The sequence below is a fragment of the Salarias fasciatus genome, chromosome 14 (assembly GCF_902148845.1).
Source record: "Salarias fasciatus chromosome 14, fSalaFa1.1, whole genome shotgun sequence".
Lineage (NCBI taxonomy): Eukaryota > Metazoa > Chordata > Actinopteri > Blenniiformes > Blenniidae > Salarias > Salarias fasciatus.
The window spans coordinates 28,179,763-28,322,565 of record NC_043758.1 but is presented as its reverse complement, the minus strand read 5'-3'; the positions used below and the strand labels follow the sequence as shown (position 1 = coordinate 28,322,565).

At 42.8% G+C, this 142,803-nt stretch overlaps 7 protein-coding genes across 10 annotated transcripts; 4 read left to right on the top strand and 3 right to left on the bottom strand.

Moving 5' to 3' along the window:
• Window positions 1–1,989: 1,989 nt before the first annotated feature.
• LOC115401186 (tapasin-like) lies at window positions 1,990–7,907 on the bottom strand. Its single transcript, XM_030109402.1, has 8 exons — window positions 7,807–7,907; window positions 7,119–7,295; window positions 6,779–7,048; window positions 4,243–4,572; window positions 3,802–4,134; window positions 3,625–3,714; window positions 3,101–3,120; window positions 1,990–3,000 (listed from the first exon to the last, which is right to left on the bottom strand). Exons 1-8 carry the CDS (start codon window positions 7,850–7,852, stop codon window positions 2,986–2,988), a joined length of 1,281 nt encoding a protein of 426 aa, XP_029965262.1. The 5' UTR covers window positions 7,853–7,907; the 3' UTR covers window positions 1,990–2,985.
• Window positions 7,908–10,815: 2,908 nt separating this feature from the next.
• LOC115401185 (tapasin-related protein-like) lies at window positions 10,816–19,470 on the bottom strand. Its single transcript, XM_030109401.1, has 8 exons — window positions 19,359–19,470; window positions 18,184–18,360; window positions 17,844–18,113; window positions 16,755–17,084; window positions 16,314–16,646; window positions 16,137–16,226; window positions 12,856–12,875; window positions 10,816–12,755 (listed from the first exon to the last, which is right to left on the bottom strand). Exons 1-8 carry the CDS (start codon window positions 19,402–19,404, stop codon window positions 12,741–12,743), a joined length of 1,281 nt encoding a protein of 426 aa, XP_029965261.1. The 5' UTR covers window positions 19,405–19,470; the 3' UTR covers window positions 10,816–12,740.
• A 21,346-nt stretch (window positions 19,471–40,816) lies between these two features.
• On the top strand, window positions 40,817–63,338 carry smtnl (smoothelin, like). Of its 3 annotated transcripts, none has more exons than XM_030109393.1 (10): window positions 40,817–40,944; window positions 41,147–42,091; window positions 57,596–57,677; window positions 58,706–58,966; window positions 59,042–59,104; window positions 59,185–59,245; window positions 59,320–59,466; window positions 59,556–59,679; window positions 60,635–60,786; window positions 62,851–63,338. In XM_030109393.1, the coding sequence occupies exons 2-10, from the start codon at window positions 41,423–41,425 to the stop codon at window positions 62,975–62,977; spliced, it is 1,686 nt and encodes a 561-aa protein (XP_029965253.1). In that variant the 5' UTR covers window positions 40,817–40,944; window positions 41,147–41,422; the 3' UTR covers window positions 62,978–63,338. The 3 variants fall into 3 exon arrangements, with proteins under 3 accessions (XP_029965253.1, XP_029965254.1, XP_029965252.1); XM_030109394.1 differs by having other exon boundaries at window positions 40,823–40,944; window positions 41,100–42,091; window positions 58,709–58,966; XM_030109392.1 differs by having other exon boundaries at window positions 40,823–40,944; window positions 41,100–42,091.
• Window positions 63,339–64,702: 1,364 nt separating this feature from the next.
• sebox (SEBOX homeobox) lies at window positions 64,703–67,912 on the top strand. Its single transcript, XM_030109406.1, has 4 exons — window positions 64,703–64,805; window positions 65,312–65,368; window positions 65,459–65,607; window positions 67,262–67,912. Exons 1-4 carry the CDS (start codon window positions 64,703–64,705, stop codon window positions 67,910–67,912), a joined length of 960 nt encoding a protein of 319 aa, XP_029965266.1.
• Window positions 67,913–70,865: 2,953 nt separating this feature from the next.
• On the bottom strand, window positions 70,866–75,181 carry vma12 (vacuolar ATPase assembly factor VMA12). Its single transcript, XM_030109413.1, has 6 exons — window positions 74,756–75,181; window positions 72,235–72,308; window positions 71,913–72,002; window positions 71,435–71,477; window positions 71,240–71,352; window positions 70,866–71,120 (listed from the first exon to the last, which is right to left on the bottom strand). The coding sequence occupies exons 1-6, from the start codon at window positions 74,955–74,957 to the stop codon at window positions 71,025–71,027; spliced, it is 618 nt and encodes a 205-aa protein (XP_029965273.1). The 5' UTR covers window positions 74,958–75,181; the 3' UTR covers window positions 70,866–71,024.
• A 784-nt stretch (window positions 75,182–75,965) lies between these two features.
• On the top strand, window positions 75,966–85,562 carry poldip2 (polymerase (DNA-directed), delta interacting protein 2). Of its 2 annotated transcripts, none has more exons than XM_030109404.1 (11): window positions 75,966–76,175; window positions 81,160–81,235; window positions 81,409–81,506; window positions 81,586–81,685; window positions 81,911–81,986; window positions 82,068–82,175; window positions 82,321–82,457; window positions 82,542–82,568; window positions 83,585–83,710; window positions 83,996–84,075; window positions 84,157–85,562. In XM_030109404.1, the coding sequence occupies exons 1-11, from the start codon at window positions 75,991–75,993 to the stop codon at window positions 84,269–84,271; spliced, it is 1,128 nt and encodes a 375-aa protein (XP_029965264.1). In that variant the 5' UTR covers window positions 75,966–75,990; the 3' UTR covers window positions 84,272–85,562. The 2 variants fall into 2 exon arrangements, with proteins under 2 accessions (XP_029965264.1, XP_029965263.1); XM_030109403.1 differs by having other exon boundaries at window positions 75,969–76,175; window positions 81,154–81,235.
• A 3,028-nt stretch (window positions 85,563–88,590) lies between these two features.
• Window positions 88,591–142,082, top strand: lrrc75a (leucine rich repeat containing 75A). The gene is made up of 5 exons (XM_030109397.1): window positions 88,591–88,843; window positions 101,430–101,558; window positions 119,680–119,792; window positions 139,763–140,036; window positions 141,076–142,082. Exons 1-5 carry the CDS (start codon window positions 88,592–88,594, stop codon window positions 141,715–141,717), a joined length of 1,410 nt encoding a protein of 469 aa, XP_029965257.1. The 5' UTR covers window position 88,591; the 3' UTR covers window positions 141,718–142,082.
• The last annotated feature ends 721 nt before the right edge of the window (window positions 142,083–142,803 follow it).

The window sequence follows — 142,803 nt, the reverse complement described above, 5'->3', positions numbered from 1 at the left end:
GGGTACGGTGACATGAAAATATTAAACATATATGAATATGAATGTCGACATATAAATATTTATGAATTTAAATCAGTCTCATGAATACCGTTCAATATTATTGTTTACATGTTTGCATCTACATGGGTGTGATTTTTATGTTTGTCTGTAGAAAAAGCCGACTGATTGGCACTGTTGCCCTGAATACAACCTCATCGAGACAAGCTGAAGGAAGAAGCCACCTGTCTTCTCTCACATCACTCATACTCTGTGCCTCTGTCAGGGACTCTTCAAAATGATACGGGTTTGGCGGTTTGTTGGCTACAAGTGGGTCATATTCAGAGGATGGAATGTGGGAAATGGCTCTGTTAGAGGGATGTGTTGTTTTGGTGAATGGTATGCCATTTCACGGCCTATGCGTATTTTCTCCTCTCCCTAAAAGATTACAGTGAAGCCAAACTGTGGCACTTTTCCAGATCGAGTTGGTTTTCTTTGATTCCTGCTGCCTCTCATTTTCGGGCCTGGACCCCAGGTCGGCAACCGCTCAAGAGATTATCCTCACTTTACTGTCCCTCAGGCAGTGAATGTAATGTGTCAGCAAGACCTAATATCACCTCCTTTTTTATCCTAATTAAAAAAGAAAAGAATTACAACTGCTGCTTCACCTGTTACCTGGTACACTGACCTGCTTGACACTCAATGCCACATCAGTTCACATTTGATTGTCAGGTTGATTTTATTCTTGACTGCTTTGAGATTAGCACTGAGAAGCCACTCCAGCAGAAACACACTGTTAAACACCTGATAGGCATCAGGACCACATGGGGTCCATGTCCTTCATTTGTAAAGGGGGGACAGGGCAGCGACAGCCAATGACAGAGCGGTGTGGCATCCTCTAAAAACCGATCTGATTTTGGCAGACTGTAGATTCATCAGTGATGAAATCTGATAAATAGTCTGTCTTAAATAAATTGTCTGTTCTTCAGTACAAACAGAAGTTTGTCTTCGACACAGTTTCATCACAAATTAAAAGCACACTTAGAAACACATTCACACACAACAACAGGTAAGAACAGCGCAGCAGATTTTGTGCTTTTGGGGATGAAGGACTTCTTGTAAATGTGTTTTTTGGTCCAGTGGGGTAATGTAAAAACCGCTTTGTTTGTCTTATTCATCTATTATCAATTTGTTTATTATCGTTGCTGTTTTTTTTAATAAAATAGATGACATTCAGTCTGACTCTGCTTATTTTGTATCATTTATTCTTGATGTTTCACGAACAGTTCGGTTTCTACATATTAATTTACTCATGCAGTGTTAACGTCCGACCACTTCTTGTTGTACATCTCTTCTGTTTATGAAGGAAGTTGTTTTGCACTGCAATGATCCTGCTAAAGTTCCAGTAACCGTGGAAATAAGGTGCCAACAGCAAAAAGACATGAACAAACAACAACAACACTGTAACTAAGGAAAATAATATCTACAAACAGAAAAAACTGCAAATAAGGTGGCAAAGTGAGAAAAAAATGCATGGATGAAAAACATGGTCTAACAAACATGATTTTTTTGCAACCATTTTTTTCCATAATGTTTGAGTGTCTCTGGTAGCTCAGCATGGGAACTGACCAGAAGATGCCTGTAAAAATGCCCGCACACAATGCATTGACGTACCCTTTTGAGTCCTATTGGACATCCCTGGCCACACTGATCGTTGAGGTTTTATAAAATGCCACATGACTTGCTGATGAAATACAATGCTCGCACTTCAGAACTTTATCTCTAAACTTTTGGAGTAGTGTCAGGGCTTAAGAGTTAAATCCTAGCCTCTATGCCTCTTCCCCCATGTGATGGTGTCGATCCAGCTAAGTGAACAAAGTCAAGGAGGTGCGAGTACCCCCCGCCCCATTCATCTCCAGTGGATTTATCTGGTTGGTCTGCTGTCTTCAGCTTCCGAGCAAAGAAAAGACAAAAAAAAAAAAAAAAAGACATAGATCACTCCAGGCCAAAGAATGTTTGTCAGTAGAACACATTTATTATTCACTCAAAGCATAGCGCAACCTCAAAAACAATCAGCTTATCAAATACAGAAATTATTAGGTGCACTGGTGTGTAAGATGTCAACCTTGTTTAATGAAATACATGAGTCACATCATGCGACAGCATCACAACATTCAAATACAATTTTTAGATCAACTCCACAATTCAGTACAGAGTTTGAGTGCAAACGAAAAGCTGCATACATCCTTTTACAAAATCTACACAAGTTCACATTTACAAAGAAAAATAGTGCAAATATGCTTCTTTTAATGATACCGACTTGTACCATGACAGTGAAACGTCCCAAAACCAAGTCCCAGGGATTTTCTGAAATAAAATATGCACATGCCAAAGCAAACTGACAAGACACCTTCTGGAATCTAAAATATCTATTTGAAAGGATTATGAAAGGAGGTGAGAGTAGGCATGTGTGCCACAATTTGGCTTTGCTGTAATCTTACAGCAAATCAGACCTGAGAGGGGAAAACACTTCAGGAATTGAAATCGTAGCGACAAAGTATGATTGTTGCAGCATAACGAGAGTGATCCAGAAGGAGTTAGAGAGAACAGCAGTCAACAAAAAACCAAACTAAAAACAAGTCATCATTACTCCACCTGCCAGGACTATTTCCCCCTTATCCATGATAAATCTATATACCCTTATTTAGCTGGCTCATATTACAAGTCTTGACATTCTATTATGGATTTAGTTTCCAGAAATTGATCCGAAAGTCACTGAGATCGCATCTCTTCTGTTCTCACCATTGAGCCAATCAGCCAGTAAAGCTGAATTAAAAAACAATCACAATCCAAACTTTTCTTCTGGATCCAGAATAAGATCTCACCCTAACCAACAAACCAACAGAACCCACAGCAGTGAAAACATAGAGACCCTGAGGTGTGCGGAGTAAGGTAGAAGATCGTCCTTCTCTGTGGTGGACGAGGCTCTTTTCAGGTCACCAGCACCAATCAGTAGGGCAGCAACTGAGCAGGACACACATAAAATGCAAACATGTAAATATCAGTGTCAATATCTGTTCATGAGATTATTGAAATCCAGCTGTATGTGTTCATGTCACCGTACCCCGAGCCGCCGTCTTCTGGCTGTGGAGAAGCAAAGGAGTATTACTAATTTTGTATTACAGTGATTCTCATAGCAGGTTTTCATATTTATGTTACATCTGATCAGGATTGCCTACAGACATTGTATTGGCCTGACTGGTTTGTGGTCATTTAGTAACCTGTCTGTACAAATTGTTATACACATCTGATGCTTCTAAATTCAGGAGATGATGCTGCCATCTTGCTCAATTCTTCTGACCACAGAATGGGGTGCCCAGCAGAGTTATATTTGATATGGAAAATATATGCTGAAATATATGCCAGACATAGGAGCTATATGAAGGTGGGCCATAGCAAACAGCTGACACTGGTTGGAGTTGGTGTTGGAGTTGTGTTTGGAACATGTAAATGAGGTTTTTATATCCCTGTACTTGATAAACTTCAAATTGGGCTCCTGTCTGTAAAAGGGTCTTGTCTCTTTTGTTTCTTTGACAAGTTTGGACTTGTCTCCTTATTTTATTCAGGACTGTACACCTGTGCTCTTACCTGAACGCATGTTGCAAATCATGTACAGAAAGGCTGATATTATGGCTGCACAAAAGACGACCTCGAAGATGAAAAGATTTCTGACTGGATCTGAGCAAAGAAAACAGATGAAACATTTGCTGTCACTTTGTGGTAATTCATGTGTACAATAGTTTAAAAATCAAGGCCTCTTCTTACCTTCAACATTTAATATGAAGGTCTTTCTGATAGGCACCATCAGTGACTGATGGAAGACACTGCATATGAACTGTGTCCCTGAGTCCTGCACTGAAGGGTGAAGGTCCAGGTAGGACAACAGGGAGACAGTGCCGTCATGGTTAGTTAGGTGGCCGGGGTGCATCTTATTTAAAACATCAGGGTCCTTCTGGCTCAATGCTGCCGGTTTGTACCGATACCAAACCATCTGTACTTCCAGAGGGTAGTAGTGATCTGCGAGACAAGCAATCCTTTGAGATTTTCCGTTCTCAATCGAGAGCACATCTTTCACAGTCAGGGAAACTTCAGGTTTCTCTAAGGAGGAAAAGGAAAGAATAAAATTAAAACTTTGCAAAATTATGTTAACTGATTCATGAAAGCTGAATACATATTTTGATGTGTAACATTTCAATATTCTTTCACCTTCAATGGTCCAGTCTATCCTCAGACTGGTGACCACGGGATTCATGGACAGTGAACAAGTAAAGGTCCCCGTGCTGACTTTATCGACGGCAGGTAGGTCATAGGAGGCATCTCCTTTCTTAAGAGCCTTCAGATCAACACCGGTCCCTTTAGTCACCCCTGAGCGGCTGTTGTGGCTGAAGAGCTGTGTCCTCCGTGTATTGATCTGAGAGGACCACTCCACAGTGTAGTCTGCTCCCTCATGGTCAATGACAAACTGGCAGTCGAGCTTCGTTTTGGACCCCAGGGCTGTTTTCACTTCTGGAGTCTTTGTTTTCATGATCAGAGCAACTACAGAAACAAAGACAGACAGTGTTTGCAGGATGCTTTAGTGGTTAGCACTGTGGCCTCACAGTGACAAAATTACCAGTTTGAGTCTGGGCTTGGGCTTCATTCTGTGTGAAGTTTGAATGTTCTTCTTGCAAGTGTATGAGTATAATCCAAGAAAAGCAACAGTTTGAGCTTTGCAGCACCAAAACACCCATAGATGTGACAGTGACATGCATCATAATATGATGATTCAACCCCTCAGGCCTGATTTGCTAAAGCTTTGTGCACATCAAGATGGGTGTGAGCGTGATTTCTCTCACACATGGAAGCACCGAGGACTGAATGTGACAGATATGCACAAAGACACAAATTATCATTCACTTGCTTTCAGGAATATGAAATATCTGGCATGTTTTTCAGATCTTGCAAAATACAGTGAGGTGTAAAATTGTTAGATAAGTGAGCAATCTTGCGATCATACAGAGGCAGAGCTTGTAAACAGGCAATGCAGGCAGCTGCTTGGCGCCCCAGACCACTAGAGGGCCCCCGAGGGCTGAAGAACTTTGCTCCTCAGTAATGTCTTAAAACTTCCTGCTATTAGCTCTTCCAGTCACTGTTTTCTCAGGAGAGAGAAGCTTCTCAGCCCAAAATTTCAGGTCAGCAATATCCCAGGAGAGACTTTCAGGACTGACACTGATCTCACCATAAAATGAAAGATTTGTACGACGAGGGCACTTTAATGTCATTCACACAATTAAATGAAAAATTTAACTTACCTACGGAGCATCACTTTAAATATTTGCAATTTTGAAGCTTTATATATTCCCAAACTAAAACAACCTCAGAACCCTTATTATCAACCATTGAAGAATTTATGGTCAAGCACTTACATAGTACTGGTCAAATTTCCATCCTTTATAATCTACTATTAGCAGCTTCTAAAAAGAACTCTCTTTCCTGTCTATCTGCATGGAAAAATGATCTACAGTCAGATCAGTGTGGAGGATTGGGAGGAAACTTGCCTTCTAGCCCAAAGTCAAACAATAAGTACAAGATGCAAACTCTTACAATATAAATGGCTGCTTAGGACCCATATCACACCTGTTAAAGTACATCACATTAATCCAAATATTCCTGACCACTACATCAAATGTATGAATGAAGCTGGTAAACTGCTACACTGCATGTGGAGCTGTCAAAGCCTGCAGGTATTCTGGAAAGAGGTTCTCAACTGAATCTCTGTATTTACAGGAAAGAATGTTCCAGTTGAAGCTAAAATATGCCTTTTGCACGTATACCCTGAGGATATTCCAGCAACTGTAAAGGAACGCAAACTAATTAATTTTTGCTTGTTACAAGCTAAACGTGTAATTGCTTTGAAATGGAAGGAGATCCAGAGACCTACGCCTGACCAATGGATCACAGAAATGTCATCTAATTTGGCAATGGAAAAATTGACCTATATGGCCAGAGGAAAGATGGAGGATTTTGACAAGATGTGGTCTTCTTTCCAAACCTTCATGAAGAGCCAAAATGTGTAAATACACAGAACTGTACAAGGACTGTTGTAACCGCTTTTATAACGCCAAAATATTCATTTATTAGTTCCATAACTGGACTATTGATGAACCAGAACTAGAGATGAAGATTGTGACCGAACTATGGACTTAGAATGCAATGATCGACACATCTGTATACATCGTTTATTGAAATGCATGTATGTTGAATATCCTATGCACATACTGATTTAATCAATATTTTATTTACTGCAGATCTTATTTAGGGTGGGGTTTTGTTTTCCTTTTTTTGTATTTTTTTCTTCTTTTTTGTTGTTTTTTTGTTTTTGTGCCGTCTTGTTTGCTTGTTTTGTTTTAGATTCTTCTTGTGTTATTTGTGTTGTGCTTTAAATATCTGTTTCTTAAAATGGAAAATTAATAAATAAATTGTGGAAAAAGAAGACACTGACCTCACCAGAGTGTGTGAAGGTCTTCGGCTCTGGAGGACAGAGCTGCAGCACTTGTCAGATGATCATTGCTCAAATACTGTTGATTAGCGCTGACTCCTCTGTATGTTTATATTGTTTATATATAGTGATTACTGTATAGTGATTCTGTTTCCAGTTGATCTTTCTTATCTAAACAGAATCTAATGCATGAAAAACCTTGAGCTTAATCTGTTTGAGTCAGTTTATTCAGGATCTCTAGAAATCTTTCCCCACTGTCTTTACCTGTTGTGGTGAGGACGTCTCCATTCTTGATCACCGTCCAGTTGTGGTAGTCATGCTGTCCTGGAGCAGGCAGGAGGGACGGCTGTCTGAGGAAACCGGTGACAGTGAAAAGTCTGTGTCTGATGATGTAGTTGTACCAGTGGTTATAGTCCTGAGTTTCTTGACGAGGCCACGGGACATGGACGCCGCTTGTACTGTAGCGATGCAGCTCACACTTCAGCTCATCTTCCTTTGCTTCCTCCAAGTGCAGCCGAAGGTCTAAATTAGTTCCTACAACACAGGAGAAAGCTGTAAAGCAACAGATTTCAGTCTCCTCCGTCTGTGTCCTGCAGTAACTCACCAGTGAGCAGGAAAGTGACGGAGTCTGGATTCACAGGAGCGTCTCCTTTCTGATCAAACTTCAGATAAACCACTCTGTGGATGAACTTGATGTCAGGATTTCCTTTATCATCTTTGAAAGATTCTTGGTCAGAAAACCAACAGTTTAGGGAGCGTATGTTGCTGACACACTGCACACCTGGAAAAACATGGAAATGAATCTGTTAATGCGGACATGTGTTCAAATGAGGATAAGCTTCAGAGGATTGAGACAGTTGAAAATACACTAAACCAGAGACTGTAGGCAATTATGAACATTGATGAGTTTTAAATGTTTACTTGTGTTAACATGCTGGAGGATTGTTTACTGCTGAACAAACTCAGTGAACTACTAAAAGCCAAGTTACCAAATTTGCCCCTTTATGTGTCTAAATTGTGTAAATTGTTGAAATGTTTAAACTGACATTATGTCTGGGATCACGTGACAGACTGAAACCTGAAGTATTTCAGAAAACGCCTCATGGATGTAGAGCTTGTTCAGACGCAGCAAACACAACTCACTACATATTAAAAAATTGAAAGTGAACACACGCTGGACTGCTTCAGGAAATGACTCCAACAAATGTCTGATGTTGTTACCTGACACTACAGTTAACAAAATGAACTAATTAAAGCCACAACATGTAACAGACTTATCTATGATCACTCACCTGCGCACAGACACAAAAGACAAAGTATATTTAAGAGGAAATCCATAGCTGGAACACAGGACTCTCTTAAGCTGCACAGCAAGTCTCTCCTGTTACTTTCACTTTCGTTTCATTTCCAATTGGTTTGAGTTGCCTGTGGAATCACGTGATGAGCAGGTGGCGGGTAGGATTAAAACTACATTACTAGTGTGTGTGTGTGTGTGTGTGTGTGTGTGTGTGTGTGTGTGTGTGTGTGTGTGTGTGTGTGTGTGTGTGTGTGTGTGAAAGAGAGAGAGAGACGTGGATCAGCAACAGCAGTCTGAGGTAAGAGTGATTTACAAAAACAGAGGACAATTGGCTTTAATTGATGAGAGAAGTCTACAAACAAGAAAAAGATGACCAAGGTGGACTGCCATGATGGTGACACTCTCCCGAGAGCCCCATGAGCCAGCCCTCATTTCATTCTGCAGTGCGCGCATATGCTGTATATTACGGTACCAGTGGTCCCACAATGATTTCACAATAAAAGTCGGGTTAAATTGAATGAGATCTCACATTCATTAAGATAGTTAAATACATAACATAAACTGTACTGCTATGTATTTGCAGGAGCATTAATTTGCTGATCTGGTTGCCATGACCAAACTGTTGTAACAAAAAGCACCATGGGACTTTGGGGTGATGTGGATACTCTTGTTCATGTATGACAATGTTACTAGTGGCTGTGTTTTATTGTGTTCTTTTGATTTTGTTAGCCAAGATAGTTTTGTTAAGTTTTCATGACCTTGAGTGGAAAGCATAGTGTATTTGGTGTATTTCCCGGATCAAATTAAACAAATATTCAGACTGACACCAAACAAAAACTCCCTGTTGCCAAGAAACCATTCCATGTCTGCCTGGTAGGGGGACACTGCAGTGTGCTATACTCACAAAGCCTCAAGCAAAGCTGATGTGTAGTTTCAAAATAAGAGCCCTCTGAAATCACACACCCGGGCATCTTCCCATCCAAATTCAGACTGAAATTACAGTTTTTCACAAATGTTAAAAAACTAAACTGTTCAGGTCCTATGTTCAATTTGCAAAACCCATCTGCTCTTTTTTGCAAAACCTTAGACACATTCTCAGTCACTAAACACATTTCACAACATTTTTGCAAAATTGTAATCACTGGTAGCAAAATGTGAACACAACTCCAACACAGCCGTCATCTTTTACACACAACTCAAAACTGAACACACATATTTCTAATGATGTGATCAGACCAAGTGCGCACAGAGACAAGATGCTGGAGACTGAATCTCCATGACCGTGACTATGCAGTAGTGTGCTTTTGTTTTGTTTGTTTTGTATTTATTTTTTGTTATGACAGTGAATTTAGATATCACTTTGACTTCGATGCTTTTTATTTTTTATTTTTTGTTGCTAAATGCATTTACAATATGTAAAATAAACATTTTCTGTGCACTACACACTCTTAAAACTGCTGGGTTACTGTAAAAATAGCCCAAATTGGGTGAAATTGCTAACCCAGTACTGGGTCCAAAAGGGACCGAGCCAATGCAGGGTTATTTCTACCCAGTCGTTTGGGTTGAAGAGTTGACCCTGATGCTGGGTCAAGATTTATCAGCGGGTCTGGGAAGGTTACTTTATAGTAAAAATGTAATTCCTTAGAATTCAGACACAAGTGCCCTCTGCCATGCAAGGCTGTCAAACCCTCCACTGGAAGCCAGCTGGGGTTCAGTGCAGTTCATTGACATGTAGAGGAAAAGATTTGAAATAGCAACCTCACAACTGCTAAACAACCACTCTACCAACTTTGCCACAGCCACACATGTCCATAGGGAGAGGGATGTCATATGTGTTTTCCTTCTGAGCCATTTCAATAATCCTCTGTGAGAACACAGGACTCCAGTTTTCTGTTGCGTTTGTTGCCAGAAGTTTCCAGATGCAAGAAAGAGAAGGAGTTGCAGGAATGTTCAAAATGGTGATTCTTCTCTTCCCTTCAGCCACAAAATCATCAACTCACTCTGCTGGGTCAACACAATTCACCTCACTTTGGGTAAAAGTGACCCAATCTGCACAAAATCTAGGGCTACCCAGAAAATGGGTGGGGAAAATAACCCAGCAGGTTTAAGAGTGTGGACTGCTGCTGTGTCCTCAGTTATTTCATGTAGTGTCTGATGAATGATCTGAGGTGAGCATGTTTTTTACCTGCTGTGTGTAAGATCTGAACGCATAGTGTGGTTTTGAACACAGGAGAACTGGTTTTGAGATGATAGTTTGATTTTGACAGAAATGTCTGAGGTTTTGTGAATGCAGTGTGGATTTTTGGACATGTGTTTGAGGTTTTGAGAAAATGGATGGAGGTTTCAAGAAATGCGTTTTAGCAATTGTGAAAAATTGTAATCAAAAACGCCCGGTTGCCAAGAAACCATTCCATGTCTGGCTGATAGTGGGCCACACCAGAGTGTAGCTCACAAAGTATCATCCACATCTGATGTGTGGTTTCCAAATAAGAGGACTCTGAATGACCACATTTTGATGTGACCCCATCCAACTTGAGACTGTAATTAATGCAAAACGCCCCTGTTGCCAAGAAACCATTCCATGTTTGGTTGCTCGTAGGACACCCCAGGGTGCCACTCATAAAGTATCATCCAGATCTGAAGAGTAGTTTCAAAGTAAGAGCCCTCTGAAATTTCTCGGCAACAGGGCATTTTTTAATTATTTCAGTCTGAAGTTGGCTGGGAAGAAGCCCCGATGTGCTGTCCGAGAGGGCTCTTATTTTGACTTTACACATCAGATCATTATCATACTTTGCAAGTTGAACTCAGGGGTGTCCTACTATCAGCTGGACATGGCATGGTTTCTCGTAAATGTTTTTCTGGTCCAGTGCGTTAATGTAAAAACCACAGGCTTCAATACTGCATATTCATGTCACAGTTGCTTGCTTTGTTTTACTTATTCATCTATTATCAATTTGATTGTTTTTTTGTTTTTTTTAGTAAAATTGATGATATTCACTCTTACTCTGCTTATTTTCTATCATTTATTTTTGACGTTTCATGAACAGTTCACTTTCTACATATTAATTTACTCATGCAATGATAATGTGCGACCACTTCTCTTCTGTTTATTGAGGAAGTTGTTTTGCACTGCAATGATCCTGCTAAAGTTCAAGTAACAGTAGAAATAAGGTGGCAACAGTAAAAGACATGAGCAAACAAAAACACTGTAACCAAGGAAAATAATATCTACTAATGGATAAAACTGCAAATGAGATAGCAAAGTGAGAAAACAAATGCATGGGTTAAATCCATGGTCTAATAAACATGCTTTTCTTTGCAACCATTTTTACTTAACGTTTGAGTGTCTCTGGTAGCACAGCGTGTGAACCTGCCAAAAGGCAATGCCTGTAAAAATGGCAGCACACAATGCATTGACGTACCCTTTCGAGCCCCATTGGACATTCCTGGCCACACTAAACTCACTGATCATCAAGGTTTTATAAAACGCCACGTGAATGCCTGAACTTCAGAACTTTATCTCTGAACTTCAGAGGTAGTGGCAGGGCTTAAGGACTTAAGAGTCAAATCCTTGCCTCTACATCCAAGGGAAGATCAAAATTTAAGGGGCTTGAACAATTTGGAAGCTCTGCTATCTCCTTTTTAATCACCTGACATGCAAGTTTGTCCTAGCTGATTTGAGCTTTAGACTTACTGAAGTCACTTTGTGTAAGCAATCCCCACTAAAATGAAAACTCTTTAGGATCCCCTCTGCACTCTGAGACCTTTTACCCATCTGGTGTCTTCGTGGCTCCTCCCTCACTGGTTCCCTCTCTGAATGTGCAAAATTCACCACCATCTTCCCCCAAGTGACAGTGTCTATCCAGCTCAGTGAACAAAGTCAAGGAGAAGCCCCCATATTCATGGCCAGTGGATTTATCTGGTTGGGCTGCTGTCTAATAGAACATATTTATTATTCACTCAAATCGTAGCCCAACCTCAAAAGCTATCAGCTTATCAAATATGGACATTATTAGGTGCACTGGTGTGTAAGATGTCAACCTCGTTTAATGAAATACATGAGTCACATCGTGCGACAGCATCACAACATTCAAATAGAATTTTCAGATCAACTCCACAGTTTTCTTTCATTTTAGTGCAAAGAGTTGAGTGCAATATGAAAAGCTGCATACATCCTTCTACAAAATCTACACAAGTTCACATTTACAAAGAAAAATAGTGCAAATATGCTCCTTTTAATGATACCGACTTGTAGCATGACAGTGAAACGTCCCAAAACCAAGTCCCAGGGATTTTCTGAAATAAAATATGCACATGCCAAAGCAAACTATAACAAGACACTTTTTAGAATCTAAAATATCTATTTGAAAGGATTATGAAAGGAGGTGAGAGTAGGCATGTGTGCCACAGTTTGGCTTTGCTGTAATCTTATAGCAAATCAGACCTGAGAGGGGAAAACACTTCAGGAATTGAAATTGTAGCGACAAAGTATGATTGTTGCAGCATAACGAGAGAGATCCAGAAGGAGTTAGAGAGAGAACACCAGTCAACATAAAAACTAAACTAAAAACAAGTCATTATTCCACCTGCCAGGACTATCTCCCCCTTATCCATGATAAATCTATACCCTTGTTTAGGGTACAAGTCTTAACATTTTCTTATGGATTTAGTTTCCAGAAAATGATATGAAACTCACTCAAATTACATCTCTTCTGTTCTCACCATTGAGCCAATCAGCCAGTAAAGCTGGATGAAAAGACAATCATAATCCAAAGTTTTCTTCTGGATCCAGAATAAGATCTCACCCTAACCGACAAACTGAACGAACCCACAGCAGTGAAAACATAGAGACCCTGAGGTGTGCGGAGTAAGGTAGAAGATCCTCCTTCTCTGTGGTGGACGAGGCTCTTTTCAGGTCACCAGCACCAATCAGTAGGGCAGCAACTGAGCAGGACACACATAAAATGCAAACATGTAAATATTAGTGTCAATATCTGTTCATGAGATTATTGAAATCCAGCTGTATGTGTTCATGTCACCGTACCCCGATCCGCCGTCTTCTGGCTGTGGAGAAGCAAAGGAGTATTACTAATTTTGTATTACAGTGATTCTCATAGCAGGTTTTCATATTTATGTTACATCTGATCAGGATTGCCTACAGACATTGTATTGGCCTGACTGGTTTGTGGTCATTTAGTAACCTGTCTGTACAAATTGTTATACACATCTGACGTTTCTAAATTCGTGAGATGATGCTGCCATCTTGCTCAATTCTTCTGACCAAAGTATTTATTTAATTTTTTTTTTTTTTAATTTGAGATTGGATCCCCATTAGTTGCCACCAGGGTGACAACTGGTCATCCTGGGATCCATGACTACTTAAACAGTCATAAAGTTTCATAGTACACAAGAATAAAAATCAAAGATAGTGAACAGAATACACAGAATAAAACAATCATACGAAGCAATACGTAAAACCATTAATCAGTAGAATACAGGTAAATAAAAAGTTAAAGGAATGCATACACACAATTCAAATAGAATGAAAAAAGACAATAATACAATTAAAACGTAAAACCAACACTAAAAATGCACCAACAATTAAATCGCGTTTTAAAAATTTTAGCCACCATGATTTTAAAATGTTTTATGTTGTTCTCTTTTCTTATGGCTGAAGCTAAATTGTTCCACAGATTAGCTGCCCTGTAAATCACTGTTCTCTGCATTACCCCTGTTTGAGCCTTAGGGAGACATATGAGCTGGGCCTAGGCATAGGCGAACTAGGGCGCCACGTCCCGGGGGGGGGGGGGGGGGGGGTCGTACAAGGAGCGCCACGACGCTCTGTGTTCCGTGTGCCCGTGTGTGTAGCGGTCCAACGCACCGCGCTCCTCGGCGCTGCTCGGCACTGATCGGTATCGTTCTGTCACGCCCCGTGCCCCTCCAGCCATGTGGGGGTGCTCTGGGCCGGTTTTGGTTTCCCCATTTTTACATGCCCCGTCTCACCCGCTCTTGTCTGTTCCTCATGTTTTCCTGCCTGGTTTCCTTCCTCGTTAGTGCCCTAATGTGCCTCACCTGTGTCCACCTTATTTAAAGCCTGTAGCCCTGCTTGTCCTTGCCGGTTCGTTGAGTGTTGTCCGTGTGTTCCGTGTCCCTGCCTGCACCTCAGCTCTCGTTCCTGTTCCCGGATCCCTGCAATAAAGCTCCTCACTCTGCCTGACTGCCTGCGCCTGGGTCCTTCCACCCCGCACCCATGACACGTTCGGCATCGCTCCTCAGCATCGCTCCTCAGCACCCCCCCCCCCCCCCCCCCCCCCACACACACACACACACACACACACACACAACAACTCTCGTGACTGCTCGAAAAACACGCTCTGAAGGGGCGCTCGTCTCGGGCTCGCCTAGGGCGCCTCCGAAGCCCCGGACGGCCCTGCATATGAGTTTGGCCATATGGCGCCTGGTCAAATGGTTATGCCGTTGATGAACACACGTTTTTTTTTTTTTTCCAAGAAGAGGCCTTGGTTTCATTTTTATCTGTACATTCTGAAGAAAATTGACAAGATTCTTCGGTAACCTCTTCTCCACATATAGCCAAGAGAGACTGTAATGCATATATTCTATGTGTGTTCGAAATGGGCAGCGAAGAACCATTTGTGCAGCTTTGTTTTGCAGTACCTGTAGCTTCTGAATATCTTTTTTTGTGGTACCCGACTATAAAACTGATGCGATAAGACTAAAGACTGGGCGACGTATTTGACTGATACGTCTGTCATGAAGTAGGCACAACGTCTAATAGCAGAAAGTGCTCTTCCCATTTTTCTCACAATCTTATCAACGTGACTAGTCCAGCTCAAGTTTTCGTCTATGGTTAAGCCCAAGAGAACAAACTTTTGCACCTGCTCCAGGGGTATATTATTTACGGTGAGTGACAAAAGGTTTCTATTCATTGCTTGCTTTCTAGAATATAGGATCATGCACTTTGTTTCACTTACATTTAGTGCTAATTTGTTAGATTCCACCCATTCAAATACCTGGTCTAAATCACCTTGAAGTGTATTATTTAAGATGTGCAGTTTCTTCATACCGTAGTATATAGTTGAGTCGTCGGCATACATAGCTACAGAGGGTTTTTTTTTTTTTTAAATAATACGAAGATCATTTGTAAAAATTGAAAAACACAGAGGACCAAGGCAGCTACCCTGTGGATCTCCACAGTCTAGCTCTAGGACTGAAGAAAAGCTACCATTAAAGTATACTGACTGTGATCGATTTGTTAAATAGCTCTTAAACCACTTAAGGGAACAACCAGAAAAACCAGAAAAACCATGTATAGACCACAGAATGGGGTGCCCAATGGAGTTACATTTGATATGGAAAATATATGCTGAAATATATGCAACACATAGGAGCTGTATGAAGGTGGGCCATAGCAAACAGCTGACATTCCTGGCCATCATAAAACCAACACAGCCTAGACCGAACGTGATCATTGGATCAGAATCCACCAAGGACTTGATCATTCTAGAACTCACGGTGCTTTTGGAAGACCACAATGATGAAATCAACGAGAAGAAGCATTACATAAAATACCAGACAACCACAGTGCTGGGCCTCACGGAGAGGCTAAGAGAAAAGCCACCAGGTCTGCAACTGAAGCTGGAGAGAAAGTCACAGGGAGGCTATGGATCAAGAGGACAGATCCATGCACAAACGCTGCCGTGACACAGACTGGGGTCTGATCAACCCTAGTCGGGTCGCCGAGGCTGGGTTATCTGATGGTGAAAGACCTGAAACACCCAACGGCCCCAGGTGACATCCCTGACGATGTGTTCAAGACGTATATTTCACCTTGGTTGCACTGTGTGTACCGATTAAAAGAGGTTACTGGTTGACTTTCTTGTAGTTATCTACAGGTATAACATTTTCTGCATGCAGCAAGTTCTCTTGTTTTTTTCACACTGAAAGACACAGCATACTTACACAGATCTGTGTGCCGATGCAGGTGTGATTTTTTGTTTTCAAGAGAAAAGTAATACCGCTGCTTATCATCTTACTTCTACTCAAAGAATAATGCAGTTTTATCACATTGTGTGAAGTCACTGCTGTGGGGAGTTGATGAAACCATTTCAGATACTGGTATTAAATTATTCATTCAGTTGGTGTTGGAGTTGTGTTTGGAACATGTAAATGAGGTTTTTACATCCCTGTACTTGATAAACTTCAAATTGGGCTCCTGTCTGTAAAAGGGTATTTTCTCCTTTGTTTCTTTGACAAGTTTGGACTTGTCTCCTTATTTTATTCAGGACTGTACACCTGTGCTCTTACCTGAACGCATGTTGCAAATCATGTACAGAAAGGCTGATATAATGGCTGCACAAAAGACGACCTCGAAGATGAAAAGATTTCTGACTGGATCTGAGCAAAGAAAACAGATGAAACATTTATTGTCACTTTGTGGTAATTCATGTGTACAATAGTTTAAAAATCAAGGCCTCTTCTTACCTTCAACATTTAATATGAAGGTCTTTCTGATAGGCGCCGTCAGTGACTGATGGAAGACCCTGCATGTGAACTGTGTCCCTGAGTCCTGCACTGAAGGGTGAAGGTCCAGGTAGGACAACAGGGAGACAGTGCCGTCATGGTTACTTAGGTGGCTGGAGTGCGTCTTATTGAAAACATCAGGGTCCTTCTGGCTCAATGCTGCCGGTTTGTACCGATACCAAACCATCTGTACTTCCAGAGGGTAGTAGTGATCTGCGAGACAAGCAATCCTTTGAGATTTGCCGTTCTCAATTGAGAGCACATCTTTTACAGTCAGGGAGACTTTAGGTTTCTCTGAAGAGGGAAAAGAAAGAATAAAATTAAAACTTGGCAAAATTATATTAACTGATTCATGAAAGCTGAATACATATTTTGATGTGTAACATTTCAATATTCTTTCACCTTCAATGGTCCAGTCTATCCTCAGACTGGTGACCACGGGATTCATGGACAGTGAACAAGTAAAGGTCCCTGTGCTGACTTTATCGACGGCAGGTAGGTCATAGGAGGCGTCTCCTTTCTTAAGAGCCTTCAGATCAACACCAGTCCCTTTAGTCAACCCTGAGCGGCTGTTGTGGCTGAAGAGCTGTGTCCTCCGTGTATTGATCTGAGAGAACCACTCCACAGTGTAGTCTGCTCCCTCATGGTCAATGACAAACTGGCAGTCGAGCTTCGTTTTGGACCCCAGGGCTGTTTTCACTTCTGGAGTCTTTGTTTTCATGATCAGAGCAACTACAGGAACAAAGACAGACAGTGTTTGCAGGATGCTTTAGTGGTTAGCACTGTGGCCTCACAGTGACAAAATTACCAGTTTGAGTCTGGGCTTGGGCTTCATTCTGTGTGAAGTTTGAATGTTCTTCTTGCATATTGTATGAGTATAATCCAAGAAAAGCAACAGTTGGAGCTTTGTAGCACCAAAACACCCATAGATGTGACAGTGACATGCATCATAATATTAATAAGTCAAGATAATTTTACTTCTTTGGCCTGATTTATTAAAGCTTTCTGCTCATCAAGATGGATGCGAGTATGATTTCACTCTCACACGAGGATGCACTGAGGACTGAATCTGACAGATGTGCAAAAAGACTTTCAGGAATATGTATATGTGGCATGTTTTACAGATCATGCAAAATATGGTGAGGTGATAGATGAACAATCTTGTCTTCATACAGAGGCAGTTTGCAGGCAGCTGCTTGGCGCCCCAGGCCACTAGATGGCCCCCAAGGGCTGAAGAAGTTTACTCCACAGTGATGTCTTAAAATGTTATTCATTGCTCAAATGCTGTTGATTAGTACTGACTCATAATATGGGTTGACTTCTCTGTATTATTGCTGTATATTGTTTTTATATAGTGATTACTGTATAGTGATTCTGTTTCCAGCTGATCTTTCTTATCTAAACATAATCTAATGCATGAAAAACCTTTAGCTTAACCTGTTTGAGTCAGTTTATTCAGGATCTCTAGAAATCTTTCCCCACTGTCTTTACCTGTTGTGGTGAGGACGTCTCCATTCTTGATCACAGTCCAGTTGTGGTAGTCATGCTGTCCTGGAGCAGGCAGGAGGGACGGCTGTCTGAGGAAACCAGTGACAGTGAAAAGTCTGTGTCTGATGATGTAGTTGTACCAGTGGTTATAGTCCTGAGTTTCTTGACGAGGCCACGGGACATGGACGCCGTTTGTACTGTAGCGATGCAGCTCACACTTCAGCTCATCTTCCTTTGCTTCCTCCAAGTGCAGCCGAAGGTCTAAATTAGTTCCTACAACACAGGAGAAAGCTGTAAAGCAACAGATTTCAGTCTCCTCCGTCTGTGTCCTGCAGTAACTCACCAGTGAGCAGGAAAGTGACGGAGTCTGGATTCACAGGAGCGTCTCCTTTCTGATCAAACTTCAGATAAACCACTCTGTGGATGACCCTGATGTCAGGGTTTCCTTTATCATCTTTTAAAGATTCTTCGTCAAAAAACCAACAGTTCAGAGAGAGTATGTTGCTGACACACTGCACACCTGGAAAAACATAGAAATGAATCTGTTAGAGCAGAACTATGCAACTTTTTTCCTCAATATATGTTTTTCAGAATCCCTGTGGGGGTAAGCAAAGACTTGGCTCGGTGATTCGCCGGTCCCTCCACTCCCCCCGGGGTCTGTGTCCTGAAAACAGCACTTCCAACTTTCAGAGGAGCGGACCCGACTACATCTCGCGAGAACAAACCTGCTTTACGGCACTCATGGGAGTACAAGTACAAAAGCGCGTAAAGCAAAATGAAACCCTCGCTAGCGTTAGCAACGACACCCTTAGGTGCTCACGGATGGCAGGACCAAAATGACAGAAAAATAACTTTTTTGACGAGCGGAAAAGGGAAACGGGATTGGGACGCGCGGGGGGGGGGGGGGGTGGGGGGGGGGGGGGGGGGGGGGGGGTGGGGGGGGGGGTTGATGCAGAGAACGTTTACGAGAGTGAGCTTTCACAGGAGACCAGTAGGGGGAGCATGACAGCAAAAGTTGCACAGTTCTGCTTTAATGCTGACATGTTGGAGTTCAAATGAAGATAAGCTTCAGAGGATTGAGACAATTGAAAATACATTAAACCAGAGACTGTAGGCAATTATAAACAATAGATGAGCTTTAAATGTTTACTTGTGTTAATATGCTGGACGACTGTTTTCTGCTTAACAAACTCAGTGAACTACTAAAAGCCAAGTAACCAAATTTGCCCCTTTATGTGTCTAAATTGTGTAAATTGTTGAAATGTTTAAACTGACATTATGTCTGGGATCACGTGACAGACTGAAACCTGAAGTATTTCAGAAAATTCCTCATGGATGAAGAGCTTGTTCAGACACAGTGAACAAAACTCACTAAATATATATACGAATTAAACACACCTCTGGACTGCTTCAGGGAATGACTCCAACAAATGGCTGATGTTGTTACCTGACACTACAGTTAACAAAATGAACTAATTAAAGCCACAACATGTAACAGACTTATCTATGATCACTCACCTGCACACAGACACAAAAGAAAAAGTATCTTAAAGAGGAAAACCATAGCTGGAACAAAGACGTCCCTTGTTTAAGCTGCACATTAAGTCTCTCATGATACTTTCACTTTCGTTTCATATTCAGATACGAGGCTTGAGTTGCCTGTGAGATCACGTGATGAGCAGGTGGCGGGTGTATAGGATTAAAAGAAACTATGTCATTGTGTGTGTGTGTGTGTGTGTGTGTGTGTGTGTGTGTGTGTGTGTGTGTGTGTGTGTGTGTGTGTGTGTGTGTGTGTTCTCGTATTTCTATCCTTGTTGGGGCCAAATGTCCCCACAAGGATAGCAAAACGTGGAACGACGTGCCTTGTGGGGACCTTTTTCCGGTCCTAAGTAGGAGAAACAGTGTTTTCTTGACCATGTTGTTGTTACTGAAAAAAGTAAAAGTGCAAAAACATTTCTTTAGGGTTAGGCTTTGTTGTGGTGTGGGTTAGGGTTAGGGTTAGGGTCAGGGTTAGGGGCTAGACATGAATGGGAGTCAATGGAAGGTCCCCACAAGGATAGAAATACGAGACTGTGCGTGTGTGTGTGTGTGTGTGTGTGTGTGTAAGAAAGAGAGCGAGGGAGACTAGTGAGATTTCTTACAGTTCACACAAGTGGATCACCAATAGCAGGAGTGATTTACAAAAACAAAAGACAATCGGTTTTAATTGATAAGAGAAGTTTGCAAACAAACAAACAAAAAAAAAAAAAGATGACCAAGTCAGATTTGCTGTTATGATGACTGAGTCACCGTGACTCTCAACAATATCGCTGTGTTTCCACCAGAAGCGGTGAACGCGAATTGATTCGCACGACAATGTAATTGCGTCGCGCTGGACACTCGAGTTTTATCGCTGGTACAAATACGCAAAAAACCCTCACCGCTCACCACGGCATCACGTAACTTCAAAAACAGCATGGTCGGAGCCCTGCGTGCCCTACGTCAGCACGTCCGTGATGACCTCCATGCTGATAGGAAGTCCTGGTGGGCTAACAAGCAAATTCGCTTGAAAAGTTAAATTATTTCAACTTGGGCGGCAAGTGGCGAGCGGTGAGCAGATTTTCGCTGGAAATGCTCGCCGCGTCATGCGATCGCGATCACATTCACTTTGTATGTAATCTCATTGCGCGAAAAAACACACTGTAAGACTACTCACCAGAGTCCCAGGAGACCACGGTCAAGCCAGCCACCATTTAATTCTGCAGTGCTCATATACGCTGTGAATTACGATAACAGCGGTTCCACAATGATTTCATAATAAAAATCCAGTTAAACTGAGCGAGATTTCACCTTCATTAAGATAGTTAAATCAATAAATTGCATAGCTACGTATTTGCAGGAGCATTAATTTGCAGATCTGGTTGCCATGACCAAATTGTTGTCATAAAGAGCACCATGGGAGTTTGGGTGATGTGGATATTCTTGTTTAATGCTTTGTGAGTAGCACCCTGGGGTGGTCAACTGTCAGCCAGACATGGAACGTTTCTTAGCTGCAGGGCATTTCTGTTTTATTTCAGTCTGAAGTTGGATGGGATAATGTCAAAATGTGCTTTTTCAGAGGACTCTTATTTTGAAACTACCCTTCAGATCTTGATGCTACTTTGTGAGTGGCACCCTGGGGTGGTCAACTGTCAGCCAGACATGGAACGTTTCTTAGCTGCAGGGCATTTCTGTTTTATTTCAGTCTGAAGTTGGATGGGATAATGTCAAAATGTGCTTTTTCAGAGGACTCTTATTTTGAAACTACCCTTCAGATCTTGATGCTACTTTGTGAGTGGCACCCTGGGTGTCCTACCATCAGCCACAAAGGAAATAGTTTCCTGGTATGAGGGCGTTTTTGATTAATTTCAGTCTCAATTGGGATGGGATGATGTCAAAATGTGCCATTTCAGAGGGCTCTTACTTTGAAACTACACATCAGATTTGGATGGTACTTTGTGAGTGGCGCCCCAGGGTGTCCCCTATCTGGCAGACATGGAATGGTTTCTTGGGAACAGGGAATATTTCATTAATTTCATGCTGAATTTTGATGAGCTGAAGTAAAAATGTGCTGCTGGAGAGGGCTCTTATTTTGGAGCCACACATCAAATCTGTATCATACTTTGTGAATGGCATCCTGGGGTGTCCCCTATCAAGCAGACATGAAATGGTTTCTTGGCAACAGGGAGTTTTTGTTTAGTGTCAGTATGACTTTGTGTTTAATTTGATGGGAAGACCTGACATTGTAGCAGGAGAATATCAAATACACAATGCTTGTCACTCATGGTCTTTAACACCTAACAAAAACTAAACTAACTTGGTTAAAAACCAAAAAACGTTGCAGTATAATGTACTTTTTTTAACTTTTTTTTAATTAATTCTCTGAAAGTGAGATCTCATTCAATTAGACGTGACTTTTATTTTGAAAGCGTTGTGAAGCTGCTGTTAGTGTAATGCACAGCATATGCGAGCACCGCAGAATTACGTGGAGGCTGGCTTGACCGTGTTTCGTGAAGTGAGGGCTGGCTTCACCACAGTAGAATACAGACCTGGAGTCATGACAGTCTGTGAGGGAGACTCTTATTGTCCATCTGGTCACACATGTGCAGAAGAACTATTTACTACAGCTGTCTTGGTTCAGCAGAGTGTCTGTTGTTTAGAGGAAGACAAAGCCCAAGGATTTTCAAATAATTCTTTTTTTCTCCTGTTTTCATGGGAATGGAGTCAGAGCGTTTTCAAAATGTTCCATTTTCAATATAGAAAAACAGAAAGACAACAGAAAGAAAATGAACAAGAAAACTGTGGCGTACCATGCTGAGGAGCAGGAATATGAATCATGACTATGATCATCATCGGGTCATTCAGATACAGTTTCTCTACTGGTTTTCCCCCAAAATATTCCAAAGGTGAAGAAAATATTTCATCACAAAGACAAAAGAACTTCAGATAAATCCCAATTGCTGACTTTGTGAAACCTTTTCTTTGAAACCAGATGTTGCAAAAACTGTGAGATAAACAATATAAAATTGCGCAAAATGCTCAATGACATAATTTGATTTCTTGTCAAAACAGAAGTCTGCCTCATTTTTGAAAAAGGTCTGAAAAGATGTGCAGAGTTCAGTGCTTTAATGTGGGATGTATCTCCAAACATGATGTTGCGTGCAATGGAAGTTAGAAATGTTATTTTTTTCCAGTGAATAAGATAGACATGACAGATTAGAAATGGCATGATGCATCAGTTCAGTGAAATGTCTTCATCCAGCTGCAGAGTCGGAGGCGTTGAGCCAGTTTGTGGGACAGGAGGCAAGCTGGGGCCTGATTTCACTGTAGACACAGTAAAACACACTCTCTGATCCCTGGATGTTCTTACAGCATCCAGAACAATTAGTCCAACATAATGCAGCAGACTGTGGTTCATTCATGGTCGATCTCACTGTGTCCCTCAGTTTGACTTTGGGATCAGTGGATTCGTGTCTGCAAGGTGCTGTGAATGGTAACCAACAAAGAAATGGCATGCTTGAACATACTACAGTGTATCCACAGATCGCTGTGAGGATCCACGGCACTGTTTCCAAGAAAAAAAAAACAACAATCCCACACGATCCTCTGCAATGATGGAAAAGAAAAACTCCCTTTGAACAGGAAGAAACCTGTAGAACCAGACTCAGGGGTGAACTACTTTCTGTCTCTCTGGTTTGAGTAATTTCACAAACACACAAGCAGGTTCATCTCAGACATCTGGGGTTCAGGAGGCTCAGATCAACTTCTAGCTCTACTGTCAGACATGCGCCGCACAGTCCCTCAGTCTACAGGACGCACAGTACCATCGGTCTACTGTACGCTTTATGGTAGGCGAGTTGCATGTGGTATCAGCACTGAGGCTGTGTGTTGGTGGATCATGGCTGCTTTCACACATAGTCTGCTTATTGAGTACACTAGGTGAGGCTTTATGGCATTTAATTAGTACTCGCATCTTTCCTCGCTATCAGCAAGAAGCTTAAGCTTAGTAATTGTACTTGTACTCATTGTTTATCCTTCAGGAACTCCTCATATGAATCCTGATGTTCTCTACACCTTATATTCTAAGTAAACTGAGCAATCTTGTGAGATTTTCTTTGTTAAGTAACACAAATGAGTGTTGTTTAAAAGCTCCTTGAAATTCCTTTTTAGTATTTTACTGAGTGTGCTCTAATAAATCGTTAACATTCTCGAAGTGGAACATATAAAATAGACCAGCTGCAGTACGGCGGGTGAATCCAAACGGAAAAAATTGCCTCTCTGGTCTGTAATAATGTCTTATGTTGTGACCACATGTTTACTTGTCAGTGGTGCAGTGTAACGCTGTTCCTCTGGTCCACAGGTCGTTCGGGGTGACTCTGAGGAAGGTTTGCATTGACCCTCCGAGTTTGTTTGGTCTGCGACGATAAAGTGGTGCCTTAAACTCAGTGGAAAATTCATGTGGAGAGCAGGGAACATCCTACGCGTGTGTGTGTCCATACCGTCGGCCACACACTTAACCGCTGCACACATAATGAAGATCCTCGCAGCGCTGGTAGCGTTTCAGTGTCTGGGAGCACGTGCGAGCCGGCCCTGCATCTGTCTGTGGTTTCCACTCCGGCAGTCTCTCTGCTGAGGTCAGGTTGCACCAAGTCTCAGAACGATTCAATAATAACAATAAAAGAAAGCGCATGCTGCAGCTTGGAGAGCGTGAGCTCATGCTCCGGGCGTCTGGCCTGGCCGGAGGCGTCGCTGCCGTCAGCCGGCGGCTCCGGACACTCCGGGTTTTCACGTCGAAAACACCGGAGCGGGTGTGAGAGAGCGAGCGTGAAATATGATTCATACACGCCGGCTGCAGACTGACATTTAAGACAGCTCGTAAAAAAAAAAAAAAAAAAGAGGACGTGTCACTGCATAGCTATGCAGCCAGCGTCATGAAAACGTTGGGGGGAAAAAAACAGGCTGTTCGGCGCTTATCGGGAGCAGAAAACAGTCCCGGGACTGACGGCGTCCAGACGGGTATTAAAGTGGGACGTGACTCTGAGACAGTGATATTAGGAGCTTAATGACACTGTGTATTTATAACTTTTATTCCTCCTCCTGTTTGCGTCCTCATGGAAACTGAGGGGGAATAACTGTAAATGATAGCGGCCCTCTGAGAGCGGAGAGAGCCTGTTTACGCCACCTGATGCCTCCACGGCCCTCTTTATTGTGTGCCATACCCGGATAATAGCGGCTTCCTGCAGTAACGATGAGTGGCTGTTAAACAACATTCACACACACACGCGCGCACACGCATTTGTGTTTCCATGACTTTCAAAACAAAATACCAACTTACATTCAAGTCCTATTCTTGTACTTATTAGATTAGGATAGAAGGACGAAGGTATTTAATAGCAGGGTAGCAAATGTAGTGATATTTTTATGCCATTTACAGACTGCATGAACTGCTGAAATCTTTTCACTTTTTTACTTTTACACAACGTTTCCATCATTTTTGTGTTTAATAATAAAGACACGTCTCCCTCTTGGGTTGTTATTAGCAGACCCACACACACTTTTAGTGGACAAAGCTGCTTTTGTGGCTGCGTCCAGCTGTCTGGTCTCCTGACGGGACGGCGGCCGGTGGATCCATGGCTACGTCGCTCGGCTCTGTGTTTGTTGTGGCATGCGGGGAGCACGGTAACAGACCGGCCCGCACACTTGAGCTCGTGTTTGAAAGAAGACCTACTGAGGTGATGATAACGTGATGAAGTCAGGCTGGATTATTTGCAGACTTGATATTGTAGCTGACAGAGGAAATAAGATGCAAAAGATGAATCCTCTGGGATTTTTCACCTTATAGAGGTCAATGCAGTCGCACAAAATGTGCTCCAATCACCTGATATTAAACAGCACAATAAAATCAATGAAGGTAGGAACACGTTTTCAGAGGTTTTTCAAAGTTTTTCACTTCACTTTATTTATTTAAATCACATTAAAGTGGAACAACTGAGAAATGTTCCAAGTTGAAGGGACGCACTAACCTGAGAGACTGTAACTGTACTGACGGTGTGGGTGGAGATGTATAGCTGTAACCTGAACTGTAATCATGCAGACTTGAATTATAGCTATACGCAGGGAGCATTTTCACCGTCGTAAACATCCCCAATGTCTGATTTGATCAAAAATCACACCCTGGCTACATAAAGCCCTCCTCTGGTATGGAGGCTCGTCTACAGCTGGGTTCTTACTGGAGGCACAGATCACCAGAGGGCCACTTTGGCACTTCAAATCCAATCTATTTGTGATGTTATTATTTTTTTGTGCAGTGATGGTTTCCAGGTTGTGGAAGTGGAGGCGTTATTTCTGTTAAAGTTTTTCAAGGTGAAGGACGAATCCTGTAAATCTACTGAACCTGAGGAAATCTGCTGCAATTCTCCTGCTCACATGGATTACTACATCTTTTAACTTCAGTGAGAGCACGACTTCTCAAATCACATATATCCTGTACATTTTCCTGAAATGGAAACCTCCCTGAATCCAGCGTCTCCCCGAAGAAGTTATCACTGGAGCGTCGTCTCAAACAGGCTGAAAGATCCTCCTGACTTTTCAAAACAACGTCCCTCTGCGCGCTGAAGGCTGCAATTTAAAAGCAGTCACCCAACCGCGACTTAAGTGGAATCTATGGCTGATTTTACGAGTGGGCGGTTTTCAGAGATGATTTAAATACCTGCCGGGTCGGAGGATCAGCAGAGGGAGAAAGCACTCTGTGTTGAGACAGCATGTACTGAGCCCCGCTGAAACTGGGATTAGGCTGGGCTTTAATTTGTGATGAGGAGGCCAGATGTGTGTGTGTGTATGTGTGTGTGTGCGGTCGGTTATGTCACAGATAGAGCAGCTCCCAAACAGCAAAATGCGGGAAAGGTCAGCAGGATGGATTCCCGGGCTGTTCAGCAGAAAGACAGGACGTTCAGGGCTTCTCTCACTGAGCCTCACACACACAAACACACACTCTCATGATTTAACTGTCCGTTTACATGACTATGATGCTTGGAACCTCTGGAAAATGAACCTTTCGAAAACGCTCCAACTCTCATTTCCATGGACACGGCAGAAAACTACTTTTCTGAAGCGCTGCTGCAGCGCATCAAGAAAACATTTTAATTTCCTGCTGAGATCAAAATAATCAAGCAGAAAGGGGGAAGTTATCCCTTCCTGCAAATTGCTCTCAACTAGTACCCAAAAGAAGTCAAAAAAACAGTGAAAGAACAAGTTGAATGTTGATTTTTTTTTCTCTTTTGGACAAGTAGAACTCATTAATTAATGTCCCACAGAGCAGTGTTTACCTTGATGAGTCTGCCTGGTTTAAATGAGGTATTAAGCAGCTGGCTGGTGCAGATTAACAGTAAACCCCAGTGGTCACAGGTCCCGCCGTGACTCACCGCGCCACATTACATAAAGTAAAGTGAGGCGGTCTCGCTCGACGTGCAGTCTGAGCGGGTCTGTGGGATCCTGCGGGATTTACCGGCTCATGAAAACAAATGCTGATCTTTGTGTTTAACTCCGAAACCGCATTCAGACGAGCTGCGAGAGTTTGAAGTAACTGTGAAATTGAACTTTGCTACAGTGTGAGGAGATTGGGAAATGTCACTTCATCATTTTTTTTTTTTATTAGCTGTCAGAAAGAGTGTAGTGGTGATTTTAAGATACATACTTAAACATTTATGGTTGAATATTGAAGTGCTAAAAGAGGGAGCGTGAGGCAGAAATCAGTCATAAATTGAAAAACTTAAGCAATATTACTTGTTTTGTTTTCACTTTGGTTCACACAGCAGCCATTGAATTATTTCTGAAGGATAGTTTGCAGTCAGATGTTTTCTTTTTAATGCACCAAGGTATATTTTTCAAATGCTCGTGCAGGACTGACTTTTCTTTCTCTTATCTGTATCAGTGATGCTGTCTGTGTTTCAAGTCTGTGTTTCTTTCCTTATTTCAGTTTTAATATTCTGGTTTCGTCTCTGGATTTCTCCCCGTTGCTGCTCATAATTGATTATTGCTTCTGCTTTATTAAGTGAAGGAATGAACTTACTCAGCAATGCAACTATAACTTGGGAAAGTGACTTTGTTGTCTTCTTAAAACCGTCCTATTTAAATAATGAGTGTATAATTGTGGTGTTGTTGTGAGTCATTAACTGAATAAGGTGCAGCTGTGGAGTCACAAGGCTCCTCTGTAAAAGTTCTCTGCAGCTTTTCATGAAAGTGAAATAAATACTTCTAGCATTATTTTAATCAGTTTTCTGGCAAAAAGGGGACAAAAACAAAATGGATAGAATTGCTTTGAACTTAAAACTTAAAAAGTAGCCAAAATAAATAAAGACCACTAAAATGCTCTGTGCCACAGCTGAGAAAAACTTCAAAGTATAAATTTGAAGGTTATTATGGCACAGTTTCACAGGTGTGGACCATTCAGGATGAAACTGGGCTGCATGAACTCAGATGAGTTTGACAACCTTGTGCTAGACTGGCGTCTTCAGTTTTAAATCGGTCTCCATACATAAACTTTAACTATACTAAAACAAAGTCAGTAATGCAAATGAATGTTTTCAACAGTATTGTCTTCTTTTGAATGTAATTTCTTGTTGGAATTTAGAAGTTTTCTTGCTGGGAAAAGGCAGACCCCTGAACCCTTTGTTTTGTTGCTCCGCCTCTCCGAAGCTCTGTGGATTTGGTTGTATGATGGGACTGTGGAGTGAAATTATGTGCAAAACTTAATATGCGTGAGCAGAAGAACAAAAGAACCACAGACAGCAGGGAAGCTGTCACTGGAAAAACTGACTGTGCTGCTAAAAGGATATGGATTTCTATACAAATAGTCCATATTGCAGGTAAGAGCGGTCATGGACCCTCCACGTGCTAAAATCCACAACATGTGCCTCCTCAAGAGTTTCCATAGTGCGAGCTCACGTCACCTCTTAACCTGTTTTTCCTCCACGCTGCGTCTCTTCGCACGCCGTGCGCTCCCGATCACAGATCTGCTCCTTTGTGCACGTCGGAGCCGCTGATGCCGCCTCTCCAGACGTTTGCTTTGAGGAAAACATGCTCTGGATTTGATGGATGTCCTCTAATGACCCTGCTGATTGGCTCTGCCTTCTGAATGGGTGTGTGTGTATGTGTGTGTGTGTGTGTGTGTGTGTGTGTGTGTGTGTGTGTGTGTGTGTGTGTGTGTGTGTGTGTGTGTGTGTGTGTGCGGTGGAGAGTACAGGGTCTGGACTGAGGAAAGGCTGATGTAATGCTGTATCAAGGGGGCCACGCTGCAAACTGAAGGGGCCGGTTGTGGTAACGCTGTGAGGTTGTGATACAGCGATACGGCGTGTGTGTGTGTGTGTGTGTGTGTGCGCTGAGAGAGAACAATTGATGGATATGACTGAGCTGTATTTTGGCTCAGTGTTGGCGCATGACATCATGTTGCACTTACACATGGTCTCACTTCACAATCAGTCAGCAGTTATCAGCGTGTGTGTTCGCCGTGGAAAAACAGCAGAACCCGGCCACGCTGTTTATCATTAAGTAAGCACAAATTCGCAATTTGATTAAAATCCCTTAATAAACTTTGTTCTTTTCATGTTAAAACCTGGTAGTTTGTGTGTTTTCGTGCTTTATCCACGTGCGCCCCGCTTCTCAAACCCCCCCCATCCAGACCTTGAGGTCACTTCCGCGCAGTGGTCTCCAGCATCCTCCCTGCTGTTGACATTAGGGGCCCGGCCACTTCCACACCTATCTTATCCCGATAGGGTTAGGACACCCCATCCAGGCTCATTCAGATGATCCATCCGTGCGGTGTCCCTCTTCAGAGTTTTGGTTAAACTTGCTTCTGGACGAACGCCTCATGAGCAGCTTTACCTGACAGTCCTGCACATCAGCAGGAGACCTGCTGATGTGCAGGACTGTCAGGTAAAGCTTGCTCATGAGCTGCACTTGGCCGTGCGAACGCCGCCTCCGGCTTGCCAGTTGGGCTCGATTCTTTCCAAACCAGCATCTGTTTGTGGTTACGAGCCGTTCTGGTTTTAGGTGAGATAAGTGCCTTAGTTTTTAGGTTACTCTCTTATGTGGTTATTTCCTTATTGCCACAAGTATGCATCCGGTTTTTTTGACAGGGATCAGTTCAAATGCAGCTCTCACTTGAAATCAGGAACAAAATCCTTCAGTCAGGATTAAACATCCATCTCTGGGATGTGTAGGATTCTTCAAACTCTCGAGAACTAAGTGTGTATAAAGATAAACTGAGGAATATATGACATTGAAGCTTTGAGCACCTCTTAAATATCACAAACAGTCTTTTCTAGGAGTTTACACAGTGCGGGGCAGTTCCTGCTTCAGACTAAAACATAACCGTCCTGTTACCAAACAGGAGGTAAAACATTTCTGTATTACACACTTCAATAAAAAATGTGGAGCATGCTGAGAATCTCACGAAGGAGCAGAACTTTTCTCTCGTTCTGTCAGAACTGATCCGAGAGTCGCGATTTCTGACTCCATTTTAATGCAATGTGACAAGGGTATTTTCCAGAGTTTCAGCGTGCATGCAATGTGCATTTGGTTTTGTTTTCGACTCTTGTTCCCCTTCAAATTGTATCCCTTCCTCTCATGGTTCGTCACATGTACAGGGAATCAGCAGTCAACCACCGAAGAAGTCTTACAATGGCGGATTGCAAATTGAGGCGAGTTAAATTAATTGCAAAATCTTCCCCTTCCTTTTCTCGTTTTATCTAACACATTTTGTGCACCACTCATTCACTCATTAATAACCTAAACATTTTACTGCTGTGCCCACTGCAGTCCACACATGGTGATAATAGAGAGGCTTGAGTTTCAGCAGCCTCGTCCACATTTCACCTTAAAACAATAAAATAAAGCCTCCCGTGTTGAAGCAGCGGAATGATTAATGTGAAACAGACGTCAAGTTGAGAGCGGAGGCTTCATCGCCCCCGTGAGCGCCGGGATGGAAGATGTTGTGAAAATAAACCAAATGCCGACACTCGGGGTGACCCCGGCGTGATTGTTGGATATTCCTGATGGACGCAAATCCCAACTTGTTGCTCTTGAAAATGTAAATCAAACACACCTCGTCCTCCCACAGTGTGCAGCCTGGACTGATTCATATTTGACCTCTGTCGTCTTCGCCTTGGTCTGCTACGCCCGGGGGCTTCCCGTTTTGTTTTTCTCACCTCATCATTGCCGTTTGCTCTTACCAGTTTGATAAAGATCTGCATCTGTTTGAGTGTCTATGGAAAAGTATCTTTGCACTTTCCACATTTATTACCAGCTGGCAATTTACATCCATGATAGAAATAGTGTGATATAACAGAGAGCAATAAAGCTGTCAGACTGAGGCGAGCTGGATGTGTAGTGAGTGTATGTTCAGCATGGTGAAGAAACAAACCAAAACAATCCAAACGTTTGGTGAAGTCTGCTTCACGATGATCGGAAGAGCCGACAACGAAGGATCAAGAAGTGACGTCACTATGAACGCTTGGTCATCCCTGAGATTAAGTGAAACTCGTGAAACAGCAACAGCGAAGACAAGAGGAGACACACACCACGCAACATGAGACAGACCGAGAACATGAATGTACTGATGACGTCCCTGACATGACCAGACAAGATGACACTCGGAGGTTAAGTTACAGTAATACAATATGAGATAGACAAGACAAAAAAAACACACAATGAACCACTGGAGAGTTCACAGTCTCTTCTACAGACAAATGACTGTTAAAACCGAAGTCAGAGCAAGACGTTTAACCAATGACTGGATTTATAAAGAAATGAATAAGAAACACACTGAGCTGGATGAAAGACTAAAATACAAGACAAGATGATAAAACATAAGTGAAACAGATGGGGGCCAACACACAATAGGAAAAAGAAATACAAGAAGGTGCAGAACACACACTTTCGAAAAGATTAATTCAACAGTATAAAGATAAAAGCCAGTTTTAACCAGATGTGCCAGCTACAACCTTCGTAATCTCCTTTAGCAACTGGTTAGGCACAAAGCCTAAAATTATGGCTCCTAATATTATTATTATAATAGCTTTTGAGTCTACAGATATCAATCAAAAACGTACAAATCACCCACAAGAAACATATTATTTATTGGCTGTTTTTTGGACTGTGTGAAAGACACAGAGGCCAAAATTGTGGATTGTGGCAAAATTTGTGGATTAATTTGTTGTGACACGGCTCTGCGCTGGTCTTAAAGACAGGAGAGCCAGATGAGCACTGGACAGCATGAAATCAGGGTCAAACATCCTTCAATGTTTTCACTGTTTTCATTTCAAAGCATTTGGAAATGCCCTTCTCTCTTCATGCCTGTGCTTATACAGTAGAATGGAAGGAAATCTTTTGCATTGAAGCAAATGAGGCGAGTTTCATGAGGAAGTTACAGAGGATCAGAAAATAAAGCTGACTTTTTATCGTCTGGTTTGTTTGATAATTGCAAAGCCTGAATAATGGCCTTTTCTCTTAGGTGATGAGCTTGTGCTAAATCACTAAATCTACTGCACAAGTATCCTTCAAGCTTTGTTATCCTGCTTCTACTTCCACAGCGGCAGGACATGTGACAAAGAGCAAATGGTTTGTAATATTTTCCTTCTTGTTTGGGTGGGCTAACTCCGCTGGGTCCACTTTGCCAGAACACTTGTGTAAGGTAGTAAGCGTTAGCATAAACATGACATGGACGTAGCGAATTTCTACTAATTGCCCTCAGAAACAGTGCGTTTCTTTCTGCTCCGCTCTCCCTGTCGAAGCTCCACATGCAGTCAATTAAAGTCAAACTTTGAAGTGTCAATGACATCAGGGCCTGGCCGCCGCCGCCACCGCTGCCGCGCCGGCCCTGTCCAGACACGACAGGTTCCCATGGAAACCGTGAAGTCAGGAGGGGGTCGAGGCGAGTGAGAGTGAGTGATGTTTTGGGGTGAAATGTGACGTCTGTTCCGAGATCAGAGCCAGCAGGTAGCCTGTCTGTTGGCGTGAGGCTGCGCTCCGCCTCAGACGTGTCTTATTGTGTCTCTCCGGCCGTTTCCAGGCAGAGGCCGTGTGTGTTGTGGATTTACAGAGTGTGAGCTCAACATGATGTGAGGAGGAGTCATGCGGTTGCATGAAAATCCCGGGTTAATTGATTCCACTTGAGGAAAAGAGCAAAAATTAACCAAAAACCTGCTAAATCTTTTCAACTGCTTTCATAAATGTGTCAAATATAGTTGGATGTTCCATATGTATGATTTTTTTTTTTTTTTTTACTCAGACATTGTTTTCTTTCATGAAAATATTGCAACCACAACCGGAGTGGCACATTTATCCTGCAGCTGCATTTCCAGATCTACTCAGTGATTTCAGTGCTTTGGAAGATTCTGGCTCAGTCGGTCTGACGGGAGGTCAGATTGGAGCGCTGCCTGTGCTCGGCCTCACATGTGTACCAAACAAACATAAAAAAAAGTCATATTTCAGCTGTACCCTGTTTGATTTTGGTCTGTCCTGTATGGAAGATGAGCAAATTCTTGTTGTGGCTTTAAGTCCGTGTTCGTACGCCGTACAGTGAGATGATGACAGAGGTCTAAAGGCCGATAGTTATTTTCTGAGCTCTCACAACTACATACTGCAGCTACAGCTCAATGTAACCGGTAGACCTACAGCAAAGGATGAGAGGACGATCAAAACAACAGAGAAACCAATAGCTAACAGACTGAAATGTTGGACCACTTTAACGTTTTCTGTCTACTACCATTCTGCTTTTTTTCACGCATCTAAATGCAACTGGTTGTCAATTCCTGGTGCGCTCTGTTTATTTCCTGCTGATGAAGAAAACTTCATCTGTTCATCAGATTAAATCATCACTATGATCACATACGATTCCGCGGAGAGTGTCTCTGATCCATCTAGTTTATTGTTATATAGAGTTAATGAACTTATAACACTGATAGATTCACACAGTCTCTGGGGTTCTTCACACAGTGGAAAACACCGTTTGTAAACAAACTGTAAGATTAGAATGCATATGAAGGATTTTTGGAGACATTTATTTTCTCCACGTGTTCGAGTCCAGTTTGTAAGTTTTCTCTGGATACACTGATTTTCCTCCAGCAGTGGAAAAGCACGCATGTGAAGTTAATCAGTGACCCTCGATTATGTTTTCGTTGATTTCTGTGCATACCGGGAGAGTGCTCATTCATGTCCACACAGGGGACTCTGCAAAGAGGAGTAAAAGTGAGGGATGCACCAGCAGCACTTTTTAAAAGGCTAAATACAAATATCAGTACCAACCTGTAGCTACTTGCCAATACTGAGTACTGATAAGACTTCCCTTCTAAATGCTGTTAATTAAACCTAATTCATACTCAACTGTAACATACGGCAGAGAAGAGTAGCTCTGCTGTGGCACTTGTGCTTCAGACCATAAGAAACAGGAGCTCGTTCAGGGCCTTGTACAGCCATTATGGGATTTGAACGTCTCGCTTCTTTGTAACTGCACACACTGTAGAGAAGTACATGCCGCGCAGCTTTTGGGTCGTTCCAGACGAAATGTGAGCTAACCTGGATATATCACTGATCTTTGTTTAAAGCTGGTGTTCTTACCACCATGGTTCTGTGAACACACACCTCAAATGCAATGAGAGTTCTGCATTTTCACACAGTGTTGTATGTAATCAGTTTAATCAGTGGAAAGATGTAAGGACACGCTAGTTCATCATATGTACACTACAGTGATGGTCAGACTTGTAAAGAGCCACATATTCACTTTATATATAAAATTCTGTGATTTTTGAAGGCAGAGATGCAAGTTTCAGTAGTGCTGATAGGGGAGTCTTGAAGAAGAACAGAGCTCCTTTAGCACGAGGAAATGGCTCGCAAAAAATAAAATCCACTGTTTTTCCCTGCACATCGTTAGGACCGAGCATCTGGAAGAGCTACTAAGTCATTTTTTTCTCGTCTCGCCGGTTTGCTTCTGCAGATCATGAGAGAAAACAAAGGTTTTATCCTGTGGAGTTCACGGACGAGTGTGCATGCAAACAGTTCCTGAGCAGCTGCATCTCCAAACGTGTCACGCACGCACACACACACACACACACACACACACACACACACACACTGACATCATAGCAGCAGGATTGCATAACCAACACAATCGCTATAGTGTGAGAAAACATTGCTGTTTTTCTCAGTCACATGTCCAGTCAGTCCTTCCACTTCATCATACAGAACACATTTCTTGAGAGTCCAGGGCAGCAGACTCAGAGACACTCGACTCCAGACGTCGTCTCACCTCCTCGGAGAGTAATGAAAATGTCCAGATGAAATGGGCTGCAGCCTGTGAGTGATTATGGAAGGTAGAACACATCAGACGACTCGTGGCAAACTAAAAATCAGATTTCATTACAATCAGTTGAGACATCTAAAGCTTGATTTGGGCGGTACGTTTTTCCTCAGGTTCAGGAGCAAATGGTTTGTCAAAGCCATCAAAGACAAGCGACAGTTCCATAAGAGACCACAAGAATATAAACTGAACCTTATATACAAACTTGGAGTAAGAAATTACAGACACAAATGACAGTGTAAAGTGTTTCACATAAGGTGTGTGTGTGTGTTTAGTTGGTGTAGTAAGCTGGGCCGGTTAACCAGAATCTGTCCAGTTGGTTTAACTTAAAACTTAAAAACACTGAGGAAAGGGAGCTTGTTCTGCTCTGTGCAAGATTCTTATAGGCAAGTCAAAGCGAATGTGAGAGAAACTGTTTTATAAACACAGTCATATTTCCATGACTGATGAGAACATAAGTCTTCAGCTTGAGGCAGCTGAGCATCTTTTAAGATTTGAACCCCGGCTGGCCATCGGTGTCAAACTGCAACCAGCAGAGGGGAACTAATGGGAAAGATATGACACCTGAAAAAAGACCAGAGACGAACCAAACTAAAAAACCTGGACGACATCCACCTTACACTGGTTCATCAACATCCAGGTTGGAGTCAGTTATCAGACAACATCTGTCACATCTGCAACAAGTGAAGCTTTTGGTTCTCAGTGAAGTTTTACTGAACGGAAATGTGAGATTCTGAGTGAATGAGTCAACAATGCTACTGTACAGTGTTCCTTCAGTACCAGTCGGTCTGCTGTCTCATGTTTAGATAAACAGCAGATGAATAGTTTCTGCAGACATGGAGCTGCTGTCGGTGTGTGTGTATGTGTGTGTGTGTGTGTGTGTGTGTGTGTGTGTGTGTGTGTGTGTGTGTGTGTGTGTGCGGGGAGTTTGAGGGAGCATGGACATGTCGGCGTTCTGTTGAAAGCAGCAGTGACGTAGACCATTCTCTGTGGGTGAACTCAGAGCCCCCTTGTTAATGTTTACGGCCTGCACGGAGCGAGCGAAGCGATAATGCAGCGCAGGAGGAGTGGCGGGGGGGGGGGTTTGCTGGAGGGAACATATGTGTGTACCCTCACACTATTTTACACATGTGTGTGTTTTGGGGGGGGGGGGGGGGGGGGGGTGGATGATGAAGAAATTAGAGAGGACAGAGGATGGGCGCGGTGAACCATGGCATGTTTAGAGCAGTGTCGCTATAATTAACATCCTAATTATAAACAACATATTTGTGAGTGGCGATATGCTGCACACATCCTCTTACATACGACACTGAATCACTGCCAGCTGAATGCAGTAGATTCACAACTTGGAAACAGTTTCTTAAAGATTTCAGAATGTGTTAGCATCTCATGAAAACACGGATTCTGACACTGGATGGAGCCTCTTAAATTTGAACCCCTGAAGAATAGAGCGGGCAAGTCGGAGATTAGTGTGGTTAGATCAAAGTCTTCTACTTTTTCCAGCCTTTTAAGGAATATACATTATGTCAAAGGGAGTAAGCGGAGGATGTTTTAATGCCATGCATGTCATTAAAACACTTTGGTAGGTACAGCTGCACAAAAGCCCCATTTATTCAAATATTTAATGAGCCAATCACACGCAGCAACTCAGCATTTGTCCATGCTGAAGGTGAGTGATTGAAATTTATATCAAGCATTAGAATGGGCGGGGGGGAAAAAAAGGTGATTTAAGTGATTTTTAACACTCCCAATTCCCTTTTCTTTAGCATTAACTACCAGTAGCAGGGAGTATCTGGATGAATTATGATAATACTACCGGAATAATATCAGCAGTTGACCCTGTGGATCAATCAGTCCCTTATTTGTTACAAATGTGGTTTTCAGCAGCTTGTTGAGGGTTGAAATGGGGATTCAGACTCAGTGCACAGGTTGATCAAGATTTTGTGTTAATTTTTTTCAAGCTGAAAGCCTATGTCCCACTTGGCAGCCGACGAACACTGAATCACCAATCGATGCATCACATCTCCGTTTCAGTTCATGTTTTCTTCTGAAAACCACAAGGAGCAGCGTGAGAAAAGTCATCACATCATAATGTGTCATCTGTCCAACAGCTGCTTGTCTGTCGTTGTTTTGAGTTTATTTCGCAACACGGCGCACACCTGAGGGCACGTATCGCTGCCAAAGATCTGTGTTTGGACTGACTTGTGTTCGCTCCGCTTTGTTTCACTGTAATCTTCAACCGCATTAAGAAACAGGCCAGTGGGACGTCTGTCATCGGAGTCAGAAGCGTAACGGAGTCACGGTTTCATCATGGTGGAAATATGAAAGGTGCGGCCTATCACAGTAGTAACTCATCAGCTGAACGCAGCGATCTGATCAGGAGTTTAGATCAGGACTCCCACAGCTTTAAAGCTTCTTAAAGCCTCTTAACTCTCGTTTCCAAACATTTCAGCAGCAACAGTTTCAGACTACAACAATGAATCCGACTTCTCAGGAACCAGAAGGAATGAATCATAGCTTCTCAGAATACTGTGAATCAGTTGTATATTTGACTTGTATGATCATTTTTTTTTTAATAAAATACTTTTACTCAACTGCTGCTCAGCTATTGCGTTACTTTTTGTTTGTTTTAATTTTAAATTTGTCTAAGAATTTGGATAGCTTTTTTCTAGAGAGCTGCATAGAGCAGAACAGAAGCAGCAGGTACCTTCATAGAACTTTTATATTTTTTCCACATCATATACAAACCTGGTCTGCTGTCGCCATCAACAGTGTAAAAAAACAGTGAATTTGACCTACAATTTTGCATAGAGATGCTTTATTACTTTGAGTTACTCATAACAGTCATTGATAAACACTTATTTTTAAGCAGTGCCCATACTTCCACCTTTAAAATGCCAACTTTACCTCTGAATGCTCCGATCCCGCCGTGCTGCATTTAACCGTCGGTAACAGTAACGTTATTGTAATGATGGAAACAGTCATTTGTTAGATTACCTGTTACGATAAATGATTTCAAGACCTGCTTCAGTTACGGTTTCTCTCATCCACCTGAGGCGGTTGGAGACATGGAGTCTCGGCTGTGTCAGTGGCGACGGAGATGCTATATCATTAAATTAAGGCCCAGTAGGCTGTGAAACAGCAGTTAGCCAAGAGTTGATGTCAAAACCTTTCCTTAATCTGAGAGTCATCTTAATTCATATACCTTAAAATGGTACATCAGGCCTTGGTTGTGCAACCATAAAGAGCTTTATCAACCTTGTTTCCAGTGACACAGACAAAGTCTTTAAGATGCCAGCTGTAAAAACTAACATACATGAACAGATTCAGAATCTAAACTCTAAGCCTTCACTTACCAAGCCTCGGTTTGTACGTCTCGGTCTTACTTCAGGAGATTTCTGCAATCTGTCACGTAAGTCACGACTCCCTCTGTTGTTCTGTCACTTCTGAAACCTGTTTGCAATCAAATCTCGAGTTGTTTCAAAGAAGAACAAAGAAAAAAACGGACTATTTCAATTGTGTACTTTTCGCAGATGTTGGATTCTTTTAAACGTGACATGTGCGATAAGTGGATGGTAAAGTCCAAATGTCTTCCAGTCAGCTACGTGATCTAATCCACGGTAAATCAGGCGAGGCAGCCTCGCCGCGTCTGCAGAAGTCTCAGCAAATATCAACAAACACTTGCACTGGGTGAGGACCAGATGAGGAGAAAATCAAAGTATGTGGTCCGGTGTGTTCGGTAATCATTCTGGACGTTTACGACCTCACGATCGGAGAAGCTAAACACTTCTGGTTATTCATCAAAACAGGCGAAGCTGGATGGGGCTGGGAGGAAATGAGATAAATCTATTGCTATAAATCCAGCTGAACCGTTCTTGTCACACCAGTCTGATTCATGCAGGTCAGACCACTTCATCTGCTGACTCACTGTTACTGGAAAGAAAAAAGTTTTTTAGACGTGAGACCCCAGGGAGTCTTCAGTCTGCCCCCCCAAAAAAAGAAAAACTGTTTACTTTCACTACGAGAATGTTTAGTCTTATTGAGTTTCCTCCTCTTTTCTTACAGACATCGGCACTCTTCCTATGCAGCTTTAAGATCCTCTCTTTATTCATAATGCTGGAATCTTAGGGTGTGGTGATGAGCGTCCTCGTCCTCATCCTCATCCTCATCCTCATCCTCAGCCCTCAGAGAGGATATCCCAGTTCGATTCTGAGTTTGAGGGTGTTTCTGTGTGTGGGTGCATAACATGCTTCCTCTCACTTGACAAAAATCAGCTTATTATGCCATTTGGCATAAATGAAATACATTTATGTCTAAAGATGGTTTGATTGCTCTCTGTCAGATTTCTACATTTTACCCCAAGATCAGTGAAGTGTACAGGATGGACGGATGGATGAATTTCAGTGGCCGCACTGAAAACGATTCACCTTATCTAGTGTTTATTAGAATTGGTTCATGTCTAAACCTTACTTCCAATAAACCAGATGACTTTAAATATGCATTCAAAAGCTGGATTTAAAATCTAGATCATTAGATTTACTGAATTGAAAAGGAGTGGTCTTGATTAAGAAAGACATCCTCAAAATATCTTGAAAATAATGTCACAGTGAATAAAGAAAGAGTGGAGGTCTTCATGCTGGACCGTCATTGCTCACAATGCAACACAGCAAAACAATGAAGTGACGGGAAATGGTGTTTGCTGTGGGGTAGACATCTGTGATTTAGAAGCTGAATTTATAGAAATGGTCGATGTTGGGCAACAATATTCCAGTAAAAAGCCCCCTCCTCATCTAACACACACACACACACACACACACACACACACACACACACACACACACACAAACACACACCTAATATCTGGTGTGGAATGTTTGCTCTGTTGGAGTCCAGTTACAGGGGGGAGGATGGTGGTGGTCCTCAGTCTGTCTTGTTCTGCCATCAGGAATCAAACTACAATAGAAGTGAAGATTTTTAAAGAACGATGAGGGAAAAAATCTGTGTAAGAATCTTAGACTCCCTTGTGAAGCTCAGCGATAGTAAACATCCCTTGTTTATGGCTCATGTACACTGTGAGATACCAAACTACAATTTTGCAGCTCAATATGGAGAAACACTTTTAGTACAGGAATGAATTATTTTGACTACATTATTATCCTTTATGCACCACCTGACTCAGGAGCACCAAGAGCCTGCAACTGATCTTTCATTAAAGAAAGTCTTGAATTAAATAAGTCTGTAAGTTGAGAGCTGTTTGACCTAACTTCTGGCCTCCCTCAAGCCCTTTGTGTTTTTACAGTAATCCTCTCATTCATGCACACGAAGATATGTTTGTACATATACAGCATCACCAGTTTGGAATTTGACATCTGCCTCATCATCTTTTGGCTGCTATGCCTGGAATGTCCCTTGCCCATCATTGCTGAACAAATGTATAAAGAAATCTATAAAGAAAACGTCAGTGAAGATTTTTTGCTTTCATGAATATGAAATGTTGGATTTGTGCAAAATATGCTGCAACATGAGTTTATGCTAATGGATTCATTCACAATGTGCATTTTAATATTTGCTTGGTTGGTTCAAAACATTTGTTGACTTCTTCTGCCAACATGGTCAACTCCATATTATCACAGTTGATTTTGTGGTTGAGGCGCTCAGCACTCACTCAACACTTCTCATTTGAATATTCCTCTTTGCATTTGATGTCACCTATGGGGTTATTTATAGTCAGTCACATGCAAAATATAAGAAAAACAAACTTATCTTGTAAGAGATCTTAGCAAATCAGGCTCATATTTGTTAAGGCTACTTCACTTGTAATTGTAATCGTAAAAATAAACACACACACACTCTCCCGCCTGTTGTTTCCTTAAATTTTAGGACTAAACAGAGAAAGCCGTGCCGATGATATAAAGGAGGAGGAAGGAGTGCAGTGAGAGTTTACAGTGTTGCCATGTCCACCTCCCCCCCCCCCTCCCTCCTCCCTCCTCCCTCTTACTACTTTCCCCTCCACCGCCACCCTCCTCCTGCCTTCACCCTCCCTTTTCTCCTCCCTCCTCTGGGCCAGGGTGGAGGAGTGATCAACCTGAGAGTTTAAACAAACCAGAGTGCCGGCAGCGCCGAGCAGAGCAGAGCAGAGCTCGCAATACACTCACACACTCACTCTCAGACGCACACACACACATTCTTCCAGCTGTTCCGCGCTGAGGAGCCGAACCGGAGGGCGAGGCTGAGGTACGTCTTTATCAGCTCTGAGCGAAACATGCATGAATGGTTCCCGTCTGGTCATCTGGAGTTCTGTATCATAGATCATCTCATCTCTGTTTTCAGTCTAGTTTTGTTGGGTTTTTGGATTCAGGATTGCATCTTGTCTTTGTGATCGTCCGCAGGAGAAACCTTTGAAGACTCTGGCAGACTCGTCCCTTTGTGTTTCCAGACGGTGAGATCTTCCAGTTCGGCTGAAGAAGACACGGCCGAAACCGTCCTATCTCAGAGCTGAAGGAGTGAGGATAACACAAACCAGACCTTTGCCCCCCCCACCAGCACTCCCCTGTAAACTTTCACCTTTCAACCCTTGACCATCAGCCCCCCCGCCCCTCCCCTCCCCTTCCAGACGGACCATTAGCTCGCTCACTGAACCACAGATTCTCCTGGGAGCGGTGGACCTCGCGAGCGTGGAGTGTGAGGCTGTCCGGCCCCTGCAGCTGCCCTGATGGAAGCCCAAACCCTGGCTGAGATGGGAGACCTGTGCCACCCGAGACCCCCCTCCCCGGAGGGGGAGACGGTGTGTGCGGCCCTGAGCCGGTACGAGAACACGCTGCGGGACGCCATCCGGGAGATCCACCTGGACGTCAGCACCTTCAAGGTGGGCATGGAGCGTCGCCTGGAGGAGACGGCCAACCTGAGCGGGCCGCTGGGGCGGGCCGTGGCTCAGCTCCAGCAGGAGAACCGGCAGCTCCGCGGCCAGCTGGAGACTCTCACCCGGCAGGTGGAGCTGCTCAGCGGCTTCACCTGTAACAGGAGCTCCCTGCTGAATAACAATCACAGCGCCGGCCAGAACCACAAGAACCTCCTCAATGACATTCAGGAGAACCACCAGGAGATAAAGGAGGTGTTCTACGGGAAGGGTCAGGCCCACACCCAGAGCCAGGCTCACCTCCACATCCAGACCGCCGCCATGGGGAGCCAGGCACAGACCTACGGCAGCCAGTGCAGCCCTCCGTCCCCACCTGCCGCCTTCTCCTCCTCCTCCCCCGCCTCCGGCAGTCCTCCTGCCGCCTCCAGAGTTTCCTCCATGGTGACGAGCCCGGCGACCGGCAGCAGCCCCTCCATCACCCGCTTCTCCAGCCGAGCCACGTTTGCTGTGTCCAGCAAGACAAACGTGAGTAAACCCCCCCACATTTAAAGTGTGTTTCTTCACAAACATGTCAAATGGACACACTCCAGCAGTATCACTCACTACTTCAGCATCTGGGCTGAGAGCTACAGATCTGCATTATTTTTAACATCACTATTAATGAATTTGTAGTGTTTTAGGGTTTTTGCTTTTGTTTAAACTTCAGTCTTTGCACTTGTATTATAATCACTTCAAATGACTCCAGTAGTTGTGTACTTAATTATTTATTGCTTAGTCTCCTTTAAATATGTTCATATATTATTTTCAGTGGAGCTTTTAATCATTAAGTGGAACTTTTTTACAATATAAAATGAATTACAAAATGTAAGCATAATCATGTATTCATAATTTTCCATTACCCATCAACATTGCACTACTCCTTCATCATATTCGCAGCAGTTCATCATTAACTACCTGTCTTTGGTCTATTCTAAATATTTTCAGAGGCAATTGTTAATGTTTACTCACTGTCAGGATTACTTTTAAAATGAGCTGATTATTGTGCTCAGTAGGTTTCAGTTGAACCGTCATCCATTCAAATGGTAAAGCTTGACAGAATGTAAAAAATACATTCACAACTATTGCGATCTGTTGCTTAAACTCCTTCAGTTGCAGTCTTTCTATGTAGCAGTCTCCTGGCAGTACCCTTCATTATCCAAAATTCCACTTTGAAAGCTCCTCCAGTTTTAGTTGTCGTACACAGAAATCCTCTTCCATGCATTGCAATAAAGATGGATATTGACCGCAGGAAAAAAAAAGGAATCCAGTAGCTATGATTACTGCTGCGGTGCAGAGAGTGACGGAGCGCTGGAGGTGCTGTAGCAGCTGAGCGGAGGCACCGCCGGGTTTGTCACTGCGGCTGCACAATAGTCTGCTGCCAGGATGCTTAAGGATTTATGAGGTACAGTAACAGGAGGAGAGCGGGCTCTTGGGAGGTGAGGTTACTGCGGTTCTGCGGTTTTACAGACGCGGACCAAATATGTGAAATCAGCATTGCGAAACGTCGGCTCCACGTAAACCTCGTGGGGCCTATTGTGAGAAACATATTTAGCTTCGCCTGAGTGATTACATTAGGTTGATCTTGGGAAAATCGAGCCCTCGGTTTTTGTGAAAGTTTTTAAATCTTGACTGAGAAAATTCCAAGTTCCTGGAAAGTGCTTGTGTGACTTTCACGTTATCACAGTTTATGTATGTCTAGTTGCCATTGATTCAGAGTGGTGATGTTCCAAGATTCACATTTTTGCTGTTCCGTTCAGTCTCTGATAAGGAGACTTTTTTCCCCATTAACAGCAGACAGTCACTGTGTGACGGTTCAGCCTTTCCTGTCTTCTCATCATGGATGTATCATTCTTGGGTTCAGAAACAAAAGTCAGTCAAGATTCTTTTCCCTAGCGATTTATTCTTGAAGTAAATTCTTGATTTTACAAGAAACGAATGACCACATTTCAGAGCACTAAACTACATCTCTCCATATAATGTGATCATCCACACCAGCTGCAGCTCGCATTGTGTATCCATCAACAGGAGGTAATAACACCTTTTATTTGGTGATATATTAGGTAGTGAAATCAAAGATGGGAAATCACATGTCAAACTGTTGTGCTTTACAAGCACTTCAAAGCTCCTCAGCGTGGGTTGAATGACAGGAAGGAGTCTGCAGAAGGTGTTATTTACCTCCAAACCAGACCATCCTGCTGCGGAAAGTTTGACATTTATGAGGCCAGTATTAAGCCTGTCATTTTTATTTGGAGCAGAGCTGTTCTGAGGCGAAGTTCTGCATTTCATCTTATGTGAATCTTCAGAACTGATAGTAAAAGGAAGAAGAAGAAGAAGCTGGAACACATTACACTCATGTACAGTCATATAAAGCCAAGTGCAGTGGTTTTTATGGATTAAAAAAGTTTGATTCTGTTGAGGAATATCATTTTTTTTTTCAGTCGATGCAACTTTACTTGTTATTTCTTTGAAGTGATTGTAACCTTTTAAATTAAACATAAAGGGATCCAGAATTGGATGAATTACAGTCACACTTTTCACATGATTGTTTGGAAGCTGATCAGATGCAGCCTGTCTCATTTCAGTCCAGCATCTGGCTCTGCTGGTGGAACTGTTCTCTTTCTGTGTGGAGTTTCCATGTTCTCCCTGTGTCTGTGAGGAGATTTTCTTCTCAGTACTGCCTTCAACAGTGCAAAGACATGCTTGTTGCAGCAGCTGATGCCTGTCAGCATGTAGAGCTCAAGCATGAATGTTAGTAGTTGTTTGTTTCTCTGTGTTTGCTCTGTGATGACATCCAGAACTCCAGATGGACTCACGATAGTGGGAAGAAAAGATGGATGGATGCTGATGTAGATGAGCCAGAATATGTCATTTCCATAGTAACATGCAGTTTATTTGCACATTAGCTTCTCAGAAAATAAACCTCAACGTGAAGATTTAAAGCAAACTCAGAGTTTGACGTATGACCTTAATGAGGAGTTACATACGTACCTAAAAGACACAAAAAAATGTTTGAAAGCACATGCGTGCACATGCACACATTATGCAAATGCTTGCCCTCTCGTTTCTGTAATTACGGAGCTATGTGGAGGATAGGACCGAGGAATGTTATCTCCCGTGAAATCCTGTGGTCAGAGCTAAACAACACAAGGGTACCTTTGTTTCTCTGCGTCTCTGCTGCGGGAGATCCCCCGCTGTCAGCCAAACACACCGCCGCAGATACACACACACATCAGAAAATTACGCTGGAATAATACTGAGGCGCACAAAGGTCCGCTGTGTGTGTGTGATGTGGTTCTGCTCAGCAGGTTGTCATCATTAGACTCACGGGACTTTTTCATTCATCCCAGCTGTTTGAAATTATAATTGCAGCGTGTGTTTGGAGACACATCCTCACCTGTCTGTCAAGAAGACAGATGCAGTGCACGAAGTTCAGCTGAGTGCTCAAACAGGCCCGACAGCCACACACACACACGCACACACACACATACATACACACAGACCTGTGGCTTTATGGCATTACGTCTCAGTACCTGGTCTCAGGTACTTTTCTAGTGCCTTCTTGGCCGGTGCTCAAAGCGAGCTGAGTTAGTGTTGTACCCCTTAAATACAGGAAAACAAGAATATGTGTGTCATTTGACAGAATTAATCCTTTCACCTCCCTCTTCGCCACATTGACAGTGTGTCTAATCTCCACCCTCATGCTCACCAAACCCCATGAGATAGTTTCCCTATTGGCAATTTGAAGCTGAGAAATAGTTCACATTTCAGAATAAGTCCCCACAAGCCAGCTGGACCTCACATGCGTGTTAGGCCTGGGAGGTATGGACCAGGGATGAACACACTCCATACATTCCTCCTGCAGCACTCGGTGCCAGGGAGATGTGCACGTGCCTGTCTGTCTTCCAGCTGCAGCGCTGCAGAGTCACACTGACCTGCCAAGCTGTAACACACACACACACACACACACACACACACACACACACACACACACACACACACACACACACACACACACACACACACACACACACACTGTGGTTTGTTCTTTGAATGCACAGTTCAAATAAACCACACTGTAAAAATTAACAAGTTGGTTCACCTGACAAATAAATGCCAAACGTAAGCTTCGTGTTTACTTTATCAAGAGACAGAATTTTTAAAGCTGAAGCCAGAAAAAAAATGGAAATTACTTTTCTAACTGTGACATGTTTTTATTGCTGACTTCAACAAACCTGTCGGTGTATACAAGCATATTGTGGAGTTAGCTTTTATTTTTATTGGTAAAGTATGAAACATTTTTGGCAGCATCCACATGGAGATGGGTTTAGATGAATCCACGTACATTGTTTTAATCTCTATACATGCTTCAACTAGTCAAAAAATCTGAAAACTCATCCTCATGGGCAAAAACAGTGATGTTAAAGCACCGCCCTTCTGAACCTGCATGCGCTAACCCTTCCAAATAACTGATTTATAGTGTTAAGTCTGTGCTACAGAAGTTACTGTGCTTGTTTTGGCTTTTACAGCAAAATGATCATTTTCTTACTCAGGTGTCATTGATTGCCAACTTTGTCTTGTTCTTGTTCCTGTCTTGTGAATCTGTATTTTCGGCGGCGGTGTTACTTTGCAGGCGTGACTGGCCTGGTATAAATACGAGTGTTTTCAGACACATTTCTTGATGGAGTTTTATGTCCTCAGGAAACTTTTCGCGAATAGATATGCTTTTGTATTTTTCTGAATGTAGTCTTGGAAATTTCATCTCTGTGTATCAGGTATGTTCTTCTTCCTCTTTCGGCGGAATAGGAAGAATTAGATAGTTGATACACACGTATGTTTCTCTCAGCCCGTCTCATCAAGAGGATCATTTATGGTTTGTGGTAAATGAGAAGCTTTGTCATGGCTTGCTGCCTCTTTCTGATTACCTGCAGCAGAGTTCACATAAAAACTCCTGAATGGAATCCCAGCTGTGTAGAAGTGAGTATTCCAGTGTGTGTGTGTGTATGTGTGTGTACATCCATCTGGAAGGTTTTGGAGGTCTTAAAGAGGCAGCTGTATGGCTCTTTTCTCCCGTCTAATGATTCAGACCAGCAAGAATTATCTGAGATTAGGATTGGAACAAAGACTTACGCCTTTTCTGCTCCGCCTCGTCTTCCTCCACTGTTTCCATCACTAAACTCTCATCTCCCCCTCTCTCTGTCACACACACACACACCAGACAACAGCACTGTTTACACCTACAGCGCCGCAGCAGGCGCCTCAATGGGCCATTGTGTGGGATCCCGTGCTTCATTGGGAGTACATTGGGTGTGGAAGGATTAGAGAATCAGCCGTCCTCCTCATTCCTGCATTCACTCATGCTCTTAACTTTATCACAGTCAATACGTCCAGCAGGCTTCAATCGAGTCAAACTTGGAAACAGTCAAAGTATTTAAAATGAAACTATTTGGAAACAGCAACCAAGGTGGAACTTGGAAAAACGCTTCAACTTTGTCTCTGTTTCTGAAACGCTGCTACTGCACATGCACACCGCCGCTGTAGTAAATAGTTCTTCGAGTGGATGGACGACAACAACAGTGGCGGCCTCCTGAGTGTCATGACTCCCAGTCCAGATTCTCCTGGGACTTTGTAGCTTTTTTAGTTGAGAGTCACAACAAACCCAACTTTGTCATCCACTCATGCAAATGTCCATGTTCTCGCCATTGTTAACTCAAAAACGCTGCGTTTCCCCCTGAAACGCTGTGGAGTGAACGGTTCCTCTTCAGCAGAAAGAACGATTATATCTGAACACACCGAACACGGACTGATGTACCGCTCCCTAACAGCCGTCTCAGAGGCTGATTGCTCTTGATCTATGGCTCAGTGCATCACTCGCGGCGCATGTTACATAAGAGCTGCTGTCTGGAGATGAAAAATCTGAGCCCGGGGGAATCGTGGGCACATTTTCTTTGCGGGTTCGGCTCCATGACTGTCACATGAGTCCCTGCTTTAGGTGCTACGCGTCCCAAATTAAACACCAATAAACCATCGCTCTGAGTATTTTGTGGCATTTTCACTGTCAACAGTCTGGCGCAGACTGAGCGAAGGGTTTCACTGGTGGCGGTAGACTGTGGAAGGAATGAAAGACAAATTGCTCTTTACAGATTCTGAACAGGAGGCAACAGGATTTACGGGAAATGTGGTTTTAATTCTGAGGAACATCTGCACCGTCGGTGCCGAGACAGACGCTCGCCATTGTCTCCGGCCTCGTCTCACTTTTTGCAAGTACAGCAAGCGATTAAAAGCCCATGTGACAGTAATCACACACTGACACTCACAAGCTAAACCTTGTCTCGTTCGAACACTAAACTAGCAATTTAACGGCTTGATCTTTTGATTTGCGTTGGTACAAATTCTGCACGGTTTCACATATATCTCCATCCGTTCTCCCCCTCGCTCCACCTTCCACCGACATTACACAACCCAGCGCTATCTGCTGCTTATCTTTACATACACACACACACACACACACGTAACAGCAGCGTTTTTAGCCTGTTTTAGTTTAGTCACAGTCTGAGAACTGGCTGGTGGGTAGATTGTGTGTTGGGGGCCACTTAAACGTACTGATCCCCGTCCAAACAGAATTACTGTGTGATTACCGGCTCACACTCACATGCATGGACCCTCTTTTAGCAATAAATCAGGGGAGCGGCGGATTCGCCGCTGTGCACTCCATGCCTCGTGTGCGTAAACACTGTTGTTCTTGCACTCGGACACGGACGTGAACACACATCACGCTCCGCTGACGTCATTTTTCTGGTCTGTGTGAAGCGATCCAGCAGCAGCTCGCCGATGTTTTTGGGAAATCTGATATCCTCGATTTGATCAATTCGAAAGATCGCTAAATACAGCAATGCAGCAACTTTTTAATTAGCCTTCATTGTCAAATAGTCTCTATACAATCTGGCCACCTGGTTTAAACGATAACTGCAGCTTTTTAAGCATTTCTGCCATTTCCATACAAATTTACACCTTTTTCAAAACTTTTTCATGCAGGCTCAAAACTTCTGAAACAAAATTGTGTAAATGAACCCTAAAAATTCCAAAAAAAATACTTCTGTTTGCATATGAAGTTACTCCACTTTTCCTTATTAAATCCCCCCACAAAATGCATGCAAATTAAAAATGCAATCAGTAAGCGTATGTGAGCGTGCCATTCAGCACGTTCTGATTCGGTCTCAGTAAACCAGACCCAACAGATCAAACTCTGCCACTCTGCTCTGAAGCCCCTTCCTCACCCGCTTCCCCCTCCCCCATCTGTCCCCTCAGCTGCATTTTGTGGCTGGATTCCTGGCACCAACAGCCCCCCCCCTCCCCACCCCTCCTCCTGTTTGTGGCTATTAATACATTAGGAGCAGGACAGAAAGCAAGAGATTAAAGTATGCAAACATATTCTCATACGCTGGGCTTTAAATTCTGATTAATTTGAACCCGTCTTTCCACGTTTCTCCACGTCCTCTGAATCGTCTCCCGGCCGGGTCTCTGTTATTAGGCTGCCAGAGCGGTTTGGCAATGCAAACTGCTTATCGCGGCTATTTTGGATGCTTTTCCAGCGCTGTTAGCAGTTTTAATAGATCTGGACTGATATAGAAGCAGAAAGGAGGAAAACAGGGCACGGTTAAAAGGAGAGCAGTGCGTACTGCATGCTGGGGGGGTTTAACAGAGGTATGCAGCCACTCCCTGGCTACCCCTGGCTCTCTTAATGACTTCCAGACAATGGGCCGTGTTCCCGTCATCATCTCTGTGGAAACAGGTTAATAAGTGACGGGGACAGCGGCGAGCCTGACTGGAAGTCCGACCTCAGGAGTTCATCAGATTTTAAGGTCAGCTCAAGCCGTCCTGGGAATACTTCACCCATTTCATTAAGCCCCGGCGTTTTGGAGGAACGCCCAGAAGGCACTTAAAGCAAAAATCACTTTTAAGGGGTCGGGTGACACCGGGAAAGGGTCATGAGTGAGAGGGGGGGGGGGGGGGGGGGGGGTTCTGGAGATTTCAGGTTTTGTAACATTGTAAAGTCCCCCTCCTCGGGGGTAGTGGGGGGGGTGACCTCCACATAATGGCCACACGGGGCTTCTGGGAGCCCAGCGGACACAGGTACAAGACTGTGAGTTAATTTACCCTCCCGTCAATCACTGTGAGGGCGAAGTCCTCTGAGGAGGGATGATGGAGAGCCGGAGGTGAGACGATGACGTGCTAAATGTTCCCGCTGCGCCGGGAGAGCAGTAGAACGGGAGGAATCTCCTCCGCCGCCATCCTGCAGGGAGAGATGCTCCACTGGCACAACAGAGGCGGAATGAAAAACAACCAAGTGACCATGAAACCGCTACTTAAAACAGGCTCTGTATTTTAATTTCTCATGTATGTGAAAAAGCTGTAAATCAAGCACAGGTGAATAAATCACTGTGATTATAGAAAAAAATAAGATGGTGAAAATAAAATGACTGAGGTAACAATTAAGCAAAATATGAAATTGTGCAAAAACTATTATGATCAAATAAGTTAATGTTTTATAACTGTGACAACTGAAGAAACATCTTCAGTATTATCTCCAGCCGGTTCAAACTCTGGTTCAGTTCCAGTTTTGAAACCTGTCTGTGCAGAATTTGCATGTTACCCCTGTGCCTTTGCATTTCTCAACACATGCAAACACGTGTCTATCAAATGAAGTTAATCAGTAGCTCTAAATGTCCCTGTAGGAGGGAGTGTGTGCATGAAGCTGTACAGAAGCTCTTCATAGGAAATTATCTGCCTGAATGTGAATAAAATGCTTCACTGAGGCAATTTTTTCGGACTCTTTGTTGAAAACTTGACGGCAGCGGTGCTCCCCTGCACTGTGTAAACTCCCTCAGACTCTGGGGGTGATTACATTTCGTAGCATGTGTGTGTTTACGAGTTTGGTAGCAGAACGGTCCGGCCCCGGGGCAGATTATAAACATGACACTGGCAATGACGTGGACTCCTGAAGTATGTTTGCTCCGGTCTTTGGCAACGCGTGTGTTTCTCGGTAATTTGTTGTGAAATCAAAACATCTTCTAACCAGCAAACATCACTTTCCCTCCTGCTGTGAGGAGAAATGTCCAGATGGGCCGGATTATTTGGGTTTAGCACATAACCCACGTCTTTTCGTAAACTAATGGGTTTGGTTATTGAGTTGATTGTTTAAATCAGCTTTTATGAACTAATGTGTTCATGTTTGATCAACACGCAGTCAGTCAGCAGGTATAGTGTGTTGGATTTGATTTAAACTTTACAGAAATGATGTGAATCAGAGTTACTAACTGGATTCTTCTCACCATGGAGATTAGCAGCAGATCAGGACTGAGAAAACGTACCTCGAGCTGAACGGCACTTCTTTACTGCTTGGACAGGAAGTGGAAGGAGAGGAGTTACTTGCTTCTTGTACTCCCTCAACTGCTGTCGGACTCCCCCATGTACTGTCTTCATACTGCCAGGAACAGACCAGATAAATGAAAAAGGTGGTGGAGTAAAAGGCGGAGGAGTCGCTCTCTATTGCTGCCACATGTTGGAGCCTGATGCTACGGTGTAAAATAATCTTTTCCCTGTGGCGACGAGGCCTATTTTTCATTGATTCTTGGCCTGGAAGAGACAGAAACCACCGTGTTCTTTCTTCCACGAATCTTAAATCATGAGAAAATCAGATTTAGCCAACACCAGACAAGAAGAAGCTGAAAGGCAGCATCGGGAAGCGGTTGAGCAAACAAATGCGCAATACCATATGTTATCCTTCGGAGTGACGGGACTTACTGAGATGCCGGAGAGGCTGAGCTCCCTTGTAGACTTCGAACTGATTCAATGGAGATCTGGAGCTGTGAGGCAGACTGTCAGCGCCGATCACGGATACACAACAGATGAGAAGCCATTGTGTTCAAGCAGACGTTTACAGCCCAGCTTTCGGGGAAAGAATGACGTTTATGAGCTTTTCTCATGAAATTAAATTTTTTTTTTTTTTTTTTTTGCTGCCATGCTCTGTGGAGCAGTCAGAGCCAAACAATAGAAGTTGCAAAATTCACCGCAGCATTTGGTCCATCATTTCGGTCTAACAACGCTCCAGAATAGAAAACTTCTGTTCGGTGGTTGTTGTTGTTGGACGACCAAAAGACACAGTGTTGAGATTGCAGCCTGCGATGCAGCGACTCTCACCTGCAATTAGGCTTTTTATATCTCGACAGTTCAAAGGCCGTACATAATTTTTACCTTCAACACAGAGTGGTGTTCCCTACCTTTTTTTTTTTTTTAAATTGCAGGCTGTGGGAATGCATTTGAAGAACAGGTGGTCTGAGTGCGTCCGCCTTCCTCACTGAGCGCTCACGGAGGAAATTACAGAGCGGGAAATCTCCGTCGCCGTTTCCTCTGAGCGCTGCACAGCGGCTGTTACACATGATAACACGCTTCTTTCCTCATATGCAAGAAGTGCCGTGGTGCCGGCCGTAACGTACCGCGCGTCATTTGTTGATAATACTGTAATACGTAATAGAAAGGAAACTTGGGAACAGTTGCGATTGAGTATTGGGAAGTGAAGAATGGCGACGGTCTTTTCTGTGATCATGGAAACCTTTTTGTTTGTGCGTCAGACGACTGCCAGCTGCCTCCGTTGTTTGCTCCAATATGCCACTCAAAAGGTTCCCAAAAGACAAAAAGAAAGAAGACAAATCTCACCGTATTTTGCAATTAATTCAAGACTCAACTTATATGAATTTCTCCCCAAAAAATATGATTTTGTCTTTCTGAATATAGGAACTACAATTCCTTTCACAGCTGATCAATTAAGGTGTGCACTAGCTTGAGAAAGTGTCTTTCTGAGTGGAGGTTTCCCTGCAGACAGCAGTCGACTCGTCCACACTTCATCTTCAGCCCCGACACAGTCTTCATTAGAGAGGCGGTGATGAAGCTGCGTCTGACAGCTGAACAATGTCTTGAGCCCAAACAGGACGTGGGGCTCATACCTCCTCCTGTTTGATCAGACGCGTCTCCATGCAGGGATCTTCACCCCACAGCCAGTGTGCTGACATTTACTGATATTTCAGGTCGTGTGTCTGATGCCTTTATCACAGTTTCTACAGGAAGCTGAATGAATTTTCTATTTAGTCGTCTGAAAGAGCCGTTCGAAAGAGACACGTGAGGTCGTAGCTCCCTGACTCAGTATGCTGTTAGTTTAATAGAAATGAATGCTAGAAAAAGATCGTTCAAGTTGGTTGATGCATAAATGTTTCATGTATGGCGCATCCACTGTCCTCAGCGTGACTCTACACACACAAGGAAATTCAACAGTCTCTGATGTGAATGGGGGGAAAGTGACCATGTCCAAACTTGGTTTTCCTTTCCAGCCCTCATACTGGAGGCCTTTCCAAATTCCCTGCTTCGTTTTACTACCTCCAAATATTTTATAGCTCCAGGTTCACGGCGCGGTGACGCACGTTCAGGGAATCAGGGATTTGTTGTTCTCCCGAGAGAGAAAAAAAAATCTCTTTTGTCTACATTCAGGTCTGTCACAGGATTATGAGGCTTTTATGGGAGAAAGGTCTCATCTGTGTGTCTGTCTGTGTGCATTTATGAGTCCTGGGTGTATCGCAACAACTGCAAATAGCAGGTCTGACAAAGGAGCTAAGTAATTCTGTCTGGATCTTTAATATTATCAGACACTCTGCGCTGTGCTGGAGCTCCTCTCCCAGCCCTGCTTGGTCTATTTTGGTAGCACGTGCATGAGATGAGTCCTGCTCGCACCCACTTATAAGTAAAGCATGAATGCTAATGCGCACGTGTTCGTCAAAAAAGAAAAACGTGAGTTGTGTTGCTCTGACACCCAAGGTGATATCTTTTAAAGTTGATTCCTGATTTGTAAGTGTGAAGAACTGCAGCCCAACGCCGACCGTTGGTATGACATCAGTTTTACATATTAACTCTAAACTCTACCCATCAACTCTTAAATGGCTTCATCAACTCTAAATGCTCACTATTAACTCTAAAATCTCAATATCATCGCTAAGCTGTTAGCATTAACTCTAAACTTTTGCTATTAACTCTAAACTCTTTCTATTGAATCTAAATTCTCAGTACAGTATTTACTTTAAACTGACATTATTAGTCTTAAACTCTCAGTGTTCATTATAAACTCACAGTGTTAACCCTCATCACACGTTTAACTCTAAATGCTAACTGTTAACTCTAAACTCACACTATTAGCTCTCAATTCTCACCACAGTCACTTCATGCCAAAACTTATCAATATATTTTTCATATGTCTGTGTTGTGCGTGTGTGTTTGAGTATTTTCAAAACACTGCACTATAAATCAGGTTCTTTATGTATAAATATTAGCATAGTAGCAGCTGCTAACCTCAGGTTTGACCTTTGAACTTCACCTCAGATAGCTGCAGCTCACAGCTGGCCCTCCTAATGGATGATTTAAGCACCGTCTTTGGGCCCCGCAGCCACAGGAGACGTCTGATGGCTGCAAGTTAAACTCACTGAGTGGAATAAGTGTGTAAACTCTGCTGTGCACGATACAGACAGTCCAGACTTTTTGAAATTTACAAGTAACATTTTAATTGACTTTATTCTTTTGTAATTGTTTTTCATTGTGTCCATTATTCATATTTATTAGAACATTATGTCTTGAGGATTTTTTTTCTTCTTCAGAATTTAACCTGTTTCCCATTTTGCCAGTATTTTAAAAAAGAGATATCCTGTTTCAGCAATATGCAGAATTCAAACTTTGGGGTAAAAAAATAGACAAATTCAGCCAGTAAACTTGAAGTCTTTCAGTTTGCTCAGTTGCTTAGTTAGCAGTGATGCACACATGGCTTGGTTTAGTGTATTTTTATTTGTCTATTTTGGCAAAGCAGGAAATATCTTTAGTTTAACAAGAGAAAATCCAAACGGAAAATCCACCGATGCTCCTTACAGTTCTTTACATTCATAAAGTCAAGCATGTAAAATAGTGCCTGGTTCAGTGCTCTGAGTAAATAAAGTGAAGAGAACTACAGCGGACATCAGCTGTCCAGCATCGCGATGAGGCTGTTATGCCAAAATATTTGTTTTTCCGAAGTCGAGCACGGATGCGGAGGGGGGTGCAGCAGGTCCGCGGACCCCAGGGCCTCCTCGTGCCACCTTAAGCTCGGAGAACTTCTCGGGAATCATCAGTGTTCTGCCAGCAAATAAGACCTTCAGATACCAGAGAGTTTACAGGATCCTCAGAGGGCCTGCTATCACGTTTCCCCCCCACGGACCCAGAGTGGCGATGTGGGAAGCTTCCAGTTTGTCCTCCTCCTCCTCCTCCATAGCCAGCTGTTTCCATCTCCATCTCTCCGCCCGCCGCCCCTCTGTGCAAATTCCCATCATGCAAAATGAAATGACTCCCCCTGCTCCCCCCCATGCTCCCCCCACCTCATCATGCACGATATTTTCTCCTTTCTCCTTTCCATGTGTGTTATCACTAGCTTATGAAATGTAACCCACTTCACACACACACACACACATACACACACACACACACACACACACACACACACACACACACACACACACACTTACACTTCTGGGTTTGTGTTAGCACACATAATCTAGCAGGATTCCTAGATGGTGACCTCACACACACACACACGCACACACACACACACACACACACACGGAGACACAGGGTTTTATTGTTGCAACATTACGGAGTTGGAGTCATTATTATCCTCTTTTATTTTCCCTGGTTTCCACTCCGGTGTGTTCGTCTGCTCTCTATAACTGTAGACTTTATGCAGTTCAATCAAGCAACACATTTGTTGGCAATGCGCAAATTACGACCAAAATATGAGCACTGCTGAGACCATATATGTCTGTTTTTACATCAATTCTCAAGATAAACTGAAACTAAAGATTTACTGTTTAGGTTAAGTTTCCTACTTGTTTGCAAAATCGCTTCCTTCTGCCCTTGTGTCCGTGCCGTATTGGAATCATATCGGTGTCGCATCACTATCAAGCTGTTTCAGACTTAATTTGTCACGTGAATCAAAGGTACTGCTTATTTAAGTTACTTAAAATCTTAATGAACTTGGTTCAGTTATATATTTCTTTATTTGCATTTGCACCATATTTTGTGGTTGTTAGCATCTGCGGCTAGCTGCTAGCATGACTAAAACCACACAGCAGACGCTCAATTAGAAAACGATGTTTCCACAAATACCACGTCTCCAGGATTGAGCCGTCTCTCGGGGAAAAAGGGAAAATGTATCCCGACAATGCTTTTGAAAATAAAAGACGCTCCAGTAACTACTTAGCTTCCTTTTCTGGCTCAGTGAATCGACTGAGTTTGATTTTTCCATAAAGTCACTTCTTTTTGTGTTCATTTTGTGGTTTCCAACCACATGTGGCTGCTTCCAAACACACTGACAATAACACAAAGCCAATGCCGCTGCATTCAGGGGATCAAGCTCTGTAAAAAATACGTTTCATTCTACAGTGACGGCTTGAAATGTTACCGTCTATTCATTTATTTATTTTTTTCTTTATTAACTGTTTCTCATAATTGTAACTTTTTTTAACTCTTTACTTTATCGAGTGGTTTGCGATATTTAATATCTTTTCATTCTTTCTCATTATTTCTAATTCATTTCTTTTCTTTCAGTCATTTTAGCTGCTTTAATCCCGCCTTTTTTGCCTTTTTTACATGCTTTGAATTGTTTTGTTTTTTTTATAAAAATCAGTTTCAGCTGTATTACCTTCTTAAATGAATTGCTATTAGAAATTGTTACTACCTTCACTGTTATAGTTGGTTATGCAGATTTGACTTTGTTTTTTTGTTGAAGATTTTAGAAAGTATCTTTCCATTTCTAGCCATTTTAATCATTGAAACTGTTGTTCCACTTGGCCTTATTTAGTGATCTATTTTCTCTGTTTCTTAGCCATTTGAGCTGTTTTTAGCGCTACCTTTTAAGCCTTTTCTTGTTAAGCCTTTTCTTGCCTATTCAGCCATGTTAGCTTCTTTTTTTATTTTATTTTTTTTCACTTTACCCCTTTTTAGAGAGGACATAAGAGTCTCTTTAGACAGAAGTGCAAACAAACTACACCTTTTGTGAAGGTGGTGATTTACACAGAGCTCTCAGGCTGCAGGAAGCTGCAGCAGAAGAGCTAAAGCACCCTGTGTCTCCAGGGCCACAGGTTTCAGACCCCTGACCTCGGTGGTGTCGTTCCATGGTAGAAGGGCTATCAACACCCTGAGCTCTGCGTCTATCTGACAGACCCACATTTAACGTGACAGCTTGACCTGCAGCCTATGTGGGTCAGCAGCAGCGTGCGTCAAGAGGTCCGATAGAAGTATCTGGTGGTGACGGTGATTAGCCGTCCCGCGAGGCTGATTGTGCTTGAAGGGAAGAGAGGCAGCATGGATCGGATCTCAAGAAAGAGAGTCTGGATACTGATGATGTTTGACATTAAAAGTTGATCTCAATCACATTAGTAGTCAGAGTTCTGGCAGCGTTCCCCAAAGCCAAAGATGTCAGACTGAAAACAAAGACTTGTTGGGTTTTGTCGGAGGATTGACACACTGGACAGGCTCACCTCGGTGCCTCTCACACCTCCGAGCTGCACAGAGGTCACTGCTCAATGGCTTTGAAGTGAGCCGAGCTGTAGCGTGACAGTTCATAGGTTTGTTTTGTTCTGTGTCAGCCTGGGTCAAAATCACACATGTTGCAGAGTCAAAGAGCGAAACGGTGACTCAAAGCCTTCATCAGAATTTCCTCGTCTGAAGGCCAAACTTCCTCGATTCCATCTGAGATTCAAACACAACAAACCGGTGTTTCCACAACTCGACATTTGCTAACATTAAAATCTTATGTTCCGGCTTGTAGTTTCTGTTTATCTTTGTGGTCACCTGCCAAGGTCAAATATGCCTTGATGTTTGTTTTAGAACTGTTCTTTTTGTCTCACTGTGCCTTTTTGTTTGTTTCAGAGCATCGAGCGAGAGGAGCCAATAGAAATAGACCCCGTCCCAACGCCTGCTGCACAGGAGAATGGACATGCCGCTAACACAGGTACTCCTGCTAACACTTCTACAGTCAAAGCTCAAAGTCAAAGAATAGTTTCAAACTATTAGAGTCAAAGAGGTGTGTTCCCAAGTATGGTCTGCATTTTAGCTGTGTGATATGTAGTGTTTGGGAAGTTACTTTTAAAAAGTAATTATAGCTACCAGTTACTCCTTCAAAAAAAGTAACACAGTTCAATATTTAAAAGTAACCAATTACTAGGCAAATCAACTATTACATTACTTTAAAAAGACGTGTGTAATATAACAAAGAATCTGGATCATGTCCTTATGGAACTTTAAGAAAAATGTTCAATTATTTCCTGCTAAGAACAGTATAAACCAAAGTGACTCACTCCACCACCTTCTGGCACATAATAGTATTACAATGCTACATCGTCTGTGGTTAGTTAGTTCAGCTGAGCTGCAAAAAATCTTCAATTGAGTCTGAGACTTAAATTGCAAAATTCTGAGCTGAGAGATACCAGGAGTGCCGCACAGTACAAAACAGAGTGAAAGCTGCATTTAAAAGAAAAGAGCAAAACTTCTACTAAAATCAAATTTTCATCCCGACAGAGGAGTCACATTTAAACACCTTCTCTGTGAAATGACTGGAAGACTAATGAAGTCATGAAACCCTCAAAACCACGTCGCCTCATGGAGACCGAACACCCTGCATTTAAAGACGAGCCCTTGGATTTATCAAAGAGTTTAATGGTTAGGATTCAAGCACGAGAGCGTGGACCCTTGTGGAATCACTCGGGTTATTATTATTATGGTTACATTTCTGGGACAGCTGTGGCTCGGTTGGTAGAGCAGGTCAAATTTCAATGTCAAAGTTGGATGTTTGATCCAAGAATCCCCCAGAGTCTGTCCAGAAAATGTTGGGCACTACGGGGTTAGACTATGAATAGCCTTCAAAACAATCATGGTTTTTTGAAGTGGTGGGAAACAAAGTACGGTAATTTGTTTAAAATAAAACATGGATGCTGTGCAGCTTGGTCAGCAGTCCTCATTGCTGTTGTCTTTTTCCTTAAGAAGAGCATTCAGTGTTGGTACACGGAAAGATTTCTCCACCGAACCAGTTCCCACATGAGCACACGGCCCCGGTCGCCATGCGGATGCCCCACCTCCCCATCACCGCTACAACCAAGACCGCAGAACTCAAAGGCTCCCCCGGCGCTCCCAGCAGCCCCGTCGCCTCTCCATCCTCTCCGGTGTCCGAGGCCTCGCCTTCACGCCAGTCGGCTGGAGGCACCAACCAACCCCTACCTGGAGAGGAGTCTCCTGTACAGCCAGGTAGCTGCCCTGAGCTCAATCAGTCCAGCTTTAATCTGACACACATTTTACTGAAACTGAATTCTCTGCTTTCAGTGTCTTCTGTGAAGACCTGGAATCCGACGCCTATCAGAGCTCTGGGATCTCCCAGCCTTCATGGTGAGTCCTTCTTTCATTAAACCTTAGACTGTTCAAAGAAACCACAACTGATGGGATTTTCTTTCATTCTGTTATTCCAGAAAAAGCTAATTCAGCTCCTGCTAAATCGGTGACGTATTCAGGGCTGCAGCACACTGACCGGTGAGTTGATGGAGAAGGAATCTCATTCAGGATAACTGAAACATGCCTGACTCTTGTGTCGCGCCACCCCTCAGAGACAGTACTGTGAGCGCTGAGCGATCCCCGGGGCAGGTGGGCGAGAGGAGACGGGAGCTGGTCCGGTCCCAGACTCTGCCTCGTAATATCGGAGCTCAGGCCCGTCGATCCATCTTTGAAAGACTCGACTCGGAGGCCAGCAGCAGGTAAAATCAACGGGAAGCTGATCTCCTGAGACCGATGCTGACACTACACAATGGCCTCACGAGTCTTTGTTTCTGCTTTCTCTGCACAGTCGCCCCAAACCGGTGGACTCCAAACCCAAACTGAAGAGATCTCAAAGTTTTGGGGTGTCCAGCGCCAGCAGCATCAAACAGATTCTCCTTGAGTGGTGCCGATCCAAGACCATAGGCTACCAGGTACCAGACTGTGTTCAGATCTTATGAAATGACAGTTTAGTGAGGTTTCGGAGTTAAAACTTCCTGGTCAATCTGATGATCTTCTTAGATAACTGAACCAATGTTTGTCTTCTCTTCGTCTTCCTCATCGAACCACCTGATGCCAACCTGGTTAACATGTTTTTTGTTTGTTTTAATATTCCCATGTATGGAGGTTGGACAGAGGACGCTGCTTCGGTTTGCTTGTGACACAGAGGCTGATATAAGTAGTTGTTCATAGAGAAATCCCAGATAAGAAATGCATGCAATTTAGCAATTTCAGGCAAATTTATTTCAAAAGTTACTCTTAGCCTCATTTGAGCGACACATTGGAAAGACCTGATAGCTGCATCCCTTCTCTAAATTTCAGAAAGGAAACAAACAAAAAGAAGAGTTCATTCATATTTTTCAGATTTTCAGCTTGAAAACGAGCTAAATCCAATAATTACTGCTTCTGGTTTGATCCTCTGGATTTAACTTGATAACTGCAGGTAAATGTGTGTCTCTGGTAATAAAAGAGCCTCTAATTTTATGTTTTCCTCCGTAGTTCAGGCCGTGCTTCAGCACACCAACACATTATTCATTATTCTACAGTTTTTTGGTTTTTTTTTTACTTTGTTTCAGCAGCTGGTCGAGGGTTTGGCTGCAGATGAGCCAGGGCTCTTATTAGCTTGCATCACACACACAGGACAGAGAGAGAAACGTTCGTCCGATTACTGGACAGGTTGCATTTCATTTAAGGCAAACTGTAGACTAATAAAACCTCGAAATGACATGATTTCAAAGACGCAACAGACTTGGAGCACAAAGTCCGCTGTATCCATCATGCAGTGAGCGGAGAGATGTCTTCATGCCCGTCACTTTTACAGGTCGTCTTACTTCACCTCCCTCGTCTCCCCGTCTACAAATTCACACACTCCTCTTCTCCTTCCCGCAGAACATCGACATCCAGAACTTCTCGTCCAGCTGGAGCGACGGCATGGCTTTCTGCGCCCTGGTCCACTCCTTCTTCCCCACAGAGTTCGACTACAGTTCGCTGTCACCCGCCAACCGCAAGCACAACTTCGAGCTGGCCTTTGGGACTGCAGAGTGAGTGAGAGCAGCATTAACGCGTCAACGTGTTGGCATTCTGGAAATACATGACAAGTTTCATTCACTGCTTGAAGCGACACAGACACAACTCAAACATGTTTTCCAAGAGAAACTAATTCGTTTAAAATGAGTGTGTTTACACGTATCACAACATTCTAAAACTGAAGCCCACATTAGTCATGGTTAGATTTTTATTTAAAAAACAGAAAAATCTGATGAAAATATAGAAAATTTGGCATATAAAAAAAGAAAATTAAGAGAAAACAAACCAAAATTTAAGGTTGAAGCTGCACATTGTAATTTTTAACAAACCAGTAAATCAGTAATCCAGCAAACCTTTCTTCTTTTTCTTTTCCTGTGGATGATCAAACCTGCAGTGAGGGTGTGTGTCCTTCTGAAATTACCATCATGCAGCTCTTCCTCGTCAGCACACACCAATTCACCACGTTTCACCTTTTCTCTCCTGGAGATCAGTTTGACTTGATACTGATGGAGGCTTTTTTGCAACAAGTAAATAGGATCATCGAGAGCTGAAACAAACAAACAAACAAACAAACAAACAAACAAACAAACAAATGGCATTGCACTAGGAATCTGCCTGTAATCCATGTTTTGATTTTTCTGATCTACTGGATCAGTTTGATACAGCTACTGTGTTTTTTCCTTGTTTTCTTGTTTGCTTTGTTTTTGTTTGTTTGAAAGATTAAAAAAAAAACCTTTAGAGAAATGATAAGAAGAAGAAGATCTTCCTTTTGCTCTTTTCATATTTACTACACCTCTCACCTGTTTTTTAGACTCATCTGATGGTTTTTAATAGAATTCATGGGCCTCAAGTAATCACCTAACATGCAAAACATCTCATTCTTATTGAAGCTAAGTTTTTCATCTGGGTTCTTTTTCAGTTCAGTTACATATTATTTTTCTCAGGTGAAAGCTCAAGCTCACATTTCCAAAACACACACACACACACACACACACACACACACACACACAACACACACACACACACACACACACACACACACACACACACACACACACACACACACACACACACACACACACACACACACACACACACACACACACACAACACTGCAGCTTAAAGAAATCACTTGATCTGAGAGTGTATTATTCCTTCACTGCGGCAGAATTAAGCTGATTTGACTGGAAAAATAATATTCCAACAATCAGTGCTCCGTCCACGGAGCAGCTTTGGATTTGACCTCTTAAAGAGATCACAGATCTTACAGCACAGTAAATACACTCCAGTGACCACACGCCTCAAAACATGTTTGTTAGGAGTCACTGTTGTTCCTTCAGCCTGACGGGTCAGGCTGCCGGTGGCTCAGTCACAGAGCTTCATATGTGATCAGGTTAATCAATCAGCTATCGCTGAATCACTGATTGGCGGTTATCAGTGGTTGTAGTTGATGTGTACTTTTAGAGGCTTGTTTTTGATTGCTAATCAAGCTTAGGTGCATGTTTTTTGAACTGCGGGAGAGAAAATCCCCAGGGAGAACATGCAGACACTGCACTGTGAAAGGCCTCGAACCAGACCCTTCTCAATGTGAGGCGAGAGTGCCAACCACTTTACCACTACAGCACTGATTTGTCTTTTCAACCAGTGAAGATAATATAATCAACTGAAAGAACTTTAAAAAAAAAACATACCACTGGATGCTTTTAAAAAGTTTTTTGATCCATTTTTCTCATTCTGATCACCACATGGTCACAATTTCCTTAAAAAGAACAGGGAAAAAGTCTGTGCTTTGTCACAGTTATGACTTATAATGGTTAGTTTTAAACAAAGAAGCTGAAAGTGACCATCCGTGGTTATTCAAGTTAATTGTAGATGTCAAAACATTCTTATTACCACTCACAGTTATGTGGAATAATATAATTGCTTTCTTTCAACAATAAATGCATTTACAAGCGATGGGTTTGATGCATTTTCTAAAAATTACCATGCAGCTAAATTTTAACCTCTTATTTTATTTCTTTACTGAGAGTCTGCAGAAAAACAGCATGTGTGACCCTGTGTTTCGTCTCTGTCTGCAGAGTGAAGGCCGGCTGCGACCGCCTCATCGAGGTGGACGACATGATGATCATGGGCCGTAAGCCGGACCCCATGTGCGTCTTCACCTACGTGCAGTCGCTCTACAACCACCTGCGCAAGTTTGAGTGAAGCTGCAGGGGTCAAACCTCCCTCCCCTCCCAGGGCACCCCCCGGCTGAGGGGAAACAGACTGTGTCGCCCTCTGGTGGCGGATTACTGAACACCAAAGAGAGACTGCTTCCAGTCTCATCATGAAGAAGAGGAATTTTACTGTGTGAATGAGTGTTTGTGTGTGTGTGTGTGTTTGTGTGTGTCTGCAGTCGAGTCCATGTATACTGGCAGATAAAAGAGAGAGTAGAAACGTTGCTGTGTTGTATAAATCTTTATTATCACCACACGTGTTTGGAAATTATCATTAATCTTTGCACCAGTGGAGAGAAAACTTCACAAGCATCACAGAGATCTGCAGTGTTTTAGAGAATAAATGATAATAGAGATAAGTAATGAAGTTTTCTTCCACATGTACTGTGTGACACTGAGATGTTGTTGCGATATGAGAAATTACACAATAAACTGTATTGAAAACCTGCAAATGGTGAAGTTATTTGAAAATGATGTTGATGAGCTAAGCTCTAATTATATAGCAGATCTTTGTAAACATAAAGATGATATTTCAACATGTGCTTACAGTGGCTGAGCTCTTTCAAAAGTTTCTCCTCAAACTGTTTTCTGGTGTTAAGCAGAATGTCTCCTAAATCTTTCGTCTTTGTTCGACGTAGTACCACCGTAGCCATGAGATGCTTCATTTGGTCATCTGGAACATTCAATTTAGGTTGGAAACAAGTGGTTTCATGTGTTCATAGATCAAAGATCTCTAACCCCGGCCGTGCTACTGCTGCAGTACAGAGTGGTCCTGTGTTGAGACCACATTTTCAAGGTTTTGGTCTCGACTTTGGTCTGTTGGTCTTGACTTCAGCCCTGGATCTGCATGTTTTAAATGTCATTGCCAAGCTTCTAAAAATCCCAGTTAGAAGATTCTCATTACAATCAAGGGATTTGCAGCAACAAAATTCAATCCTATAACCTCCACGTTCCACATTCAGGAAGGGTCTGAACACCCAGAAGTCTTTGAAACTTGTTGAAAACAGGAAAAACTGTCAAGATGTTTGGTACCATGCAGTCAGAAGGTCTCTGCAGATGCATCCCTCTGGATGCTGAGCAGCAGTTCTGCATATTATGAGTATAAATGGAACGTCAACATGTCACTCCACCTCTGAGAGCTGGTTTTTGAACAAAGGGGTTAAATCAGAAGAAGAGGACAGAACACGATCCCATGTGTTCTCGAGATGTCATGCATCCTGGTTAGAGGATGCCGATAGGTGGCAACGAGAATGAGGCAGACCACAAAGATTATCAAGTGTTGTAATCTCACATCACATCCAGTTGTTTGGTGGGAACTGGTGTCATTCAGAGTCCACGAGATTAAATAGCTCCATGACCTACTTGGGGGAAGATGAAGAAAACTACAATATTTATATATTAATTAAGTATGGCACACTGTGAGCTTTGTCATGACGATATTAAATATATTTCCTACAATGAAAGAAGATGCAAATGGATGTTTCTTACTTTAAAATAACAGACAAACTTTCTCTAAGACATATATGATCATTATAAGCTGTAACACCAAACCCTCCACCCTCCATGAAGAAGACGTGGAATATGAAAACAAGCCTGTCAGTCCTGAGGGATTACAGAGGTGCTGGTGTCCCATCTGATCTGATCTGATCGGGCTATAAGAGGCTGCTGGCTCCTCCTCGGCCGTCAGCATCGGGTCGATCGGCAGAGTGGAGTTATGTCTCTGTTCCTGGACCAGGATTTCTCTTTACTGAAGTACAGTCAGCCCAGACATCTGATGGAATTCAAGATGCTGTTTGGAGAGCAGGAGCACTGTAAAGGTGAGCTTCATTCATTCTGCTTCCATAGTCTTCTTTTCTTCTTATTTCTAATTAGGCTTTTTTCACTGAAATTCTGACTTTAATATCATAAAAGAAGTTATTAATCTTATTATATAAAAGAAAAAAGTATTATTAATGATAATAATTTTATTATAAATTTTTACTTTTGCTGGACATATTCGTTTAAAACTTTTTTTTTTATATTTCAGCTTTTATAAATCCATGTATGTTAATTAAAATAATTTAATAGATCATCATAAACAAAGCAGATGATAATCTCTTCCTGTAATAAAACAAATTCAAAACAATGTGATTTTTTTTTTTTCTACTGGTCAACATTTATTTTTTTTTTAATTTATCTACTTATTTTATTTAGTTAGTTTTTCTTTTTCATTTAAAAAGATTTGTATGAATGGTTTTATTTTTTTATTTCAATATTTTTTCTCTTACTTTTTCTTTAGTTTTGTTTAAGATGTAATTAGCTGTATTTCTCTACCTGTTGTCAGACGGCCGCAGTGAAGGAGCAGCGTCCTCCCCGGAGCCGGACCCGGGGCCAGGGCTGGGGCCGGGGCCGGGGCCGGGGCCGGGGCCGGGGCTGGGGCCGGGTCCGGGGCCAGACCCGGACCGGGCGGCTGGAGCCGGCGGGGGGCCTCCTGAAGCCCAGAGGAAGAGGAAGAGGACCATCTTCAGCCGGGCGCAGCTGTCGGAGCTGGAGCAGGCCTTCGCGCTCACTCCTTACCCGGACATCACGCTGCGGGAGCGGCTGGCGGCGCACACACACCTGCCGGAGAGCAAGATCCAGGTGAGGAGCAGCGAACTGGACCAATGTAGAGCATCCTGATGTTTGATACAAATCTCTGGTCCGCGGACCACTCTCAGGCCACCTGTTTGGTAATTGCCTGGACCATCAACATGATGCAGTTTGGTTACTTGTTAATTATGTATTCATCTTAAATTGACCCTATCATGGGCAGAAAACTGTTCTTTCAACAAAAGTCAACTGAAATGAAGCAGAAGAAAAATTGTATTTAATCTATTTTTGTTCAATATTAAAAAAAAGTAGCTGCTGTATGACTGACCAGAAGTGATTACTAATATCTCCTATTTCACAAAAAAAATTATTTTAGGTATTTTTTGTTCAAGAAAAATGTTATACAATTAGAGTTCCTGTCTTTTATACTCTTATTATCATAATTCATATTTGAAGTAATAATTTAAAAAATCTTGAGAACTTACTGTATGTTTTTGTTTTCATCTCAGGGCATCTTAAATTTTGAGACAAAAGTTAATAAAGTTGGTGAGTGTTATCATTAATCAGTTTAGTGGTTCTCAACCTCGGATTGAGGACCTGTGAGATAGTATTGAGGATCTTAGCAGACCTGAGGTTTTAAACTGCTCTGAGGTATTAGAATTAGATTAGACATCTCCGAGAAAATAGAATAAAAAAGAGTACGATACTTTAGACCAGGGATATCAAACATGAGGTCTGTGGCCTAAAAACACCCCCCAAGAAGCTCCAATCCAGCCCAGGAAACAAAATTAAAGAAAATATCAAAGAAAACTCTGATCTTTAAAAGAAATTTCTGGTGAGTAGCAGACACAACAGTGTACAAGTCTGGAAATGTTTGGCTGCACTGCACTTTTGAAAATTAATTATATACATATATGAATATAATTAGAATATATCAAAAACTTCAACTTTAAGCTTTTATCTAAGATCAGTGGGTTTGAGGATATGTAAGCAACATTTCGATAGAATAAAAATCTAATTATGTTTTGAAAGTTTTTCAGAATATTTTATTTTTCTCTGTTAAACCACTTTAACATACACCTCGGTTTTGTGTACTTGTTGGCTAATGCAGCTGACTCCTACTGTTTTAAGTTAGCATAACTTTGTGATTATATCACGCCATTGTATTATAAACCCCGTAAGAAACTTGTGAGTGAATGTATTTTATTCTTGAAACGCCTTTTCTCTAGAAATAGTTGAATAGTTGAAATAGCTGAATTCCATTTTTTCCAGGGTTACAATTAGTCTTAATCATGGATACACAGTTTTAAGATTAAAGAAAGACTTTGCTTGATAAATATTCATCTGACTGAAATATTTCCAAGAGATTGGCATTTTTTTTAATGAAGTATTGCAAATACACTTTTTTTAAAACATTTTTTTGAGGGGGGGGGGCATTTCTACACTTTGAACAAGCTTTAAGGGGATACAGTTGCTGCACCACCTGAACCACTCTTAGATTGGTCAGGATGACACAACCAGACAGCAATGCTGCGCTGCAAGCAAGACCAAAGACGCTTATGAATTTTACCAGGAGTGTCAAACATATGGCCCATGGGCCAAAACTGGCACTCCAGAAGGTCCAATCTGGCCCACATGAGGGGGACAGTGGAAAACAAAACAGAGAACAGCGGGAAGATGTTCTAAATGTTCTCCTCATTCACAGGTCTGGTTCCAGAACAGAAGAGCCAGAAGTATCAAGACCGGCAGACTCCCGAAGTCCTCCAAGCCGGCGTTGGGCCGGGGTTTGGTGGAGCCCCCCTCTGGTCCCGGGCCCGCCTCATACCCGGTCCCAGCCGGCCTCTCAGACATCTTCCGCCCGGAGCAGAGCCACCTGTGCGAGGACGTCCCACACATCTACTCCGACTGGCTCCAGATCTACAGCGGCCCCGCCCCGTCGTCCTCGGCTCTCCACCAGCAGCCGGCGCTCGGCTGCTCCAAACCCCCCGAGCCTCGCCTGTGGGAGGAGGAGTCCGGCCGACAGCAGCAGCCGCCGCCGCCGCCGCTAGCCGGGTTCCTCCCCAGGCCCGCCGGCTCCCGGACCTCTTACCAGGCCTTCAAGAGCTTCAAGCCCCAGAGCCTCACCGCATCTCATCAGGCCGTCTACGGAGGCGGCGCTGCGGCAGGAGGCCACTGCTCCGTGGACCAGGTGGTCCCCTCCCACCCTCAGCAGGTCTACTGGGAGGTCACACAAGGTCAAGGACACCACCACCATCACCATCATCATCACCCTCAGATGGGACCACAGACCTCCATGGGCTACATCTCGGACTTGATCTATAACGCCGCCATCGTCACCAATTTTCTGGAATTCTGACGACTCTGGACGAGGAATAAGAACTCTGGATGCTGAATGAAGACCCCAGCGAGGGCCACCGTCCCTTGTATTTTATAAATCACCACGTTTTGTGTTTGAACTTGTCCTGATTGTTGAGTGAGCTGTCAAACTCTGTTCTGTATCGTGTGTTTTGATGTATGTTTGACAAAGAGCTCAGAGAATAAATTCTGTTATTTCATCTCAGTGCTGAGCTGAATCAATGAACTGCACCGTGCATCAAAAAGACATTAAAATGAAAATAAATAAAATACAATCCATGATAAAGCAAATTGTAATCAAGCAAATATAAATGATTATGTAACTAATTGATATATGTGTCATAGTTACAAACCTTATATTTGTATTGTGGTTCATATAGTTTTGGGACCCAATTACAAATTTATCCACAAAAAAAAAATCAGAAATTATCTGAAAAGGTTGTAAGATATTTTTTTTATTTGTCCAACGGTCTGACAACCACATTCAGCAATTTAACAAAAAAGAAGACATTTATATCTGTTAAAACTCTCACAAAGCAGGACTTTTTTCCAGTCAATGAGCAGTTTTTGTTTTCACCAATTTGGCTAATATTAGATAGTAATTTAAGCAATTTTGAAAGATTTTAGCCAACATATCTATGAGAGGTGTGCGTACATATTCAAATTAACAGCAAGAATACGTTGAAAACGACTGCATGGAACCCACAAATGTGACTAAAAAAAAGAGTAAAGAATTTACATGAAAGATGAAGTCTGCTTAGAAGAGTCACATGCATCCCAGAAGAACATACAGGGTCATTTTTGTACACCAACATGGTCAAGGAAAAACAAGAGAAATGTGAAGTTTGAACAGAAATCTGTTAAAGACGAATGTAATAAGCGACACATACGTTCCCCTGAGCAACGTATTTGAAAATGCTTAGTTGTTTAGTTGTCTCACAACGTAATTTTATGGAAACAGGGTTGGATATAATCAGGTCTGTTTTAATATATATAAAAAAAGGAAGAATTACTTAGAACATTTTTGGCTAATAGCTGTTTTTTTTTTCAGGTTTTCGGAGTTTAACCTCCAGCATTATTATCTGACACTGAATAGACTCGGTCAACACGCGTGAGGCGCCTCGGAGGCCCCGGTTTCTCTCCCGGCTCCTGTTTTTCCAGCTGAACTCTGGTCTGTTTAATGCTTCGACCCCGTCCTGTATTATCTTTCAAAACATCCTGATTAAAATGATTCCTTGTGCTAAGATACCATGACAGGAATAATAATATTTTTTAAGTCAAAATATATTTTTTTCATATCTCTGCAGTAAGCACCAGAGGGAAGGGCAAAAAAAGAATGAAAAATACGCAGTAAATTAAAGCCAGAGCTCAGGGTCTATCAGCTTACTGGCTCTGTAATTCGACTTGGATTTAAGTTTAGAAATATTACATGAGAGGTAAATATGAGGATGGACGATCTCTGCATATCATAATAATCTTTAATACCAAATAATCTTTCAATAAACCTTTAATCCGGGTGTCAAATCTCAGATCTTGGGATGATACTTTTTTTTTTGTATTCCAGATGTAGTTGCATATTTTAATCCCTCCACTTCGATATCCCAGGACTTGACAGGAGGGGGAGAGTTTACAGAAAATGTGAATTCACATGTGAAGAAGGGATCAGAAATAAAGGATCTTTGCGTGCGGTGTTGTTGTGGAGGCCGTGCGCATGAATCACGCTATCATCCAATCATCGCCTGTTTGCTGTTTCTGTAATTCACTTTGGAACGGATCAGAGGATAACAGAGCAGAAACTGTTATTGAGCTTTGTCACAGCTGCTGGCTTATTTCAAAAAAACGGCAAAACAAGTGAAAGTATGAGGCCGAAACCAGGCTGGGGTCACGTAAGGGGACGTGGGATGTTTTCTTTCGGTGCTCACGCTGCGCAACATCAGGAATGAACTCTTGAACTCAGGTTTATCCTTTTTTTGGTGAAGCTTAAATTGAATCATTGTGGCTTAAAAGGATGGCGAAACATTGTAGGTACATCCTCCACACCTTCCAGAGGCCTGGTTCACCCTCTCACCTGTCATCCTGCAACAGCAGCGTCTCCAGATTAACACTCAATGTGGTTTTTATACTTAAATCTGAGGCTTTACTGTTATCGGTGTTCCATCATATACATTAAACTCTTCTTTGGATCTCAGGTTTTTATTGTGTCTGATTCTAGTTTTGTCTTGTTTTCGTTCCTCCTCCTGACTGGAGCGGGAAGAAGTTGTGTTCCTTGTGGATCAAAAGATATAATCTGGATTAAAATGCTATATTCCAAACCAATGAGGTGCACGAGGCAAACAGGGTGATTTTCCCAAGTAGGCTGGGGAAAGTGGAAGGTGAAAGGTTAATCTCATTTTACACAGTATTCTTATACAGTACATGTTTTTGATGAACTTCCTGCTCTTCATCACTTGAGTTGTTGTGATTCTTTTCTAGTAATCTCACCTCATCAGCCCCGTCTCCAAGCCCTCCTCCACTGTATCCATGAATCTTCTTCTGCTGTTCGGAGGCTTCACCTTTAATAACCTCTGTTCAAAACATCCACCTTTTCTCTCATCAGCCCGAAATGATTTCCTGCAGAAAAAAATCCTCCAGATTTCCTCTAAGATCCATCTTGGTTCTTTCTGTAAAGTGTTATTCTGATATGGATCCATTCTTGTTATTTAGTACAATTTATGGAGTGAAATCACTTAATGACACTTGGTTAACTCAGTGTAGCCGAGTATTCCTATATTCCTGGCATTTAAAAGTTAAAATAAAAAAAGAAATAGTTTTCTTCAACTTCATAGTTTTATTAAACAACAACATTCAGAACCCAAAGAAAGAAGTAATTATTTCACAGAACTGTTGAGAGGATCAACATGGGCTACAGTCTGAATAAGATACAAACAAAAAGGGAAATAAATAAGAAACATAAGTCAGATCATGTGGGTGAAAAGGGGAGGTGGAATGTCAAATATTCAATCAATTTGAAAGAAACTTCTTTTTTTTTTTTTTTTAATAATACTTCCGCTTCAATTAACAAACCAGGTGGAAATCCAGACTGAACCTCGAAACCCTGGACGTCCTCCGAGCTGCTACGGCTCGCCGAGCTCGCCCTCCATGGTGCGGACCAGGACGTACAGCTCGGCCAAGCCCACCACGGACGCCGCGATCACGGCCGATATCACCCGCTGGAGGGCAGAGGTCAGGAGAGAGGCCACGTTAACCACATCCGCTCGGGGACGGATGTCAGGAACCTGCTGGACATGAGAACGTTCATTCACACGTGTAGGATTCCAGGTTTTCTCACCGCGGTGGTCTCGGTGAACAAATACTGGCTGCCCATGTAGGAGCAGGCGAACGTGGCCACGACGGTCACCAGGAAGTTAAAGACCGTCACCACCACGGCTTTGGCCGAGCGCACTGGGAGCAGAAAACACGTTCAGGATTAATCATTCTCATCAGTTTGAACTTAAGGAGCCGAAGTGCGACACGTGGAACTCACCGTCCCGTCCAAAGTCTGCTAAAGTCCCGTTCCGCTGGATTTCCTAGAGACAAATTACTCATTTTTCATTTATGTAGAGGAAAGTGTGTTTAGTGTCTTTCGTTTTTCCTCTGGTTCAATCAGAATATAGTTGTAGCTACAAATAAACACTTACAAATTGAAACACATTTAAAAAGATATTTTCTTTTTCCAGTGGATTCCTGCTTTATTGGTTTGTTAAAAGTAGAGAAAATCATAAAAAAACTAAAATATAAGGCTTCTGATTTCAATCAAAATGCAGCAAAGTCACAGATTTAAAGAATTCACAGCTACTTTACAGACGTTAAGAGCAGAAAGAATTTCTGGTTTGCTTCTTTAAATGCACAGAATTAAAACTTCTTACATCTTGTGTTCATCAATCTCCCGAATGTGATTTATTTTCATTTATCTAAATATCAGGTGGGATGGGTTGTTTCTGTGAGGAACGGTGCTTTCATACCTGTGTGTTGACGTTTCGTGTGATCTTGTTGTACTCCTCGTTGGCCAGCTTGGCCTTGATCTTCTCCAGACGAGCGATCAGCTCCGGGTTCTGAAACAGAGACGTCATGGTTTCACCTGCTTCACCAGGCAGAGGAGAGACGCTACAGTTTTGTCCTGCTTGTCGATCATCTGATACGACAGAACTGAGTCTGAGCAGCAGATCTCAGAGCTACACAACCAGACATTTACAGACATCACAGCGCTCAGTTAGCACAACCAGATGGCAGGATGCCTGCTGTGGCCATGCACCCCCGCCTCATCATGTCAGCGGCGGTACTCACTCTGGGCGGCTTCACGACCTCGGGCAGGTGCAGAACGCTGTCCTCCAGCAGCTCATGCAGGTAAAAAGGATGACCTGAGGACACAGGCACAAAGCGTGGTTCAGTCTGGAGAACAGAGACGTTGATGGAGTGAAGAAATGGACCTCTGCTGTTTATTTTAAGGGTCATTTTCCACCGTCACACATGGAGCGACTGAGTCATGCTGCCACTGAGAAGCACAAGTAAATCTGCATCTGAGTCCCATGTCTAGACACTGGATCCAATCTGAACATTCAAACTCTCAGGATGAAATCGTGCCACAAAAAGTACACACTTCTTTTAATTATGTAGCACAGAAACTAATAAAAATAAATGACTTATTTCTGTCTAAATCAAATAATTTTGTTGGTATTTGTTTCACATAATTTACATCCTTTTACATCTTAAAAATCACTTATAAAAAACACCAAAGAATCCTAACAATGCAAAAAAGCATTAAATGTAGTGGTAAAAAAAAAAAAACAACAACTTTTTTTAGGATATAAAGGTTCAAATTTTCAAATATTTGTAGTAAAATGTAAGTACAAACAGCGAAGTAATCAAATAATAGTTCTTACCACACAAATAATGTTTAAGCCAAACAGAAATCATCATCAACCACTAATCAAGGGGTTTTTTTTTTTTCTGAAAGTGAAAAGCAGGCTAAAAAGAATCGGAGGGAAAAATCTAACCTCAGAATTACCATACTTTCTATTGTAAACAACAATGATAATTGCTGATCTTCAGTTTTTGGTTGTTAAATCATGCAAAAATAAATCAAGTTTAAGAAATGCTCAAACTTGACACATTTTATTACAGAGATGCATCAAGATCTGACCTTCTGCTCTCTGTTTTTCTAAATGCTATAGCAAAATGCTCCACATAAAAGGTTCATGTAGCTGTAATATTTTGGGGGAATTAACATGGACCAAATGCAGTGGTTAGCAAGAAGAAGCTTTACAGCTGTTGGATGGATGGAGACTGAGTAGAATTTAATAAATGTGTACTTCCTGTTAATCCTTTTCAAATTCATTTGTCGCAAATAACTAAAGCTTAATCATTAGTTCATTTTGTATATCATGGACATTACCCATTTCATTTCTGCTCTGATTTCAGAATAAGAACACAGTTATTTCACAATTTTTAAAGCAGCAAACAATAGTTTACTGAAATCATGACCAAAACTCAAGCCAGACAGCATCTCAACAGCCGCTGTGAGACAAGTTAGTTTCACCCTGCTGATGATGTGTTGTAATAGTAATCCTGCTTCATGTATTGTAAATTTTAGCCGATAAGTCACTAGTTCAGCACTGCTTCACTAACTTCCTGACGGCAATCAGCAGTGATGGGAGTAACTGTGTTAAAATAAAAGTTACTAAGAGAGTTACTATTTTTAGTAACAAGTGATAAAAATATTACTTTTCCCAATGTTACAATGCCGTTACTGTTTTAACGTTTACCGTTTCAATTCACCGCTTTCAGCTTGGTTTTTTTCTCAGCCAGAATCATCTGTTAATAGATGTACGTCAATGAATGTAGAAATGCTATCTACAGTTAAGAATGAAATTTGATTGCTGTCTTGTCTCACATTAACACAAAGCAACATTTGAATAATTTAGATTAATGTAGAGTTTCTTGTTTGTAATTTATTCTGTTAAGTGTCCATTTATTTAATTAATCATAATCAGTTTTATCATAATAACTGAACAAGTAGGCCTCACCCTCTTCCATTAAAAGGAAGGTATCGTCCTTTTAAAAGGCAGTTTTTCCTTTCCACAGTCGCTTATGCTTGCTCATGTGGAACTGTTTGATTTTTATCTGTAAAAGTGCCTCAAAATGATTGCGTTGTACTTGGCACGATATTAATAAAGCTGAATAGAATTGAATGGTGAGTTGTGCTATACATATTACACTGTCATAATAATTCAAATGAAAGTGCATGATGTAAAAATAACAAGAACATTTAAATGAAATGCTTTATAATTAAATATGATGCACTTTATAGTGCTTTGTCAATAAACGATGTTACTTTAACATACATTGTTGCCAACTTCTCAGTTGGAAAAGTTTAAAATGATATCGTCATCTAATTTATAGATGCTCATTTGCATATCTAGGTCAATTAAATTACGTCATTTAAACAGATACATTGTTGCAAACTCCTGACAGGAACGTTCTGAATGACGTCATCATACAGAACGAAGGAACTAGTGCGTCACCTGGCATGACAGAATTACAGCCATAGAGAGCCCTGATCATTCATAAGCAGCTTTTAAATAAAAGTACATCTATTGTGTTTATTATCCCAATAATAAAACGTAGAAATGCTGCAATTCAAATGTGATTGGTGTCTTGCAGCAACACTTGCTATGTGATACTAACTCGGTTACTTTTTTTGATGAAGTAACTAGTTAGTATTACTAGTTGCTTTTTTAAAAGTAACTTGCCCAACATTGGTAACACTAGTAAGTAGCAGGCTACTGTTGGCAGAGTAACAGATTACCTGCATCCTGGAGGTACTTCTTGAGCTGTCTGGCGGTGCTGAAGGAAAGGGTGACTGTTTCCGGGCTGTCCAGGAGCTGGATCAGCTCTCCTCTCAGTGTTTCAGGCAGACATGAGTCTGAGTTTCCAGAGTTTTCCGAGTCTTCCAACAGTTCTCTCACCTTCTTCCTGAATTTATCTCCCACTACAAAAGCAGAAGCCATGGTGCTCAAATCAACGATTTCACACACCACAGATGTCTACATGCGTCCTTTTTTGTCCTGTCGGTTCTAAAGGAAACACGACAGATGTGACTGCGCGTGTTTCACTTCGACATTTAATGGTTAAAATCTTGTTTTTGACCAAAATGCAGCTAAAGGTACAACATTACATCTCTGCAGGCGGCCATACTGTTTCCCCGTGACAGGATGACGTAACAACCACGTGACCAACTCAGCGCGCGTTTAATTTTTTTCTCGATGGAAATATTTTACTTTCATATTTCATTGACTCTTCTTCAAATGGTTTTCGAAGTTGATTGCTTTTTTTAATTTAATATACAAATATAATCAATTCTAAATATACAATACATGTTTCTCATTGCAGTACACGTGAGGACAGCGGTGCGTTCAATGTTCCCTGACGAGTTTGTGAAAAGGATCAGACTAGAGAGAGAATAAATTGTTTCTGTAATAATAATAATGATTTAATCTTTCGATGAATGTTTGAGATGTAGATTTAATTTTGACTACAACAGTTGTCCTTTCTGTGACGGAAACATTGAAACAACTGAGCTTTGACTGTACATTCAGAAATGCTTTTTGGGTAGACGTGCACAGCTGGTTGTTTTGCACAGCTGTCCTGACGTAAAAAAAAAAAAAACAATTTCTGTTTCACGAACCTTTTAAATTGTTCATTCATGATTTGACCATTAACACAATGTTAATTTCTGGAAAATTATCTATACACAAAAATTGATGTATAAAAACAAACCCAAATTATCAGGAACTATGTCACTATTTGCCATCCTTGAAATGGATAGAGAAAAATGTGCACTCGAAGAAACCCTTGTTTTTTCACTTAATGTTGTCAAGAAGAAAATGCAATGTTGCTGTGCCATGTGTACTTTGCAAATTGCTATTTCGTTAATTAAGAATAGAAGAAAAAAGAGTGATTCCCATTGTGCCGCCGGTCCATAAAGGCAGCGTCCTCAACCTTACATGAGTGCGCGTGCGTGGTCGTGTCAGGGCAGGAAAGATGGCGGCCTGTGCGCTCCGCCGCGGATTGCTCAGCAGCGTCAGTAAATACAGCCACAAACACCCACACCGCATCCTCAGCGTGGCCGACAGTGGCGGCGGCTTCGAGGCGTTCAGACCGCGTCCGCAGTGCCGCGCCTGCGGGCTGCCCAGCTTCGTCCAGCAGCGGAGGTTCATGTCGTCACGGTAAGAGTCGCAGCTAGCGTGCTAAAGTCGTTAGCATCGCACGAGCAGTGGGGGGAAGATGGCACCGTGGGGCAGCGACCTCTGAGGGGACAGGGGCCCCGCGGAGGTGTCCGAGCTCCGGTAGGGATCCCCGGTGTGGTGCACGCTTTTTCCGGCCTGGCGTACGGCTCCAGAGCAGACGGAGAAGCCGATGAGCTGCGGTCGTCCTCTGCCGGGAGTGTGCGCAGCCAGCGTGGGTTTGATAAGACTGACAGCGGGTGGAACCTGCTCCAGTCACTACATGCCAGGTCGCTCAGCTCGTTTTACCACTGTTTATCCAGGTTTTTACCGTGGAAACTGTCCGAGCGAGAATCCCGGCTGTCCTTAAAGCTTCAAAACACGTGTTTTCTCACGTTGTGTGAACTTCTGTTGCCAGTGGCGGACGTATCTTTCTGTCTCTGCGGGAGCTTTAAAGTTGAACTGTACAGTCTAAGAGAAGTTATGAATGTGGTCATCACTTTGTAGTAGCGTGCAATAAACTCCAAATCAATCATCATAGCAGTATCCAAACGGCAGAACAATGATTACTTTCCTGTAAATTGTGCTTTCATAATTGGACATTCCTGCTCATTCAAATTAATAGACTGGTTCATTCATACACCAGTGGAGGCAGCTGCCACATGCATCGCATTGACTTCGTCAGGACACTTGACATGTGGGAATCGAACCGGTAGCCTTCCAACTGAGAGAAAACTACTCGACCAACTCAACATCCGCCCCAAATGGAACTCTAATTATGAAAGAAAGATGTGATTAATTGCAATCGATTCTCCAAAAGTAAGTGAAGTCATTAAGATAATTGATATTTCCATGTATTTGTTGCCCATTGCCATCAGAGCAGAAGTCTGAACACAAATATAGGAAAAATGATATGAAATCACAAAATGCCAAACTAAAATAAAACTAGATTATAAAGAAAAGTTCTGCCCCATCTCAGCTGATGTCAAAACAAACCCATAGTCATCTGTGTGTTTATTTACCAGTCTTTTCAACCATTATCAAATTTTTAGCGGCTCTCTGAAGCCCTACTCCTTCCTCCATGTCCTGGAAGGAAAAGCACATGATGGATTGTACACTCATAAATGTGTTACTTGCGATCTATCATCCATCTAATGCTTTTTATTGACTGTTAGAGAACCAGAGCACACAGCAACAACATGCAAACTCTGAGGCAGACATTCTCCCAGTCAGGCTTAAATCTTCTTCGGAATGTGGAACTTTAAGATCATTTAGAAGGTTAGTAGTTCATGATGTATTTATACATGTTAATGCTGAAATAAAAGGCACATTTGGAGTATTTAATGCTGTTTTTTGTACTGGTGTGACACATTGTCTTATGATTTAAATGTGTGTGGAAAAAGGGAACTTCATACGATGAAGATCATGTGATGGTCCAGTTTTATGGTTCAGTTTGAGAGAAGAAAAAGACTTCAGGAAATGGAGATGGTAATGTAATGCTATCTCTCAACATGTCTTCTTTCAGGGAAGTGGGAAAGTAACTCTTAATAAGCACATTTGAATGAATGAGTCTCTAGTTTTGTCCTGAAATACCTCAGTTTTCCAAGAAAATCCTTCATGTTTCACGGGACTTGTGAAAACCTCTCTTGCTCATTAGAAATAATCCACTGACCAAATGCTGCCCAGGTGGAGATTTCAGGCTTAGTGTGAAGAAAGACTTGGAAAAAATTAGCTTTAGTGTGACAGATTTTCTCTAATGCTTTTGGATTTGAGGTTCTTGTTTTCTCATCGATACGCCGAATAAAATGTTTCAAAAACTACTTAAAGTGGATTGTAATAATGACCTGTATTCCATTAAAAGCCCGTCTCCTTTAATGACCGGGTGCATCTTTGAAGAAAGCTCATAAAAGCCGCCTCCCAAAATAAGCCTTTTCTTTTTCTTTTTTTTTTAGCCTTTTCTTTTTCTCTGTGAAGCGCTATGGCACTGCACTGACGGTAGTCTGTGCTATAGCACCAGTCCTCCTGGTGTGGCGACTGCAGAAATGCAATGCAGAAACATGCTGCACTACAAATTAAATCAACACCCTCTTCCACTGTGTAATCCACCAAAACCTGAACCAGAGCAGGAGATTTCCAGGAGGAATCAATCTTCGCCAGATTACAGGAAATGTTGAATGATTTCCTGTTTAACATGTAAGATGTGATTTAGAAAGCCTCAGAGTAAACAAAACTTTACAGAGTGAAGAGTTGTAGCATGACTCGGCGTATGTGTCAGCCTGTGTGAACATGTGATCGCAGCTTAAAGACTTGCGGCTATCATTAGCAGGTGTGGCTTCATGTCAACTCTGCGCCGCGCTCCGGATGACGCAGCAGTTTTTTGTGAGAGTTGTGAAAGGAGCACTTTGATATTTGTGTTTCTTTAAGCTTTCCTCATGTGAAACGGGAAAAAGGCGGGGAGGGTCGAAACATGAGCTGAGAGAGTCCGGGTGGGCGAGCGCCCACACAGCGCCAGTCAGCACTTTCTCATATCTCCATTTTTATGTAACCTCTTCCACTGTTTCATCAGGCCTCTTGTTTTACTTCAGACTTCCAACCTTGTCCAGTCTGACCTTCACTGGTTGTTTACTTTGTTGTTGTTGTTGTGGCTGTTTGTTGACGAGCAGCTGGCCGACACCGCTCAGGTCGCAGAGGGTCAGATAAATTTAGATTCCTGCTTGTCTGTGTCTGCACTGTATTGATATTTGTGGAGTGGTTGTAGAGGTAGAGAAGGAATAGATTGACCCGCTGGAGTGTTTGTGTGTGTTTGCATATTTAGTAAACGCGTATAAAGATGCACAAAGGTGAGAAGTGGGCAGAAGAAAGCATTTAATGTCATGGGAGCATAATTAAAGAGTAATACATTTCTGTTTTAATGCGTTAGAGCTCCTGACTTTACTTAAAAGTGGCACTTTGAACAATAAAACAACCTTTTAGGGTTTAAATGAAGTTAGAACAACAAACAAGTTTTCAATTAAATGTTCTGGTGAATGAAGGCTGAGTGTGTTGTAATCGCTGCTCAATGTTTAGAGCAGTTTTCAGTTTCCAAGTTATTTTCGGGTCGCCCTGTTATGCAATGTTCAAACACAACACGGAGAAATAAAAGCAGCTTGCAGGTACTTCAGTTTGGCCTTTTCACTGGATTTCTGTGTAGTTTATTAATGCTGGGATAATTTGTTGTTAGACCTAACCAATTAAACGAAAATAACGGTGATACCGGTAATTGAACCATGAAGCACAGTTTGTGTCCTTTCTTGTTTCTTTGACGTACGATATCCAAACATCTTATTTTTTATAAACATACTGTATGATATGACTAGAATCTCAATATGACAGTGCGGCATTGAGGCTCATTTGTCGTCTTTCATGGCAGCGTCACTGTTAACCCGGTGCTGTTTACTGCTCTTTACTTAAAGCTCGTGTCCGGAGTTTTGAAAGAGAGAGGGTTTTTTTAATCCAATGTCTGGAGGTTCCCCCTCCCTCTGCTTTCATGAGCGACCAAGCCACGCCCCATTAATTGTGCACGCTATTATCTGTCGGGTGAAAATGAGAGCCTCCGACTCCTACAGCACCCTACATGTTTAGCTGTTTACGGTGGGTGTTCAGCAGACAGTGGATATATCCGAGGTAAGCGGAGCGGCTGCTGCGGAGCTAACTCACCTCTGCCTGGGCGAGCGGCCATGCTCTCTGGCTGCGTGCACACTTTGATTGACGGCACGAGAATGCGGAAGCTCGAAGTCTATTGGCTGATGCTGACCGGCGCTTTTTCGGATAACATGGGGGTCTATGAGACGAAGGCGGGGCTCATAAATAAATTTTTAAATTGCTTTATGCTAATATTATATTGTAGTATCGAACCAGACTGACACATTTAAGCTCTGTTGAAAAATGATAAATACGTTGGAAACGAAGGGAAACTCCGGACACGAGCTTTAAGAAAAAAAAAGTTACTGTTTTCTTTGAAATCATTATCATTTTCTTGGTGGTTTTGTGGGTCGATACAGAGACTTTCAGGACTGATTTTGTCCCACAGGCCTTATGTTTAACACCCCTGGTTTTAGTGGTTCGATTGGTAACTTTTTCTTTTTTCTTCCCGTCCATACTGACTCACTTTGTTTTAGCTGCTTTTAAAGAGAGAATAAATTGATTTGTTTTTATTAATCAATCAGTCTCTTTATTTGAGCAACAATAATTGCAGCAGTTGTCCATTTATGCAGTAATATTTGAACTGTGCTCAAAAAGGAGCAGGTAGAAGTTCGAACACATTAACCCGTATTTCATCCCTTTTCTCACATAATACACATAATTCCAGAAATTTTTGGATTAGATTGATTTGCAAGTGCGGCATGTCATCTGTAGATGTTTATATGAGACAAAACCAAAGTTAAATGTTCAAAAATGGATCAAATTGACCTGACGGCACATTCCTTCAGTTTCTCTCTCATGGTTTTCTTCATGTATTTGAGCTAAAGTCACAGAAATAAATGTGATCTGTGTTCCGTTTGTGCTTCGATCTTGGTGTGCTCGGTCTGGTTCTTCAGCATATTTGTCATAATAAAATGTGATTATTCTTCTGCAGCTCAGCCATAAAATAACCCGCGTTGTGTTAAATCCCACCTCATTAATCTCATCTCTGTGGAGGGCAAGCCCTGCCCAGTTCGCATGTTATTGATTTAAAGTGACCAGCTGTTGTTGTCACTGGTGGAATTCACTTCCAGTGTTTTCTATTGCGCGGATCCATGTGAAGACTGGGAGATTATTAAGTTGTGTGTCCGCTCTGTTTTTCAGCTGAGGTGTTTTAGTCAATCCAGCGGCGATTGAGATTACAGCCGATTTGGTCTCTCGTGGAGCTGAACGAACACCGCCGCTGGGGTTTCTTGTCCGGCGCGGGACGCCAGGTTTGCTTCACGCTGCAGTGTGTAACGGTGTTGCCTGTGTGTGGCAGGAACAGGCCCGAAGGGAAGATTCTGGAGACGGTCGGAGTGTTTGAGGCCGTGAAGCAGCACGGGAAATACGAGACAGGACAGGTGAGACTGTTGTTGCACATTATTCATGTCGTCATTGCGTTGTTTTGAGGTTGTGACAATAACTTGATGTTGCGGGACACTTGCCTGATCTCGTCAAGTGGCGTTAATCCGTTCAGAGGTCGAACGTTTCTAATCTGATGTTGCTTTATCTGCTGTCTGCTTGTCCTCCTCAGCTGTTTCTCCACAGCGTGTTTGGCTACAGAGGAATCGTCTTGTTTCCTTGGCACGCCCGCCTCTATGACCGCGACATCACCCCTCCCATGTCGGACAGGTGAACGCACGCACACACACAGACCCACACTCACACTCTCTGCTAATGTCACTCACTGTTGCGATGTGTCTTCCCTCAGCAAACCCGAGCCTCCGGGCGCCCACGGCTCCAAAGAGGTGAAGGGGAAGACTCACACCTACTACCAGGTCCTCATCGACACCAGAGACTGCCCTCACATAGTAAGTCCTGCCGCAGGTGAAAATGCAAAACTCTGGTTATGTGCCAGTGTTGCCTGGAATGTTTTGGGAGCGCTCCGTCTCCATGGAAACGGGAGAACATTTCATACTTGAGCATCATTTGTAATGAGAATCAAAGTTCCTTGTCTGTCTCTTTGCATATTTCCTCCGTGAGGCGAGGAAACACTTTTAGCTGTAATAATGGTCGGTTTGTTGTGCTTTGGACAGTCTCAGAGATCCCAGACGGAGGCGGTGACGTTCCTGGCAAACCACGACGACAGCAGAGCTCTGTACGCCATTCCAGGTATGCAGCGCGTCCGGCCGGTCGGGAAGCTGCGGCCGCACGGTTCCATTTCTTAACAAAGCCACTCTGGCGTTGCTCCAGGTCTGGACTACGTGAGCCACGAGGACATCCTGCCCTACAACTCCACCGAGCAGGTTCCCATCCAGCACGAGCTCTTCGAGCGCTTCCTCATGTACAACCCCGCGAAATGTGAGCATTATCAACAGGAAGTAGCATGAGCCTTAAAGAACCGGAATGTTCTGCAAACATTTGAAGATTTCCATCACTGTTGAGTAAATCTTTGAACAGTTCCAGTTGAAAACAGATGTACATTTCCCCCCCGCGGCCCTCGCAGCTCCTCCGTTCACGGCCCGGGACACGCTGAAGGCGTGGCAGGAGAAGAACCACCCCTGGCTGGAGCTGTCGGACGTCCACAGAGAGACCACCGAGAACATCCGGGTCACCGTCATCCCCTTCTACATGGGCATGAGGGTGCGTGAGGCCGCCGTCTGACCCGTGATCTGAGCCCGGCCCGGCCACTCTTCGATTCTAACTCCTGTTTCTTCTCGTTCTCAGGAGGCTCAGAACTCCCACGTCTACTGGGTGAGAAACTCTGCTGAAGTCTGAGTGATTAAATGAGAGCGGAGCGTCGGCGAGTGAATGAAGCTGTTTGACCTCTTAGAGGGGTTTGATATGGTTCACATAATTTATGCAATCTAAATGAAAATTTTACTGTCTTGGTTCTTTGGCAGTGGCATATTTGCATGTAGTACTGTAGTTTTGAAGATTTAATATCATTTTGAAGTCATTTGAACAGTCGTTCAGCTTTGACTGTACTCGGATCCATTATGTTAAAGGGGCTGTATCATGCTTTTTTAGCTAGTCCAAACCCCAGAAATGGCATTAACATGGTAATAGTTTATTTTTGGCGCTAAGGAAAAGTCATTTTGTGTGAAATAAGATTTTCTGGGGCTAATTCTGAAACCCGGAAGAGAAAACGCTCTGTTTCACTGAAAATCCGCTTCTCCCCCTGTGGACTTTGACTGACAGCGAACTTCAACCAATCAGCGCTTCAAAACAAATACGCTAGCTAGCTTTAGCTCTTTAGCTCTAGCTTCTCTACACATAAAGACACGCGAAAACGTCTTTTTCTGTGAGAAACTCACCAAGCGCAGACCCTTCAGACTCTTGCTCCTGCTTGACTGTTGCTTTCAGCCGATGGTTAAAGTTTATCTCCGTAATCAGTTAGAAAAAAGCGGCAACGCTGATTGCCGAGGGCCTGCGGGAGGGGGGCTCAGGGGAGCCATCTTCTCCATGTGACGTGAACGTGGGAAACAGAGCGTTTTCACGGGTGCGGGAGGGGCTGCCTCTCCGAGCAGCACAAACACAAGGAAAGCTGAAACCCACAGGCATGAAGGAAAAAAATGCTTTGGGTGTTTTTGGTGAGTACATAGCTATATAACAACGTTAAAACATACAAAAAGTGAATTTTGCATGATACAGCCCCTTTAAGAAAAGTAAATATTTGATATGCAACTTTTCCAGTTCCACACACTTTTTGCATTAGTCTATTTTAAGTAGAATATTTCTGGAAAAGTGTGTGTTTGTGTGTGTTTCAGTGGCGTTACTGTATCCGCCTGGAGAACATGGGCAGTGAGGTGGTTCAGCTCCGAGAGCGACACTGGAGGATCTTCAGCCTGTCGGGAACTCTGGAGACGGTCCGAGGACGAGGAGTGGTGGGCCGGGTCAGCTTATACACACACACACGCACACACACACACACACACACACACCATATAAAACCTGTGTAGCAATTTCTACTCTTTCCATATGATATAATGGTGTTTTCTGCACCAGTCAGTCGGAACAATATGACCACTGAAGTCAATCGTGATTCTCTCATCACTGCAGCTTTAAGCCGGTGGATTTTAGTCTTCACAGGAACATTTTACCCTCACTCAGTTTGCGTTACGAGCAGCAGTATAAATGTAAGAGTTTGATGAGGAGTAACGTTTGACTTGTAACTGCAGGAGCCGGTGTTGTCTAAAGAGCAGCCAGCCTTCCAGTACAGCAGCCATGTTTCCCTACAAGCCCCCAGTGGTCACATGTGGTGAGTCCTCGCTCCTCGTCGTCGTCCTCCTCCTCCTCCTCCTCTTCTTCATCATGAGACGTCTGTACCGTCTGTCCTCAGGGGGACGTTTCGTATCGAGCGGACCGACGGCTCCCACTTCGACGTGCGCATTCCCCCTTTCTCCCTGGAGAGCAACAAGGACGACAAAGCGCCCCCTGCTGGCTACACGTTCTAAGCCCCGCCCCTCCTCGGACATGGCCGCCACGCCGGCCCATCTGGGGTTTTCTAGAACTGTCCTGTAACACGGCCTCCGCGTGAGATTAGCATGAGTCGGGTCTGTTCTGTCCCCAAACGCAGCGATCGAACCTCTGAAGGTAGAGAGTCAGTCGGCTGCAGTATTAACGGAGGGAGGCTCCTCACACTACAACTTCAAGCTAGTCTTTCCTCCAACTCTTTTTTTTTTTTTTTTCTCCTCCTGTGAATCCCTCAGTCTCTACAGCAAAGCTCTGTGGGTCTTCACCGACAAGCAGGAAGCCGCTCTTTAACTTCTAAACACATTTGATACGAAACAGTTCGGTTGCAGCTGCAAGCAGCACAAAGTGCCATCAGCTGCTGTCTCTCCGGCGAAGATGGATTGAAATCCAAAGGTCATGGTGCGTTCATGCAGCTGGGAAATCAAGTTACCGTTTTGGAAATTCCCACTTCTGAGTAAGAAGCAATGTCTTGACAAAGTCCAAGATACATAAATTTATTTAAAAATGGACTTTGTCACTTAATAAACACAGGAGTGCATCAGTCATCTATTACATTTACATTGTGTCAATTAGAAGCAGAAATAATGTCTGATCTTTATTTTCCCAGTGTGAAATTTAAAGTTTGACAGTGTTCAGGTGTGTTCTTGCTACCTGGAAGTCAAATTTCCCACTTACCAGTTAGCCCTGAATGCGCCGGTTGTGCTTGTCTGGCATATATTTATTGAATTAATGGGATGAGATGAAGCATGCTGAATGAGCGACTTAGAGAAAAATCTGAGACGTTATAGATGTAGAAATTCAGATAAATTTGATTCCACTTGAATGTACCGTTACGGTTTGAGCCTCGTTGGAAATCTGCGTCGGCGTTGCGTCCTCTCATTTTAAATCGTCCCGCTCAACTTTTCAGGGGACATCAGCGGCTCCCCTCCCTCAGACCTCTAAGTTATTCCTGTTTCTTTTTGTACATTTTGAGATGAGATCAACGGAAAGTCTTTGACAGTGATTCAGTGTTGAGAGACGAGAGCAGAAAGCCGGAGCAGTGAAGTGAAGCCTCCTGAAGATGAGGGGACGGCCGCTCCTCCAGACTAAAACCAAAACCAAGTCCCAACTCCCTCACTCTGATTTTATGAGCCCAACATTTCTGAGAGACCGAGGAAAGAAACTAACCTTTTCCTGTTTTGATAAGTGATTTGAAGCGATGGTTGAAATGCTACTGTAAATAGAGATGTAATTAAAGGCAAAAACCAATAAATATTCCTTTTGAAAAATATACACACGTCTGGAGAGTTTCTTTGATGTTTTTCCTGAACCTAAAGACAAAATGCACTCAGATACTTAATGATTCAGTGTTTACCGTTGAGTTTTCAGACTCCATATTCGTCCAAACAACTTTAATGTCAGGTTTTTGAATTCCTTTATGTTCTATAAGGAATCATAATTGTTTTAAATCGTGATTGCAGAAGTTTAGCCAATGCTTGGTCAAAGCATCCACCTCCTCTCAATCTTTTCCTGCTGGTTTCATCACAGTGGAGACAAAAATGCATCAAGGGCGTGGTTACTGTGTGAAGACAGGTGGAGTCCTTCAGTGGGCCCAGTTTACTCCCCTCTCAACAGCAACGTGCTTACAAAACATTTCTTACAGATTTAAAAATTAAGTTTGCAGTAATATCTGTGAAAAAGAAAAAATCCATGTGGAGAAAACTCTTAACTTGTAAAATGAAAATGCAGATCCTGCAAGCCTTATTGCTTCATTTCAAATACAGAGAAGTCTCATCAGTGAGTAAAACCTATTAAAGCAGCTTTGAAAGATTAAAGATGAAAGGAGCTTCATACAGCCACCAGAAGATGTCAGTGTGGACTGTGTTCAATGAGGCCAACCAGATCTGTATTATACTGTCAGTTTGCATTTGTTTATCCATAAAACACCCTCCTCCTGCAGGCATCAGACGATATCAATTCTTTATTTCCATCCGGGTTAGTTAAAGCTTCACACATTAACAGCAGCATGAGTGAAGACGGTAATTAATAAAGACAATCACTGAGACCAAATGAATCTGTCAGGAAACAAAGATTATGCTCTGTAAACTTTTATTTTTCTCAAATTTTGAGCATAAAGTAAGATAATGTGAAACATCAGGCTTTATTGGATTTGTCTTGTCTTCATGTTTGTGTCAAATTCTGGCAATTTTATGGAAGAATGTCTATGATATATATATGTAACTGGACAAATATTTTTGCAATATTTCAATACTGGACGATAATGTGCGTGCTTTATTTTTTGGTTTGCTGAAAGAAAAAACAAAGAAAAAACTTTCGGGATTTCAGAAGAAGAACAAACTATTGGGTGATGATCTTCGAAGACCTCATAGAAAACAGCTCTTAAATTTTTTTTTTGACTAAACATTAAACCAAGCAAAGGCTCGGAAGGGTGGAACCGTATAAGACACAGAGATGATGCTGAAGTCAAGCTCCTCAACACAGAAAAAAGTCCTGTCTACCCACTGTATAACATGGTGGAGGTATCATCATGCTGCTGGGCTGCTTTTCCAGTACCTTAGCTGTTATCCTTATTAAAAACAAAGATAACGTCTGAAGATTTTTAAAAAAAAAAATGGTTACATTTATCTGCATAAAGACAAAACACTTTTTGAAGTGACAGTAACGAGTTGTGATTTAAATCAAACTGAAATTCTTTAGTTAATATCTTACTCTGCAGGAAAGAAAACATCTTCTGCAAACCTCTTGAATCAAACTAGCATGTAAAATAAGCCCTTTCTTGTCATTTTCTTTTTAAATTGCAACCTTATGCAGTGCGTCAGTATCCTTTTGTAGTCTAGTTCTTCTAAAATGTGCAATTTGTTATTCACACTGTCAGTTTGAATGTGCAAGACTGTAAAACCAAAGTGTTCCAGAATGTGTTGATATGCACAGATTTATCCTCACATGTGAAGGAGATTATGTGAACGTGTAAAACAGCTATAGACGGGGGAAAGATGAGTCACATCAGTGATCTTAACTTAACACTGAGGAGGCTTCCAGATGAGGGGAATGTTATTTAAAATGCTCCTCGTCTCGTTAACACAAACACTAAAAGGTGATTCAGCCCACATACACACCAACAAATGTATTTATATCTGTGTTTGTGAGCTTACACATGTATACAAACACACGGAAGGTCCTAACTGTGAAAAATATGTAATTTAATTAAAAAAAATTAAAAGTAAAGCAATACTGAAAATGTATGAAATAAGATATTATGCCTCTGCACATTACAAGCAATGCATTTTAAAGATATTTGGTGCTTAGACCCAATTCAGCAATAATCATAATTATATCAATGCACTGTAAAAACTGATGAGCTCTTTCAGCTCCAGCTATTTTAACACTTTAAATGCATTTATCATGATTTGGATGCATGAAATTCAATATTTATTGTTACAATGGCGATAATAAACACATGTCAGTAAGATTAACTCACTTTTCACATTTTTATATAGATAAGTTTTATTGAAGTGTGTTTTTGGGTAAATAATATTTAATAACAATAACGATATTCAATAATACACTAAAGTTCTCGGTGCGCGTGCTCGCGCTCCATCACCACGCGGCGGGGAGAGAGGAGAGGACCGATGCTCGGGTGCACGCGCGGCGCGCTCCCGTGTCTCCGCTGAACGCAGGGTGGAAACATCTTCCAGTCCCGGTCCAGGTCCCGGTCCCGGTTCCGGTCCGGGGGACTCAGCCCGCCCGCCTCTGCCCTCAGCCCCGCAGCCTCGGCGGACCGACGCCGCGCCTCGCAGCCTCCGCCCCGGGCAGGATGGAGCCGGCTCCCCGGGAGGAGCGCGGCCGCTAGCCGCAGGTTACCGCCGGGGACGTAAACATTGCCATGCCCTGCTTCATGCAGCACCTCTTCCGGACCTCCTCTGCTGCTGCACGGAGCTCCGGGCTCTAGAGGAGGACGGTGGGGAGGGCGGGACGGACGGACGGACGGACGGACAGACAGCCGGACGGAGGAAGTTGTGTGCGGGATAGGAGGCTGCTGCGGGCCACGGAGGGGATCCCGCATCCTGACATGCTGCAGGCTGCATCCTCCGACCTGTTCCCGACCTGAGCCTCTCTCTCTCTGGGAAGAAGAAGTTCCCCAAAGCGCCGCGCGGAGCTGTGTGGTCATGAGCTTTTCTCTCCGGGTCTGTCCCATCCCAAACTCAGCAGGCTTCCCCGGGAGGCAGCTGACTCTTCTCTGGGGGGTTTAGTCGCTCCTGCCCCTGCCGGAGTGCTCGGTGGGGCAGCTCCAGCCCAGCGCCATGGGAGCCAAGCAGAACAAAGGCCAGGAGCCAGGTGGGGCCAGTCCTCAGCACAGCTGGAAGCGGACCCCCACCAAGGAGCGGGGGGACATCCTGGCCTCCCTCATGCTGAAGTCGGGGGACCGGCTGGGTCGAGGCGGGACGCCGCCGCCGCCATACCAGCGCCGCATCGGGATGATCCAGGAGATGATGCTGATGGCCAAGCAGGGCAAGCAGGACGAGGCCACGGAGATGCTGAAGACCCTCCGACAGGTAACGTCCGGCCGTCGCTATGGCTGCACGATGCAGCCCAAACTTATCGGTATCGCGATGTCAACACACCGATGAAGATTAGTTGAGTTTCCATGCATTCATCATGATCTGCGAACTCACTCACTGAGTTACTGCTGCTGTAAACAAGAGGCAAGAGAAAGAGCACTGTTAAGAACCAAGTGGAAAAACACATCAGTCACTTTAAAGTTGTATTCGTTGCAAAGCAGACTGTCGCTTGTTGACGGTGAGCTTTAGTTCTCCTGTTTGTCACTTTGATCGTAAACCTCAGTGTCAATGACGGCAAGATATTGTGTAACCTTTTTCTAAAACAAGTGGCACAAAAAAAAAACACAAAAATTGAGAAGAAACTGTCAAATAATAAAGTCAAATCATCAGCCATTAGATGACTAGTCGGCCCTCTAACACAGTGGCTTCCACTCCTGTTTATACAACATTTTCAAGTGAAAACGATGAATCTTTGTAGTATTTTCAGTATTTGTTTATATGTAAACAGTGTTGGGAATCACTAAAGATGGCACTTTTTGAAAGTGACTTCCAGAGTTTATCATTTTTTAAATTTTATCATGTTTAAACATCTAAAATGGCTTCATGGTAGGTTTTGGAAAATTTGAAATTATAGATGGGCAATATTTTTTAATCATCATGAAAAAGAAAGTTTGGGAAACGCTGCTCAGCAGACACATTTGCCCCATAGTGCGAACAGAAATACAAAGGTGGTGACGAAAGAAGATTCCAAGAGAACTCAGAGTCATACTTTTCCAAACGGTCCTCCATAGTGACAAATAACTGGGATGAGAGGATGGACAATACAGTCAGCTGACTTTTAGTTTTATATCAGCTTTCGAACTCACAATGTCTGACAAAGCCAAATGTTTCCTTAGTTTTAGGCTCTGTTTACATGAAAATGATCGACCAGAAACAGCATAATTCTGAAAAATTTCATATTCACACAGCAACATATTGAGAACGATTGCTTGGAAATAACAGAAATGCTGTAGTCTGCATGTCAGGCCACTAGGTGGTGCTGTGCAGAGAAAAATACAGGCTCCTTGAAGTCCTATGTAACACATGGGTCTCGCTTTATGCAGATGACGACGTAGTAAATGTCAGCGATTGTCCACTTTGTTGGAGAAATGCTGTTAAATTCAAATCTGTGGGTAGAACAATTGTTCTACTCACAGATTGTTATTGATCACATGTGCAGACAAATTATTGACTGGGTGCAGCTCATATGCACAGTACTACACCTTTCAGAAAGTTGTTTTGCTTTTGCACAGACAGTGTTATGAAAGTGTTTCCCTCTTATTGTGAACCCAGTCGTCAATGTCGGCGGAAGACTCCGCAAACTGTGTCCTCCACCTGTGGCATTTTGCAGCCTTCAGCGTGCTTGATTTTACAAATTCACAAGCACAGAATGGCTTTGATGACACTTTACCCGCAGTAAGATCTCTTTTCAGTTCTGCATGACTGATCCCTCAGTGCTGTGTTAGTCTGCTACTCTTGTGGAAACGCAGTGCGATTCTCAGTGAATGAATCACAAGAAGCAGTGATTTTCATTGAAAAGTGAAAGTTCATCTCTTTGTAGTTCCACACACCTGGACTGACCCTCAAGTGGGCTGCTTTCATGTGTTTATTTCTGCATTTCCCACTTTTCTGCTGGCATCTTTCTGGATCAGATTCGTTGGTTTGAGCACAAGCAAACCTTTTCACACAGATTTTTGCAGACAATTACAAAGTTTAGGACAAAAATCGATCTTCTAGTACAACATGAAACCCAATCCTCACACATTATATCCATTTAGTCTTAGAAAACCTGGATCTATTTTCAAGTCGTCTAAGACTCTTCAGCCAGTTCGCTACTAATCTTAGTCTTCTCTAAGTGGCTGTGCACACAGTATCCTGTCAAAAATTCAGGTCATTCAATTGAATTGTATTTGTATGGCACCAAAAACAGCACAGTCATTTTAAGGTACTTTTAGAGAGAAAAACCCAACAATTCTGCATGAGAAAGCATAAGTGACTTTGGAAAAAGCCTGCAGAACCAGGCTCAGAGGTGGAGACATTCTACTTTGGGGTAATTGAAAAGACAGAGAGAACAGGATAGACAGACAGACAGATTCAAACTCTGGTTCGGGTAGGGATGTGTAGGTCTCCCAGCAGTCTTAACTAATAGCGACTTCATTAGAAATTGGTCCAGGGAGGCTTTAAAAGTAGAGACGGTGCCAGCTTTCCTAACTGAAACTGGAGCTGGTTCCACATGAGAGGAGCCTGCTAGCTGAAAGCTCTGCCTCCCATTCGACTTTTAGAAAACCTCGATACCTGCAGTGAGCAGCATTCTGCAAATGATCCGCCCGACACTGCAGAAAACGGACATCTTCTTAGATCAGGTCCGTAAAGTTCAGGAAAATAAAGGAAAGTTTTCCAGCTCTCGTTAAAATTCCCCTGAGGAGCATTGCTGAGACAAAAACACATCTTGATAAGAACCACCAGTTTTTCATACAATTGTGGCTTATAAGTTACACATGTTCGCTAGTTTGATTCCCTGCAGCTTCTCACTGTACGTTCATAGTACTGTATGTAACCCAGTTCCTTTGAACATCCACCAGTAAATATCAGGTTTCCTTTGATTGTAATGCAGTAAATACAGAGAATTAATTTCTCCATGGTGATCAATGAAGAATCTAAAATCATGGGAAGGAAAAGGTTGCTGCAACCTGGCGCTCGGTCCCCCCACCCCCAGTCTTACAGCTCCATGCTGTGTTTAACTCAGTTCACTGTCAATACTTCAGTGAAGTCCGGGATCAGACTGTTTCCCACTGCTTGAACTGATTCGGTGATCGACTGCTCACACGCCTGATTAGCCAACCTCCTCCGGGCCCGGGTGCTAGCAGCATCCAGGGTGGACCGGTTGTGTTCGGCTGGGCTCAGCTGCACTGACGCACTGAGGAGACAGCTATGATTTACATCCTCGCTTTGTCTTTGGAGACACGCGCGGCGCTCGGCTGGCTGCTGCCGTCGCTAACAGTAAGAAGGAAAAGCCCTGACAGCAGACTGCAAGAATCCGGAGTGGTCAGGAAGCCTGTTCGCAAAAATACTGCAACCTGTTGACTTGCAGAAAGGAGGGAAATCAAGTCATGAAAAGTCTGCTTGAGTATATGTTTAAAGCGATAATTGGACAGACAGCAGGATAAATGGTGAGGACAGAAATCGGCCTCTAATCCTTCATTCTTACAGCATTACACAATCCATATGCTGTTGCTGTTTATCCCCTGATGACTCAACCACAGGAAGCAGCCTCCGGAGCTTCATGCATGCAGTTTTCACGGTGTATTGTTCGGGCTTTGCACAATTCTATCAGCTCCTCTCTGTTTACTGATCAATACCAGTTGCATTGTTAATCCTCGACTCGACAGCAAAACAGACTTTAAGATGAAGGCCACCTTTATGCACACATTATGAAGCGATTAACTAGCTCGCCCATACTACAGTTACAATGTGATTCCCCCAGAAGAAGAGAAGCACACTTACCTGTTTTTTTTTTTATGTACAGCTAAAGATCTCACCTAGTCAGGAGACAGCAAGTCTGGAAAGACTCAGTTTTAGTATCTCTCTGAAATGTGGTTATAATGACTGACTGCGTTTATGGCTTAAGAGAACCAAACTGCTCTGTTTTTCTTTCTTAACAGTATTTGAAAAGAAATATTAGCATCTAAGCTCTGAGAAAGCTATCTGCTGCCTGCGAGCAGCAGGGAAGACGCTGATGATATTTGTTGGCTTACTTATCATAATGAAGCAGATCCTTAAGAATATCTAAAAATGCCATTCATTTGATCTCCACGTGTTCTGCTGCAGATGTGTGTGCTGAATTTAGCATGCTAACCAGTTAGCCCCAGTCTGTCCAGGCTTGTAAATCCAGTATTTAGCCTTTCCTCCGTCCGGTCAAATGAGGCCTCATTTACACGTTTTAAAGTGAAAACAGAAAACTTTCGTTGTGCTGTTGGTGTCCGTTCACACGACAACACTGCTCGGAGTGTGCAAGTCGATGGGTGTCAGAACCCCCAGTCCACGTTCTGCTGGGACTTGGTAGTTTGATAGTTTTCACAGCAGCTTGCATTACAGTCCAGTGCAGTATGTTACATCCAGCTTATGAGAAGAAACATTAAGTATATGAGGTCTCTTTTACATCATGAAACTTACTTTTATTTTACTCAGAAATCTAGATTAAGATCTGATGAAGGAACAACTGAGCAACATATCTGGGGCTGGTGGGTACCAAACAGCTACCAAAGTCCAAGTTAATCCAAACCAGTAAGCCAGTTTTTGTTTGATATATCCCATCAGACACAGTGAGCTGTGAAAGCCTTTGTTTCATTGACGCTCACTGTCAGGAAGCAGCTTAAATTGACTGTTTCAAGTCCCTTCTCTGTTCAGAAAGCTTTCTAACATATGAATCATCCCACTGCTACCATCCACTCTCCACTGGACCTCCATTAGGTACCACATCTAACTGTTGGGAGACTTGTGGTGAACGATAAAACCCTCCATCAGCACTTTGGTTTTAGTAACCAAGTCATTTATGCAGTTTACAAACTTCTTGACGGGCATCAGAGCGTCTGTTGTTTATGTGGGGAAGCTGCCAGTGTTTGCTTTTGCTACATGATTAACGGGAAAGCTTCGCTTTGATCCAACGAGCGATGGCTGAAGGTCAAGCCCCCCTCCACCGACCTTTGGAGGATTTCGTCTTTGATGCCGCTTAGCAGAGCTGAGGATTATGGGAAAGGAGACATCCACAAGCTTGATGCGCTCCAAGCAGGTCAAAGTTTGCCACTCTGACATCCAGTCAGATGTCGAAGTTTGATGGAAGCATCTTTTATTACTTCTCCAGCTGGGTGTTACACACACAGATCTCTGAGAGCGAGAAAAATGAGCGAGATTAAACATCATCACGGTGCTTCATATTCCAATCACGTCGATAATGACGAGCATTCATGTTGGGTCACGAAGACGCGGGATGAAGATATTTAGTTTGATATTCCGGTAGGTTTGTGTTCTGGCAGAACAGTATGTTACAGAACAGCAGCGAACTGGGTAAAGATAATTGGAGCAGGTAGGGAGGGCAGAGACGGGGGCAGAAGCCCAGGGAGAGGAGGACGGCAGCAGATGTCAGACAGCAGCGGTGTCCATGAGTGATCGCAGAGACGAGACGAGAACAAAGAAAACAACACATCCTGGGGAAGGAGGTGTCGTTCGTGAAGAAGAGGACAGGCGCTGGCTCGTCGCCTTCGCCGGTCACCAGGTTCTCGTCCATGTTGCCCGGAAACCGTCTGGAGAGCTCAGATTAAATAGACATTGATTAATCAAGCAGGAGGTGTGTTAACAGCTAATGGGCAAGCCGTCTTCTTAATCACCGTCCGTCAATTAACTCAAAACCAAAGCTAACGTCTCCTCAACACTTCCCCCTCGGGCTCAGTGGAAGCCCACTGAAACGTCCGAAGCCGATTCTTCGCCGTTTCTAACAAGCTGCCAGCGAGTTTGAACTCATCCGGTGATTTCCTGAAGGGTTCTGTTGGATAATGACTTCCTGTTGTGTTGTAAACCTGAAGTAGTGCTTGACTTGTAGCTGTTGCTGAGAAGTATCAGGGTCTTCCTGAGGAACAAAAAAATCGATGTGATTACACTCCAAACTAAACAAATGTTCTTGAGGAGTGATGCAGTTGTGTGGCAAGAGGCTATGTCCATTACTCCAGTAGTGTTGTGGCGACACACTGCGATTTCAGCTGAAGATATCTGTCATTACAACCTGAAATCTGTGGCCTCGTTTAGTACAATCGGACGGACTTGAAGATGGCCGATCAAAAGACCATCAAGCATCTTTACGAATTTGAGTCAATACTTGGGTTCTTTTCCCCTGAACCAGAAACTCTGGCTCCTTGTTTTCTTCTATATTTTTTTCCATGCATGTAGATGCCACAAGAAGGAGTGCTCGATATTTGCTCAGCTTCGTTTGTTTGTGATGCTGGTGTTTGTGTGTAGATGCAGGATGCAGCGTCCGTCTATTGTCTCTGCTTCAGTTGACTTTAAAGTTGTGCAGTAAAACATGCTGTTGAACCCAAGTTTGTAAAATCCCCAAACTAATCAAAATGCTGAAAATGTAGTCAGTAAAGACCTTTAGAATTCATATCAGCTAGAATTCTATAATTCTCAAATCAGAAAAAAAGTGTAGTTCTTCACTTTTGTGGAACCTTTGACAGAAAATCACCAAATATGACCAAGACAAGTTGTGAAGTGGTGATGCAGCAGTGGTAGATGGACTGCACGGTGAATTTAAACACCTTCAGCAGTTTCAAAGCTCTCAAAGTAGCTATCCATGCAGTGTCTGTCTCACAAGGATACTTCAGCACAAAGAAATTGAACCACCAACCCTATGTTGGGAAGACAAGCCACTTTACTGCCGGCAAGGGTGCCGTTATGTTTTAGCTTTTTAACCTGAGCTTCTCCCTTCGGCTGGTCCATTAAGTCCAGTAAATCACATTAAAAAAGAAAAACTAAAAAATGCATCTAGCTGTTAAGATTATTGTGCCAAGTCAAGCTCATGTCTAACTTGAAATTAAGCTGATCGAAGATCTTATTTTCTTTCACACTGCAAGAGCAATTGAAGACGTCTTGTTGGATTACTGATGAGGGATGCAGATTGATGCTATCTGTCCAGCCTGCGGCTCACTATCTGACTACAGTGTTAGAGGAGTGATACATAATGCTGAATAGCCTCTTTATGCTCATGCTTTTGTGAATTATTCACACTCAGACTGTGTCATTCATGCTGTGTTTTCAACACCAACCTGGAAACCGAATACCTTTGAGGAAAGCCAAAAAGAAATCACAAATTATTGTTAACCTCTAGCTTCAGCGTGACCCTTTTCCTGCTGTGTTTCCAGTTTGATCGGTGATGGTTGATTTTGAAGATTATTCTACAAAAGGAGTTCATGCAGGTCGTGTTCTGCTACAACGCAAACTCCGTTTGGAAAGAATCTCATGAGCTTTTCTGATGAAGGAGCTGGGATGATGCTAATTTGGCTGATTTTGATTTTGAAAACAGTTTTGGCTTGTCCGGTTGGTACAGCTAACTGGAACGCTGCCACCACTTGACTTGTAGATTAAACTTGTCAAGAAGCTCCAACTGTGGAAAGGAAAATGAAATGCAGGAAAAGTGCAGCAGCATTTGTGACTCCTCATGTATCAACATGTCTTTGCTGACATGTTCTTAATGACTGACGAACCCGGAGGTGTGTGGGGAGACTGTCTGTTGACCATGTGAGCTTCCATAAAGGTCACTTCCTGCTCCACAGAAGGGTCGTCTTCCCCGGATGTCATTTCCTTTTATTCCACAGAGGGCCTGCTCTCGAGCCGCTGTCTTTAGCACGTCTGGCTCCGTCTTTATCGGAGAGTGGCCGGCTTCAGACCTCGTGTTTGATGTTGACCGGCTGTAATTAGTGTGGGCGGTGCTTTCTAATGAGGAAAGAGCCCACTGTGTTTTCCTTGCAGCGTGAATTGAAGTGTGGGTGTTTGTGTGTGTGCACACTCGTAAAATCTTCTCTGGCTTAAAGGAAGTGGACTTTGTGTGTGTTTTAAATGTTGTCCTTGTAATGTATATTTCATGAGTAGTTGTAAATCATGCATTGCCTCTTTGGAAGGTGAATACCAATTACCGGTATATAACAATGATTAAAATCTTCTCTTTTGTCTGCTGATATTTGAATTTTTTTCCCTTGTAGCCATTGAACATCTCCAAAATGATTTGTTGCTTTGCATTTCTGTCGCAGTGACATTTTTCCATTCATGGAATTGCAGTAAAAAACATTCAGATTTATAAGTAATGCCATTTTGTGTGAGGTTATTGTGTTATTTATGCTAATTGTGAATGTCAACTGTTTGACATTTAGAGTAAGACACTTGTTAAGGTTGGGTTTTGGTTTTTTTTCTGGTGGAACATGCAAATTGATGCCACTGACATGTCTGTGAACCGACAGTTGGTTAGCTTAGCAGAGGCCACAAACTGCTAAGAAACTGTATTAATATGCAAATTAATGCACACAAAAAAGCCAGCCAACATTTGGTGTTTATACTTGTTTCATGTGAGGATTAAACATCCTGTCATGCATCGCTGACTGGAAATTAAGTGCAGATAGTAGAATATGTTGTTTTATTTTGAGCTTCTGAATGATTATTTACCTCAGTTTTGAGTTTATATGCTAAGATAGACTGAGTGCTAGCTTAATGTTTATGTTTTCATGAGCCAAATGTAGTAGTGATGGATGTTTATGGTTGTGGAATATTTAAATATATTAATCACTTCAGTTATACAAAATCTAAATCACTAAGACATTAGTGTCATCGTTGTGTTTGCGTATTTATTCCCTAATAAATCGGACGACCTGCCTAATAAGTAAAAAACAGACCTTTACTATTTTGTTGTTGTTGTGTCACTCGATCAAAAGGCTAAATTATGATAATAAAAAGTTCTTTTTGGTACAGACATCAGCTTAATGCTTCTGCCTGAACCTGTCTCATTACTAAATACTGTAGTATACTCATCTTTTTTATCCATACTGTTTTATATTTTGAAAAAATCATTTAACATGAATGTCAGACAGGGGAGAAACAGGTAACACTTGAACATGAGGCGAAAATCAATCTAGCCTGACATTTCAATCAAATCCTTCAATAATGAGCTTCAAAGTGCTTCTGAATTCAAATCCAGATGAATATTCAGAACCACGCAAAGCAGCTTGACTTTCTGTGCAAACCAGTAACTGATCCATCGATGCTGCCTTTGGTTAACTCACTGCAGAGGCTGGAACTCATCACTTTTCAGTACTTTATATTCACAATCCGCAAAGACTGGAAAAATTCTGCTGGCCAATTATTTTCTTTCCACTTTCACAGATGTCAACGTTACCAATGTGTGTGTGTGTGCACAGTGAGTTTACGGTGATCTCAGCTGGAAACGGTGCATTCACCCCGTTTCACCAAAACATCCACCTGTTGATGAAGTAATCGCAGGTTTCCCTCATCTGCTGCGCGGCTACCAACATGCAAACACGGCGGCTGATTAATACGTGCCTTTCTGTCTGAGCCGCTGCCGTGATTCGCCGCCCCGCCCACGCAGAACAATAGACAGCATGGAAACCTCGGTGAGTCATAGCTTTCTGTAGGAGACGGAGCCGCTCTCGCTCTGTCCTGTCATTCCCGTCGCCACTCAGCTGGCTATAAACTGCCAGAGACACCCAACCAAGATCTCTGCAGACATCTCTAGCATGCACTTACATACGGAATTAAATGGATTCGCACTTTATGATACAGATTTGCTTGGAAAGTGTTTTTCCAATATGATCGCATTGACTGCAGGTCACTGCGGTGTAGTTTGTAAATCAAAGCCAGTAAATAGCAACTGAAGGGATTCAGAATCACACTTGAGAAAAAGTGCAATACAGAAAACATCTCATAATTAGTCACTAAATAAAAGTCATGAGGATCCAGCTGAGGAAATGTCTCTCACCTTGACAACAACAGAATCTCTGCTGAAAACTGAGCTGACTGGCACACGTTTTTTTTTTTTTTTGTTTGTTTTGTGAAAAACCAACCTTCTGACCTTAGCTTCTCAGTGTGCTACTGTAAGCTTCTTGTTATTTGTTATTATTTGAAAATATAGCCACTTTTTTTTATTATTATTGCTGCATAATCTGGGATTTTGCTGTCTGAGACAGAAATGGGCAATTGTGACAAAATCTGTTTTTGTGGCTTGAATGTGTGATCTGGTAAGACAAATTCATGCAGAGCTGCTGTCTCACAGTCACTGATAGCCTGCATCAGGGTGTACAGTTAACACCCGCCAAACACCAGTGACGGGTCAGAAATTAGTTTGGCGGGTAAAACAAGAACACACACCCTCCCAGTTTGAACTGTGAGTCATGCAGTCTTCATGAGCAGGGCTCCATATTAACCTTTATCTTGACGGGACACGATCCTGCTGCAGAAGCTCCCGATGCTTGGTCTGATGTTTGCTTTAATAGGGCGACATCCTCTTGTGTTGTGTTTGTTTACAGCCAGATGTGCACACTCCCTGCTCCATGTCTTCTTTTCTGTTTTTGGTGTATTTCTGTGGCGCCACTTAAAGGCCTGGAAGATGTACAGCATCGTTTTGAGTTAGGCAGATGGGGAACTTTAAGAACCACAGGGAGAGAAAAAAAAGATGATTTTGGATGATTTTTGATCTTGATTTTGACACTGAAAAATGTATAAATGAACATGTTGGCTTAAAAAAAACATTTGGGCCGCCAGATAATGGGACAAACCATGAGCTGCGTAATACAGGTTGATGCAGCAGTCATCTTGACAATAAATATAACCTAATAAAATAGCAATGATCTCATTATATCTGTGCATAACTGTTTTCTTTAAAGAAACTTCCTCATAAAAATGTATGGTAATTGTCTTAAATCAAATAAGGAATGATGTTTTCATTTGTTATTGCCAAAAATGGGATGCACAGATGGACAGCCTTTAAAAATGAATGGCATGATTGTGGGAACTGGGGTAACTGTGACGTTCCTCCATGTCGACTCATGGCATGTCTGCAGACATCACCTCGTTCACAGTGGAAGCTCATATCTCACATCCATTCCTCATTATTCGATACCCGCAGTGTGTCGAATGAACTGAGGCTGCTTCATCCACACAGACCGTAGACACAAGAATCCTGCAGGAAGAAGACCGAATCAGGAAAAAAAGTGTATTTATTCTGATGCTGTTTACAGAAAATCATCAAAAGACACAAAAAAAGTCGTGTTGTTACGATACAGAAAAGGTAGGCGCAGATAATCGTCCCACTGAGGACGTCTCTTGGGAAGGCGATACATTTTAGTCCTTCCTTCAGTACATGCACCATACATTTGTCCCATTGTTGTCATAGCAACGTCTTTAGACAGTGTTGAATTGAAATGCCCCTCATTTGACTTGAGATTAGTGATCAAAGGTCATGTTCATGTTTGCTCCATTTTTATTAACGTAACATTCCGAACAAGCCTTGAGGGGAAACCTTCATGTATGTCAAAAAACATTGAGACGAATACGGTGATAATCTTGGGGATTCTAACATTATAAGCGAGAGGTGTTAGGTTTATTGAATTCCTTTACTGTCTCTTGCATCAGATTATAGATGCAAATGCCACTATGACCTTGAAGTTGTTTGTCCAGTTGATATCTGTCAACAATCTGTGAATCTATTTTTCCAAACTTGTCAGACTTGATCCATTCAAATATGATATCAAACCTTGGGAATTTTGGGGAATGCTTTACCTGCCAAAACCTGTTCATGAAAATGAAACAGTCCAAAAACAGTCAAAACAGACCGCTAACCTTCTATTAATACCGATGAAGTGAGACGGAGGTGGCGTTCACAGCAAACCCTCAGCAGAACATGCAGACTCAGCACAGACAGGCTGAAAGTCAAACCTCGGTGTTTCTACTGCAACTCGACTCCAAGCTCACACCTCAGTGATCCTCCTCTTTAATTGTAATAAAAGAAAAGAGCTCAGTTTGAAAAATCTCCACAGAGGCAAAGGCAGAACATGCAGTCTGCTCATATGATGGCTATTGAATACTATTTTTTTCATACAAGATCAAAACACTTTCATTTTGATTTGATTGCATTTTAAATATGAGGAAATATAATTGTTTTTCTTAATTTTAATTGCAATTTATAACACTGTGTATTGTAATCGTAACTTTGTAACCCCCAGGACTCCCTTGAAAAAGAGGTTTTCAATCTCAATGGGAACTTCCTGGTTAAATAAAGGTTAAATGAAAATAAAGAAATAAATAAATCTGACAATTATGACACATTGTAGTAAAACATAGCAGGTTTTTTGCAGATTTGTTCTGTTTTTCCTTCACATTTTGCACACCGACTCTAACACGTTGTAGTCTTTCGCTACGCAGCCCCGGCTTAACGTTCCTGTCCCTCCACGTAAAGCCGTCATTCACTTCTTTTTTCTCTCTTAAGATATCACAGGACGGTCAGTCGGGGGTGACACTCCGCCGACAGGTTCATGCTTCGCCTGCTTTGATGTGGCTTGAAATGTGACAAATGTTCATTTGCCCTCCGCGGGAAGCAGCGCAACAGGGTTTAATTTAATGCTGACGCAGGGAGGTGGGTGGGGGGTGGGGGGGGGTGGGGGTGTGTAGAGGGTCAGCCGGTTTTCACAGCGTGGAAGATGTAAAAAGCCTCTCACAGAGCGCTCTGCACTTACTGGCCAGAGATGCATGAATGAATGGTTTGGTTTTATCAGAAAAAAAAAAAAACACCACTTACATGATGTTCCATTTCCTTCTTTTCATCCTGGTTCTATAAGTCTGAAACCTGTTGTGTTCTTTACATGCTACTTAAATAAATGGTACCACTGCATAAGGGAGGGCCTGATCATTTTATTCCAATGTGTGTGTGTGTGTGTGTGTGTGTGTGTGTGTGTGTGTGTGTGTGTGTGTGTGTGTGTGTGTGTGTGTGCAGGACCTGGGCATGGAATCCACATCGCTGGACGACGTGCTTTACCGCTACGCCAGCTTCCGGAACCTGGTCGATCCCATCACACATGACCTGATCATCAGCCTGGCTCGATACGTCCACTGCCCGAAGACGGTAAAACACACACGCACACACACACACATACTGAGTAAAAAAAAAAAAACGCCATCAAACAACAGTGATGTGAAGAATGCATGTTGGATGTGCAGGATTACAGTAAACAGGCCGCAGCCTGCTAACGTGCGCTCGCAAACTGATGTGATTTACTGCATGGCCGCTATCAGATGATCTCCTGACTCATTTTGTCCGACACGATTAGGTTACGGAAGCGCTCCAAGTGGTTGCGTGGCAGCGTGTGTCCTTGAGAGCGGGGGGGGGGGGGGGGGGGCTGGGCTTCTTGTGTTTGTTCATTCATGTAGTCCAGCGTGTCATTGAAAGGGAGAGCGAGGGAGAACCGAGGGGATGAATAATGCACGGAGGAAGGAGGAGTGATGGGGAGGAAGATAGGAATTAAAAGCCCCGATGTGTCGCTCTGTTGAGACGTTTGTGCCCCAGAGCTGGTTGCTCTTGTCAAAAGGTTTATTTCCAGTAAATGCGTGTTGGTCACATTTAGTTTCCATTTAGTGACATGGCCTCCAGATCACGTCTTTTCCGCCCTCCGCCGATGATGCAAAAAAACACTTCAGACGTGATTAAGATAATTGATCTAATCTGCGGGTCTGGTGCATTTTCCCCGTGACCTCCTCGGACCTCATGAAACGCCACCTCGCTTCCTTAATTTCCCCTCATTTCCTATGAAAACTGCATTTTGTACAAAACAACACAACAAATCGAATGTTTTCCCTTGTAATAAACTATTACACGGCACTGTTGAGTTTAAAAGGTGTTGAAGACAAAATTCACTTCTATAATCAGACTGTTACGACCCGGCTCGTAGGGAAAAGGGACGCAACATGGATAAAGAAACAAAACATTTATTTGTGTACGTAAAGAAAAATGGCACAAACCAGGTGGGCAAAAGGTGCTGTCAAAATAAAACAACTAAAGAACTAAGAAACCCAAAACTCTAAATTAACCGAGCACTCACGCTGCTGCTTCTCAAAATAAGACAAAACATAACAGAACCAGAAAACCCAAACAACAAAATGCCCACAGACTTACGCTGAAACAGCACCCCCCAAACTGGAAATTACCAGCCAAAGCCTGACACAGCAACTCTCTACACACACAGTGTTAACAAGTGATTCCTATCAGGTGTCTGCCCCCGTCTGCATGGAGCTCCCGGCCTTTTATCCTTGCTGGTTCCTAATTGGTGTGGTGAGGCACCAATGGCAGGATCGAGGGGCGGAGCTGGAGACCTCTGGTGGTCCACTCAGGGACGAGCACTGACACACTCTGCTTTGCATGCTCTGAGGGATGCACACCTGGAGCACAGAGAGGAGAGCAGAAAGGGAAACACAGACCAAGGGGGTCGTAACAGTCCCCCCCCCTTAAAATACAGATCCATCCATGCCGACATACACAGAGCACACATCACACATGTTGCAATCGGAGGTGAAGTTACCACAACCTGGACAAGGCATCAGCCACAACGTTCTCACTTCCCTTCTTGTGGTGGATCTCAAGCTTGTAATCCTGCACCAACAAAGCCCACCTCATGAGGCGCTGATTCTGGTTGTACATACGTGACAGGAAAACCAGAGGGTTATGGTCAGTGTACACAATGATGGGCAGGCTACAAGAACCGAGGTACACTTCAAAGTGTTGGAGAGCGAACAGCAAGGCAAGCGTTTCCTTTTCGATGGTGGAGTAGTTTAACTGATAAGAGTTAAACTTCTTTGAAAAATATGCTACAGGATGGTCAACTCCGTCTGCATCCGCCTGGAGCAGCACAGCACCGGCACCCACTCCACTGGCATCCACCTCCAGCTGGAACGGTTTGCTGAAGTTAGGAGCAGCAAGCACAGGTGAAGTGGTTAGTAGGGACTTGACACTTTCAAACGCATGCTGACACTCTGGAGTCCAGGTAAACTCAACCTTCGGGCTAAGCAGATTTGTCAAAGGTTGAACCACAGTCGCAAAGTTTCTGCAGAAACTACGGTAGTAGCCAGCCATGCCAAGGAAACTACGCAGTTCTTTCCTGTCCTTTGGCATGGGGCAGTCTATGATGGCGGTTACTTTGGCTTCAATCGGACGCACCTGTCCTCTTCCTACCTGTTTACCGAGGTAGGTGACGATGGCCTTGCCAAACTCGCATTTGGCCAAATTCAAAGTGAGATTTGCACCTGAAATACGGCTAAATACCTTTCCAAGTAGTTCAATGTGCTCCTCCCACGAGTTCGAATAAAGAACGAGGTCATCCACATAAGCACAACAGTTCCCTAGTCCAGCCAACACGACATTAATAAGTCGCTGGAACGTTGCGGGTGCATTGCACATGCCAAAAGCCATGACTCGATACTCGAGGAAGTGGTCTGGGGTCATGAATGCAGAAATCTTTGAGGCCCGTTCAGTCAGTGGCACTTGCCAATACCCCTTTAATAGATCGAGCTTGGTGATGAATTTTGCAGAACCAAGATTGTCTATACAATCATCAATTCGCGGTAATGGATAAGCATCTGGAACTGTAACAGCATTTACTTTTCGAAAATCCGTCATGAAACGAGCAGAACCATCAGGTTTCATTCCTACTAGACATGGGGAACTCCATGGACTTGAACTGGGTTGAGCAAAACCGTGCTGCAGCAAATACTCCACCTCTTGTTTCATTAGCGCGCGCTTGGTAGAGTTTATGCGGTACGCATGTTGCTTGATGGGACGTGCTTTACCCACATCAATGTCATGGGAGAGAACCGTAGTCTGTGGGAACATCGCTGAATAGCTCAGGAAACCGAGCTACGACTGCGAGCAGTTCAGATCTCTGTTCGGATGTCAGATGGGTCAAAGTTGATGGTAAGTCTCGCAACATCTCAGAGTTAGCCAGTCGTGCTGTTGGAGGAGCTGTAGCTCGGCGGTCCAACTCGTCCTTTTCATCACATGACTGTATGACTAATGCCTGGCCTGACACAGTGCTTTCACGAGTGATGTAGCGCTTAAGCATGTTCACGTGACATACACGAGTTTTGCGACGTCTTTCTGGAGTGTATAGCACATAATCTGTGTCACTAACACGATCACATATTTCATATGGACCAGAAAATTTCGCAGACAATGACGAACCGAGCACAGGTAACAAAACCAGCACTTTATCTCCAACCTGAAATTGACGATGAACAGCACCACGATCAAACTTTCGCTTCATGTCTGACTGTGACGACGCAAGGCATTGTCTGGCAATAGCGTTTGCGCTATGCAGCCGTTCACGGAACTCACTAACGTAGTTCAACAGATTTTTCCCAGGTACCGGTTTGAAGTCTAGTAACGTCTCCTGTAACGCCTTTACTGGACCTCGCGGGGTGTGACCAAACACCAGTTGAGCCGGACTGAACCCCAAAGATTCCTGCATAGCTTCACGGGCAGCAAATAACACGAACGGGACCCCTTCATCCCAACTTTTGTGCTTTTCCAAACAATACTTCCGGAGCATGGACTTGAGGGTCTGATGCCAGCGCTCGAGAGCCCCCTGTGATTCTGGGTGGTAAGCACTTGAAACACAGTGTCGGATGTTAAGGGTGTGCATGACCTGCTTGAAGAGTTTTGACAGAAAATTTGCACCCTGATCAGTTTGAACTGTGTGTGGAAGCCCAAAAACAGCAAAGAACTTTGTTAATGCTTTTGTCACTGATGCTGCTGTAATTTTACGGAGTGGCACTGCTTCAGGAAAGCGAGTAGCAGCACACATGATTGTCAATAAGTACTGATTACCACTCTTAGTTCTTGGCAAAGGGCCAACACAGTCTATGATCACACGGTCAAATGGATCCTCGATCACTGGGATAGGCTGCAACGGTGCTGGAGGGACAACTTGATTTGGCTTTCCAGCTACTTGGCACACATGGCAGCTACGGCAAAAGTTGGCGACGTCCTGTTTAAGTCCTGGCCAGAAAAAATGTTTCAGCACGCGTTAATACATTTTTGTGATGCCCAAATGTCCCGACCACTCACTTTCATGTGCTACTGATAACACCTGTTGTCGACAAACAGCAGGAACTACAACTTGGGATACCAGGCTCCAGCTCTTGTCGGCGGCTACAGAGGGAGACCACCTGCGCATCAACAAACCATCATCAATGTAGAAGGAAACTCTTTCAGTGTTTGCATTGCTGTCACTCACCACCTTCGAAAAACATGCTTCCAATGTCGGGTCAGCCTTCTGTATTACACAAAGATGAGCACGGTCCACTGGGAATTTGGAAATGTCACCCTTGTACACGTCCGTCTCAGCCTGCACAGATGTCGGGTGGCACTGAGAGTTTCCCGTTCCATTCTCAGCTTGCTCAGGAGAAACAGACATAAATGAATCAGCCAAATCCACATCGGCAACCACATTTTCCTTCAATTTTCTCTTACGTGCCTGAGCCCGAGTTACCACACACGCAGGGTACCGACCTGTTTTGTCTTGACCTGCTGATGCCTCACTGCACTGAGGTGAGGGCAACACCTCCAAGGAAGGAACCACTTTCCCTCCAGCGATATCATTCCCCATAAGGAAGTCAACTCCCTCTATGGGTAGCTCAGGGCAGAGGGCAACTGGAAAGTAACCTGTCACAAGATCAGACTGGACGTGCACACGATGTACAGGGCGAAGGGCATAACCCATTTCCACACCACGGAGCAGGGAATCATAACCACATGAGGACTGGGCACAGAACGGCAGAACTGAGGACAGGATCACAGACTGAGAACAAGCCGTGTCACGAAGGATCTGCACTGGACGCAGATCTGCTGAATCTCCTGCCAGTGACACAAAACCACTGAATGTGAAGGGTTTGAAACACTTATCAAGTGCGTCACTGACTCTCGGAGTTTTCTGTGATTTTCTAATTAACCCTATAGGTTTCGAAGTGTCCTGTTGATTCTGTGACTTCCTTTTCAAAGTGAGACAGTTGGCGATGACATGACCAGATCTGTGGCAATAGAAACATTCTCTGTCTTTCTGAGCTTTGAATGACTTCTTAGACTGAGCAGATACAGTGGTTTCCAGCACAGGTACACCAGGTTGAGCACAGAGTACAGTTTTATGCGTAAGTACATATTCATCAGCCAACACAGCTGCAGCAGACAGAGAGGCAACCTTTTGTTCATTCAAATACACCACAATACGATCGGGCAGACACCTCTTAAACTCCTCTACCAATAGCATCTCCTGTAGAGACTCATAGTCATTAACTCTACAAGTGTCACACCATTTATTGAACAAGGTTCCCTTTTCCCTCGCGAACTCCACATAAGACTGGCCTGGGGCTTTTTTATGATTTCTGAATTTTTGCCTGTACGCTTCTGGAACCAATTCATATGCACGCAGAATGGCAGTTTTGACTTTCTCGTAATTTAAACTGTCCTCTACTTTAAGAGCAGCAACTGCATCCTGAGCTTTGCCATAAATTTTGCACTGCAGCAGCAATGACCAAACATCATCTGGCCAGTGGAGTGCAGTAGCGATGCGTTCAAATGCTGAAAAATACGCATCGACTTCTGATTCTCGAAACTGTGGCACTAAAGCAATGTGCTTACTCACATCAAAGGTGGGAGCAGAGGAAGTGGATCCTCCTGTTGCGTCACCGCCACCTGGCGCCGTGGTCCCAGACCGCGTCAGCTCCAGCTGACGGATCCTCACTGCCGTGTCAGCCTCAATTTCCAGCCGCTTTATCTCGAGTTTCATCCGTGCCTCCCGTTCCTGAGCCTTCTCCTCCGCCTCCATTTTGAGACGGGCGAGCTGGAGTTTCAACCGCGCTCCCCGCAGTGACTCCTCACTCCTGGGCGTAGAGGGAACATGCTCGGTCTTGGGCAGGTCACTCAGCTGTCCTTGCTCCTCCTCAGAAGGAGTACTTTCCAGATCGTGGCCGCCCTCGTCACCAAGGGTGCCGCAAGGAAGCTCCAGCAGCTCTGAGGATACTGACGGCGTGATAACCAGCTGCTCCACCAGTTTGTCCACCACCAATGCCATTAAGTCTTTCTTTAGAATTTGCTTTGAATAAGAAAAGCCAAAATGATCTGCAATTTTCATTAAGTCATCTTTTCGGCATGTCAGGAGGTGCTCATGAGAAGGATTAGCCAAAAATGCATTGAGATCGAATGAAGCCATTATTTCACATTCACAGATAGCTGCCTGTTTTTGTGTACCGGGAAAATGCCTTTAACAGCAATTGGAGTTCCCGGACGAGCCCCCGCTATGTTACGACCCGGCTCGTAGGGAAAAGGGACGCAACATGGATAAAGAAACAAAACATTTATTTGTGTACGTAAAGAAAAATGGCACAAACCAGGTGGGCAAAAGGTGCTGTCAAAATAAAACAACTAAAGAACTAAGAAACCCAAAACTCTAAATTAACCGAGCACTCACGCTGCTGCTTCTCAAAATAAGACAAAACATAACAGAACCAGAAAACCCAAACAACAAAATGCCCACAGACTTACGCTGAAACAGCACCCCCCAAACTGGAAATTACCAGCCAAAGCCTGACACAGCAACTCTCTACACACACAGTGTTAACAAGTGATTCCTATCAGGTGTCTGCCCCCATCTGCATGGAGCTCCCGGCCTTTTATCCTTGCTGGTTCCTAATTGGTGTGGTGAGGCACCAATGGCAGGATCGAGGGGCGGAGCTGGAGACCTCTGGTGGTCCACTCAGGGACGAGCACTGACACACTCTGCTTTGCATGCTCTGAGGGATGCACACCTGGAGCACAGAGAGGAGAGCAGAAAGGGAAACACAGACCAAGGGGGTCGTAACACAGACAATAAGATGAGCTTCCAACCCCTCTTTTTCCGTTGAAGTGAAAATTGCACACAATCAATAATGTGTTTGTTTTCAAATCCCAACAGCTATTTCAATACACAGTCCTAGTATTAACCAAATTGTGTTAGTTAGCATGAAACCTTAGAGCAGGGTTTTTTGTTTTAACCAATTTCTTCAGAGTCGCAGACACAACATAACACTGAGCTATTGGTGATGCTACCATGAAAGATAGCCTCAAAGTCAGGCTGGTAAGATGAATTTGTAAAAACTTACTTAATGCAACAGGTGTAGGATACGTTTTTTGGTCACTCCACAGTATTTTGCACCAAAGGCTAAAACTGCCTTTTCTTTTTTCGTAGTACTTCTTTGCTATTTCACTGGTCAGGACCACAGAAAATGAAATTCGGCTGCATGTGGCCACTGAACTGAAATGTGTTTGGCATCCCTGAGAACCCGATTTACTGAGATCATATACAGAGAGTGGTGAATTGCACACTCTGCTGGAAATGCTGTTGTTTCCATGTTAGTTTGAGTTCACAATGCAAAGAGTTGCAATGATAGAGTTGAGCAAATCCAGTGTGGCACCATGGAGTTGGACTTGTTGGTCGATTAGTGTTGAAATAAATTCAAATAAATTTCATGTTCATGCAGTCTGAGATTTGTCATGAAGTCAAAAAAGTAGATGAAAGGACAACAGAAGAGATTCAGAAAAGATCGGATGACCTGAGAGTGGTCATCCGAAAGAGGATGCCATATAATAAAAGTCATTTTGGGCCAAGTGACAAAATGCCTCTAACCACAGTAACCACATGATCTGATCCAAACCGCTGCATCGATATTCCATATTCATGATTCATATTTTCTTTTAAATGTGATTGTCAGCGTGTGCTGTGAGTGGATCAAATTCTATATGTGTGCGTGTGCATGTGTGTGTGGTGTGTGGTGTGTGTGTTTGGACATGAAGCATTTTTATACTGAACATGCAAACCATCAGTTGATCGGACCCTTGTAGCGTCTGAGTCTGAATTTCAAATACATGAGCTGGAAGCTCTGCTTCACTTGGATTTTTAAGATGCTTTTTTAAAAACATATATGTAATTTTATCTTCCCACCTGATGAAACAGCTTTAATCAGTGTGAGATGGAAACAGAAAGGAAGGAGTTCGACCCTCCCCAGCATATTGATTCATTTGCTCCTCTGCCGGGCTGAGTATGCTCAACGTCAATGAATACTTGCATGTCTGAAGTGTTTCCCCTTGTGCAGCTACAGTTCCACAAAACAAGTGACAAACATGGTGGATTTGAGCGTTTCAAGACTTCCATTCTTCTTGATATTAACCAAAAACTCTGTGTAATTCCCAGTGAAAGTGTGTGGTCGGGTGTGTTCAGGGGGTTTGAGGTTTGGAAAGACAGGAGAAGTTTTTGAACCAATGTTTTCCAGTTTAGTTCAGTGTTTAAACAGCTGTTATGTATGGTAAAACAGTCAGAAAGTGAAATCGTTGTAGTTCTGGACTTCGTAAAGCTTTACAGACCCATACGAGTGTTCACTGCAGCTCCATTGGACGCCACGACTAGATGGGCGTAAAAAATCAGAAATAACTCAGAAAAACAAGGATGAGTTTGTCCACATAGTAATCAATCAGCTGTGGCCTATACATCTGGAACTGGATGTCCACATGTTTTTCAGTCTAAGGTTCTGAACATGCACATGAACTAACAGGTGTCTTACAGCAGCAGTGAGGCTCTAAGCATGAAATCCGAGAGCCTGCAAAAGAAATGTGTGAACATGCACATTCACACAATATTTGTATGGCTGTTGATAAAATTACCTAAAAAAATACTTAAGTCTTGCCTTCTTGGCATCATCATCACTCCCATACGAAGGTGCAGACTGGTCAGGGTTCTGATCTTTCCTGAACTTGAGGGTTTTCCTTGACACTCTTCATTTCTATAGTTTTCCCATCTCACTATCCTCCCCATTCCCTGAATTGAGGAACGCAAGTATGCATAACTCTTCACTGACCACACCTTATATTCTACTAGAACTTTATGGACAAAACAAAATATATAAACAATGTTATAATCATGCTTGAATAAACTGTAACATCATATTTTACCTCCGAGAAGTTTACAGGTAGTTTGATTGTTTATATACTGGCACTAAATGTGTGTTAGCTAAAATCCCCCAACTCCTGATGTCCACTGCAATGGACATGAAGCTTTGAAAAAATCCTATGAATTCATTATATGATACATGTTCAAAATAATTCACATATGTGAACATAATTTTTTTTTTTGACTGAAAATGGGCACTTCTCCTTTTCCGAAGCTGCTCTTCTGATGCTTGCCTTGTGAAATGTCTGTCACTCAGAGCAAATTCAAAGCCATTACATGATTGTGATCAGATAATCAGGATCCAGTCAATAACCAGCAGTGCTGGGAATTACGGTGCAGTACAGTATGTATTGGTTTAGAGGAAGAACTATGTCACGTCCATTCCAATGGACGCAGGGCCTGAAGGAGTTTGACTCATTTCTGATCTAAGATGAGCTGTTAAGGCTAAAAAGCTAAAATGAACTGAAATGTTCATTGGTCTTTCTGTGCATCACAGAAAACACAACAACATCTAGTGACCTGAATGCAAAGTACAATGATTCTCATGTTTCTTAAAAGTTTTTTGAAACAACAGTTATTTTTGAAATCAGTTTCCATTAAAGGTGAACCCACATGAATGATCCACTGCATCACTTCCACTACCTCAGTAATATTGCAACACACTCTGCTGCAGTGTGTTTTTGAGTGTGTTAAAATAAAAAAAAAATAAAAAAAATTTACAAAATAAGAAATCAGTGAACATTATGCCTCCGGACACAGTCCTTGTGCTTCAATCAGCACTAAGGAGAGAAGTGATTGAACGAGCGCCACATTGCACTTTTCTAATCTGCCACAGCACAAGGATTGATAACATATTTTCATTCATGACCAGTCCCTCGAAAAACCTGAGTGAGAGGGTTGTTTTTCTGAGGAAGTTGCCATGAAGGATGTTTTAAATAAGGTTTCTTTAGATCGGGCTATTTAATTCATCCATATTGATCAGACTGACTTGTGAAAGCAGACAGAGGTCCTCTAATGAGGCACTGATATAGAATATTCTGTCCCAAACATACAATATATAAACGCAGAGCACTGAGGCCTTGAATAATGCTGCATCTGTCAATACTGAAGCTGTGTTAATGGATTACAGTAGGTCCATAGTGAGTCCTTCCCATAGACGGCTGGACTTATATTGATCAGTTCTACGGTAAATAAAAGATCAATGGAAAGGTCTTCCTACTTATCAGACCACAACCAGACTGTTTTTCAACAAGCCGGCTTATTCCTTGAGCAGATGGATGCAGGTTCATGTGAAGCACAGTACAGCTATCTGTGTCAATATTTTCAGGTTGGTTTGTATGAAGTGTAAAAGGTTCCCGGTGCCTGCAGTGTTTTCTCCAACCTGCCCACTCTGCTGCTCTTTCTTCACCACTCCGTTCAGCAACACCTGGAAATAATAACAGTTAAAATGTTAACATTGTATTGAGACATTTCGGATAAACAAAAGCACCGCAGACGTTTAATTTGTGCCATCATTGTACCTCTTAATCAACATAATGAGGAGTTTTAATGAAAACGTTAATAACACCAGCCATGGGAGTCAATTGCTTGAATCAGTATTAGAAAGTTCAATGGGAAACAAAGACATTACTGTTGCAGTGACAATAAACAGAGGAGCAGATGTTTGAGCTTTATCACCCACCTCTTCAGCCGTGAGTGTATTCGTCATTTGCCATGATTTTTCTCTTCCTGGAGGAAATTGGAAAGAAAAGAAAGGAAAGGAGGCTTTTCATGTGGTGTCCTCCCTCCTAAGTAAAAATGAATTTCACGCCAGCAGCAGGTTTTCTGCCTGCAGGTCTGAAATCACTCTCAGACTCCGTGATTCACTCCCGCAGGTATACAGACGCTCCGTCTCAAACCGACACTTTACAAAAGTACGGTCAGACTCAGAGAAGTGACCCTGTGGGAGATAGAAGCAGCACAGGGGTGTCCAACTCCCGTCCGTTGCTCTTACTCATATCAGAATTATTGGTTGATGTGAATTTTTGAGCCACAAGGGTGAACACCTGAGCTTAGGTTAATCTTGTCAACCTTATAAATTAATAGACACATTTAAACATGTATTATTTGTATGTCAGTGTCATAATCTTTCGTCAAATTTATTATTCAAAATGTTGCTTCCATTCTGAGATGCAATAAAAGTGCTGTAGGACATTAGGCAGTCAAATTTTGCATGGACTTGTTTTTTTTTTTTTTTTTTTTTTATACAGTCTTATGGTTTATAGTATCGATCCAACTGAAACTTTCCAATTTATAGACTTCATTAAATATTAATTTTGAGGTTTCACAAACAGTGAAGACACTTGTTGAAAAGACAACAAGTTGGTTTCAAGCTTAACAGTCATTAGACTGGAGTCATGTATAGTGTTGTAGTTTGTAATCAGTCGACTATCGTCACATTGAATTTAGACTCCATAATGATAAAACTGACTTTTCTTGGAACCGAAGGTTTTAGAATCAGAAACTTTGTGCATGTCAGATGTCCATGTTGCTATTTATCGGCAAAAATAATAATAATAATAATAAAAAATAAAAAAAAAAAACTGTGTAAGAACCCTTTTGTGTTGGGAACCACAGTGAGGGAAACCGTATAGAAGGGAGTGTGTGGTGTTTGAGAGTGGCTGTGTAAGGTGTGTGTGTGCTTTGAAACCCTGATGAATTCATGAATTTCAGCTGAGCTCATAGAGTGAATCCACTAATCCGCTTCTGTGTGATCTCCTTCCTGGCGCACTCACACACACACACACACACACACACACACACACACACACACACACACACACACACACACACACACACACACACACACCTGTGTTTATATTTAGCACATGGATAAAGATTAACCTAGTGCATTTTACCTGTGTGAAAACACACGTACAAAACTACAAACATGCACATGTTATTGGAAATGCTGTCACACACACACACACACACACACACACACACACACACACACACACACACACACACACAAAATAAACACACATACATAGGCCTACACACAGGACCTATAGAGTGTGTGAAAGGTCTTTATATTGCTGTGCGACTCCAGCTCAGAAGCGTGACACATGAATCAAGACTGAAAGCAGCAGATACCTCGTTGCTTTGCCGCTACAGCTGCTCAAATTTCATTTATCCTTGTGTTGATCCGTTCGTCCATCCATACATACATCCATCTTCTGTCCATCCATCCGTCCGTCATCCATCCATTCATTCATTATTCGCTCTGTCAATAGTAACTTCTGTTAATTGTCATTTAAAAAAAAACAAACACTTCTAGCTGTTTAATCATAATCTTTATTCGTGGAAAAATTGTTCTAAATTCTGTTGGGATAGATTGTATTTGTCCAGCATTTTGCAGGTTTTAAAGTAATAACATCATGTGTGACTTCACATGCAGCCATGGGTTTTGAAGCTACTGTATTATTCTCGTGTTTGAAGATTGACCAGCTAGAAACTGTGTCATTCAATTGTATTAAAAGTGAAAGCTGGAGTTGGACGTGGTGATGGATCAAGTTGTCAAACATACTGAATTATTAAAGCAAAATAAATCTGGGGAAAAAAAACAAACAAGAAAAACACAATAAGGGAGCTGCCAAAATCCAAGGTTAAACGGGAAAACCATGGAAATAAAGTCCACAAATAAAAGTCGTGGAGGGCCAGCTGAAGAAAAAGAGCATCATCTCTGATGAAGACTGAGCTGATCTGTATGTATCTAAAAAACACATGCAGTTTTCAGAGGTCGCAAATCACTGTGCTTTAAAGTGTCAGCATTAAAAGCATTAAAATAAGTTTCGTGGCTTAAAACCAGCAAAAAATAAAAGAGTCAGATTTCTCAGTTGAAACAAAACAATATGGAACCCTGTGAAATAGCACTACTACTACCCACTCCTCCATATGTTCACATATAACATACAGTGATTCTCAAGCTGTTCACTTCACAATATCTAAATTTACATGTTGTGTGACATGTTCACGGTCAGAATGTGGCATTTCTTGATTCTTTCTCATTAAAACAAATTGATTCATGAGGTCAACATGAAAAATATGTTCAAGAACTGCATATTGATATTTATTTAAAATAGAGATGAAACTTTATTATGAGGGAGGAAAGAACTGGAAAGATTATCAAAGAGAGGCAAATTATGACAGGAAATAGAGAAAAATAGCGGCTACTTTTGTGGAAAGGTTAATTGTATATCATCTGATGCATACAGACTCATGCTTCAGCTTTTTAAAAGTGTGGTTTTTCCAGTTGTTCTGTTTTGTCCTTCATTGTCAGCCCGTCTCTTCTTTCTTATTATTTGTCTCTTGAGCAGTTCAGACTCATGTTGACATCACAGTTAAATTGTCCAGATAAGTCCGCTGACATTTCTATTCCAGCTGAGGAAAGAAAAAAAAAAAGGCCCAATGCAATTTAAGATGAGCTGAAATCAAACAACAATCACTGGCTCAACGTGTGTGTGTGTGTATGTGTGTGTGTGTGTGTGTGTGTGTGTGTGTGTGTGTGTGTGTGTGTGTGTGTGTGTGTGTGTGTGTCAGAGACTGTCTGGCCTGTCTCTTCAGTGATTCATGAGTGATCAATAGCTGAGCAATATTCCTGACATTTGAAAGTGAAGTATTGATAAGAAAATGGGCAATTCTTTATTTTCAACTCCCATGACAAACTGAGTTTAAGTCGTTTGAAAGGTTTACACGACAAATTTCCAAGTGAAAATGTATTGTTTCTGACTTTTAGTTTCAGGAGTGTTTTGACATTTATTCAACAGCGTTTTGAGAATAATATCTGTTTACACGGAAGTGGCAGAAACGTGGAAAAAGATATATTTACAATATGGACAAGTCGTGACCGTCTGGAGGTAAACGCTGTTATTGTCCATCCACTTGTGCATGTGCAGAAGAATTATTTGCACCTTACGTGGAGCGCATGCAAAAGTTGCAGTTAACTATCCAATTCTACATTCTTCATGAATGTAGATTTCGATAACAGATGTTGGTGTTCTCGCTAGTCAAGCCGTACATACATTGCTAAGATGATAACAAAGAGTAGCGACAGCATGCATTAGACTGAATTGATCATTTCCATCTCATTTAAATATTGCCAGGCCAATCACACAGCTGCTGTCAATACTTACCTGATTCAGGTTCTAGAGCTGGAACTGCATGTGATGGATCCAGGAAGTGACCTCCAGTGGTTCTATGGATCACAACACAAGTCATGTTTTATTGACAGAAAACAGGAGTTAAAAATGTCTTGTTAAAGATGCAGGATGAGGAGCAGAAAGTGGTTAAGAACATTTATTCCTCCTAAAAGTCCAGACTTTTAGTCAAACGTGAACAAATATTCAAAATTTTAAGCTCCAGTCAGAATGAGGTGGTCCATCCGTGTTTCTTCTTCCCCACTTGTGGCAGGTAAAGTTCCTTTTATCTGAGGAAACTACCAAGTTACTCCTGATCGCTTATTTCCTCAGCAATACAGAACGGCTTCTGTTCAGACATTCAGATTGTCTTTGTCATTAGAAAATACAGAAGAGTGTGTGAGATGTCTTGTGTGGAAGAGAACAAACCAAACCTGTGAGTCAGCCCAACGCCTGGTCTTTTCCTCCCCGTCTCCTCCTGACCGCTGGAAACGGGAGCAATAAAAAAGAATTATCCCGACAATTCATCAGCGGAAAGCAGGCCGAGCGGCGCGCGGAAGGGGACGGAGTGCAAAAAAGGCCTGAAGTAATGCCGCCATTTGTGCTGTGCAAACCAAAACTTCATCAGCCTGGAGGGGGGGGGGAATGGAAAGATGGAGCAGATGGATAAAAATGAGAGAAAGATGGAGATGGAAAGAGGAGAGAAAGGGAGGAGAGGTCATCAGTCCTCTGGAGACTGGAACGGCTGGTAGATATGTTCTGTATCAATAATGTAAGGAGGAGGAGGAGGCGGAGGGCAACAGAGGACGAGAAAAACAAGAGCAGGGGAGGGGAAAGAGTGATTCTCAGGCAGTGACAATAAAAAGCAGGAACTGTTAGAAAAAGCTCCAGTAAATCTGCTGCTGTTGTTTTCATCGACCCGACCTCCCCCTCATTCATTTCTGCACAGTTCTTCTCATGCAGCTTTATCGACGCGACCGCGCCGCTCCGGCTGTACATTAGCATGTCGATACGTCCCAGCTGCCCAGAACCCAAGACAACCAGGACAAAAATATTTACCTGACCATTCAAATTACCAGTAAGTGCTTCGGTATTGACATCCAAAATGTGAAGCGCGCAACAGCCGACTGAGAGCTTTAATATCGTGTCAGTCTATAGAAAATCCTTCGTCTCCTCTCAGCGCTTTCGCTGCAAGGCCGCTGGGAACATTCAGAAGCTTCTTATCGCAACACGAGTCAAGCAGAAGTGAGACGATAATGAAGTGACAGATGACATTTAAGAAGTCCTGTTTTTGGTTCAGGTGTCATTCAACAATGAAAAAAAAGTGAAGGTATTAACATAAAAAAACTCTTTTTTACAGGTTAATGTGCATGTGAGCTGATGAAAGAGAATATAAAAAAATTACATAGAAACTGTATGTTCGTATACACATGTATGTATTCATACATGGATTTAGGTATGCTTGCATGTATACATACATACATGCATGAATATATAAATGTATGTATGTATACATGCAAGCATGCAAACATGCATCTATAAATATACATACATGCCTGCATTTGATTTTAACACTCCTGTTTGTTCATGATGCTGCTGACATTGTTATTTTTATTAGAGCACCAGTAAAACACACACAAACTGAAATTCAGTCATTTAGCACATTTTTATCCAGGATCTTAGTAATTGTTGGTTGTGATTTGGGTGAAGTGCTTCTGGAGCTCCCCACAGAGGCACGAGAAGATGGAATCAGTTATTTCACTGTGAATCTGAAATCTTAGCAGACCGTGAGGAGCGTAGTGTTCTTACCTCTTTCCTGTCTGTGTCTCTGTCTGAACACACATACACACACATTTGCTGGAACATCTTCACAGTTTCTCCCAGGGTATCATTATCCCTCATTCAATTTGACAAATGAGAAATTCATTTGGCAGCCATAGAAGCAGAAGAACTTTCCCATTTTTATTACTATTGTTGTCTCTGCCTTGTGGGCAGAAATTTATTGATATCCACACATGCTGTCGGCTCAAAAATTATTTTTCTGTTTTACCTTCCACTTGCTGCCTTTTGGCATCTCACAGAGCGAGCCACAGTTCAGGCAACACTGCTCCTCTTTGTTGATATCTCCTGTTCCCTTCACCACCTGCAAAAGATACATGCTTTTTGTAATTTGTTGGTTCTGGTTGGGATTTGGTTGCTTGGTTGGCTGGTTTGTTGATTAGTTGGGTGGTTGGTTGGTTTTGTGGTCGGTTGATTGCTTGGCTAGGCTGATGGTTAGTTGGCTGACTGGCTAGCTGGCTTGTTGTTTTTTTTTTTGTAATTTTTTTGTAATTGGTTGGGATTTTGGTTGCTTGGTTGACTGGCTTGGCTGGCTGGCTGACTAGTTGATTGGTTGGTCGGTTGGTTGGTTGGTTTTGTGGTCAGTTGATTGGTTGACTAGTTCGATGGTTGGTTGGTTGGTTGGTTGGTTGGTTGACTGGCTGGCTGGCTGGCTGATTGGTTAGTTCGTTGGTCAGATGGTTGGTTAGTTTTTCGGTTGACTTACTGGCTGTCTGGCTCATTTTTTTTTCTTTTTCTTTTTTCTTTTTGGTTGGTTTGCTGACTGGTTGGTCAGTCGGCTGGTTGGTGTTTGTCGACTTGTTTTTTTATTGGCTGGTTGGTTGCTTGGCTGATGAGCTGGTTGGTTGGTTGATTGACCCGTCGGTTGGTTGGGTGGTTGGTTGGTTATTGGGATAACTCAAAAACTTGACCACACGTCAGCACACACAGAAGGGGAGATGAGGCAGAACAGCCTGCGATTAATCTTAAGAACACTTAAGATTAATCTTAAGTGAGAATAAATGGTAGCTCACGATCTTCTTTTTATTCTGTAAGCAGTACAGCAGGTTTTAAGGATTCATAACTGTACGAATGTAGCGTCTGTATTACATAATGAAAAGGTGGGCCTGCGCTCTGCACACACGTGTTGGATGTTTCAGATGAACAGTTATTGAGCGTCACCGGCAGCAGGCTCGGTCACGACTCCAATTCCCCCGTCAGTCGTGTACAGGCGCCCAAATGACCCGAGTCACCGCGGGGGCCGTTGTTTCCACCGTGTTAGTCTGATTTGTGCGGTTGTGCCGTGCACACACGTGGTGACTCAGACTGAACGTAGTTTGACTCAGATGAGGTGTGATTACAGACAGCCAATCAAACAGCTTGGTTCCCCGGACGCTGCTCATCTCAAGACGTCTCGCACGCTGACAGAAGGTGTGTTTGCTAATTCTTCGCTCCGCTGGCCTTCCTATCCTTTAATTACATCCTGTCCTATCTGTTGCTGCTGTAATGCTTCACTGCCGTCTTATTCTGAGGTGGCGATGTGTCTGACATGACGTCTCTCCTCACCCATGTGTTCGCCTCTCTGTTACTGACAGTATCACTACACTGACGACTATTTATTTTTTAATTTGCTGGGTCAGTTGGTTCCTTTTTAGTCTGTTTTCTTTTCTCTAATTAATTGATATTTGTTTATCTAGTTTATGTTTTCAAATAATTTGTTTATAGTTATCTATGTGTTCTTTTGTTTGTGCAAATAAATCACCGTTTATGAGACAAATACATCAATATCTGTTATGCTGATAATTTCTTGTATAGTTTACATGTTTGTCATCTCTTTATGTATCTGTGTATCTGTTTTTGCTTGTTTCCTTAAAAAATGAGTTTTAGGACACAGAGTGTTCAGTATTTGTAGCTTATTTCATTGTCTGTATATTTCACTGTTAGCAAGTAATCTTTTCAGTTTTTAATCACTAAACCCTTTTATTTTGAAATTTCCAGTCTATTCGGCTGATGGTGTGTGGGCGCAGACGTCACGTCACAGCAGCAGTTCGATGTTTTGCGTTTCTGCCATCTCAATTATGACTCCTGCAGATTTCCCCTCAGTGGGATTAATCAGAGAATCCAAAGATCACGCACATGTCCAGCAGGAGGGTCTTTCTCCTCCTTCAGCTGATGAGTGTGTGTGTGTGTGTGTGTGTGTGTGTGTGTGTGTGTGTCTATCCCACAGGAGGGGGACTCTCTGGGGGCTATGGAGAAGGTCTGTCGTCAGCTAACCTACCACCTCAGCCCCCATTCTCAGTGGAGGAGACAGGGCCTGCTGAAGAGGAAACCTCAGGCCTGGTGAGTGTGTGTGTGTGTGTGTGTGTGTGTGTGTGTGTGTGTGTGTGTGTGTGTGTGTGTGTGTGTGTGTTATGATTCTCTCAACATCTCAGTGTGTCACCACTGTGTCATCATCTGCTGCCCCTCTGGATCTCCTGACGTCTCACTTTGTGTTTTTTCGCTCAGTCTTAAGCACAGTGGGAGATGAAATCAGTCATCTCAGTGTCACCTCCACCACTTTGCCCCTTTCTCTCTTTTATTCCTCATTTTCATGCAAACGTGAGCAGCTAACTCGCGTTTCATGTCCGTCAATCTGAAATCTTCACTCGGAGCTGCTTTATTTTATAAGTCTCCAATCGTATGAAGATGGAAGTCACAGCTGGATTTCATCACATCAGTTACATCCTTTCAAGTGTACATTAATGCATGCTGTAAATACTCAGCCAATCTGACAGCAAAACAATGCATGGTGAAGAAATAACCAGCATTTCCTTTTAGATTTCAAACTGAGCCTCAGAATGAAGAAAATAAAGTGGTTTGTTCGGACGGTTTCACAAGATGCTGGACGTGTGCCCATGGATGCTACATCAACTCAGAAATGGACAGAATAGATGGAGATGACAGGTAGAAAACAGAAACTGAAACAACCACTGGTTACACTCAATGCCTGCAGAGTATCATTTTCAAGCAAACTTCAAAGCAGCAGAAGAACAAGAAACAACAGTTTACACGAGACCGAGACAACTTAGCCTCCTGATAAAAGCCCCAAAGGTCTGACGCGTCTCCATTTCTGCCACCACCTTCAGTTTTTGAGAAGTTCCACTTTGGGAGCCGTTTCCCAAAAAGTTTCTCTCTGAGCTCCATTGAAGTAAGTTTAATGTTTTCACCTGAAATCATTGTCATGTAAACAGGCAACATAATTAGTCCAATATCTGCCCAAATCTGTACTGTAAAGTTACATCCCTGATGTTTGGTGTCGACCTCTGGGAGAGGTTTGCAGCACCTTGTTGGACCTCAGAGACCAGGGATGGAGGATCCTCATGAGGTGCAGAGAGGTTCGACTTGCTACCGGCAAGCTGTACCTAATATTGTGGTGAATGTTTATTCGCTCTACACAGCGGTGCTTCACGATATGCAAATCAGTCTTCTAGTGTAAGTAAGTAATCCATCTGCTTCTCCTGCTCAGCCGAAGACTTAACGCTCAGAGTCTGCAGAACTGTTTCCGTAATGAAATATCAGATCCAGCTCTCAGTTAATGAGCTGATTTGCAGCACTCAGAGTGTGAAACTTGTGCCTGATGCTGCTTTAATTGCTTCCACTTTCTCCCTCCACTCCACTGTTTAATGGTACCTGGTAGATTTTGTATTCAGTTACAAAACAGAACAAATAGTTTTTTTATTACATTTCAGGTGAACGAGAGTATTGCATGACTGAGGATGAATTCAAGTGCTGTTCATCTGGAAATGATTTGAATTAATTAAGAGCTGCTGCTGCTTTTATAAATCAAGGTCTGATTGCAGGATGTTGGAGGAGATGAGTTTATTCTGTATGTTTCAGCTGCAGAAGCACGAACAATGGCGTTTTCTCGTGACTGCACATGAGTGCGATTGGTTCAATCAATCCACCTAACAGGAAGCCCTTCTTAAGAATAAAGAAACCAGTAAAATGACAATAACCTGAGATCTTGGATGCTTTCATAGCCTTGACACAAATGCCGCAGTGTTCAAAGAAATTGTATGGAATACAGTTACTGAGGCTAAAGCTCTTCACATAGAAAAACAGACACAAAATATGTGGAAGCTGATGTTCTAGCACTGAATGTTGACTTCGACATATTAACACACAACATTTATTTAGCATGTTTGCCTTCATTAATATGGAATATCAGGCATGTTTCAGAGATTGTACAGTACAATACACTGGGAGGACTTAATCCTAATGGCTTAATGTGCAACGAGCCGTGCGATTTACAACCTCTGAAAACGTTGATGTTGTTTATGATTCTGTTTGTTTCTACACTGCTGTTATTGTGGCGAGAGACATTTCCTCAGCTGGCCTTTCTGGACTTTAATTTGTGAATGTTATTGGAAGATATTTCCTATGCTGTGCCACAGCTTTTGGCTGGTTATCTCCTAGATTATGCTTTCTTTTGTTTTGTTTTGTTTGTTTTTTTTTTGCCAAATTTAGATTTATTGACTTATTCTCTTTATTGATCCTGAGTCACTCAGTGAGGGTGGGGAGAGTTTGCATGACTGTTGTTTCATAAGTGAAACAGAATCAGGTGATCGAGCATTCACCAGAAATCTCTCCAACAGAGCAAAACAGTCATTTTCTTTTAGATGTACTCCAGTCGTAACAGAGTACACGTAGTTCATTGCTACGCTCCTCTGCTAGGCGTGTTAAGTGTGAGTCAAAACATGGGATTTAGTGTTTTTTAATCTGTGTTATAACACAGAGATGCTTCGTCACTCAGAAATTGTTACCTTGTCCTGCGTTGCTTTTGTTGCTGTGGTTACGGAACAGCCGGAATCCGGCTCAGAAACATCCCTGTCTGATTTAAAACACAGAAAACTGTCTCTACAGTTGGAGGCATTTGGGGGAACGGCTCTTCGTTGAGATCCAGGTGTGAGCTCCTCTTCCACGCAGGCAGGTCTCGGTCTGAGTCGTAGAAGAGCGCCACACCAGCTCGGGAGAATCCTGATTGAACCAGATGCTCACCTTCAATGGAAGTGAATGACAGTCGAGACTGAAAAAGAAAATGAGTTTTTGCTAATTGTCTTCAGCAATTCTGGATTTAATCAGCGCCCGAGGCCGTCGTGAACTCCGGGTAGAGTGATTAACCGAAGGAGCGGCGGAGCAAAGGCGCGAGATTGAATCGATCTGCACACACTGGCTACACACCACACCAGCGTCTCTCGCTGACTGAAGTCACAGTAAAATCCTCGCTGCATTTTTAATGTGCAGCAAAACCAATGTTCACTGTAACTACCATGGTTTAATATCTTCTGGAAAGGTCCAAGCAAGGCAAGGAAATGGTTAGGTATGTATGAAAATCAAGGATTGTTTCTTTAAAAAGTTTTAAAATTGATTCATGACTTACTTGAAGTAATTATTTAGTTGGGAACATAACTTTCCTGTCGCCGTTATCAGACCTGTCGCTGTCTTTATAGCGTAGAGAGTGTGTGTCTTTAGCCTTCGAGCCTTTGTAATCTGTGGTGAGGATTAATCTGGATGGTGGAGGAAAGCTCCCGTGTCTCAGTGTGTGAGATCGCTCGATGAAGCAGCTCCGTCCAGCTGTGAGTTCCTGCCGAGCGAACGCACGCTTTCCGCTGCTGCCGATTCTGATGTGCGCCGATAGAAAGAAGACAGACGTGTTCGATGCTCTAATGCCCAACGCAAAGGAAAGACTTATCACAGCTGTCCTTTTTCATATATTATACATATTTAGAAACTTTATCTTTCATTTCTTTTATTTGATGTCTGCCCCTCCTTACACTAAAAGCGTGTTTGAAAGAACTGAAGAGTATATAAAGTATTTGATATCTAGAATAACACTGTAATGTGATTAAAACAACATGATCTGTTTGAATAACACTGGAGGCTAATCCGTGAAAATGAGTTAATACCCAGCATTACTTTTCTGGCCAATAACTTGAAAAGATGTGAATTAATTTTAACTCAGCTTACGCACAAATCCCACTCTGTGGATGGAAAACCAACATTTATTTTTCATAAAGGACATTTTCTTAACACTTATGGTTTAAAACATTTAAGCATATTGGTAAAAGTTGAAAAATAAGTTATGTTTAAAACTTTCCACAAGCGCCATTTCATCTGTTCAGTGGAAAAAGCTTTTAGACGTCAAGGTTCAGGCCTCATATCAGTGTCTCGGACATGGAGAGGCTGATCCATTCTCAGGTGTGAACCTGTTTTCTGTGTGGTCAAGTCAAGCCTGCAGTTTGTCTGGTGAACAACAGTGGTTTTGGTAGAACGGTGAAGTCAACAAGGCTGCTTTAACAGCAGTTTCTTTCAGCCTCCCCGAAAAGTCATCCGAGTGGTTTGAAACGAGGCTGCGGAGCTGAAAGTGGAGATCTGCTCCGCAGCCGAGGTCCGGGACCCCCTGCAGAGAAAACCGTGAGCGAGACGGTGTGACAGCAGATTTTCACAGGGCACCATTACCCTCTCAGACACATTAGGGCAAAGCAGAGCTGTTTGAGAGCAAATGTGCTACTTTTTCCCGGCAGCTGTGTGTGATTGAAGTCGAGGTCCTGGTTGGCAGGAACGACAAGCACACGGAGACATAAAAAAAAAAAAAAAAAACCTCCACTGCGCTTGAGTTTTTCTTCTGTCATCTTGGTTCAATCAGGTCTGAAGGGCAGAATAAGTCCAGCCGCTTCGCTCTGTCAGTAATATTCTCACTCTCCATATCCTTCTGCAATCAACAGTCACTACTTTACAAAAGAATGAAACACAACAAATACAACTGCATTTATCGACATCGTGCAAGCTAGGTTTATGAATTCATGCCGTTAAAAAAAGATTATTATTTCACACAAATGAAATAACATTTAGCTGTTAGCAGTTGGCTGTGGTTGAGGTGGTAGAGTAGGGGATCGTTCTCTAGTCCCACCGTTGATGGTTTGCCTCTCCATCTTACGCTGCACATCTTGCCTTCAACAAGATACTGAACCAGCCAAAGCTGTTCAAACACCCTGCGTGGCGTGTTGAGACACTAACTAATTCAGTTGAGCAGATCTAGTTTTGATAGCCTGAGGCCAAAGTTTTTGTACCAACAAGCAGATTCCACGTAATGCTCATTGCTTTGGATCGATCAGGACTTTCTGTAATGCCAGTCAAGACAGCCAAAGTCTCCGTCAGACTCCTTCAGAGCTTTGAACTTCATGCTGTGAGGCTTCACTGCCTTCAATGTTCTGCGTCAGAGAGCCTGATTGTGGTCCACCAGGCAAGGTAAGTCCAGTTCACCACCCTTTCAAAAGGTTCCCATGCTTCTACAACTACAGCGTGCTGGAACCACCCCTGGAGAGGCTTCTCTTCAGTTCATGGATTGTTAAGATCTGGTTAGATCAGGTACTGTTATTGCAACATGAGCTTATCCCTCCTTGACTTGAGCCGAGTCGAGTCACCGTAGCTGTCTTCAGTGTGAATGAATAAATAAATTGTGCATCTTTTTAAGATTTTTCTGAATTACAGTCTGAAGGGCTGTAACTTGACGTGACATTGCGACTACTTGTGTTTGTCACACTCTAAACAATTTATTTCCCATTTCAGAGCTCCACTGGCAGTGAGTGATCAGCGGCCTTTTGACTCGCGCTGACAGTGTTTCTGTGCGCACTTGCACTGGGAGCTGCAGCTTCAGGGGACAGTCGTGCTCTTCAGCAATCAGGGTAAAATTGCGGCGGGCTGGCTGAGGCGTCGCCCTTCACTTCCACTCACCCTGCTCGAAGCGTCTGAAGTGAATGCAGCAGCAGGATGTCATCCACTGTGACAGTCTCTGGCTTTGAGGAGTAGGGAGCAGAAAAATCTCCGCCAGGCAGCACACTGACTGTCGATCCGCCTCGTAAACAGCCGACTGTCTGTCTGTCTGCCTTTTGGCTGCGGACTGGGTTTCGTCTCTCGGACTCCACCGAGTCTTTCACCTTTTGTTTTTTTCCCCCCATGAAATAATGAGGTCTCGCTGAGTTTTTTGCTTGACCACTACATGCTTTGCCATGGAAACCTCTTCCCTGCGCACACAGCTTATGAGAGTCCGTTGACCATCCAGCACCCTGTCCTGTCTGCCTCACTGGCTGGATGCCAGCCCGTCTTCCTGCTGCAGCGCACACAGATTTATTGGCTGCCTCCCACCTGCGATCTGACAGCCAGGAGAAAGACAACCTGAGTGTGGACTCAGTTTTCTCAGCGCCACTCCCTTGTCTTCCTCTCCTCTTCATTTCCTTGCCCCTGCTTCCACCACCAGAAGGCGAAAGCCCAGGGGGGCAAGATGCGACTCGTCATTTCCCCATCTGTGTGATCCGAGGGAGGTAGAGCAGTGGAAATGAACACAGATTCTTAAGTGTGCTTAAAAACATTCAACTTCCTAATTTCTAAAGTCACATTCAGCAGGATGATAAAGACGCTGGCTGAAATCGTTTGTGTAGAGTCAACAACTGATTACCACAAACATACAGTATGACCGCTTGTTTCCCTCCCAGAGGAGTTTATCAGCCTTCCTGGTTGTGTCTTTTCTCATTTAATCACTGCTGCATTTATTACCTGCCCTTTCTTTGCAATACATAAGTTGCATCACCAAATTGGCAAAAATCTGCGCAACATGACAATCTAATTTAAAGAACTATGACCATAAATATAGGTGTGTAAAGAGAGCAGTGAGATCTGCCTTTTTGTTATCAGTCGGAGTGCAAATCAGTCGAAGAGAAATCAAAATGTGTACCCCGGTGGCCATGAGGAAGCAGTGTTACAATCTATGACACAGGAAGTCCAGCATGTTCTTAGGCCTCATTTACATAACAACTTTTTCTAGTGAAAAATGCAAACCTTTCATTGTATTTTTCGAGTCCATTTCCAAAACGTGCTTATAGAGTCACTGAAAACACACCTGTTTGAAAAACAGCCCGACTCTGTTCCGGCGGAAACGCTGCTACTGCACGTGCTCCACAGCCGTAGTGAACATTTCTTCTGCTCATGCATGAGGAGATGAGCAATAACAGCAATGGCGGCCTCCAAAGTGTCATGACTTCCACTCCATATTCTCTTTTTATGGTTGACAGTGACCCATCAGCAATCCAACATTAATTTCTCTCCACATGAATGTCTGTGTACTTTCCATTGTTAATCTTTTTTGTGTGTTGTTCTCTCTGTGCATCTGTGTAGTTTCATTGCAAAAACAATCAACAGTGCCAACATGTGGTCGTCCATGCTAACTGCATTGCTTTTGGTGTTTCTGTAGTTTCTATGTAAACGGACACCGTTTTCAAAACATTTCAGTGTAAAGCTTTTCTGAAATGAAAATGCAAAATCCATGCTTTTTCACTTTAAATTTCATGTAAACAGGGCCTTAGCATTAGAGTAGCTCATGACAAAAAAAACTATGGCTGATGAATGAAATGGTTAACTAAGAAAAGTTTTAGTTTCTTTGAAAGACATCTGTCTAATGGGTTATTACCCAGAAATCATAGATCAGCTGAATTCTAGAGTCCTTATCAGAATCTTTTATTCCTGACCCCAACATAATAGTTTAGAATTGAGAATAAGTCCATTTCCAATAATTTCCTGATCCTGTACTTTAATTCTCTTTGTATATTTAACTATATAATGGTTTTCTGGTACGCAAAAGTATTTCCACGCCGCTGACATTTTACCTGCTGTGTTTCTGACGCTGCTTCTGTGGAGCTGAAGAAAATCAAAGAAGTTGTTCCAGCTCATTAAGATCGAAGTAAAAGGAAGTCTCATGCAGAGGGAGGTCGAGGTCGATGAATGGAACTATTATCCACAAGTCTGAGCTTGAAGGTCTGAAAACGATTTCTTTTATTTCATCATTTTACGGCTAGTTTTTAAACAGCGGAATGAGGAAAGTTTTTCCTCCAGACTAAAATCTTTTGGTGTCTCAAACTTATTATTACTCTTAATATTATTGTGTCTTAGGTGGGGTTTTGTCTCATGAGAACTAGATGATAAGGGGAAGTTAAAAGGCTTTGGCCCTTGGATTGGATGTCCGATCTTCCGCTGACTAGATGTGTTTGTTGTGACGGCTTTCTAAGTGATCGGCTGCTGTGACTGAATGCAGAGGAGGGCTGATGCTGCGTTGATGAAAGCCGCTTTGCAGAAACCTACTTGTAATTCTGAGCAGCGTGAAGACGAGTTACCAGCAGCTCCTGAGGGAAATCTCAGTTCTTCCACCTGCTTTAAGGCCACTGAACCCTGCTCAGTGCTCAGTCAACAACTTCACCCAGCTTTAGAGAAAAACTCGGGGTATTTTCTATTGATTCCTGGTTCTGTTCGTCCTGGTCTACCACTGCACTTTTTCAGTCTGAAACTTTCTGGATGGGAATTTGAAAAGTGCAATGCATCTGTTTCTCTGTGTAATTGAGTAAATTTCCCTAAAGCCCTGATTTATGCACAGTACACAAAACAATATGTGTACAATCAACACTGTTTTATATATTAACCTTAAAAGCTTATGAAGATCATCCATGAAGCATGCGTCATGCATTTTCAATTTGCAGTTTGCTAAGTAACACCATGCTAACATTATGTAACATTATGCTCCATTAACTCCTAATCCCTTATTTCTTGCTCTGCTTGGGTGCAACATGGTGGCTTTAACTAGAAAAAATATGGAATAGGTGGAAGAAAATTTCAAATACGTAGGAGCCTGAGAGAAAATGCTCCAATAAATGCTATCACAAAGGCAAGGTTTGCAATAAGACATAAATAAATGTCCTACAGTCTACGAGTGGAATGTCATCGTCCACTGGGTCCTCCCAGGGCTGTGCCCTCACTCCTCTCCTTTATATTTTATGCATTAACGATTGCCTCACTCGGCACGATAATAGATTTTTAATCAAATTTGCAGACAATGCCGTAACAGTCTTCTCCTGCATGACCACCTGTGGTCATGCCGTTGATGAATTAGCTCGGTGTGACGCTGCTCTTCTTCAAATCGGTGTGCAGGAAATCAGGGACATGTGGATTGATTTCAGACAGAAGCTCCATGACATCAGTCATAAAACCATCATCAGAGGTCAGACGGTAGACACTTTCAATTATTCCTGTTCTGGATAACAAGCTAAATTGCACTTGCTGTTCTGAAAATCAGTCCTGTCTGAGTAAAGTTCTGAATCGATCAGTGTCGGTTGATTTTATTTCATTGATCATATATTGAATCTGTGCTGACCTTTTGTATTCCCTGCTGGTTTGGTGACTTTAGCACCAGCGTCATAAGGACTGTGGAGAGTTTCAACAGAACACACTGACAGATCTGAGCAACAGGAAAATGATCAAGGAGGCTCATGCCATCCTTTAAGACATGCTGAGTTCCACTTTTTGTCTTCAGCCCAGATTTCCCCATGGCAACAGGTAGATGCACTCCTTCATCCCTGAAGCCAATTCTCTTCTGAATTCAGAACAGGGTGACAGGAGCCGTACCTTGATTATGTGCCTTCTGCAGGTAGGCTGTTTAAGTCAACCCATTTTCATTTATTCTTTTATTTTGTTCTGTTGAGTCACTGCTACTGATGTTTCAGCTCACTGTATCCTCCCTCCCTCTTGGATTTTTAAATGTCGTATTCCATGTGTGTATGTGTGCGTGTGTGTGTCTTCATTTTCACATTGCCTCGTGTATCTTGTGTTCCATATTTTTACAGAGCAATTCATTAACTGTTCTAGTTCCTCCTGTCGTCGGTTCTTCCTCTCGTACTTCCCGGGGACGTTGACTTTCCCACCTCCAGCTGCTAGTTGAACTTCACTCATTAAATATTAATACCTCCTATAACTTGCAAGATAATGAAGCTTTGAAAATAATCTCAGCCCTTCAGAAGCACTTGATCTCATTCTCTTTGTCCGTCTTTAATCCAAACTTTCTTTCTCCCCTGATTCGCCCTGTGACTCACCCTCCAAGCCCTCCGCAGATCGGCCTGCCGCTGGCTTTACACAGCACACAGGAAACAATGAGGCACCCGCTTCTAAAAATATACGAGATTACGACAGAGGCAGCGCAGCTGAGAGCCGATGAGAAATCCAATAGAAGAGGTGTTTCGAGCAGATTGTGCTTTTGATAGATTTTTAGGATCTGCTGTCAGAGGGGCGAGAAGAGACTGAGATTCTGAGTTTGTTGAGTCCGGATGGTTTAATGAAGCACATCCAAACTGGTTCCTCTCACATCCAAACTCTTACAAACAGAATAACTCATTCTCCAGGGTGGTTGAAGTACTTACATTTGAGAAAATATGGATGTAAAATGACACATTGGTGAAAATAAATGTGCAGATTTTCAACAATGCACCTCAGGACACGAATCCTCTGTGTTCCTGCCTCATTGTATTCATTTATTTACTTTTTATTACTTCTCATCTATTGCCATAGAAATTGTTGCCAGTGGCAGTTGACTCACTGCTGCCCCCAGTGGAGGCACAATGTAACACAACTCCTGCAGCAGGAGTGTAAAATAAACAACGAAATCACTGTTTGAAAATTGATGTTTTCAGCATTGATGAGGTTTTATTGCAGCGGGTCACAAACTCCGGCCTCATGGACCACTCCGGGCCTGAAGTCCTCTGACCACTGCTGCTTTGTAATGAAACCACTGACATTCGTGTGCACAGATGATGAAGTTAGACTGCTATTCCTGGTGATTCTTAAAGTACCAAATCTCCGGAGAATATAAAGTGGGAGTCATGACGCTCTGGAGGCCGCCATTGATGTAAATATCCGTCTGCACAGAACTGTTTACTTTGGCCGTGGTGCACATTAGTGCTTCGGAAAAGTTGCGTTTTCTCTTGTTTCCAAAGGGATGGATTTGGAGAATTTACAAAAAGTTGTGTTTTCCCCTCTTACCTGTCAGAGTGCTTTTGAGAAGTTCCACCTTGTTCCACCACACTTTCAAAAAGTGGAATGGAAACATCACTAAAGTTTCATTTAAATGGAGCCTCACTGAAGTGTTCCTCCACTGAGCCAGCAGCAGAACCCCCCCCCCCCCCCCCCCCCCCCCCGACCCGAGTTGACCCCCCCATTGACTCCCTTTGTAGTTCTAACACAGCAGCAGAGAATTTATTCCCACCTCTAGATTTCAGCACATTTCTTCCCCTGTGGTAAAGTACAATCGGACATATTTGCTGCTCAGATCAAAACACATTAATATTTATTGACTCGACAACAACCGCATGTTCTTTTCGTGTTCGTTCCACAGCTTCGAGTATCGAGGCAAAGCGAAGACATTCAAATATAACCTTTGCTGTGTGTGACGTGAGGCTGATTTTAAATTCATCGACGTGGATAAATATGCACAAACGGGTCCATTTGAGTGAGATAAAGCGGGACCGATGCCTCCTGCTCCCCCACAAAACAACGCGGTCATCTGTTGGTGACTCACGTCGGTTCGCGGTGGACCACTGACCTCCCGCAGCTCAGTGAATAATGCCTCCACCGCACAGACAGGCGCTTTGTGCAGAGCTGACTGAATGGAGGCCGCCTGCCTCGGTCACAGAGCTTCATTCTTCACATCATGAAGCCCGGTGATGGTATCTGCACTCACCGTGAGCGCGGATTCTCTTGAAGTGGTGTTCAGAGCGATGTTTGGTTAATCGATAGTCCTGTAGCTTTGAGGGTTTGTCTGCCAGTCAGTGTAATCAGCTGAGCCAAATGGGAGGGTTTTGGAACATGGGAACAACAATTTTATTTAGATTGTATCCACCTACACTTTTACAGTTTAGTGTCTTGTAAAGTTATTCCTTCTTTCCTTTTCCAAAGTCACATCTTTCTCGTTAAAAATGGTCAAAACTAATGCAAAACTGCATGAACATAGAAAACTAATGCAACGTGCAAATAACAGACAAACACAAATCTAAACATTTCCAAAGTTAGAAAATGGAGAAACGTGATTTCAGTCGATTTGAAAATGCTCCCAAGTTTTAGAACTTTAGTTTTGGTCTCCTAGAATATCAATCCAGTGGTCTCGTCCCAGTGTTTTCAGGTATTCTGCTCTGTGCGTGTGTGTGGTTTCAGTACAAGAACAACCAATAGCGCCACATCATGACTTGGCATGCTAACTACAGAGGGAAAAGTTTGAGCTGTGTTGAGAGAATTCGTTGATATTTTGGGGAGTTTTGATTTCTCCGTGTTGATCTTCCTAATGGAATGAGAGGGAGTTAACTGTGTAAACAAGCAGATCTGAGCTCAATGAAAATGATCAAATAAACTCCGTCCATGACTCACATGTTTTACGATTCAGCTGAGACTCTGAAGTGGGTCAGCAGACAGTGTTTCATTGGATGATGATGATGATGATGATGATGATGATGATGATGAAGAAGATGAAGATGAAGGTGTATGTGGCAGCTTTGTGAAGTTGTGTCCAAACCAGACTCGCAGAGAACAACGAGCCTGCTGCCAGATTTATTTCATCCATGAACGCTCCCGCCAGATGACTTCACCTCCTCCTCCTCCTCCTCCTCCTCCTCCTCCTCCTCATCAGTGAAATCAGATGCTGTGTAGTTCACTCTGACTGTGACTCTGCATAAAGCGGTTAAATCTGCAGAGTTTGTTCAGTCGGTGATATTTCGCGCTCAGAATGTAGATTTGCTCTGTGAAGAATCTTTTAAGCGGGTAGATTTCCAAGACAGAGCTTCATATTTGTCACCTTTCCTTTCACAGACGAAACAAGAGAGGAAGCATTCACACTTCTGCTGAGGATGTGAAAGATGATCTCGGGGTTGCAGGTAGAGGAGAATTAAAGGCAGAATATTCAAATCCTGACATTATCTACCTCCTCTCCTCCCTTTATAACATCCATTATCCTCACCTGAATTCACCTCCACAGTCTTTTTCAGGAGACAAGTGGGCAACCTGAGGTCGAGCAGACAAACGACATAAACATGCAGAAGTATTTGCAGTCAGACACAGAGAGGGTGATCCGGGGACGGAGGTGAAACACAGATGAGTCCTTTGATGACGAGCCAAACGCCAGCCGAGGCAGAAGTGACATTTGGCGAGATGCGATATGAAATGTGAGCGATGACGGCACCCCGGCTTCATAGTACAGAGAGAAGCTGACTTATTTAAGAGCTGATGATGAAAATATGACCATTAATGGTCCACAGGTCATCAGACCATCAGTAAATGGGATCTTTATGTGTTAGATTCATGATAAAAGTCTTGCTACCTTTGTTTTGTTTCTTTGTTTTTGTTTAAATAACACAAGGTAGTCTAATATGGAGCTGATTTTTCTTTCTTGATCCATTTATCTGCTTCATGGCTGGAACATCAGGTGAACATGTGATGAAGTTGTTTCTTTTTTCAATGTGATCTATGATCAGTACAGTTTCGTACAGTAGAGAAATCTGTTCTTCAAATTACCAGGTCTTACTCCCTCAGTGATAATATCACTCCATCATACTTCAAAATACAGTTTTTTGCTCTATGTTGAGATATCGTGCAGTCCAAATCCTTTTACAGGTCAGCAAAGTCATTTTCTGAAACTTTGAGGTGATAAACCAACTTGCAAAAACACTTGATTATCCCTGAACTGGTTATAAACATGAATTGTTCATATCAGTTCATTGGAATGTGAAAATCTGCTGCTTTGAATGATATTCAAATGTTCACCCATAAGGTCTGCTTCTACCTGTTCCCTACAGTTTCGAAAACAATCGCCATACACTAACTCTGAAAACGCTGCAATTTACATTCTAGACCGCGAGGCTGTTTCTGTTTTTTGTAATGCGGCCACATATACATGCAGAGAGCAGCACAATCTAAACATTTAAACTTCTTTAAACTCTTTTTCTTCGTTGTGTGGGTCCATTGAGTGTCTTTATATAAGAAATGTGCCTCCATGTATGCAGATGATGGTGTAGTAGACATTTGTGAAACTTAAATCCTAAAAAGTGAGCAGCACAGATCAATCCATCTAGAACCTGAAGTTAACATAAACAGTAGAGCATGTTTCAGAAAAAAATACACTTTACAATTATTACAATTCCCAGAGGCCTCGAATGCCTTTGTTGTGTAAATAAACACCCAAAATATGACAAAACCTGCTGTTTTCACATGAAAACACTGGCAGTAGCAGAGGGGAAGCACAGAACAGAGTATCATCTGATACTACTGCTCATGTTTTCTTCATACTTTTTACAACAGTAACAGTAATTTTGTTTGATTTGTTTCCAAGCAAGACCCTGATGACTTCTTCAGCTTCGTCCCACAGTCTGTGGCTGTGGAGGGCCTCCGTGTGTCTATCTGGAGCATGGGAGTCTGGGCTGAAGCCAAACACATGACAGACTCCCCCAGCGTTTCATCTCCTCCTTATTTGCTCGCTTGTTTTGTTTATTGCTCTAAAACCAATGCCATTAGAATCTGGTAAAGAGAGGGAGGAATCCATGGGAAAGCAGTGCTGTCGACACACCAGGGTGGTTTCTGAGGGCGTGTCTCTGAGCTTCGTGTCTGCGATGCACCGCTTTTCTCTGTCCTGTTGGAAAAAGCGCAGACAGCGAGGAGGCGGAACGTTCGCAGGCTCCGCGAGGACGATTAGATCAGTGGTCTCGAAGCACGTGTAATGCACCAGCTGCGTTAACTAATTAGCACGCTAGCACTCAGAGAGGAGGAAATGGTTGGTGCACAAGCCCCCAGGGTCACTGTGGGAAGCGGTTTGAGACCATTTACCCAGACAGTGACGGACAGCCTCATCAGCCTGAGGGGGTTTTATACACTTTTTGAATAAAACCTCATCTTCCAAGTACATACAGAGCCATGCATCTGTACATTGGTGTAGTAATTCATTTTTATGTGTTCCGATTTATTTATTAAAGCTTAAATGCTTGAAATGCATCATCTTTCCACAACTATGATCACATTGAACATCAAAACCCTCCACACTATGGTAATACAAACTGTAAAGGTGTGAATAAAACTGAAAATAATGCAAGGAATTTCAAAACTATGAGTCGAAACCAAGTGACCAGAAAAATTTTGTACTTATAAGATCTTTAGCAATGATCATATTAAAGTGTTAAAGACATGAGAATTGATCCCAGTCGGTACTGAGGCAGCTGACACGATTCCCTGAGTTATTGTGGGGATTAAAAGCATGATGTTCATGAACAGGCTGGAGAACGTTACAGCCTGCAGGACATTAACAGACCATTAGTATCTCACTCAGAAAGAAAGATGGCTGCACTCAGCCTGAAGGCCTCAGCTCTCTGAATACTTCACATTTCTTATTCATGAGAACTGTCTTTGAGCACACGACTGTCGCATGAATTACCCCGATGTGCCATAACATTATGACACTGATCATTGCTTTGTCATGCCATTTTTGTGGGAGGGTATATTTCACACCATGTGAATGTTATGTCCTCAAATGTGTCGGAAATGGAAAACTGAACAAGAGTATGGATTCGAGTGAGTTTCATAAGTACAAACTTGTGATGATTAGACTAATTTTAGGCTGTTTATGGCATGTTGTGGCCAGTATTTATGAAAAGTGGTCCAAGGAAGAAAATATATTCTTATATAAGTAAGGTGGTCTTAATGTTACAGCAGAAATGTTTATAATGTGGTAAAAGGAATTGAATTCACCATATCTTTCTTAAAATAAAAAAAAAAACATTCCGTGACATGCTTCTCATACACCTTAATGCTAACTTTTAACTTTATGATCTTTAAAACATTTAAAAGTGCAGTCATTCATGCTGTCATTTAATTATGAAACCACAGAAGTTTCAGTGTCATCAGCATAGCTGAGGAAATGTCAACAAAATATGCTAATTATAGAACTGAAAGGCCCCAAAATGGTTCCCTGTGGAACACCACAGCTTTACTTGGCAAACTTCAAAAACGTTTCTCTAACTATAAATGTTTTTTTTCCAATCATTGTTGATGAACTATCTAAAACTGTTTGAAGGATAAAACATTTTTCTGTCAATTGATAAACAGAATGTGCACATTTAGATTTTTTAGCTTGATTCAATAAAGATTTGTCTATTTGAAATGGACAAAACTTGGTATGTAAGAGGATTCACTGAGGTTTGACTTTGATAGATGAGCAAAATAACAGAATAGATTTGCCTTAGTTTGCCCTCATGGAGATAGAATATTGGACTCGGGTTCCTAATCAGTCAAAATATTGGGACTGTTTTATATTAATGAATTAATGTACAATGCAGAATGGGGTTTATGTGTTTGAAAATGAGATGCTGCCATCTCAGCCTTCAGCAGCCTTCAGTTGTTCCTGTTATTTTAGTGAGAGGTGATTCCATAGCTGGCTCCCCACAACTTTCCCTTGTGGACTTATACTAGATTTTCTGTTATTCCCCAAGCTGTCAAATTTGGACTGATTATGTACAACATTCTGATATATTTGATGTGTTTCTGCCAACACATCCAAATCTATAGATTTAATTTTGTGCTTGCCTTCGCGCTCCACCCAATCACTTCATGGCGAGCACTTATAAACATAGAAATGATTCCATTCCCGGCAGATCTTTCTCGTGTCAACAAAACCGTTTGAATACTCCTGTATACAAGTAATGTCAGGTCTTGTATTGTAATCTGTAAAACATACACAAACTGAAAGCTCAATCTATTTGTGTCTATTTATTAACATATATTTTAGCACAGTGGGTGTTTCAGAGCACCCACATCAAAACTTCACTCTAACCAGCCCACCAGTCACTATACTGTCACTATTATTACTCAAATATGTGCAAATAATTCCTGGTTTGATTAGACTACTGTGTACAAATTCAGGTTTGTACAATCCAAACAATGCACTGCAACTTTATGATGTGAGGTCCTGTCTCACCGGTGAACCATGAACATAGTTAAATATAATTACTATTTTTTAAAAAGTGAAATACAGTTTCTTTAAACAGCTAAATACCAGGAATCATAACAATGGTTGAAGAGTTTCATCAGATTTGTCATCGTTTAATATCAGATCTTGTTCTGTTGTTCTAAAGTGATTTGCTGGATTGATTTCATCAGGAAATGTTGTGGAGCTGCAGGCAGACTGCACAGTGTACTGTTGTAACTGTTTTTTACTGCCTTGTTTTCTTCGGTTGTGAACAGACGTGCAAAACCTTGAAAATACACGAGTAGTAGGTGTAGAAAAGCTTTCTGTCAGTCGGAGTTGATGTTTTTGATTGCTTTTGTTTGACTTTGTGCATTGTGTGTGGTTGGGGTCACATTCAAACTGCAGGTTCAGACCAACGAGAAAAGAAATTGCAGCAACATGTTGAGATCTCTTGAGATCCCGTACTGCTGCTTTTCATTCTTTTTGAAAGGCTTATTTCTTTATTTCTTTATTTGAATCCCATCAGAGGGCAGACTGTCCACGGTGGACAGACAGGAATTATGTGAAAGCAGCAGAAAGCAGATCAGAGTTTTTCACATGTCAAGACCAAAGCCTGAAAAATTAGAACATACTGCCAGTAACTTTTTCATTTCTGGTCTTCATATTCTGACCTGTTGGTGTTCAGTAAGAGAATAAATCATTTCAGCTTTATGTAACTGCAAAGTTTGAGGTTTTCACTTAAAGATTTATTCACTAAAGTTTGAACTTTTGAAAAAAGGAACTTATCCTTTTTCATACTATTCAAAACACGGGAGCTAGGACATTGTGTTTTCATCGCAGACATGTAAAAGGTGTATCATCATCATTAAATATTCCAGCTATGATGTAGATTTACAATATGAAAGCTCTCTAATTTGTACAAACATAAGCTCTACCCAACCTAATCCAGCAATGTCAGCTGCTGCGCATCAAACCCAAAATACAAACCCAGTGACAGGAGACCGGCTGCCGCCCTTTGGGAAAGCCAGCAAAAAGTCTGTTGACGGCTAAATTTGACCTGCGATCGCTGCTTTGCTTTGGGCTGCTCTGGCCTAGATTCCCCTGAAGTCCCTGTGGTATGCGAGGAGATAAAAATATTCGTGTGTGTAGCGAGGATGATCCCACAGTCCGGTTTCTCAGTCAACCTCCGGCCAGCTTTGTGCCGATGGAAGAACCTCGGCGGCTCGTGACCTGTCAGCGGACGGCCGCAGATTTACTACCAGCCGAGCCGGCTAATCCCACAGCGATATTCTGCCTTGTGTGTGTCCCTGATACGGCCACGCCGATGCTATTTGTCACTGATAATTAGCCCTCATCTCCAGTGGCCACCGCATGGATTGTTTTCATTTGTAAGCTGGAAAGATTTCACTTCGGGTCTCATTTTTTTCTTCTATTCGTAGGCCGGACCCCCACATCAGCCCTTTGTGTTCGGTTCATATAATTCTCTGCCAACTCCCGGCGCCCCACTGGGTTTATTTTTAGCGGCGACCGTTGCAGTTGGAGGATATAGCTCTAAGTGTTTTGCTACTCGCTGGTTGTTTGTTATGTTCCCCAAACTTCAGTTTGCTGAGCTTTAAATCCCGCCGGTGTCTCGCTGTGTTTTTCTGTGTTTCCCCAGAGGAGCCTGCAGTCTACACTTTGTGTAGTTTCTCCCACTTGTTTGTTAGAATCTAGTGATACAATACAGACCAAATCACAGTCACTAAACATCCACTGATAGAATGTTTCACAAAGCTCAAACGGAGGAAATCAGCTGCAGTCGTCAAAGAATCAAAACATAGTGTGTCCGTTCTGTTTAGTAGAACATATTTATTGTCATTTTTGCTCAAACGATAAAATTAAGTTAGAGCACAGAGCTTGTTTGTCATCACAACTCTCTACTGAATAAAGCACAAAAGTCCTCCAGAGTTCCCAATCATTCACTTTGTCGTTCAACGATCTTTGATCCCAAACTGTGATGTTCTTCTCAAGACCTTTTTTCACTGCTTCCTCACACAACTGTCTCACTGTTTCTGACGAAGAGAAAAGAGCTTGATGAGACTCAACCTACACAAAGAAGCTTACGTGTTGAATAATTAAAAGATATTTTCATATCAGCAGAAAATGAGAAATTTTTACACACGAAATATCATCCACAGTTCCAGGTTCCATTCAAAGACAGGACGTTTGACTGATTGGTTGCCTCCCAGTTTTTCATTGGTTTGTTTGGTTTGATGTGATTCTTCTGTCCCTGCCATGGGCTTTATGGTCGTGCGTCACATCGGTACTGTCACGACGCGGAGCCATTAGCCACCTCTGCAGAGCCTCTGTGTCACCCGACGAACACGCAGTGCAGACTGCAAGGGCTGCCATCAGTCTGCTGGACTCCATCATTTCACTATGCTGTTCTGGTTTGTTCCATATACACTCAAAATAATATCTGTTCTTTTTTCTGGAACTTGGGTGTTATTTATTTAAATCACATTTAAATAACATTCAAATGCTTCAATAACTCAGCCTCAAAGGCACATTATACTCAATACTAAAGACAGACTTTTGCCAAACGTCTGTATTCATTATATGCCTTATTTAGTACAAGGAGCTTTCGAATGCATAGCAAGCAGAGTAGTACCACTGATGACCTGTGGGGGGAAAGGAAATTCGAACATCGTTCGTAGATACAGGTTTATCTTTGACATGACCTGACCTGCTCTTCCAAACTGTTTAAGAAACAGTTGGGAGGAGGCTGGAAGCAAACACCGATGACCGAATCTCACCTCCTGAAATGTTTCACATTAGGAGCCATCATCTGGCGCTCACAAACAGGACACAACCATCATATTCTGAACATAGCTAAGATGTTGGAATTTCAAATGTGACACAACGGTTTGCAATTTTCAATTAAACACAAGTTCTTCATTATACATGAAGTTTAATCCATTAAAACCACTGAACTCCATCCTTTGAGCAACACAGGTTTTAGATTTAGAAGGAATAAAAAAGAGCACTCGCACTGGATTTATGATGTAACGCATTTCCAGTGTCAATCCATAATTTAACAGATTGCCAGCTTGAAATATCCACTGACTCAGGGTGCAATATTTGGACAGTCAGCTAAAAACCTGGAGCGCAAACACAACGTGAATGCAAACAGAGACGCCGTGAAGTTGTTTCCAGAAAGTGAAGTAGCTCATTGTTTAGTGCACTGCATGCTGGGAACTTCACAGTGAATAAATTACAGGCAACGAGATGCCAACGGTTGCTTTCCCATGCAGTCTTACTGTCACTTTGAAGGGTGTGAATTTGCAAGTTTTGTTGGATGTGTGGAGGAGGTAAATGTAGCAGCTTGTTTCTTGTTATTGTGTGGATACAGATATCATAATCCATGATATCACATTCTGTACTTGAAAAAAATCCCTATCGCGCCTCTTTGTACGTCTGTCTCCAGTCTGAAGGCCGTGCTGTCGGCGTCTCCGTCCAGCGGGGCGCTGGATCTGTCCGGCATCCCTCTGACGGCCCGGGACATGGAGCGCCTGTGCGCCCACCTGCAGCGCCACGCCTCCGTGGTGGTCAGCCTGGAGCTGGGCTTCACCGAGCTGACGGACGAGGCCTTCCTCCTGCTGCTGCCCACGCTGGCCTCGCTGCCGCTCCTGGAGACCCTGGCGCTGAACGGAAACAGGCTGACCAGAGCCATTCTGAAGGAGCTGACCGACGCCCTGAAGGTCAGGAAGACGCCCAGTCTCACCGATATCTGAGAAATGTTTCCATAGCTTCATTTTTCTGCTGCAGAGCGGTAGCACTCTTTCACCTCACCTCAGAAAGGATCTATGCAATCTTTTCAGAATGTTGAAGCTGCAATCACACTTCTTCAGTTCTATTTGTTGTCAATTTTTTTTTTTTTTTTTTTTTTTTTTTTTTTTAGCAACTATTAGCATATTGACAGAATTGGTTGAAGTTTGTATGAAGCTAATTTGATCGTTAACACCAAAGAAAACCAAGTACGGACAATTTTGTGGTTCCTCTATGATTTAGCTGATTCAAAATGAACAAATTAAATGTAATGCGTTGGTGTCTGCTGAACACAAACTCTGGACGCCAGTATCATAAGTTACAGGATTACGAGGTGTGTTTGGACCAGTAAACATAACTCATTGTAAGTTCAATGTCTCTGTATGGCACATTCCTGTAACTGGTATATCCATCAAACATTGTAGATACTTGCATGCAAAGAGGAAGAAGAAAAGCAATGAGACAGAATTAAAAGTGCAGCTGTACAAAACATGACAAAACTACAAATACATAGAATACATGTGCATAAACATACAAACTTCTTTAAATACAAAAGAAATTTACCTCTAAATACATAACATTTAAAAAAGGAGCATGGACATGCCCAAACCTTTTGTTTGTGGGTCAAACTGGGATGTAAACAGAATGGCATTGGTGTGAAGGTGGAGATTATTGTTGTGTTTGTCTCTGCTGTGACATGTAGTTTCAAAAAAAAAAAAAAAAAAAAAAAAAAAAAGTAGGCCAAGGATTGATCCCTGAGGTACGCCACAATTCAAGTTTCCTAAAGATGAACTCTCATCCGCATCAGCATTTTTGGCTAGGAACTAATAGATTTCCTGACTAACAGCAGCTCATAATTTGTAATCATGGTGGATCGTTGTATTTCTTATGTGTTTATAGATTTGAGTCTCTACTTGCTTTACTTGTGCAGCTGAGCTCCTAAAAGTGCCGACATGTGATGTGATCTCTTAGGATCCAGGCAGTTTCCCCAGCGTGACGTGGATCGACCTGGGCAACAACGTGGACATTTTCTCCCTGCCGCAGCCCTTCCTGGTGAGCCTGAGGAAGCGCTGCCCCAAGCAGGGCAACCTGCCCACCATCCTGGAGTTTGGCGAGAGCCAGGCCAGCGACCCCCCGGAAAGGCTTCGGTGCCTGGGGGAGGAGGAGGAGACGGACGACACCAACCGCACCGAGAGCATGGGCGAGCTCCGGTCCGAGGTGGAGGAGGAGCTGGACGGGGAGATGGAGATCGAGGAGATGATGGAGGAGCTCCTGGACTTCGACCGGGAGGTGCAGGGGAGGGACGAGGAGGAGGAAAGCATGTGGACGGTCGGGGAGCACAGGAGGGACGGCGGGGGGAGGAGGAGGGAGAAAGGAACAGAGGAGGAGGAGGAGGAGGTGGAGGGCGAAGAGGAGGCACAGAGCGCAGAAGACCGCAGGGCCCGGAGGAGGAGGAGGAGGAGGGCGCTGATGGCGGAGGACGAGGACGACACGCAGAGCCGCTCCTCCTCCCGCCTGTCGGGCTCCAGCCAGTCGCAGCCCTCCCTGGGGGCCGCCACGCCGAGGAGGGCGGAGGGGGACGACCTGACCGACCAGTCGGAGCCCCTCACCTGACCGCTGCTCCCGTCCTCCGCTTGTATTCGTACCTCCCTTCCCGCCGTGGAGTCCTGCGCCGGAGAGCCCGAGTGAGCGCGCCCCGGGGAGGCTGCGGCGCCGCATGTAACCCAACCCGGCGGGCCACCTGACACTCCCTCTGTTGATCCGATTAGCGATCCGCCGCTGCTGCCGGCGGCTCCCGACAATGACAGAGCTGAACCCAGGTGACCCCCCCCCCCACCCCCAACCCCCCAACCGGACCCTCGCTTAGAATAGAGTAGACGGAGGCATGTCTGTACAGAACGTCTGTCTTTATTCAGGTCCTCCCTTCTGGTAATCGTGCTAACTCCCACATGTGCCTGTAACACGTCCACCATGAGGGTTCAGCGGAGCAGCAACCAACACCACCGTGTGTGAGGATGTCTCTGCCAAAAAAACATTGCAAAATAAAAGCCAGAAGGATTCGAGTCAAAAGTTAGGCCGTGCTTGGAAATCTATCGCCGAGCTGATGCACCATGTTTGAGAGAAGGAGGAGAAAATGAGTCAGAAGAACCAGGCTGGTGAGCAGACCGGCGCAAGCGAAAGGCCTCAATCAGCAAGCGGGCTAACGTCGCCGGCGCCCCGCTGATCAGACGTGCTAATCTCCTCTTTGAGCGCCACAAAGCAAAGTGCTAAAATATTCAGATGCCTCTTTCCCCCCCTCCTCTTTATCCAGGTCGCGTTACACCGGGCCGTCACATGCTTACGCTGCTGTATCTATATATAGGCCGCTGCTACGATCACGTTCACACACGGCTTCTGCTGGGTGGAACACACTCCGCAGTATGTAGCGCTTTCCCCCCCCCCCCCATGTGTCACTTGTCGTCAGTGCAAAGCTTTAACAAATCTACGGTATTTTTGGATGTACAGTATACAGATATATAGAAGGATATTGTTTCTATCTGTCTTTAAACTGTATATTTGTTTGTTTCTGTGAGGTATTTACGTACATAAGCTACTCCTTAAAGCTCAGTCGGACTATTAATGAGTTTTATTGTCTGAATGGAAAAGTCTGATTGTTACAGAATGGATGATTTTAGCTGGAATGAAAGGAAGCTTCGCTCT

Bases quoted from the DNA above. Each gene is read 5' to 3' on its own strand.
- LOC115401186 (XM_030109402.1), bottom strand. From the start codon at position 7,852: ATGGATTTCCTCTTAAATATACTTTGTCTTTTGTGTCTGTGCGCAG. The intron at 4,573-6,778 runs GTAAAGACAGTG...TTGTTTCTGTAG, and splicing joins AGACGTCCTCACCACAACAG to TTGCTCTGATCATGAAAACA. The intron at 4,135-4,242 runs GTGAAAGAATAT...TTTCCTCCTTAG, and splicing joins GATAGACTGGACCATTGAAG to AGAAACCTGAAGTTTCCCTG.
- LOC115401185 (XM_030109401.1), bottom strand. From the start codon at position 19,404: ATGGTTTTCCTCTTTAAGATACTTTTTCTTTTGTGTCTGTGTGCAG. The intron at 18,114-18,183 runs GTGAGTTACTGC...CCTGTGTTGTAG, and splicing joins CGTCACTTTCCTGCTCACTG to GAACTAATTTAGACCTTCGG. The intron at 16,647-16,754 runs GTGAAAGAATAT...TTCCCTCTTCAG, and splicing joins GATAGACTGGACCATTGAAG to AGAAACCTAAAGTCTCCCTG.
- smtnl (XM_030109393.1), top strand. From the start codon at position 41,423: ATGGAAGCCCAAACCCTGGCTGAGATGGGAGACCTGTGCCACCCGAGA. The intron at 59,105-59,184 runs GTGAGTCCTTCT...CTGTTATTCCAG, and splicing joins GGGATCTCCCAGCCTTCATG to AAAAAGCTAATTCAGCTCCT. The intron at 59,680-60,634 runs GTACCAGACTGT...TCCTTCCCGCAG, and splicing joins CCAAGACCATAGGCTACCAG to AACATCGACATCCAGAACTT.
- sebox (XM_030109406.1), top strand. From the start codon at position 64,703: ATGTCTCTGTTCCTGGACCAGGATTTCTCTTTACTGAAGTACAGTCAG. The intron at 64,806-65,311 runs GTGAGCTTCATT...ACCTGTTGTCAG, and splicing joins AGAGCAGGAGCACTGTAAAG to ACGGCCGCAGTGAAGGAGCA. The intron at 65,608-67,261 runs GTGAGGAGCAGC...CCTCATTCACAG, and splicing joins TGCCGGAGAGCAAGATCCAG to GTCTGGTTCCAGAACAGAAG.
- vma12 (XM_030109413.1), bottom strand. From the start codon at position 74,957: ATGGCTTCTGCTTTTGTAGTGGGAGATAAATTCAGGAAGAAGGTGAGA. The intron at 72,309-74,755 runs GTAATCTGTTAC...CTGTGTCCTCAG, and splicing joins GAAGTACCTCCAGGATGCAG to GTCATCCTTTTTACCTGCAT. The intron at 71,353-71,434 runs GTGAGTTCCACG...TTCTGCTCCCAG, and splicing joins AGCAGACTTTGGACGGGACG to TGCGCTCGGCCAAAGCCGTG.
- poldip2 (XM_030109403.1), top strand. From the start codon at position 75,991: ATGGCGGCCTGTGCGCTCCGCCGCGGATTGCTCAGCAGCGTCAGTAAA. The intron at 76,176-81,153 runs GTAAGAGTCGCA...TGTGTGTGGCAG, and splicing joins CGGAGGTTCATGTCGTCACG to GAACAGGCCCGAAGGGAAGA. The intron at 84,076-84,156 runs GTGAGTCCTCGC...GTCTGTCCTCAG, and splicing joins GCCCCCAGTGGTCACATGTG to GGGGACGTTTCGTATCGAGC.
- lrrc75a (XM_030109397.1), top strand. From the start codon at position 88,592: ATGGGAGCCAAGCAGAACAAAGGCCAGGAGCCAGGTGGGGCCAGTCCT. The intron at 88,844-101,429 runs GTAACGTCCGGC...GTGTGTGTGCAG, and splicing joins TGCTGAAGACCCTCCGACAG to GACCTGGGCATGGAATCCAC. The intron at 119,793-139,762 runs GTGAGTGTGTGT...GTCTGTCTCCAG, and splicing joins AAGAGGAAACCTCAGGCCTG to TCTGAAGGCCGTGCTGTCGG.